Consider the following 142,410-nt stretch of genomic DNA (forward strand, 5'->3'; position numbering starts at 1 on the left):
CAGTTCTGGGGCCCTCACTATAAGAGAGATGTTGAGGTGCTGGAGTGGGTCCAGAGAAGGACGACAAAGCTGGTGAAGGGTCTGGAGTGACATGGTTTAGCAGCGGCCTTGGCAATCCTGCGGTAACAGTTGGACTTGATGATCTTTGCAGGTCTTTCCGAAACTAAACCATTCTATGAGTCCATGACCCCCCTCCTCAGGTCCTCAGCGCCGCTGTGGGAAGGCACGGCACCGGCCGTCCAGCGGGCACAGAGGCAGCAGCGAGTGCTCGCCATAGTCGGCCTGCGCCCAGCGGCACCGTTTCCATGGCAGCGGAGAGGCGGGACCCGCCGTTGCCATGGCAGCGCCGTTCCCCCGGGCCTCTGCCAGGGCGCTGACTTTGATGGACGTTTTGGGACCGTTCCCTGCAGCGGAAGCACGTCCTCACCTTTGACCCTAGCCTTCCAGCCCGACCGACGGTTGCCTGGCAACGGCGACGCGGGGCCGCCATGGACGCGGCGTCGCTGCCCGCTGCCCTGGAGCTGGCGGCCGGCGGCGGCGCGGGGTTGAGCCCGGAGAAGCGGGCGGTGCTGGGGTCCTCGCTGCTGCTCCTACAGCGCGACTACCGCTTCGATCGGGTCTGGTTCTGGGGCTGCATCCAGGGCGTGCGCGGCGCCTACTACATCACCGAGGGGCTGGGCCCCGACCGCGCCGCGCCCCGCAGCCGCCTCTACAGGTGCGCAGGTCGGGCCGGGCCTCACCGCGGCTCCGTGCAGGGAACGACCTGGGAGCGGGGGAGGTGCGGCCTGGGAGCTGGTGGGAGAAGAGAGGGGACTGGGGAGCCAGGGCAGGCTGCCCAGCTCCCCTGGAGGGGGATTCTCTGTCCCCTGAGGGGCCTGGCAAGGCTGCATTAATCCGGGTTCTTCCGCGAGCTCAGGCCTGTGTCATGCTTGCGCTGCAGCTTGAACTGCGTGGAATGGAGCCTCCTGCCACCAGTGACGAAGGAGATGATTGCGCAGGCTGAGCAGCTGACGGGCCGCTTCCAGGGAGATCCTTCTTTTGCGTATGAGTTTGCTGAGAAAAACGCAGAAGATGGTGAGAAATTGATTGAAGGTGATAAGGAGGTAAATACAGCAAAACACGTCTGAACTGTCTTTGCTACAGTTGTACCCCTCACACTGGACAGGTGGTGGCTCCTCCTCCTTGTTTGTAATAAGCAGCCTGAGCTCAGGCAAAATATATCCAATTTTCTCTTTTCTGTCATTGTGTAGCAACAGCTTCTTGATTGAACTTTTATTTCAGTTACTGCTGGAGTTAAGACATGGCTCAGAAATACTATATCTCCCTTATGTTTTATTATGCACAACTGGTACAGGTTCTCACTGCAGTTTCTGAAGCTTTAATAGGAATGCAGGCACCATTGCTTATAAATGAATAGACAAGTCATAAGTAGCTTAATTGAGAGGGAAGAAGGGATGGAGGGAGGGATTGTTAGCCCACTGGTGGGTCCTCACTGCTCCTAGCCACATTTGCTGTCATCTCATGAGAAGAATGTCCAGTTTGAGGTCCTACTCTTAGTGCCATTGGGCTCCAAGATGATGAGTCAGTTGTGGTTTCTGCTGTCACCTCGAGTTTATTTTCAGAAATGACAACAAGGCTAGTCCTTGCCTTTAAAATTTGCCTATTTTACTTTAAAGACCTCGATCAAGGAGGAGGTCCGCCTTGTGGCTACGATAGAACAGATAGACAGAGCAGTTGGTATCATCCCCCGGGGGGCATTTGTGAAGACTCCTCTTGGGTCTGTGCATGAAAACAGAAACTTTGAAGGTAAAGTCCCATTTTCTTTATCAGGATCAACTGTACTTTGATCATAAAGGCTGTAAATTAAGATGACTTTCTCTAGTTGATGTTTTGATTTCAGATTTATTTTTTCCTTGGGTAAGATGAATGGGATGAGAGAATTCAATGCCGCTAATATTCAGGTGCATGATTCAACTCTGGAAGGTGGGAGGAGAGTTAGTAATGGCTCTGAGTCATTAAACCTGTAGTTCCATTTGTCTGTGTATAGTTTATGTCGGTGTTTAGCAATTATAGCTGCAGTGAATTCTCCATCTAGATACAGGATGCAAGCAAATGGGCACAGAGGGTTGGTCTCAATTCAGTCTCCATTGCTTCTCTGAGCTGCAGTTAGCATGGTCTGCAATGCACAGTATCAGGGAGTGCTGCTGCCCTGTTTCTGGCAAGTCTTTGATCTTCTGTGGAGTCCACTAAAGAGAGATTGTGATTCTGTCCTACGCTGTGGGTGTTAGAGAAACAATATGGTATTTGTTGATATAGTGAATGTTAGCCTAGCTTGCTGTATTAATGGTCACCAATGGCTGTTTGCAGGTCTTTCGTTCACGGAGGCAAAAAAATTAAGTTCCTATTTCCATTTTACTGAGCCTGTTAATCTGAAGAATAAAACTCTGCTGGAAAAGGCTGATCTGGACCCATCCACCGACTTTCTAGACTCTCTGGAGCATGACATCCCACAAGGTAAAGGTAGCAGAATCTACAGTTACAATGAAATGAAAGGCAGTCTGAGTAGTGTGGGAAATGCCAAGGCAACAAGGTGTGGGTTACTGTAGAGTTGGTATTTGCTTATGCAAATCTGTAAAGGAACTTTATCCTTTACTACATATTGTATTTAATTCCTTTTTTAAGTAATTATAAAGGCTTACAATGGTAAGATGTAAGTGTACCACAGCTGTCGCATCCTTCCACAGGTCGGACCACACCAGCAGTTATTCCTTCTGCCTGAATGCCATATTCTGGCCTCACTTCTGTAAAGCCTGTGGTAGCTGATGTTCCTCTGGGGAGAGAGAACTCCACCACTGATAGAGGGAATTTATATGGTTTGAAGTAATTCAAACCTCTTGTCCCACCCCACTATTCCTGTTCTTTATCTAAATGGGCTGTCATTAACACTAAGCTGATATCTTTGAGAGGCTGAATTCAGAAGTTCCTTTGATAAACTCTGATAGAAGTGCTGCAGTGTGGAATAATCTGTACTTTAGCAGGATTACTCACCGTGGAAGGAGAAAGAAAGATGTGCATACTGGAATGTATCTTCAGTTCACATCTGTACTGTTCTGCTGGACAACCGTTAAATATATTTAAAGCCTCCTCTAGGGATGTCTGGCAGAATCTTTCTCTAAAGAGATGGGAACAAGTTGTTATTTGCTTCTAACTGCTTTTTGCTGATTTGCTGTATTTTTTTTTTTATTTTCTTTTTTAATTGGGCCAAGTATTTTCACATTCTGCTGTCTAGAAAGAGTCTGGGACACAGTCAGAACTTAGCTTTGCTATTTCTTTCCTATCCTGAAGTAGCAAGATAGGATAGTAGGTGACCAGTGCCAGATGGAATTGGCTGGAAGGATGGTGCATTGCCAGTACTGTAAATAGCTTCTCAGACTTTACATATATATATACATATATATATATATATATTCCAGTCTTTCCTTTGGAAAAAAAAAACAAACAAACCCAAAAACTAAGACTGAACCTAGTGAGCTTCTGCCTGTGTTCTGAACATTTTTGACTGTTCAGAGCATAAACAGCAAGAAAATCTAAGCCATTGTTCAACTTTGTGGGAATGTCCTTGTGGCAGTCATTTTCTAGAGGTGCAGTCTGGAGAGACTGCACATTTTTACATACACTGGCTCAATCAGCTGGCCCTTTTGTCTCAAAAAATGAGTATTGCAAGGGGGCTTAGTACTAGTTAACTCCTAAGAAAACTTTAGCTGCAGTTTCTTATGGTAGTTTAGGTGTTGCTACAGTTTGTATTTCCCTCTCTCTCCCTTTTTTCTTAGGGTTTGTGGTAGAGAGGTTTTTGGTTTTGTGAGGCCTGAAACTACAAACCTGTTGCAGCAGGAGATGAATCTGTGGTGCTTTCTATGTTTCTACTAGAATGCAGGCACCAAGGGCTAAGTGCCTGAAGGCTGATTTGCATCACAGAACTGATTTTAGCCACCTTTGAAAGATTACAGATATTATTCTGCAGTGTTTCACATCTAGTTCAAGGGACCAGGCAACTGGCAAGTCATGTTAGACATGAAGATGGTGGTTTTGTTGAAGTCTTTAAATCAAATTTGACTTATAGCTGTATTTTACCCTGTGGCAGATAGAATATGTGGCTCAGCTGTGCTGTTGTCATGTTTGTCTTCCCTGAGGCAACCTGAGGTCTGTGTTACTGTGAACCTTTGTCCCCTTCCTGGGAGGCTGTGGTTGTTAGTGCAGATTTCAGCCTCCTCAAAAAAATTACCTCTCAAAGACTACCTGAGCTCAAGGGAAGTGGAGTGCTTCTTAATGGCAAAGAAGATTCATCATGGTGCCTATGCAGCTCTGGCTGCTCTGTCCTGCTCTTTTTTGGACTGAACCTGAGGACTGATGGAATGAGCTTGTCAGGTGAAGGAAGTAAGACATGAACTGGTTACAGGATCAGCAAAGCATGTAGCCTCTCTAACTGCATTCTTATCACATGCAGACAGGAGCTCTAACATTAAAGAAAGGACAACCTACCCTCCCTTTAGACAAGCATTCAAGTTGCCTAAAGTACCGGTTACTTGTGAAAATGTGTGTGTGGGGGAAAGAATGGAGGGCAGACACAGGCTTTCTGCTGATATTATCAGCATAGCTCTGCCAAAGTCACTCAGTTCTGGTTGCAAGGCACTCAACTGCTGGTTCTTGGATTACCTTCCTTCAGCTCTGCCAGTGTGTGTTGGTCCCGACCCAGAGCAGACAGTGCATTTTGTATTTCCTGACACATTGATTGTTCATAGCTCTGTCAAATCCCTTCATTTTGACCTGAAACTTTTCTTCCCTTCCCTGGCTAGATCTTCTCTTGAGCAATTATTGTCAGAGCAGAAGTAGGAATTCCCAAATCTGTTGTATCTAGAACTGTATCTGAAGTCAGAATTGTCTCTGCCCTCAACAAATGTGCATGAAGTGGACTGGGGGTGAGTGACATCTGAGTGATGCTTCTAGCCTGCACTGGCTAGAATTTCCTTAAAAGCACCTTAAAAGACCTGAAGAACAGGACTGAGAGATTAAGGGCTAATCTTAACTTGTCTAAAAGTAACAACTCTGTTGGAATAGTTTTCTTTATAAATTGGAGACTGAGCCTCTGTGACGGCTGTCAAGGGGGTAACTGTCATAAAATGTATGGTGTGTCATTATAGGAGAGCAGAGGTGTCTTACAGAATGGCAAGTTGGAGGCAGAGAGAACATTTTATATGACAGCTGAGAGGTGGGAAGAAAGGAAGTTAAATCCAGGCTGAATAAGGGAAACGATGGTAAAAGCGGAGAATTTAGTGCAAGATTGGAAAACCTGGAGTTTTGTAACAAAACTGTCTGCCACTCTTATCTTTACCAGTGGTACCTGTCATGATTGCACCTTCCAGATTCTGTGTGTGTGTCTATTGGGTTATCTGTGCACTTTAAGAGTTCAGAATATGTTGCTGCTCCTCCCCTAATCATACTGTGAGTCTGTCTGTTTTTTCTTGATGTCTCAGCTCCCAGAGACAAGTGACTGTGACTTAGCTTTTATTAAAAACCCACATTTAAAAAAAATGATTGTAGAGAAAAGTGGGAGAATGTGAATCCTGTCTCCAAAGCAAATTCAGTTGGTTTATCACTCTTAAAGTCTTCAGCTTTTTGAGCCAAACTCATGAGTTTGAGTTTGGACATGGAGTGGTTTTTTGAACATGGACTGATTGCGATACTGATCTTCTGTTACCACAGTATCAGATCATGTAATGCTTCATTCTGATCCAAATGGCCAGCTGGCCAGAATGTTGCATGCTGGGATCTGTAGGTTTTGCTGCCATATGTCTGCATTAAAGATAAGCTTGTTTGCTCTAGTCTAAGCAGACAATCTGCTCAACTTTATGCACAATTAGATGTAGCCTTTCAGCTCCTGGCAGATTGCCAGTGTGGTCTTTTCTGCTGCATGGAGTTCAGCACCCTGGGCGATAGCATTTCAGGAACTAGAGTTGTGGCAGTTTTACATGGGCTTGCAGATAATGGAATGGCAAAGCAAATAGCAGTAATTCCTAGCATGCCTACAGCATTTTCACTTGATGACCTAATGTTGTGTAGATATGAAATAATAGTCACTTGTCAGGCATTGACATGATAGGGAAAGTGAAAAGGGAGAGGGAAGGATGGTTTTACTGTGACCATGGTATTGGATGAGGCAATGATACATTCTGCAAGGATTAAGGAAGGGGATGGGAGAAAGCTTAAGGTAGTAGTGTAGAATGGAAAGCTTGGAAGTAAAATGGGATGGAGAATTCAGTTCTTTGAGCTTTCAAACTGTGGTTCAGTAAAGCAGTAACCTGACTCTGAAAGTTTGTTACAGAATACTGACTTAAATCACTTTGATATGGAGATATGGGACCCCAACAGGGCACTGTTATAAACTGATGCAGGAGTGGAGGTGTGTCCTAGGCAAAGGAAAAGAAAAATGTAGATAGGAAGAGATATGAGTGGAAATAAGATTTATATAGAAGACTTTATTCAAAAGTCATGACTCCCAGTCAATAAATAGCTGCATTTGGTTGAAAGCCTATCACAGTTCACTGTTAAATAAGAGTAAGATTTAAATTTAAATAATTTAAATTTTTAAAGAATGTAAAAATCAATATAAAAGGAAATACATTAAAGTGGGAACAACAAATGATTGATACAAATTGAAATTTACAATGAGTAAAAAATGACAAAGGAAGCTGGGTTATCCTGGAGTAATCCATGACAAATGTAAGGAGGATTTTTTTTTCTAACTATATTGAGAAGAAAAGAAAACATTGTCATTTCCACCAATGGTACTGATAATGATTCAGAAGTCACTGAACAAGTGTGTTTCTGGAAGGGGTCAGAGGGGGCTTCAGCTGGGACCAGTGCCAGTACTGATATTCTCCAACCTATTTTTAAGTGATCTGGAAGTAGGGGATTGGTGGAGAGACAAATAATGACAAGAGCAGGGCGGCTACAGAGATCTGGTAAAATGGGCTCACTTAAAGAAAGCACACTTTGATGTAGCTACCTACAAAGTCACATATCTAAGAGCAGGGACCAGAAGTCTGCAATGTAAGAATAGTATTTTGGAAGCTATGGCTGAAAAAGGAAATCGAGACACAACGCACTGAACACCAGCTCCCAGTCTGATCCCGAGACTTGAAGGCTAATTTGATCTATAGATACAAACAAGGGTGTAGCGAATAGGAACAGGCTATACAGACTTTACTCTTGCATCTACTGCTAGTGGAATCATAACTGGATTACTACACATTGCAAAACTGGACAGTTGCAGAAAAGAGCCACAAAATGACTCAAGGGCTGGTAAGAGACATAAACAGTTCAATCTGTTTATCTTGCAGAAAATAACAGGAGAATGACTCTTAGGTACTAAAATCTATTTAGTGTAGCAGAGAAAAAAGGCATAACACGAATCAGCAGCTGAAAATTATAGCTAGAAAAACTAAAGTGAAAAATTACGTACAAATTTGAACAGTGAAATGATTACCAGCCGAGCAAGGGCAATGGAGGGTCTGTGTCTCTTGGCATCTTAACATCATGCTGGATGTCTTCCTGGGAATTGTGTTTTAGCCAAATGCAAATATAAGTTGTTAGTCCAAGATATGAGTAACTGGGTTCAGTTTAATGAGCAGTGGTGTGTAGGAGTCCAGAACAGACGATTTCGGGGTACACCTGGCTGTAAATTTGACAACAGCCATGGAGGGTGATCATGGGCTTCTTCGTTGTCAGTGACAACAACACAAAGGTGACAGTGGGTCCCTGAGACAGTGACTCTAAGCACAGGCTTTGCTTTCTGGACTATGATGCATGAGGGCTCAAAGTAGGACCGAGTAGATTCTTGACTTACCATTGTCCATTGTGAAGGCCAAACTGGGGAGCTGAGACCTTTCAATGTAATTGCTGACTGTAATGCTGGTGGAGACTTTATAGTATTATTCTAAATATGTATAAAGCGGCAGGGCGGATCATAGTGAGTTGTCTACTTGCTGTTTCAAGATTCAGCTATAGTACCTAGACAGAAGAGCATTTCAGTTTCTTTACCATTTTGACTGTGGAGGGAATGACAGCTACTCAGTCTGTAGCTCTATTTCTTCACCCCAAACTGCATTTGGAGCATTCCTTATACAGCATTACAGACAAAGGGATCTGTGGCTATTTCCTTGGTTGAATACTTTTGCCATTAACTTTTTTGTAAACTTGTTGAACAGTAGCCTGGGTTAGAACACTAACCTCCTGTCCTCTGAGCTTCATTAGCACACTATCGGTTTAGCAAAAGCTGGTACTTAACGGGTCTTTGAAGATGGAGAGGTTGCATTTCTAAGTGGGAGATAGTTTCCTTTGGTCGCTCTCAAGAGCCATTCTAGTTGCCCCATCTTGGCTGCCCAAAAACCCAGGTGCTGGAAAGAAGAAGGTGAAGAGGCAGAAACCTGCTTTATCTCCATGCATTAACACAGCTAATTAACTCCCTTTTGACCCCACCTCCAGGCGATTAATCCCCTATCAGCCTCGTCTACAGCCATTTGAAGAGTCTGTGTCTGCAGAGGTATTTACAACCCTCAGCTAGCCAGCAGAGAGCAAGTCTGCCCGTTATCAGGGCTCTAAGACAAATGGCTGCCTATCTCCCCAGTGGCCTTGCAAAATCCAGCAAAGTGCTATGCTGTGCTGGCCACCTACTTTCACCCAGCCTCCCTTCTCTGCTAACATTTCACAGATGTGACCTGAGCCCTCCCCTTTCATTGCTTAACAATAAGCAGCACCTCCCCAGCTCTGTGAAAGCTGAGAGTAAGAGCACTTTACTTCTTAGCCTGCCAAGAGCCACACGGGGACAAGGCTTTTCAAGCTGTCTCACTGAAATCCAAACTAAAAGACCCATAATGAATGAGAGGGCACTGCTTCGTGTTAGCAAGGAAGAAAAGAGGTAGCCAAAATGTAGACTGAAATACTTCATGTGGCTCACAGCTATCTTATTCCTGGTTAGAAGAGGTAATCTTTAGGCTCAGTAAATCTGTGAAACTGAGCTACATTATCCCATGGAGTTACCTGCCACTTACACAAGTGGTTTTGACAAATAAGCTCTATAACAGTGGTACAGAAGGAGTAAAACAAATTAATGTGCACCAGAACAGTCTGCTTTCAATTATGAGACTCGAACCCAGTAGCTGTCTCAGTGGGTTATTAGTTACAGCATCGGTACCTGAATTTCTCTGTTAAAACTGAAGTCGGCCATCCTTAGAAATAATCCTAGGATGGCCGTAGCTGCTGCCTTCCAGCAGGGCGCACTCTAGTGCCAGCATTGTCAGTGCTGAGCCCAGAAAAGGAAACCACAGGGAAGTAAAATGAGAAAGAAAAGCACGAAGAGCAGCATCAAATTGAGAAGAAGCTATGGCCTGAGTTTCCAGACTGTGTGTGGTATACTGACCTCCTGAACTGTAGGTATGGAAAAGCTAGTCTGTCCCTTCCAGGCTTAGGCTGTTTCTGGAATGGTCACTGGGCTTTTCAATAGCTTTCTTATCACCCTTAGAGATCACAGGCATGAAATGGCCATACACAAATACATAAACATGTCTTCCACATCCTACAAAAGTAGACACGCTCTTCATTGTTGCTAGTGGTGTGTGGGCTAGGGAACCTTTAGAGGCTGTTAAGACCACTCCTGCAGTGACCCAAGAGAGTTGCCTGGGAGCAAGACAAGATGTTGTCTCTCCTACAAGCTGGGGTGCTGCCAGCTCAGGAGTTCAAGATCGTATTGGAACCTCTCACATGGCAGCACAGCAGGAGGGCTCCAGAGCCAGCTACTATTATAGCTTTTGACTGGCTGTGCATGGTCTGCCTTGATTTCTGGAAAGGAGTCTGTTTTCCTTGGGCTTTGTGTCTGTGGATAATAAAGCAGTGCATTCACTGCTTTTGGGTCCTAGGTCTGTATCACCTCAGGGGTCTTGTTTAGTCAGAGGCCTTGGATGAGTTATACTGGAGCAGAGCTGCCCATCATCTGAAAGCTGTGGTAGAGTCCTTTGCTCAGCTGACTGCTTCAGTGAAAAAATGAGGACAGAAGCAGAGTCTTTGTAGTAACTTTCCAGGTATTGTACTTAAAGTTTTGTCCTCCTAGTAAAAGAAACCATGGCCTACCCTGTGTGCATTTTAGCTCCTGATTCATTGGACATGAAAAGGAGATGAACCTCTTGCTGAACTGATAGGAAATGCTGGTAAAGCCTCTTAGAACCAGAAGTAGTTTTATCACCACATCAGTCAGCCTTCGCCTAACCTGTTCTATAGGAAATGAAAAATTACCTGTGGGGGAAAGCATAGGGCAGTCTGTGTGTCACCGAAGTCGGAACGAGGTCAGCTTTTGCTGGGAGTGATCTATTTCTGAAGGGACTCCACGTAAGGAGTGCAGCAGTTGGCATTGGTGCTAGCCCTGAAGATACAGCTTTGCTCTGCTGTTTGCTGCCCCTTTGGCCATAGAACTTTTGCAGGGAGGAAGTCAGTGGGTGTTGACTTGTTTTACTGTACACAAGTATCATATGGATTGAAATTCTGCATCCTGAAGGGGTGTGTGGCTGTGTAAAAGGAAAAGGACAGTTACTTTATGGGTATATTTGTACAGCAGTTGTGCCGTACAGAGATAGTTAGGCTATCCCAAGCATTGGAAGATGCGTGGCCATCTTTAGTGGTCTGAATTAGCTTCATTATCAACACAACTGTGGGGCTATGCTCAGTATGACCGTCTTCCCAGAAACTGGTAAACTCTTCAGGTAATTTGGGATTCATACCTGATTTAGTACGAAAACATGGACAGTTTATAATCTGTGCCATCTGTTCCTCATTTTAAGCCCTTTTAACCAGTCCTGCTAATTTGATGATGACGTAAGAAGTACAACTGGGAAACTGACAGGGCTTGAGCCTGGCCCCTCCTGCAGGAGAGTGAATTGGATGTGCCCTAAGTATTCAGTGGGTTTTGAATCCCAGCATCGAATGCTTTGTGTTCTCTCAGGATTCAGAGATCAATGTGAGGTTCTTTGCCCCTAATCCAGCCCCTGTTCATCATTATCACCTCCTCAAAGTGGCCGGTGCTTTGTTACCAGGAGAGGCAAAATCTTACAAGGTGGTCATAATCTCCTCTGAGAGTCAGACAGATATTCTCCCGTGGGTAAGAAAGTGACAGTGACCGAAAGCTCTAGGGGGAAGCAGGCTAGAACAAAGCTGTCCCTTGCATCCTTTCATCAAACTGTTAATCTTGCTTTCAAAGACATCACATTTGTTTGGTAACAAAAGCCCCAAAGAAGCTGAATTGAGCCTGAAATCCTGTAGCAAGATTTAGAGGAAGCGTCTTTCATTCAGAGCAGGGAGGAGCGAGAGACTCCTTCTTTTTCTTCCTACCAACCAATGGGCTCACAGGAGCCCACGAAGGTGACGGATTAATGCAGGGGCTCCCCAGGTAGATGCTACGTGACTTGTGGCACGCTCCAAAAACGTTTCCAGAGCGACCAGCTGAACAAGAAATATGGAGTGTGATGAGATCCAGCATAAACTTGTGCTTTGGAAGGAGGGTGCATTGCCACTCAGAGATTTCCAAACGTACTACAGAAGACCTTAAATACAATGGTCTGTATTGTAGTTGTCAGAATCTAGATAGCAGGGATTCAAATCAGTTTTTCCTACTCCTCCTAAGTTCTGATTGCATATTGTCTTGCTGTCTCCCCCAGTGCACAGCCCTGTTCCAAATCTTTGTTCTGGATGTTTTTCACGCAAGGTCTGCATCTTTTTCTTAACAACAACAAAAAAAAGTAAAAAGGATTATAATAGCTTTATTCTAATTATCATGTGGATTTACGACTAAAGGGCAAACTAACTGGAGGAGGCTATTATTTAATGTGTATTACTTCTGTGCTGGCTTTTTCAGTCCTTACCATCCTCTGCTGCTCATTTATGTCTGCGTATTGTCCGTTCTTTTGTGTTGGCATTGCTGGCTGTGCAGCCAGATTCCAGCTGGAAAAATAACTTTATTTTTGGCTAGATTATTTTTCAGCCAGATCATTTCCCTGACCTGGTTCACTGAGCAGTAAATAAACACTTTTGTGGTCTCTATGATTGAAGAGTGATGAGGGAGGGGAGTAAGGGTTTGAAGATAGAAGCTGTTTCAACTGGATTAAGCAGCACTGTTGTCAGATGTCTAAGTATGGCCCAAATTTCACCCAGTACTCGGAGGCACCTAAATACTATTCATCATTGCAGTCCCTGAGTCTTCCTTGTCAGCAGGAAACAGGTACTTTGTGTGTAAACAGAAGGCCCAGGCCTGTCTTAATTGTTTCTGCTGCAGAGGTGTCCCCAGTGGCGGAAGATAATGGAGAGAAAAAGCCTCTGAAGCAAGATCATTTTACTTTGAGTTTTGGGCATGGTTGTATTTGTGTGTCAAAGATGTGGCAGGCGTTAGGACCAGGCAAGAGCCGCTTGGCAGCATCTGTCTGTTTGTAAGCTGTGCTTTCCTGGCTCCGGAGGCTTTTTAAAACAGTACTGAACCTGCAACCAGTCTGTGTTTTTGTTTAATTATTATTAAATAGTTATATGGGGAATTGGCAATATTGACAGCAGTGTTAACATATGGGGTGCAGGTGGTGTGTCAAGCAAATGAAAGAGATTTAGTTTGCAGCCAGTAAGTGGCATAAAGGAGTTTTAGCCCCACATAAGAATGGATGTGTCCTTATGGCTGGTAGGCTGTGTTTGAAATGTCCGTGTGTCGAAATTTGTTGAGAGCCAAAGCACAGTGGCCTTTCCTTACAGCTGCTGTGCTTTGCAATTTGTCTTTATTCCCTACAGACAGCAAATTAGAAGTAGGAGACTCTTCCCAGTGTAGGGTTTTCTGTTGGAGGCAAATAGAAGCTAAATCCCATGGGTGTAGTGTAGCTTTGTCAGAGCTAAGTGCTTAGGGTCAGGCAGCCAAGCAGTGGCTGCTTTTGCAAAGGGAAATGGTTACGTTGCCCCTCTCTGGGTGTTAATATTTGTCCCATTACTCCATACTTCACTCTCTCTCAGGACTGACTGCAGCAAGATATGTTATTATGTGCTCTTGTGGCAGCATATTGTGTTAATGGTAAGTGCAACCATGCTGTAGCTGCTTTTCCCTTGAGACATTTCCTCCTTTGAAGAGGAATTGATAATGTCACTTTTATGACCCTCTGTGAGCATTTGTGACATGGAGCCTCTTTATCAGGCTGTCTAGCTCTTAAAGCTGTTTCTTCTCAAGCTTGCACTGAAATGAGGCATTGCTGAATCACCTCCAAAGCAGCATGTTATGAGAGGTCATACTGAAAGTGGACGTTATGGTAGGAAAGTTCTTCTGCAAACAGCCCTCTTAAAAGGCTTTTGTTTAAAAGCTCACATCTCACGCACCCTCTTGCCTCTGTGGATTACAAGATTCAGCCCATAGCCGAGACAGACACAGGGGATGAGACAGGGATTTCTATTGGCGACTGGAAAGGAAGAAGAAGCTGAGAAGGAGGTTGACTTTTGAAATTCAGCCCTGGTGTCCTGGCAGCTGTTGAAGGGCCATAAAAAAGGCAGTGGTTTAACACTGGGTGAGCATCAGGATCTTCAAAGCACTTTCTTGTTTGGGAAAGATGTAAGGAACTCCTCAGAATTCCTGCCTGTGTTTGGAGGGGTGGAGGCTGCAGGCTGATCCAAAGAGGGAATAGGAAGCTCCAGATCTTCATCCAGCGGATATTTTTCCCATGCTCTTTCCTCCCACACAGCAGCTCCCTCCCTTCCCTTCTGGAGCAGCAACAGGCAATGGCTTCAGCACAGACAGTGCTTGGCTTCCTTAGGTTTGCTGGGTGCAGCTTAAGAATTAACTTGCTCTTAAAAAAAAATGTATTTTGAAGAATGGAAACCTCACCAGAGCAGTGTTACTGTTAAGAAATCTCCAGCATGAGAGCAATGACCTCCAGTTCCCCGCACCTCAGTGACTTTGCATGATTGCGAAGTTAACTCTGCTGTCTGATTTACAGACAATACAGGCTACAGCTCACACACAGATGCAAGTTAAAATCAGTATTTAACTCCAGAAAAACCAGCTTTTACTTGCTGTCTCCCAAGTTCTACTTTTATTCCCTCTAATTCAAGTAATAATAATGTTTTTCCTAACGACTTTTATCTAGGAGTCTTGGTGTGCCTTACAGATTGATGATGCTTTCTTACAGCTTCCCAGCCTCCCAGTAAGAGACCTGTTATCTGATACAAGGGCAATGACAAGCACAGGGACTGGCATGGGATATTCTGAGCCAATGTTAGCAAGAATTTGGACCCAGCATCCTGCTTCTGCATTTTTATTATAGTAATACAGACCTACAACTACCTATGTGATGATTTTACTCCAAGAACCATTTGCAATAGCAGGGAAGGTTCTTAAAAAGAAGATAAAAGCTTTTAATTTTCATAATTAGTAATTCTCAATTCTCCTCATCCCTTTTTAGATTGTATTGTTAAATGCATTTCCAAGACTTTCTCTTGAAGGAGGAAAGAAGGCATATTAATTTTAAGCTATTATTTCATACTGTTCATTAGCTGCTGATTAAAGTACTTTTGGAGTGATTTATAACATCATTATTTCAAACTCCTACAAGAAAGGTGGGCCTGAAAAAGTATTGTGTCTGAAGATCATGAAATCTGAGCTGTGATGGAAGAGAATACACTTGTCTTGGATCTTTTAAGGAGAACAACTTTCTCCATGTCTTGTGAGCTCAAATATTCTTTTCTTTCTTTCTTTTTTTTTTTTTTTATATACAATTTCCTCAAATACTGCTAACATGTAGAAAAAAAATTAGGGTAGATTTAGGTTAGACATTAGGAAGAAATTCTTTATTCTGAGCATGGTGAGGCACAGGTTGCCCAGAGAAGCTGTGGCTGGCCCATCCCTGGCAGTGTTCAAGGGCAGGTTGGACAGGACTTTGAGCAACTTGGTCTAGTGGAAGGTGTCTCTGCCTGTGGCAGGGGGTTGGAACTGGATGAGCTTTAAGGTCCCTTCCAGCCCAAACTGTTCTGTATTTCTATGAAAATAAGTATTGAGATAATGGACTCTTAATTTCTTATTTTAAAGGACCAAGAAAAGCAGGCAGGTCCCAGAACTGTAATGTGATGTCTTCTAAGAAGGCAGACACCAGCATTGTGTATCAAGTGCAGTTTCTGAATTGGTTTTGTATGTTGCAGAAGTCTAGTCTGGAGAAGTGTACTGAATTGTTGTGGTTTAAGCCCAGCTGGCAACCCAGAACCATGCAGCCATTCACTCACTCCCCCCCCCCCCCTTCCTCTCTCCACTCTTGGAGGGATGGGGAGGAGAATGGAAAGAATGTAACTCCCACGGGTTGAGATAAGAACAGTCCAGTAACTAAGGTATAACACAAAACCACTGCTGCTACCACCAATAATAATAATGATAAGGGAAATAACAAGGGAAGAGAATACAATTGCTCCCCACCCACCAAGTGATACCCAGCCTGACCCGAGCAATGATCTGGCCCTTCTGGGTAACTGCCCCCAGTTTATATACTGGGCATGATGTGCTGTGGTATGGAATACCTCTTTGGTTAGTTTGGGTCCGGTCTTCTGTCTCTGCTTCCTCCCAGCTTCCCCTCCTCCCTGGTAGAGCATAAGACTCAGAAAGTCCTTGGTCAGAGTAAACATTATTGAGCGGCAACTGAAAACATCGGTGTTATCAGCGTTGTTCCCAGGCTGAAAGTCAAAACCACAGCACTGCACCAGCTACTAAGAAGGAGAAAAATGACTGCTACTGCTGAACCCAGGACATGACTAAGTCACTTACCATAGCTGGGTTAGAGAAACGTGCCCAGTGATCTGGTTAGTAAAGGTGGTACTGCTGCTGCTGTTTGGCCCTGCAGAATAAAAAGCAGCTCTATGGCTAACCATCATTCTGGCTGCGAACAGGATGTGTGAAAATGACATTATAGTTTCAGGCAGTTTCTTAAATTTTTTTCCTATCCTCAACCCATGCTGTGTCAGTCCAGTTGGGATTGCCCTGAAGTAACCTGCTTGTTTTGCCCTCAGTTCACGAGTACTTACGCAGCACCAGCAAAACTTTACTGTCCATATTTGCATAGAATTAGATGGAGAATCAAGGCTTGGAGAAGAACTTGAAAGTATAACAACTTAGTATTCCCCAAACATCTCACATTTATGAATTTGAGCCCTTTGAGAGTTTGCAGCTTGGACAGGCTGGAGGGAAATGAAGCAGCTGCACATCACAGCCTTCACAGATCTGGCATAAAAGTGAATGGAGCTGTCTTCAATTACGTCTGTCCACTTCTGCCAGGTGTGAAGGTGCATGGGAAGTTCCTTTGATCAGCAGTCAACTGTTGCTGAATACTCCACAGAGATTGATAAGCCTGTGTAACACTGGGTACATGTTCTGAGGAGATCATGGATCAGTGTACCCTGTTGGGGTATAGGTATGGGGATTCAATCAAGTTGAAAAAGCATAGGTATGGGGATTCAATCAAGTTGAACTTGATTTTCTCTACCCTCTCTGCAAATTTGTCCAACAAAAAAGTCTGAATCCAGTTATAGGTCCTGAGAGCATTGATATCCCTGCTTTCCCTCTCACCTTTCCCACTTGCCATGGTCCAGGCATTTCCTTTTGTGCTTTGTAAATACTTTGGGGCAGAGGGTTAATTTGTGTACACGAACATATATATACATGCTATCATGTGTACCCAGGCTGTTGGATGCTTTTGGTATGTCATGAGGCATTAGCAAACTAGATAATCCCTACAGGCTTTTGCCACCCAACAAGGCAAGACACAGTCCTATTCTTGACAGACTTGCTTCTTGGAGGACTGGTCCTAAAATACAATGAGAGTTTCTCATTCCATTATCTTTTTGTCAGAGAAACTCTTCCAAAAGTTTACAGTCCCCCCTCTGCAAACCAACGTGTAAAGCTGTAGCAAGACCCACCAGTATTTGGATGAAGGGCATGCAAATAACTTTGCAAGTTCAAGCTGAAAGAACCATGCACTTAAAGCAAAGTCAGTTCAGTGTTCAAAGGAGAAATGGAAAAAGTTATTTGTCACAATTGCATTCAGACCTATGCACTTGCCACTTGTTGCTCAACAGCCCCATGCACAGTCTAGCTACTGCCACTAAGCAAATACTGAAAACTCGTAGAGGCAAAGTTCAAGAAACTGTTTGAAAGCTTGTCCTTTGACAGCAGACGGCTGTAGTGCTTCAGCCACTGGATGATCTGCCTTGTAGTGAAGTATTCTTCATCTGGGTTTCCATACTATCAAAGTAATGAAATTTCTTAAGAACATGCAGATTTTGTCGGAAACCCAATAGGTCAGAATTTTTAATGCCACTGGCTGAAACATAGCATGTGTTTTTACTCAGGTGTGACAAAGATCTGATTCAGTTTGTGTCCATGTGAGGCAATGGAGAGACTGCATAGGAGACTGGGGTTGCCTTGTATGTGAAACCACTGCTCGTGAAGACACTAGCTCATGTTTTAACTAGAATGTTACAGGAGTGCAAGGAAGGTGAAAAGATGGCACACACCTGTACTGGTCCTGCCCTGTATTAAGTAGTGCTTTGCTTTACTGTGATTTCAGCTGTTTGTCTTTAGTGGAAACATGGAGCTGAGTGAGTCAGAAGTAAGCTTTCCAGTGCAGAAATCTCCTGAGTTTTTAAAGACTGTGAATGTCTCTTTTGTATTTGTGTCCTGCAGCCACAATCTATCCATTTAGTTCCACATTTGCACATAACTGAAGAGGGTACTTTGAAAAGTAACAGATAAAGATGATATAGGATTTACGCTATGGTATAACAAAGCTGTGGAACGTGTTGCTGAAGGAGACAGGGCAAACAATGTTGTCCAACAAACTTCTGAAAAATACAGAAATACAGGGAGATGGGAAACAGGTGAGCAGCACAACTTGTGACACTTGGTTTTACAGGGCTTTCAATTGTGGTGTTTCTTTATGATTCTGCAGCCACCACATACATGTCTCCCCTCCTTCAAGCCCTCAACTACTGTAGTTTGCCATGAACTGCATAAGAAACTACGTGTACTGTGAGTGTGCAAGAGCCCAAAGTTACCCCCAACACCAACTGCACAGCTAGCTGCTGCCTCCTGGCTGCCAGGCAAACCAAGCAACCTGTGCTCCCTCACAGCTGCGGGCAGACCAAATATCTGCAGGAGCTGCAGTCAACCCCTGGGCCATGTTCTGTGGAGACCTGTAGTAGGAACTTGTGGTGGAACTTCTTCAGCCCTTTGTCGGATGTGAGTAAAATTGGCCATGAGTCGGAAGTGAGGGGGAGGACTGGCAGCTGACAGCAATCACAGAAGCCCTTCCCCAGGCTAACCATGACATGAGTAAGCATGAGTCAGAGCATAAATTGATGAGCCTAAAATTATCTACAAGATGAATACTGGCTAACTGGCCCAACACATTATGGGCCTTCTGCTTACTCTGGAACTGGCAGATTCTGGCTCAGGGTGCAGATAGGCTGACTTGAATCCAGGCCAGTAGTAGCCTGACAGCTCCAACTGCCTTTTTTTTTTTTCCTTTTAATTTGTGCCTGTGGCTTTTGCCTCAAGATGGAGATTCAGCAGGAACCTTCCCTACAATGCAGCCTCTAGGCATTACTGATTTGGAGCTGAAGCTGGCATTTTCCTCTCCTGGCAGCTCCTTGCCCTCCAAGGGTATTGAATCCAAGCTGATGCTCCAGCCCCCTTCCCTCCCTCCTGGCATTGTTCCCAGGCTGTCATGTCAGATGCAAAATAAATACTCAGTGGCTCAGAGCTCCTTGCATCCAGGAGAAATTGCATTTTTACACTGAAGATCCTCTTCAGAGCCAAAGCAAAATTAATGCAGAAACTAATCCCTTTGCCCCTACCACGCACATCCTCTCCAGTGGTGGAGCCAAGAAAGACTGAAGAGAATTAACCTTTTCTGTAGATTTCTCTGAGATAGGAAATACCCTGCTTTCTGCTTTCTCTTCTTCCTCTTTCCCAGTTGCTGCATCAGGGAAACCAGTCTTCCCTGGATCAGGAAAGCGCCTTCTTTCTCTTACCACTACTGATGCTACAAGTTTATTTTAAGAAGAAATTTCATACCTATGCAGGATTGCTGTAGCTAGTCTTGGCTCTCTGCAGCTATTAGCCAGACCAAGTAGGTGACAGAGCTTGTTAGAGTAACTGCTGCCCACTCAGAAGCAGCCAAGAATAGCTGTAGCTTCAACTAGGTCTCAAGTATACAAGATAGGAGCTCCAGGAGTTCCTTCCTGTGACGCATATGGCATTACCATCATAGCCATGGGAATATGCTACTGTGTGAACCTAGAGGCAGACATACAGAAATATAATGATGAACTGACAAAAGAAAAAAGGTTATCAAGGTTTCTGGTCTCCCAGCTTCCTTCTTTCAGGTGTCATAAACACCAGTACAGCCTTGTGCGCTGTTAACTTGTGAGGCTGAACCCATGGCAGTCCTCTGGTCAGCTTGGAGACAGCTTGCTCCAGCAGCACTGCTTCTTCCTGCTTCCTAGTAACTCATTAGCACATCCTCTTGCACAGGCTCCTGGACTGTCCAGCTAGAGAAGGGAGGCACTGTGGTGGTACTGCGGAGCCTGCTATGGCTTGGACTGACCTTCTACCACGTCCCAATGACCAAGCAATATGGCTACATCTACTTTGGCAACGGTGAGAAGAACTTGGATCTGCCCTTCATGCTGTGACTCTCCTGTCCAGGGTGAGGATTCAAGAACATTTAGATTTTATGCTTAGGATATTTTTGTTTAGTGCTTGTTCTAATAAATATGTGAAACCTCTGCACTTTAAGCACGATTCTTCTGTGTTTGGACTCTGGCCCCGATTCTTTTTGTAGGACTTCACTGTGTGCAATCCTCCCTCAACTCCAGATTGAATTCCCTGTAATGTGTCATGCAGATCCTTTAGATAGTAACAAATGGCATTTTCTTCCCTGATGGGCAAAGCCTGAGGTCAGAAATCAAACCAAGGCCATCTGTCTGATTACAAAGACACCACGCTTACACAAAAACTAATTTGGAGACAACATGAATGAATGCCAGCTGCCACCCATGAATGACAAACAGAAATAGAGTTTGAGTCAGCATGGAAAGCTGATGCATACTGTAAGGGATCTGTTCTAAACCCTGAACTGTAGAAAGGCATATTGAAGAGAGTATTTTGATTTTTAGATGTTCAGTTTCACCAAAATTAGAGGGATCTTTCCAGCTCATGGCACTAAACTGTAGAAAAAAAACCCAAACTTTTTTTTTGCATCAATCAGTCTTTTTGGAAAAGGTGCTCATTCAGGTTCATCTCAAAGCATGATTTAATCCAGTCACTTTTCTATTTGGAAAGCTCACTCTGCAGAGCTATCTGGGCTAGAAGACACAGTAATTTCTGTATGTAGGAGAATGAAAAAATCTCTTCCTTTCTGCGGGGCTGCAGCTTCATAAAACAGAGGTGGTCAGCCAGAGATTTTATCTCATGATAGTTAATGAAGCGTTGGCTCTGCCTCCCAAAGCAAAAAGATTTTGGTCAGCTCAAGGGGCTGAATGTAGGGCTTGCATTTCACCAAGAAAGGCTAAAAAGAGCCATTATGATCTAATTTGATTTCCTGGGTAATAAGGGTTTACCCTTACTTTTTCTCCTGTCTAGGCCAACAGATATTGGCAGATGATTCTGATGAAGGCAGTACAAGGTTAAGTGGCACAGTAGTACATAAAAAAGCTGTGTTGGTTTGTAGCCCCCAGACAGTTATCAAAGAAAGGAGCCAAAGGCAATCATGACCCTGATAAATTTAATGAGCCTTTCATACCAGGCCTGTTAAGTAGCACTTTTCAAGCAGCAGTGGTCAGTAGGTGGATGGTGCATACATGTACTGCACAGGGAGAGAAATGGTGCCACTTTTTAGTTACAGGATGGAAAATGATGCACATTATCAGCCCCAAATGATCCCAGGAAGCAGCAGTATCACTGACATGGAAAACTTAGGGCAAATAGAATGGGGGAGGGTGAAAAAACAAGTCAAGTCATCAAGGATGTCAACATACTGTATTTGCTATATCCAGGAGTGATGCACAAACCAGGCACAAAAGCCCAAATGAGGCAAATCTGAGTTGAAATATAGGTTAATGGGGAATCATTGTTCACTGCTGGAAAAAGGAGGAAACATCCTTTTCCAAATCCAGCTGTGGACCATAATGAAACAAAAGCCTTCAGACCCTTTCTGGCTTTGAGGTAAGCACCTTTGCCCCTTCCTTTCTCCAAATCATTTTGCACATTAAATTTGCTTTGCTGAATATTATATTCTCCTAGAGGAGCAGACTGCAGCTCATTCACACTGCAGACAATACTAATAAGGTTTTGGAATAAGAAAGTTGGAGGTACTGACAAACCTGCAAAAACAGCAGAACAGCGGAAAACAGCTGTGCTTACTGGCTACGCTGGTTCTGGCCACTAGTGGTTTAAACAGAGAAGCTTTTGTGTGTATGTGACATTATCTTTCAGCAAAGGGTGTCCGACTGGGAAGGGCTTTTTGCACCACTTGGGGCCCCTCTTCCAGATGGGCTTTGCAGACCTGATGGACCAGCGGGTCAGATACCTGTTGAAACAACACAAACACATTTCAGTTTGAGACTGATCACTGAGGAAAGGTTCTGACTGAAGCAGGAGCAGGCACTGTTGCCTCTGCCTCCCCACATGCCTCTTTATAAAAAGAGTAACTGAGCAGAGCTCCCTCCATTCAGAAGGGACCACTGGAAAGGAATCTTTGTTTTGGAACTTCTAAGCTGGACCTCTGTATTGCACTCACCCGCACCGGCTTGACTTTCAGCCTCACAAAACAAATCAGGTGTAGTCTACAGTCTGCTGGCAAGCTGTCTACCTGTAGCTAAACTGGAGTGCCAAATCCCTTCATTGCAACAAAGTCCAAGCCTGCATGCATCCAGCCTCTATGGGAGGTGCTATTTCAACAGCTGGCCTCAATAAGGTAAACTAATTACAAAGGCTAAGCACTGCTGAGAAATAAGGTCTCTAAAAAGGGATTAATTTTACTTTTGTTGGATAATCGGTTATTTCTCTGCATGCAATGGATTTCTGGCCTAGTCTTGTATTTCCGTATGTCTAAATTTGCTTCGGTACTTTCTGTACAATACTACTGCAGCTTGCTGGTGCAGGAAGTCAAAACCTACAGTGTAAGAGGTACTAGAATGGAATTATCATCACAACTACAAATCTCTGGGAAGAGCAACGTCTGGCAAATATCCTCTGCTTTTACCATTTGAAGTTTTAGACTTGGCTTTGCAAACTGGCGGGGGATTTCAGATCCAGAATCAGTTACTGGAAATCTTACCCTGTGGCTGGGTGGCCTGGAGTTTTGTTAAGCTTTAAATCTTTTGCTACCAGTAGAGAGGGGAATAGAGGTCCTTAGAGAAAGAGGAGTCTTTCAGACAATAAAGATCCAAAGTAAAATCCTAGCATAATCTGCACAAACAATGCTCCAACAAATTAGAATTTGGAACAGACTGATAAACTTTGTCCAGGGATGTTTGCATGCCTCTGTTGAGTAATCCCATGGTCTTAATGTAACCTCCATCAGTCATCCTCTCCCCAAACAGCTTTGTTACCTTTTATTTGCATTGTGCAAATTTGAGATATTAAGAACTTTGGACAGAGACCATGTAATGCATTTGTTTGAATGCATCTGGCACATTCCTGAGAACTACAGAGAAAGGTCGCTATGCCAGGCAGCTACAGACTATATAACAGCAGCCCATTCCCCTAGCACTTTCCTTCCCCAGCGATCTCAGACAACGCAGACTGAAAAATGAATCACGTTTGGAGGTTCCTGCCATAGAAATAAAGCCACTTCTGAAATGCTTTGCTTTTGCTTTTTGGAGTTTATGACAGTTAAAACATCTAGAAGCAACAGTGGGGGGGATCTGGTATACAGCAAGATCCAGCCACTTGTTCTCCTATGCATGCATTAAATTAGTCCCTTTTGTCCTTTAATGTTATGCTAGTGCATTAGTGGAATCCCTTACATAACACCACCAGGACAGGAAGCAGGAGAGACTCTCCTGTCTCTGATTCCACATGCAAGGAGAGTTCAGAGAGACCAAACACAGGTTCCAGTCTGGAATCTGGCAAAGAACCATGGCAAAGCTCCTCTGGGAGAAGCTGTAGGGGTATTAGACAGGCACATGGGGCTAGGTCCTTCTTTTCATGTTACCCTTGCTGCAGAGAGAGGTCCGTAGCACAAGTTTTGGTATTGCAAAACTGAACTTAGAGCAAAGGAGGAAAAAAAAAACCCAAATTGTTTTAATGTATCAATGTGCCAAGTGCAGTTCTGGTCACGTGTCCACACGCTTACGGGAAAGTGCTCCCATGATATTAAATGATCTCACTGGGAGAGAAGTGAGTGTGTGAATGTCAGATACACATCAATGCTGTGTGCAGGTTTAGACAGAGTGGCTTTTTAAGAAATCCCTCTGTTTCTGTGTGGGGGCTGGAAGTGCACACCCCAATTCTGCATAGGAAGGAGGATTTAGTAATGGCCTGATTTTAAAGCTTTTGTTATTTCTCTTTTGAGCAGGTCTAATCCAGCCCCCTGGTCCAGGCTTTTGGCTTCCTTTGGGGACTGCAGGCTGGGGCTTTTCATTGTTAGCTGAAACAGACATTTGGATGCTTTCCCTTCCTGAAGCACATTTGCTTTTAGTGCTTTTAATACTTGCTTTGTCCCAGATTCAAACTTGTCCTATTTTGTTTGCTGCCTCTTTTTTCTTCCCTTTTTTCTAAATTTTCTTTTACCTTGATTCAGCAGTAGCAAAAGCCTCACGCCTGGGAGCAGTCAGTCTACAAAGTTCTTTTCCTCTTTGACTAACCCCAGTTCCTACTGTGTCACAGATTTATTTCATTTTTTTCCTGAGAGTAAAAACAATCCACAAAACTCACATGTAAAGCTTTGAAGCCCAGCACCCAGGCCTTTTCTGCACACTCTGCTGTACACGTAAGGTAGCATACGCCATTTTCTAGCCAAGCCACCCAACCTTCCATTGTATCCAACCACACTGTTTGTCCTGGGGAGATTTTATAATCACCTACAAACACACACTGGCAGATGGTCTGAATTTACTTAACCTGCTGAGGGTTGTGAGGACAGAGCCTCCATGTGGATGCCAAAGGCAGCTGGTCCACAGTCTCCTAACCTGTTATCTCAGTGTACAGACCTGCCCATCTAGGGGACCAGCAGCTCACCTCCAGGTTCTGCTTGTCCCATTGAGTACCATAGGATCCTGGGCAACAACCAGAATCCTAGACTCCAGCTGCACAAATGAGTAGTTTGGATAAAGCATGGGAATCCATGCTTTATCAGGGATCGGAATTCTGATAGGATTTCCCTGATGGGAAAAGGCAAGATATAAGCAGGATGGAAACAACTGTGGTTAGTCACCTGCAGTCACTGCAATTGCCTACAATCTCTGTGGCATGTCCAAGTCTATTTATTCAGCACGCAGGAGGGCCCCAAAGCCTTCCCACTCAGAGGCTGCCTCTTAACAGCTAGTAGTAGGCATGACCTACCCGTGGGGTAACTGCGGTCCTTTACACAGCCCAAGCAAAGGCCATGTTGGTGCAGTTCAAGGCTGAACTAATGAACCCTCACTGAACTTTCTCAATCTGGCTTTTGTTTGGATTCAGAGCAGAAGGCTGAGGGCTCCAGACTGCAGGAAGCACTTGATCAAAGTGCTGGCAAGACTGCCTCCTCCTTGCCACATCTCTTCCCATGACACCTCTTGGCTTTGCTCACCTGCAGCCGCTCTGGCTCTTTGCTTTGAATTCACATGCTATGCACAGTTTCCATGCAGATGAGAGAAACCACATGTTGCTGGAGTGAAACACTGATAGCAGTGAAACCAGATTCTGCTCCGAGGGACGAGAGGTTTCCACAGAGCCCGAGAACTTTGTAATTCATGAGGAGTTCATATGGAACTGCCTCTCTCCTAACACATAGCAACTTCTTCAGTTTAGGTGATAGAGGAGGGATTGACTTGGATACTGTCCCTGCCAAGTTTTGTTCTTCCAGCAGGAAGCTGAAAATGCAGTGGCAACTGAGCACTCAAAATCAAGTACTCCATAATAAGTACTCCAGCACATCTTGCTGACAGAGCCCAGACTGAGGGAACCTGTAATATCCCTTAGCCCTTTTGGAAAGGGAACAACTGCTTTAATCAGTATTTTGGACCTGCCAAAAGAAAGTGAGTGCTATTTTCACATTAAGAGAGCATCTAAATGCCGGCTTGAACTCAGCGACTGTTCTGGATAGAGTGTTAGTCCACACTATCCATGCGCCAGCTTCCATGCTGGGAAGAAAACTGCTGAGCTATTCAGGTTTCCATTCCTGAAAGCAAGGACAGAAGTCTGACCTGCAGCTGTGCTTGACCACTTCCCAAACAGTTCTGGTGGTGGCCTGCACACACACGACTCTGGAATACGAGAACAGTCTGTCACTGTGCACAGTGCTGGTGAAATCCCTGACAACTTCCTCAGCCTCATGGGCTAGTGAAAGTATCTTGCTGCTGAAGCACTTCACTGGAACATGCCCGGCTGAAGCACAAATGGATGCAGAAATGACAGCAGGAGGTTATGAAAGGGAGAATTCAGGCTAAGCATGAGGGAACAATTCTTGTCTGCAAGACAAATTTGCTTGCGGAATCATCCTTTGGAGACAGTGAAAGCCCTAGACTAGGCCAAACATGAGAAAACGAACGGTAGGAAGTAATTCTGCATTGACGGGGGGTAACTTCATTAGTTTTCCACGTCCAAGTTCTGCAGACACATGATAAAAAGAGAGGTAGAGGACAGAAGACTCAAGAGTTTATGGATGACAGGGGTATTCCCATGGCCGTATTTCTTCAAAAGCACCCATAGTAAAGCAGTTAAGTGGTAACACTCATGGGCTATTGCTGTCAAAACCAAATCAGGCAGAAAGCAAAAAGTCAAAGCACTAAAGTCCAAGAAATAAGAAATATCATGGCAAGTCTCACCTGGACAGTGTCACAGCTGCAGGGGGTAGAAGAGAGCACTGCAGAGCACTCCCCAGTTGAATTCTGAGTACAAGGTGTTCTCATATGTCTCCTACCACCCACAGGACTATACAGCTTGGTTCAGACTGGCATTTCACTTTCACGTTACACCTTCTGCAGTTTCCAATCTCATCCTCTATGTTAAATTACATTGTGGATAGGCAATTCCATACTGCACTAGACCAAGAACAAGATGGAATCTGCAGGCCACTACATCCCAAAGCATTTTGTTCTCCTTTTCCATTCTAGTGGTAGGAAGAGGATCAGGACATGGGGTGGGTAAGGGGAGCCAGCTGCCAAGTGACCCAGTGCTAAGCAGGGAAATTCTTACCTCTCTGCAGAGAAATCTGAGGCATGTAGAATCATAGAATAGTTAGGGTTGGAAAGGACCTTAAGACCATCTAGTTCCAACCCCCCTGCCATGGGCAGGGACACCTTACACTAAACCGTATCACCCAGGGCCTTGTCCAACCTGGTCTTGAACACTGCCAGGGATGGAGCATTCACAACCTCCCTGGGCAACCTATTCCAGTGCCTCACCACCCTAACAGGAAAGAAATTCCTCCTTATATCCAACCTAAACTTCCCCTGTTTAAGTTTTAACCTGTTACCCCTTGTCCTATCACTACAGTCCCTAATGAAGAGTCCCTCCCCAGCATCCCTATAGGCCCCCTTCAGATACTGGAAGGCTGCTATGAGGTCTCCACGCAGCCTTCTCTTCTCCAGGCTGAACAGCCCCAACTTTCTTAGCCTGTCTTCATACTGGAGGTGTTCCAGTCCCCTGATCATCCTCATGGCCCTTCTCTGGACTATGTAGAAGGGAATGCCCAAAGTTCATAAAATGGAGACAATAAAACCCCTTCAGAAAATAAAGCAGGGATTCTGCCTTTTGGAGAACATTGAATAAGCACCGCAAGAGCACCTTCTGGAGGAGCAGAGCAGGCAGAGGCATTCTGGATGATAAATCCACACTAGATAAATCCACATCACTAGATCAACAGCAAGGCAGCACTCCTGACCCTTGTTAAGACAGTCTGCTGATAGTTCCATATGATGGCATGTTATGTTTTAATCTCAGCTAGGTGCTAGCTAGTGCATGCCAGACACTTTGTATTTGAAGCAGGCTCACTTTAAACAAGGTGACCGTGACATGGGCCAAACACTCTGGCCAAGACAGCCGCCAAGTGTAGCCAAGGAAAAGTTGAGGAGAAGCTTTTCTGCTGTTCTTAAAAGTACACATTAACACAGCTGCTCAGCCCTTCTTTATGCACTTCCTTAGGATCCATAGGGTTCCTCTCATGCCACTGGCCTGTACATTGTCTCACAGGGAAGAGCAGAGACAAAAAGGCTTTCCATCAGAGTGGTCTGTCCCTCTTTTGGCAAGAGAAGCACCTGCTCTCAAAAATACTGACATAATCCTGGAGGAAGCCTGGCAAAAGGGAGCATCAGCCAGAACTTTGTGAGACTGGAGAGAAAAGCACATGCGGGAAAACAGAGGGATCAGGCCCGGTCAGCACAAGTTCATGAAGGGCAGGTTCTGTTTGACCAATATGATCTTCTGTGATAAGGTGACCTGCTCCACTGAGGAGGGACAGGCTGTGGACACTGTTTATTTGGGCTTTAGTAAAGCGTTCAACACTGTCTCCCACACTGTCCTTCTGGAGAAACCGGCTGCTCATGGCCTAGACAGGTGGATTCTTCTCTGGGTTAAAGACAGGCTGGATGGCTGAGCCCAGAGTGGTGGTGAATGGTGTCACATCTGGTTGGTGACTGGTCGTTAGTGGTGTCCCCCAGGGCTTGGTATTGGGGCCAGTGCTTAACATCTTCATTGATGATCTGGATGAGGGGATTGAGGGCACCCTCAGTGAATGTGTGGACGACACCAAGTTGGGTGGGAGTGTCGATCTGCTGAAGGGTAGGAAGGCTCTGCAGAGGGATCTGGACAGGCTGTGGACAGTAGTATGAAGTTCAACAAGGCAAAGTGCCAGGTCCTGCGCTTGGGCCACAACAACCCCATGCAATGCTGTGTATCTCCTGCCTTATGTGATGTCAGCTGCTGTTCCAGAGAACACTGTGGGAGATGCAGGTGGGGCTACGCACAAAACTCCCATTGAACTTCAGTGGCCAAGAGTTTGCACAACTCCAACATGCAGACCTTTCTGCTTGCAGCAGGCTAAGAAGACAATATCATAGAGAGTATTCCTGAAGTACCCCTACACATTATCCTGCCTCTGGGACTCACTTATTTTAGTTCCAACCCCACCACAAAAACTTTTGATTTCTTGATCCCATTCCCTTCTCTCCAGCCAGACCCCAAAGCTTGCCTATTTCAATGCTGGTCTATCTCCTCAGCAACAGCTCTGCTCTTTTTTTAAACTCTGCTTCCACTTTGCTTGCTACATTCACTTGCTGGGAGGAGAAAACCAAGGGTGGTGTAGGGAAGGAGTAGCAATATAATAGGGAGGTTGGATACTAATCTCCAAGTTAAATCTCTTTGATTTCAGAAGTGTAGCTCACCTACTTGCACATACAATGTATCCAGAGGTATCTGTTCTTTGTTCTCACTAAAAGTCTATGGAACAACTTATAAGAGTCAGGGCATTATAGCTGGAGTCCTGGTGCGATTCCAGCGATAAAGGATTTACCATTTCCTGTCCCAACCTGCTAAGCAGGGTTGCTATGTGAATGCTAACTAGATAATGCACTCCACCCCACAGCTGCTAGACACAGACAGCTGCTAAAGCATCCCAAATTGTTGTAAGACACAGGGAAGAAGTTTTCAGAGTTAAAGTATCTGATGGCTACCGGGTTGCATCAAATGTAGATTCCTCTAATTTGATCCTCACTGATAGCTAGTACATAGCCTGACAGCATCCAAGGGACATTTCCAAGAGTTTGCCTTAAATCCCCACTGCAGAAATGAATGCAGACCTGAAATGCAGGAGTTTCCAGCCTTCCCCAGCCCTGCAGCCTAAGTTCTCCCAGCAACAGCCCCATATCCCCTGGTAACCCCACAGCTTGCTAATGCAAGGTTCATAAACTGCTCTGACATCCCCATGGAAACAGAGTGTGAGGTCATAAACGGGGGATTAGCACCTCCAAGTCCTGGTGCAGCACAGGAGGTGGACACAGGCCTTCCCTTTGCTCACCAAAGGCAGGGGCCATTCAGGCTAGGGAGGGGGAAGAAACCCCGTTGCATAGCAAAGACAGGCAGAGGGTGAATCGCTGACTGGGGGAAACAGGTAAGGGGCAGAGGAGAATAGGCTTGTGATAGTCCCCTGCTGGCTGCTCAGCCCCACACTAACTGCTGGTACCCCTTCCTGCACACCCCACTGCTGTTGGGAGCCAGGCACCAAAAGGCAAGAGAAAGGGACTGCTCAGCCTGGAGAAAACATGACTCAGAGGGGTCTCAGCAATGTTCAGAAATACCTGAAGGGTGTAAAGACAACTGAGCCAGAATCTTCCCAGTGGTGTCCAGTGACAAGAGGCAATGGCACAAATTCAAACACAATAAATTCTGTCTGAATGTAAGCAAACACTGTCTCAACATGAGGGTGGTTCTCTGGAAGAAGCTTCCCAGGGAACTGTGGTAGGTCCATCCTGAGAGATATTCAAAACCTGACTGGACATAGTCCTGGCTAACCTGCTCTAGGTGACCCTGCTTGAGCAGGCAGCTTGGACCAGATGTTCTCCAGAGGCCCCTTCCAACCTCAACTACTCCATGTGCTGTGACTGCCCTACTGAGTGTTAGTGACGTGGAGGTGAGAGCAACTGAGGAAGGGAGGGCAGGCTCTTAACATGTGTGGCAGTTTTAATCCTGTGTGAATAAATGGTTCGAATGAGATGTGGTCTGTCCTTAAAAGACTGACAGAGTATGATGATAGGTCAACCTTCTCTGAAATGCTGAGTACACTTACAGAATCATAGAAGAGTTGGGGCTGGAAAGGACCTTAAGATCATCTAGTTCCAACCCCCCTGCCATGGGCAGGGACACCTCACACTCAACCATGTCACCCAAGGCTTTGTCCCACCTGGCCTTGAATGCTTGGGGATCTGCCAGGGATGGAGCATTCACAACTTCCCTGGGCAACCCATTCCAGTGCCTTACCACCCTTACAGTAAACAACTTCTTCCTTGTAGCCAATCTAAACTTCCCCTGTTTAAGTTTGAACCCATTACCCCTTGTCCTGTCACTACAGTCTTCAGTGAAGAGCCCCTCTCCAGCATCTTTGTAGGCCCCCTTCAGATACTGGAAGGCTGCTATGAGGTCTCCACGCAGCCTTCTCTTCTCCAGGCTGAACAGCCCCAACTTTCTCAGCCTGTCTTCGTACTGGAGGTGCTCCAGTCCCCTGATCATCCTCGTGGCCTCCTCTGCACTTGTTCCAACAGTCCCATGTCTTTTTTATGTTGAGGACACCAGAACTGCACACAATACTCCAGGTGAGGTCTCACAAGAGCAGAGTAGAGGGGCAGGATCACCTCCTTCGACCTGCTGGTCACGCTCCTTTGGATGCAGCCCAGGATACAGTTGGCTTTCTGGGCTGCGAGTGCACACTGAAGCCAGCCCATGTTCATTTTCTCATCGACCAACACCCCCAAGTCCTTCTCCGCAGGGCTGCTCTGAATCTCTTCTTTACCCAACCTGTAGCTGTGCCTGGGATTGCTCCGACCCAGGTGTAGGACCTTGCACTTGTCATGGTTAAACTTCGTAAGGTTGGCATCAGCCCACCTCACAAGCGTGTCAAGGTCCCTCTGGATGGCATTCCTTCCCTCCAGGGTATCAACCAAACCACACAGCTTGGTGTCATCGGCAAACTTGCTGAAGGCGCACTCAATCCCACTGTCCATGTCAGTGACAAAGATGTTGAACAAGACAGGTCCCAATACAGATCCCTGAGTGACACCACTCATTACTGGTCCCCAGCTGGACATATGAGTCCTGTTGCCTGAGCCATCTTTTACCCAGTTATAAGGAACTGCTTTTCCTTTTCCAATCTAATGCTGAAAAAGAGATGTGGAAAGACAAGACTGTTCACCTGTTGAGTTTGGGTTTCTTGGAAATATGCCCTTCAGGAAGTGGAGGTCTGTGGTTTGGCAACAAACCTGAAACAAAAAAATAAAGGCGTGAGAATATTTTGCAGTTCCTTCTTGCCTCTAGAGAATACAGAAGTTAGATTACACCTCACAAGCCCAGTCACCCAGGTCCCTACTGGGACAGCACAGCAAAAACTTGAGTAGAAAGGGTATTTTATCTTTAGTCACTGTTGAACCTGCAACCCCAGCCAAAGAGAAGCTAGGAGTTTTTGCTGCATAGAGAGAGGAAATGCACACCAAAGACACAGCCACTTGGCCTCACTGGACAGGCTTTTTGAGAAGACATAGGGCACTGGTGTCAAATCAGATCCCATCTCTAGGATGAAAAACTGACCATTAAAATTCTCAGTCCATTTAACCTGGATACAACTCAGGTACCGGGCATAAAGATCAGCACTACACTCTTGACTGTGTTAACCTGGGTCCTACTCCCAGGATAAAGTAAAAAAGCCTTCACATGGCAGATGGGAGACAGGTGCTACCATGCTATTAACAGGGTAGGTCAAGCTTACACTAAATCAAGTAATGTCAGATGCTGATATTTAATCATTAGTTATGAGAAACTACGCCACTTCCCAGATCTTTCTGCAGGGGTGTTTGCTGCCAAGGCAGGAGCCAAGACACATAGAAAGTGGAACAAGTAGCCTATGGTCCATCATCCTGTCCCAGCTCTTGGGCCATAATGAGTCTGCTGGGTGACTGGAGAATGACATCTCACTACTGAGCTACAGTGACTGGACAGGAGACCCCTCTCAAGGGCTTCTATGGGTACCCCATAATAAGGGCTTGTGTTAGGAGGAGGCTAGGTACCTGCACGGTGAGCCATCTTCACACAGACAGCAATCTTCTTGTGCTCCTCCAAACAAAGGCCTGTGATCCTTCGTGGCAACATCCCTCCATCAGAACGGATAAACTGACTCAGCAGCAAGACATCCTGAGGGACCAAGAGAAGGGCAAACCCATCAGTACTACTGCTACGTTAACTGCTGTGATTCTTAGGTATTGTGCTGACCCTCGCGCTGTGTACACAACTGAAAACAAAGCAAAACAAAACAATGATTCCTTCCTACGCGTTTTGGCTGCAGTCTGACACCAAGTGACTTCTGCTTTCTGTCACTCTGCCTGCCAGCTTAGCTCAATAAGTTCACTCAGATGGTCTGAGTCGTCCCTTGACTTCACCAGAGTAAACACATGATGTCAGTCGCAATGTTGCTACTTCATTGTCACTTGCTCCAAGATTCTAGCTAAGATAATGTTGTCCTAGGTACTCAGACACGGTTACACAAGACCTACAGATGGACAGTGTTTACACAACTTGAAATGCCATCACAGCTGCTGTCCCAAAGGTCGCAGATATGTTAGATCACCTCTGGCCCCCTCCTTGTCCCCTCAGAGCAGGATTGTTCTCTGCTATCTACTCTTCAAACTTTCATCCAGTTTCCCATGGTGGAACTTCCCTTATGTCTCTCTGGAGGGGTGGAGAGCAGGGAAATGGTCCAAGATCTTGCATGAAGCAGCTTTTTACAAGAAGAGAACATATGCTGATGAGAAAGACCTAACAGGATAAACTGTTGCTTTCAGTCCTTCAACTGTGCGTGCATTAGGTGGGGCTGTTACAGCTACGCTGGATGGAAGAAGCACTCAGAGCATGTGGAGCGTGTTTGTCTGTGACTTGAGAATCATTTAGATTGGGCTGCTGTTGACCTTTCCAATTAAGAGCTCTAGAAACATAAAGCACTCTTAATAAAAACAAAATGAAAGGAATCTCTACAATCAGATACTATCACAGGGCTGGGATGACCATTTTTTAAACACAGCAGCAACAGCTGTTGGACAAGTGTCCCATTAACTGTACACAGCAGAGCATCTCAGCATTTATATACATGCTCTCCACTTCCACACACAAGTGCGAATGTACCCATCAGGCCAACGCAGGCAAGTCCCCTTGACATGCTGACATCAGCATAAGTTGGTCCAAATAGCCTCTGGAGACTCTGTGCTTGCTTCTTCCCCATCTGTGGACAGATTTGTTGCTGGTTGAGAATTTACTTCTTCACTGCTGTTGTAAACATGTTGATAGTTGAGGTAGCTGGACGATGCGGAGGCTACGTGCCGGTTGGAAGGGACCTGCCAGGGAGCACCCTGACAGAAAGAGAACTCAAACCAGGTACGTCAGCATTTTACACCTCCCCTGTCTAGGGCAACAGGCAAGAACAAGGAGTACTTACTGCTTTTCACATGGGGTTACCATGACTCTGCCTGCTGTTCAGAGAGTCACAGACCTGCTCCCACTCCCTTATCTTTGCTCTTTTACAAAGAGCTCCCCAGCACATTCCTACCTCCATTTACTGCCCTTGCAAAAGCAAGCAAACACAAGTGGATATAAAATGAATATTCAGAAAACCTAGCTATCTAGGAATTATACATCCACCTCCACTGCAGAAGAGCAGCTCAGCTTTGAAGGGGGCTGCTGGAAGTCAGTATGGCTTTCTGGTAATGACCAGTTCCGACAGATGCTGTCATACAAGTGCTGCAGTCAAAATTTAGATGTTTTTTGTTTGGGGGTTTTGTGGTTTGTATTTTTCTTTTTCCTCCTTGCCTTCAATCCCACCCTTACTAATATCATCATGACAGACAACTTCCCTCTAGCTTTATCTCCCTTCTTTTCTACCTCCAGTTGTGTACAATGAACGTGTTCAGACTGATTTTCAGATCCAGCACCTCCAAAAATACAGCAGGTTAGGCAACTTCTCACTGATAAAAAATGACTTATCAAACAACATACAGTGTGATGGTGTATCAAAAGAACAAGAAAAGCACAGCTGAGAAACTAGCAGCAAGCTTCTGAGAAGCCATCTGTGGTTAAAATAGAAGCAAAGTGTCCTCAGCCCAGCTAACACATGGCCTTGCCAATGAGAACAGTAACCAGAGGGCCAGCAGGTGCTGGCTGCACAGGTGGAAACCGGACAGAGGCCAGCCGAAACAGTCCAAGGGCACTGACTTTTGGACACTCTTGAAATGCAGTGGATTGGATTCAGGAAACCAGAGCAAGTCTCCATCCCCTTTTCCCCTCATCTTTATCAATTCTCCAAGTCACTAACAGCTCAATTTGCCATTTAGCCAAAGTATTATCATTTCCTCAAGTGCAAATGGGCTGTTCAGTTCCAAGTGCCTAAAAAGTAAAACACTTCCTAGACTTTTCCACTAGACTGTTTCATTAGTCTGTGGGGAAGAGGAAAAAGGGAGCTGATGGCAAGTTTGAGACTGTTCCGGTTGCTGCAGCCATGAAAGCCTAAGTAGGCCACAGGCTCCTGAGAAGGGTGTGTGTGGTCCAAGTTATTTCTCATATTACTACCACGCCTCATGGAGTCACAAGCTTGTTATCAAGTGTTTCCATGCAAAGGCAGGAGGTAGGAAGCAAACGGAGACAGTCTTTCCCCCCCCCCGTGGAAAAAATCAGGAAAATCCATTCTCTGCTACCATCTCTGACCAACAGTGTCACCACTTGACCAACACCCTTGTGTGGCTGTCATTTCTTAACTAAAATCACCCATGTCCAAGCTGCTGCAGCTCCAAATTACACTTGCGCTGTTTGGCTTTAAGTGCTGCACACTTGACAGAAGGTTGGCTCATTTCTGAAGATCCCTACAGTTAACAACAGGCCATGTGCCGCTCCCTGAGTACTCACACAGATGCCTCTTACCACTGGGAGCAAGCAGACAGGTACAGCCAATTTTATGGGGCAGCTGTGGAGGGAAGCGAACAAGTCTGTAGAGCGGTCAACAAAAAAAATATATCTGGCAGGTTCTCATGGTGCCGTCATGTTCCATGAAATTCACATTTTGTGCTCGTGGACAGCCAAGCCTATAACCACGGATTTGCTTTAATCACTGGACAGCTCCCACGAGGCTGGACCCAGATTCCCAGCCCTGTAATCTGCAGCATTTGATGAAAACAACTTGGACTGAATTAATCTAGGGCTAACAGGCAAAGCTTGCACTTTGGTTTCCCCTAATTGCTGCCAAAGCAAGATGACATATTTACTGCCTACTCAGACTAATGATGTTTGAAGTAGAAAAGGGGGAAAATTAAAAACAAGTTTAGCCTTTACCTCTAAAAGGTCTGGATAAACTTGCTAAACGAAACACTATGTACAGCAAGTTCTTGTGAATAGATGGCAACCAAAATACAGAGGCATCTCTGCGTTTTAATATCTGCATGCGCTTTGAAACACAGGATCCTTGATTGATTACATGCAATTCATTAAAGCATTCATTTACCGCACAAAGAGTTCTGTCTGTGTAGCCAAATTATTACTGGGCTGTATCAAACAAGTCTGCCAGTCATTATTTCCAGTTATACAAGAGTTTAGCTTTTCCTTTCTCCCTTACCCCTGGGAGCCATACACCATTCTCCAGGCATTTCATAACAGGATTGCAGGTTTCAACCCAGTTGCATCCTGACAAGGACCAAAATATTTTATTTTTTTAATCTCCAATGGATGCGAAAATAAATCAACTGAGGTCTCAGTTTCAATGGTCAGACCCATGCAGACCACAAACCATGGGAATTTATACCTTGGGCTCTGCTGTACCAAGCCTCAGCAGAGACTAAGGGCTGAACTGGCACAGACAACTGCAGCCCCCCACACCACAGCTGAGGCAGGTTAGAATCATGACCTGCTAGTGCTCACAATGCCTGTTCAGTTGATTAATAACTTTGGAGACATTGGTCCCCCAGTTCTCTGACAGCCAAAGCAACTCATTATGCCACTACTTTAGACGGTGCTAGTTGCACATGACAAAAGGAAAGTCCTGTGAGGTCATATTACTCAGCTCCCTCAGGGGCTAATTCAACACTTCCCTTTTCATAGTGCCTCATTCAGTCCAATTACAAGCATCCCAAGCAAAAAAAGCTCACACTTTCCCTTCTGTGCAATTGACTGATCTCAGCTTATCAATCTCAAAGGAACCACTGTGATCCACCTATTATGATCTCTTACCAAGCATAGATTATAGGTTATGCTGTATGAACTAAGCTCTATATTTTAACAAAAATAGCTGTTCTCAATTTACAGACTTACAGGACAATTAACCAGTGAGTAAATTGTGACACTGTTTAATTACCCACAGTTAAATGCCTGTACTTTATTATTTAAGCATTTCAAATTTCTGCTGCTCATCACTGCTGCAGCAAAGAAGAATAGACAGTACTTTTATGCAGAAAAGGGAGATTTTATTCACCTTAACATTTAAAAGCCTGAAAATCTGTGACTGGTACAAACCTGTCAAACATATAAGGGACTTACTCATGTAGAAAAGGCAATTTACTCCAGAATTGAAATTTCTCCTAGTTCTCATCAGCCCCACAGAGGAATGCTTCTAAATATTGAGGTAAGAAACTCTACAGTTTGGAAATGACTTTCTAGCTTTTTGTCTAGGTTCTCCTCTGCTCTACAGCAGGAGTACTGGATATATATATACATACACATCAGGTACATACGCATTCAAAAAATTACGTAACAGATAGGATGGACATGTTTCTAGTTTGTCTCTCAGGGCCACATTTTCTTAGGAATGATCTTGGCAATGATTCTCAAGACTCTGGCTGCAGGATCTCTCCTCACATTTGGTTTTCTCTTGCCTCCATAGTGAATAATAGAAATCAGGATCTAAATAAATCAAAACTGAAGTGTGGAAGAAAACTTATAACCTTAGTTCACTCTACCAATACAGTTAAGACTCATCCTTTACATTGTCTGTTGGGACCAACACCCTGCTTCTAATCCTGAAATTCAGGCTCTACAGCATCACACTGTCATGTTGCCTAAAAAGGCTTTTCTGCCTCTCAGTGGCACTGTTATCTCTATCTGCAACAGAGTCTTCCACAGTCAGAAGGAGAAAGTAAGTCTCCATACTAACTTCCAAGATTTAATCTGCTCCTGTAGCTTATTTCATCCCTGAGCATCAGTTTATAGTTTCTCTGGACTCGTTAATGTGTGACTTACGGAATACTCTCTGGAAGTCTGCAGAACTACCTGGTTTAATGAAACTGTTGACCCCTTGCATTTAGGAGTCACATAAAAATGTATTAACCTTAAATATTTTCCAGTGTGGTCTGTTTTGATCACAACACAGTTCAGCAACCACAGAGGAGGAAAGAGCTGCAAGAAACTGCTACATTCAAACACAAGCAAAATAAAACAGACGTGATCTGTTCTGTAGTACTTTTCATACCTTAATGGTATGTGCCATTTTTCCTGATTTTTTATCATTTGCAAATTGCTCTATTTTTAGCTTTCTCAGACTGTTGAGAAACTAGACCAGAGAACACTAAATACTCCACTGTTCCCAGTTTATTTCACCATTTAATATTGCATCCAGCCTGAATCAATCACTGACAACCCTCAGATCCTGAAAAACTTTTATTTCTGCAACACAAGCTTTGAAAGATAGTAAACTAGTATTTCATTTACATCTCCCATCTGTTGTTTCACCTGCCTGGAGTAACTGCAAGTATTTTATCTGGCACCACTGCTGTACTCACATTCTTCATAATTCATGAGTCATAATTAGCCCTATACAACAGGTTGGTTTTAGTCCTAGTTGACACCATTTTACTTGGAATTCGCAATGTCTGAGTTACCAAATGGTAGTCATCAGCATCATTCTCCTTCCTCTCTCAGCTACTTAGGATTTCACTTGCTATTTTTAAAGCATTTAGTGATTCCTTAGGATTTTTTTCAGGCTTTTAAACAAAAAACAAAATCCTGCAAGTGAAATAATGTGTTTTTTAGCTAATTACCTTTAAGATCTTGGGCTAAATACAACTCAGGCCTGCTGGTCAGTACCTAATTCAATACTTAAATTATTTATGTACCTGTTTTTCCTGTTGGTTTACATTTGCTATTCCTACCTAGATATTAAAACATAATTTTTCTTTTGTGTACGTCCTAGGACTGCATGTGAGCAGCTCAGTCATTCTGCAGCCAATGTGGCTTTCAGTCCTCTACTCTCGTTAATGGGCTTTCTCACACAGATTTCTTTTCCTCCAAGTGCATTTATATCTCTCTTACCCTAATCCTATTGACATTAAGTTATTTTGAGTTTGCTGTTGCCTTATCTTACTAACAGCATGTTCCTGTCTGGTTTTCTTCTTTTCTAATTCCAGTACTGGGTTTTTAGCTTGCTGGGAGGGCACTCAGTCCTTTTGTAAACTGTGTTTGAATGACTTCTTGTAAAGTTAGATTCTGCATCTTGTATCTCATGCTTACTCTAAAGTGTCTTGACTATTGTGCTTTTGTTTTAAAGCATTAGAGGATTTCACTCCCATCTTCTACATTTAGTGTTAGTAATCCTCTCATTAGTTAATAAACTTCTCATTAACATTTCCTGCAAAAAGCTTGATTCAAACCTATTTCTGATGTTGCAAGGGATGTAAACACATATGCTCTCCTTCATACCCATCAAGACTTTAGAAGTTATATAAACCAGTTGTTAACAGACAGTGACTCAGTGAGAAATGGTAGTGCTTGAAGATATATAATTGATCTACTCAAGTCTTTTGGCCTCTCTGGAGTTAGAACAGGCCTTTATCAGTGGACTGTATGTTGCATTCCAGTTTGATTCTCCTGGAAGCGCAATGCTGAAAGGCAGCAGCTGGGCACAAAAGAGATATATGACCTTCTCAGATCAGATGGCCATGTGTATAATTCCAAACCTTCTATTTGATATGAGGTCATCCTTCTTTTTCAAAGGAATACCATCAGCCAAGGCAAACAATTAGTGTTTAGGAAGCTTTTGTTAAGTCAAAAAGAAGCAGAGATAGAGTTAGCTATCTTCACAACACAAAGCAAAAGAGAGAGAGAATGGGGGAACTCTCTTTCATTAAACTTACCACGTAATCGTACTTATGCTTCAGGTTCCAGCGACAGATGGGACACTGGCCAGTGGGGTTTGGAGGAGTTGGTGCTGCAGCATTTTTATCCTCTATAATTCTCCCTTCGATCTAGGAAACAATTCAGAGGATAAAATGCTCAGGAATTGTTTAGACCTCTACCAGCACCTGTGACATGAGGAATACTTTTCATCAAGTGCACAACATGTTGACCACTCTTGTGTACATACAAGGGGAAGAGTATCTGCATTATCCAACTTGCTTACCTGTAGATATACCAAGCACTTTGCATATACACAGGCTATGGAGAGAAGAACAAATCCAAGGGGCACAGAGAACCATTTGGTAAATTCACGTATATGATTTACTAAATGTAAACTAGCTCACAGTCAGTGTGAAGTTCTCATGTCTCCCTGAATTCCACTTATTGCAGTACTCCTATGAAGCACCATGCCTTGAAATTGTAGCAGCCTTTTAGCCAAAAGCTTTAAACCACATTTTTTTTCTGCAAATACAAGAAAGTCACAGAATAGCAGATGGCCACTGCAGGTGAAAACACACAGGGGCTTGCTAAACTGTAAGTCACCAACAGGAAAAATTCTTAACAAAAGTTAAATTTAAGAAATGACTGTCAGGAAATGACTGTGGATTTTTACTTTCTTTTTTTTTAATCCAGTTTAATTCCCTGAACAATTCCTTTAGCAGATCATTTTGTCATCTTTTCTGTATCACTATGAAGTGGTGACACCCAACACTCAACGTTTTCTCCAAATTAACACAAAGAGATGCAGAAGGTGTGTGGGGGAAGGACTTGAGAAATTTGTTTTCTAAATGTAGATGTTAGGAATATGAAGCCTATTTACATGTGCACTTGCCTTTTTTTGAGGGCTTATGAATAGAAGCAAGAGCTATCTCAAACTGCAGATGAATGAGACAGAAAAGACAATAAAACTAAGCCAGTTCTTTTTCCTCCAAAATATTCTGGAACCTTCCTCTGGTCAAGGTAAGATTAAAACCAGATTTTGAACACCAAATGATACTCTCAAACAGGGCAAGCACCAGAGGGTTTAAAAACAAACCCTGGGTGGAATGCAATGTTACTTTAAAGAAAAAAGCTGGCTGATTTAGACTGAGCCATCAGTTTCTGTGCCTGAAAACCTGAGAAGAAAAAAGCATGATTTTTTTCTGTAAGTGTGCATGGGAAACTGGCATCCAGCTGAACTGTCAGAACTATTTTTAAACCATGTTTTTCTGTCTTTCTTGTCTAGTGATGGAAAAATGGCAACAGATAAGTTTTATGTAGTTCAAGCATTTTGCTACCTCAAAGAGAGAAAATATTGTAAATTTTTAAGTAAGACTCCTCCCCCCACAAGTAGAACAGCCAGTTTTCACAAAATCAAAAAACTTACTATGAATATAAAACATAGGCCAGTGTCTAATTTTCTGTTAATTAGTAAAGCCAGTTTTCTGGGAAGCCAGTGTATCCAGGCTTGATTTTTGCCAGTTTGCCTTCAGACTTTAATTTAACTGTAATTCCATCTTGGAAATAAATAAAGATTCAGAAGACAATGTCAATACCATTTCTTCTTGAGATAAATTTCAACGTACAGTTCTTTAGCAATTATTCCCCAACTACTGAGGATTTTCATATTGTTAACCTACCCAGATTTTAGTCTTCTGTTAGAGAACTAAGAGGAAATACAGGGACTCTACATTCTCAGTATGCTGATGAAATACAGATTTCTCTGAGATTCACTCATCTGGTTCATGTCAAACACTTCCTTCAATACTAATAAAAGCAAGGACACATACAAAAATGAACGTAGAAAGATGGATTCAGAAATACTGATGCAGAGTTGGTAGGATAAATGGAGCGAACAGAGGATATGCCAAGAAGACTATAAGCCCTTTGGTTGCTCAATTTGCACTATTTGTTACAAGATGTTCCTCATCTATGGGTACTGATGGATCCTAGACTGATGCTAGGATATTACACAGTAGAAAGTCTCCCTTATGCTTCTACAATGAGCCAGGGAGAATGATTTTTCTAAAGGGCTCAGCTATTGCAATGCATAACTTTTTTACTTCAAGCCTCAGTTAATGTCCTGGCACTTTGTGATTATAATATGCATTCCCTCTGAAACTGAGGGCAAAGTACAGCAATCTACTGTATATGTTGCACTGGTGTGTGCACTTCCCCCTTGGTTTTGTTAAAACGACTTCAGTGCACGATTGTGAGCACTTCTCTTCAGGTCTCTGGGCAAAGATTAATAATCTGGCACTTGAAGAGAAAAAAAAAAAAGAGACTTTCCACTATACCAACTCACACCTTCACCTTCTTTTTGTTGACAGTCTTTGAGATCTTGCTAAATACCATATTCTATTAGATATTATATAACTAAAATACAAGCAGCATGCTCCATTTAGGTTTCCAATATAGCAACGCCCACTAACAAATGTAACAAGAAGGAAACTCAAGACCTTCAGAGGCATGGTCAATCAGGTTTCGCCTGTTTCATTAGCAAGCAAAAAAGTCTGTCCCCTCCTCATTATTATGTATATACAGATTAGCATTTAGGTGCACTGTCTTCTAGCTATTCCCAAATAATTCCTGCTCTGCTCTTGTATTTACACAAAGTACCTGTGCTGCCTGTCTCCAGCTAAGGCATAGATTGCTACTAGCATATATAATGTGAGCAGAATAACGCACTCTCTCCACTCCTGCACCCTCCACCAAATTTCAGTACTTCTTGTAAAAAATGAAAATTCACTTGATGAGCACCATCTGATCTGCTGCAGCTTATTAAGTAAAATTCTAATTCTTTTGGTTGATCTTTTCCTTCTCACCTTAAACCGTAGCTGAGAAAATACTCTTCTTTATCAGTTACTACAGAATTTCTGTTTTATTTTCTGGAGCAGTTTTCCTTTAGTATTTAAGGCATCCCTTTGACAATACCCCTCTGAGTGAAAATTTTTCCTTAACAAACCAAGTGCGTTACAAGATGCAAACTCTGTTATCACCTACAGTCACTATGGCATACTCAGTGATAACAAACACAATACAGAGCAAAGGCAAGTTGTGTGGGCCATGAAGCTGGTAGAGAGACATCCTATGACACCACAGTGTTGCTGGCACAGGGTGAAGTGACAAAGCCACCAGGCAAACCTCTTTCATGCCTCCTTGCACTCAAAGCGATGCCAAGCGTCACCTTTAAGAAATGACTTCTTCTCAAAAGTTCATTTGAAGCAGGCATCTGAAGAAATGCCTCTTGCATTTTGGGTCCTGAATGCCTCTGGTCAGGGCTTCCAACTTTCCTGGGGTACGGGGAGGGGTTTAGCACTATGGGTGGCTCTGACTGGATGCACCCATCACCAGCAATAGGATGACGACCCCAACCTTTGGCTGCCAAGCCCTCCATTGCTCACCTGCATTTGCAACACACTCCTACTCTGGTTTTCCTTTCACACCCTGCGATAGAACCATAGAATGATTTGGGTTGGAAGGGACCTCCAAGGGACATCTAGTCCACACCCCTGCAATAAGCAGGGACATATTCAACTAGATAAGGTTGCCCTGATGTCTTTCAAGCAGAAAAGCGACCTTTTTACCCTCGTTTATTTTTCTTTTGGACACTGCAGTGAGGCCTTGGTGGACAGAGACACACACAACGGGAGGCTGAAGGACAGAGAAGGGACAGCAAGGGCAACTACTGAGGAAAAGGGGTGCAGGGACTTACTGTGGTCGTATTGCCTTCAGTCACCTCCACGACTGCGAAAAAAGAAAGAGACGGGAGGACAAAATGAGACTCATTCAGACTAACAGGAGCAGTATTTTGGAGGGGGGAGAGGGTGAAATACAGCGCACACAGCCGCCTCTCGCGGCCGCGGTGAGGCAGCGGAGAGCGGGCCGGGGCAGAGCCAACCCCCAGACTCACCCTCCCGGAGGGTTCGGGCCGGCGGCGACGTCCAACCGCCGCCAAAGAGCCCGGTGAACAACCGCCGCAACCCTCCGCGCAGCAGGCTGGGCGCCGCCATCTTGCTGTCGCTGTCGCCCACCGTCACTCTGCTTCCGCCGGGGGAAAGGCGGGCTCTGCCCGCGCCATTTTGATACGGCGTCTTTCTCCGCCCATGGCACCTGAGGGGAGGGAGGGGTCAGAGTCTGTTGTTCTTTGCCCTGCGTTTTCCCCCTGTACGGTTTAGCTGCTCCTCAGTACAAGAAAGACAAGGAATAAATAGAGAAGGTTCAGTGGAGGGCCACAAAGATGATTAGGGGCTTGGAGCATCTTTCTTAATGAGGAGAGATTGCGTGAGCTGGGCCTCAACAGAGTCTAAAGAAGACTGAGAGGGGATCTCATTAATGCATATAAATATCTCAAAGGTGGGTGCCAGACACTTTTCAGTGATGCTCAGTGACAGAATAAGGAGCAGTGGCCATAAGCTAAAACACAAGAAGTTTCATCCCAGTGCAAGGAAGAGCTTCTTTACGTTGAGGGTGGCAGAGCGCTGGAACAGGCTGCCAAAAGGGGTTGTGGAGTCTCCCTCTTGGGAGATACTCAAAGCCTGTCTGGACACGGTGTTGTGTAACCTGCTCTGGGTTTGGACAAGATGATCTCCAGAGGCCCCTTCCAACCCTAATGATTCTGTGATTCTGATTCTTTTTGAGCTTGGTTTGGATGGCATGGAGGTGAATCTAGAGGTAGTGCTTGCTGTGTGTTAGTTATGGAGTTGTTACGGAGGCCAGAGCTACACTCTGCCATAGCTCATGAGTCTCCAGTGAGAGGAAGGGCAAGGGGTGGTTTAGTTTAAAGTGTGGTGGAGTGGCTTCTCTGTTTGGATCGGCTCGGAAGTGACTCCTGTACCAGGGGTGGAGGTTGGTGTTCAGGTCAGCTGTGGGGTGCAGGGAAGGGGATTGTTTCAAATCTGCAGTTTGCATCTGTATCTGACAGGGGTGCGGAGGTCAGAGCATGTTCCTGAACTGGCTTTTGTAATTTGTCAGGTAAAGGTTTGAAGCAGCATGTTGCCAGGCTGTAAGCTTATTCCTGTAACCAGTTGGTCCAGTTTAAGTATTCTCCATTTTTGTTTTAATATCACTTGCCTTTGGTGGGTCTTGCACAGCTTGTCGGCTGCTGAGTGACTTTTACTATCATCCTTCTTCTTGTGCCTCATCTTTTAGCTTCTTCCATCAGGCTTTGATGGAAGATGGACTAGAGGTGCCCGCTGGGAGTGTGTGTCAGATAGCTGGGACTTCGGATACCAACAAACTATTTGTTTTAGATGGTAATCCTGTATCTTCATGAAGAGCGTTCTTAAGGTTGAGTTGGACTGTAGTCAATAGCAAAGGTCATTTGTGGGGTTTCCCCAAAAGCTTGTTTGCTTTTTCTTTGTAATTTCAACTCTTCAGAAAAATCCTGAAGGCAAAACTGACAGAGATAAAGTGCCTTGGAAGTCATGTGCATTAATGCACATTCATGCCATTCTGTTTCAACAGTGGTCAACAGTGCTCACCTGAGATGTTCTGTACATTCTTCTCAGTAGCTAAAATGTGTAAAATAGAAATTGTGACATAAATGTGAAATTTCATGTAAAGTAAGATGTGATCTTCCTGTTTCAGGAGGTCTTCCACCTCCTTCTTGTGTGGTACACTAGCTTCTTGTTACAGTCCAGTCGGGTAACCTCTTTCTGTGGCACATCTAAGCTCTTAGCTCCAGGACTGTCTGAAGAAGTGGGAATGAAAGCAGGGCTTCTGTCCAGACTCTTGTGCTCTATGCCGAGCAATGGAAATGGGGCTATCCCAGTTAGTTAGAGAACAAACGGCAGTAGGAGAGCTTGCTGGAAGAGATCTTTTGCCAGATTATGCTATATAATGATTTCTAGAAGTAGGGTGATTTTTGGCTTGTCCAAAAGCTTAAACATGAGAGCCAAACAAAATATTTACTGCCATCCAGTCCAGGGATAACTTCCTTATGAGGAGAAGGAACACTCTTAGGCTCAGTGGTGTAGTGATGTCATGTTTTTATGAGTTGCTGCTTTACTTTTTTTTTTTTTTTTAAATTTTATAGAGAGTTTTATTCTAGTGGAAGGAGTTTAGCTGCAACAGCCTAACAGGGGAGTTATTCAATGGCTTAATTAAATGCAATTTCTTATGTTGGCTTCCTTGCATCTTGTGATGGGGAAAACTGAAGGGGTGGGTTTCTATCCGTGGGATAGAAACCAACCATTGGTAAGCATAGTGCTGGCTCACCATGCTAAAAGATAGGTAGACAGAGGAGCAAGGGCTGTTCAAGAGTTTCTCTATGCATAGGACTTTTGATGCAGATACGTAAGCAGCACTGTATTTGGTTGGACAGAAGGAGGCTGGCAGCACAGTGATAGTTCAGATACAGTAAGTACTCCAATTGCTTGCCTCACCTTCAAAGAAATGCTGTCTCTAATGGAATTTCAGTGACACATAAATTAATGCAAAGAAGGAAAACAGTTGTTTTCTTAAAAAACAGCAGTCTGGTTTGAGCAAATTGCCTCTACTCCTGAGATGTTTTGTCTCCTGAGTATTTTCTACAACTGTTAGTAATGCAGAACATTGAGTCCCAAGGAGACAAACAAAGCATGTGCCAATTTGAGTTGAAACCCATCATCACTTTCCAAGTTTGGAAATTTGACATATTTCTGATTTCTTGCAGATAGTTTTTGAATGTGTTTATTTCAGCAAGACCTTGTATTCAGGGGAAAAGAAAAATAGCCCTGAATGCTATGTCTCTGCACAAGAGAGAAAATAAAGTGATTTTCTTTCTGTAAGTCAGTTCAGCCATGGTCTGTGATTTGTCAGCACTGCGGAGGGTCATCCAGTTTAGTTAGAACTGAACGTTTCCAAGGGATGTCGCTGGCCATTGAAGAATGACTCCTTTTCCTTTTGGATTAAAACTGAACCTGTGCTCCCAAGTAGGTCTGGTCAAGAGCAAGGAAATACACCATTTTAGATGAGAAATGTATGTCCTAGCTGCTTATGGTCTCCAGAGATTTTATGGGACTGTTCTCAAAGAAATGGTATTCCCTTCTTTGAGATGCTTTGGGATTTGACATTGTAGATATTCTGTAAGGCTTCATTTTTCTTTTCACACTAATGTGTGTTCTGGTCTTATCTAATAAAACAGAATATGTTTTGCTGTCTTTCTGATTTCCTATAACATATTGCTATTTTCTGCTTCCAACTACAAAGAAACTTTTGTGGTCCTTTGGGCCTTTTCTGGGCCGTTGAGTGCTTGTGGATGATGTGTATATCTGCTCCAGAGCCTTACCCGTGCAAATAGCTTATGAAGGCTGAGGCCGTTCCAACCAAACATGATTAAAAGTTATAGAAATGGAGATGGAAAAAGCTATTAGGTCACATAGTTCCCACATGCACTCCCCTGGACCAGTACAGGTTTGTTTCCAATGGTACATTTTTGGTGCTTTCCAGAAGGGGTCAGTGCAGGTCAGTGTTCACTTTGCATCCAACAGTTTGCCTCCCTTCCCCCTCCTTGCAACATTAGGAAAACCGGAATCTGGTGACGAGTAGGTTGCAAAATGGCTAAAATGTACATTATAGCATGTAATATAATGTTGGGTGACCAAAAGCAGAAGAAATGTCTTCAAGTCCAACAACTGATCATCCAAGATTTTAAATTAGTGAGCTCTTCAACTTGTTAGCTATGTAGGCATATTAAATGTGGCAGATCCTGAGAACTGCTCTGGGGAGGCCCAGTTGTAGCAAAAAAGACACCAAGTCACAGTTTTGTCTAGTCCATATTTAGAACCTATCACAGTAATACTCTATAGTTACATTAAAAAAATGCCTGGAGAATTCAAATGAAATTTTTGATTGTAAAAAATATGTGTCAACCCCCCTCTTAAGTCTGAAGAAGGGAAGAGAGTAACAGTCACATTGCACTGAAAATGCAGTTCATCCTACTCAAGCACTGCAGTACAGCAACCTTTCTGAAGATTGTTCCAGTGTCATGAGTCTGTTAGGGCACAGGGGCTTCTGCAGGGATCATTTCACATATGTGAGTCAGGTGTCCTGGTGGAGAGTGGCCACAGCAGGAAGGGCCCATTCCACACAACAGCATCTTATGGGTTCTGAAAAAGACTTCAGAACATGGAGGAGAGTAACACTGGGACAGAACTTAATAATTTGATGCAGGGATGGGGATGAAAAGGTGACTGGAGGCGGTAGGAAGGAAAGGCTGCAAAAACAGCAGGGAGAGATGGCAGTCTGGTAGAAGAGTGAGCGACTCACTTGAAAATAACTTGTTTATATTTTTAAGGTTTTATTATTTTCCCAGTGGGTATGGTTATTTTTCAAAGTAAAATAACCAAGTAATAATTTCATTGCATTTCTTTCCCAGATTTCAAGCTAAGTGTAAACAGGAAAAATCCTTTGGGAAAATTAATCCAACTTCCTTTTTTCAGAGCACTTCGGTTCTGTTTCTGTCCCGCTCCTCTCCTTATATATTTTCACTGCTACTGTTCTTATACCCAGTATATGGGGCATTGCTGACACCAGCTGAAGTAGCTCAGTGATGGCATTTGTTAGAGGGAGAAACCTTTAGGATCACTGAAAATCACTTCTGATACAAAAATGATAAGTTCTGAGATTTTCAGTGTTTAAAAAATACTAATGACTTTTGACATTTTGGGAATGTTCCATATGGGCAAGTCAAAATGATGGAAAACAACTGAACCACTTGTGCTGAGATTTGATCTCTGACAGTTAATAGGTCTGCATGAGAGAATTGTAAGGAACAAAACCTCTGTAACAACACCATGGCAATCAGACCGGCAAACTTCCAAAGCTTTAATTTTTCCAGATGTTAAGTGCCTTTTTTTTACTAACACAGGTGAAGGAGGGACTTCAGAAAAACAGACAACGAAAAGCATTGAATTCGTAAGGGGTGGTTGCCATAAAGACCACCACATTGTTGCATGTTCAGATACCAGTGCACTGAAACACAAGCAGTGTTAGTTTGCATTAAATGAAGTCAGAGGGTTTATCTGGGACATAAAATTAAGATGTTTTATAAGTTTTGAAATACATTTGTATTTTTTTTTTGTATTAAAAATGTTGTGTCTTCAGGCTGTGTTACAGTGAATGCTGAGTTTGCTTTCAACAACAGACGTGCTTGTAAATGGCGAGGATGAGAAGGAGGAGACCTGGAGTCCCCTGGGTCATTCGCATGAGGAGAATCCTGGGGTGGTCTCTCACTACTGAGTCACGGAAGCCTGAGGCCAGCTGTCTGCATCAGTGTTCTGTGCTGTTGGCTGCAGCACATATAGCCTTGACTCGGTTTCCTCTCTTGTTGCCACCAAAGCCTGAGGTTTACCAGAAAAGCCTTGGGAAAGTGTAGGCAAAACCCAGTGATGCCCAATCCTTCCTTCTGGCAGACGGATGCGTTATTTTAGAACCTGTTTCACTGAGTATTTAATGTGGACATCTGTGTGCTTCCTTGTCTCTGAGTGCAGGAGGATCCGCAAGCTCAGCCTTAGATTACTCCACTCAAGATTTACATGGGGCTGTCTGAGCACAGAGCAGGCTCTGCAGCCTGGTCCAGCCAAACCATTAAACACCTAAGACTTTCAGTGAAGTAGAATTTTTGTAACAATGCATGAAGACTGAAATGGATTGTAGGAGAGGATGCCAGCTGGGTTTATACTTTGTGAGAAGAGTAGAGGCTCTGTCATAACAATGAACTTTGCAGTCCTCTTCTTGCTCTTCTTTACAGATTTAGCTCCATGAGATTGGAGTGGGGGAGGCCCGTGCTGTGCTCTGATGTTGGACCATGATGGGATGTGATGGAGAGATCTCCAGCAGGGTTTTACTCTTATGGCTCCTCTAGCCAGATGGCTTCAATCTACTGACCAATTCTCTGTGCTTTGTGTGAGGTCTGTATGCAATTTAAATGGAGCCTGTTCTCAGCTAGTTTTGCCTTTTCTTTGCCCCCTCCCCCACGTGCACGTATATTCCCAACTGACCCTTTTCATGCTTCCCCTTTTCTCTAGCCGTTAAGGGAAATTATGCTGGCACCATACAACAAATATATCAGCTGGATTCGCCTCAAAGCCCTTCACTTCTGGAGGCTTTCAGTCATCTAACTCCTCTGAGTATTTCTGAGAAGAGTGCTCGCTTAGGCAACTGTGCTGTTGATGTAGCTCTTAGAGTGCTGTTTCTTTGTGATGCTGCTGTTTTCTGGCTGGTTAGAAGTTTAGGATGTGGCACTTGTTGTACACACCTATTTTTGCTACTGCTATGAGTCCTAGCAGATTTGGCTTGATTAGCCATTTACCTGAACCTCAGTTTATCTTTGCATTTTGCAAATCTGGAAGGAATGTATTTGCTCTCTAGTTATTTTACATCTTCTGATACTGTTCAGCATGAAAGCCTCAAATATAATGACAAATAAAAGCAGGGACTGCCCTACTCACTGCATTTTTATCACTTAGCACCAAAATTACACTGAGTAGCAGACAGCAGGAGACAGTATTATTAGACAGTCTTCTAAATAGAAAACAGAAAATGGAAGAGTGATAGCAGTACAAGACAGTAGGACAACTCTGTTTTATTTCAGGGATCATCAAGCATGCTTTCTGGACTGGTGTGTTGGAAAAAAGATCAGCTGGGCTGCAGGGATGGTTGTTGGTTTATTGAAATTAGTTTTACATCATCCCTAACCATAAGTGCTGTCTGCTTTGTAATCTGTTGCATTGCATTTTTTAGTGAATTCTTTAAACATTCAGTGGCTTGGAAGAGACTTGGAGGCTACTGGAGAATAATAGTGTTGCCCTCCTTGCCAGGCAGGTGAAAACACAGCATGGTCTTGCGTTTCTTACAGCTTCCTCATATGAGCCACAACCAGCTGGATACCTTATCTGTTTAGAGACAGATAAGGGAAAAGGGAATTTTCCTTGCAGAAGGAAGGGCACAGGAGCACTTTTATGACACTTTCCAGTTCTGGTACGTTGGACTGTAGGGTCTACATGGCCTCTGCCATGTTGTGCAGCTCAGAGAGCTATTCCACTGATGAGGATTTCCGGAGTGTATTGAAGCACAGTGCTCCTTCTCTTTGCATTTAATTTCTGTCAGTTCTTTCTGGGAAAGGCATTCGGTGTCTGTTTGTTTGAGTGATAACAATAAGCAATTCTCATTTTGATATCTGAGATGTGGAAGTAAACTCCCCTTCTGACCTTGAGGATACTTGTTTCTGGTACCCTGCAGATCTCGTATATAAACAAGAAGAGCTCTGCCTTCACCCCGCACACCCCCCCCCCCCCCAAAAAAAAAAACCAAACCCACAAAAAAACAAACAAACCAACAACAACCCAAAACAAAACTGTTAACTAATCTCACTGAGTGAACCAGAGAAGAATATGAGCTTGGCATGCAACAAGAAAGCTGAGACAGTGCTTAGCAGAGATGAAAGTGAGATACTGATGGCCAGAGTTTAATTGGGTTTTCATAAAACATGCTGTTCTTCACAATTTGGCTAGTGCTTGAGAGTTTCTTTTTATGAGTCTGGCAAGACAATGAAACTTCATTTGCTTTGCAAGTGGAAAAATGAACCAGAGCGATATTCAGAAGAGCACTAGAACTCTTTGTTTCTTGTACTAAGAAGCAATTCAGCAGCAAGGGAATGAGAGCCTCCTGCAGCCATAGAAGCACAGTTTAGCAGTAAATCAGCTCAGCTGCAGTCCTCACCACATGATATTCTTTAGTTGTCACTGGGGAGAATTCTGCTCATCTCCAGACATCAAGATTTTGACTTGAGTTAATATTTATTTCCATTTTTACATGTGTGCTGTACAGTGATGGATGGGGTGTGTTAACCTTCTACTTTTTAACACCTGGTCCACACCTGTTTGGGATCTCATTCGCTGTCCTGCTGGGCATCAGGTCTTGAACTTTGTTGGATCCTGGATCTCAAGCCAACTGAGGATGGTGAACAACTTTGCAACTCTTGGCCAGAGGGCTTTTTGTTTTTAAAGTTGGAGAGTTTGATAGGTTTTGTTTTGCTCTTGAGTGAATATTTGTTCTCATGACAAAAACATTTCACAGTAAGCTATTTCCATTTGACAGCTCTTTGGCAGCACATGTGTGAAATAAGTTGTTTTGTAGTCCAGTTCCTACTGGGTGAGAATATCCCTGTCTCAGAAAGGCACTGGACTTTCATCGTGCTCATTGATAGTTCAATCGAAGAAGTTTTGGACTAAATATTCCTCAGAGTTGAAACTTGCTAGGGAATGTAGAAGTTGATCCTCCAGCACACTGTGAAGAAACTTGTTCTTGTCTTGCCTGTGCAACTTCTTTTGGGTAAGAAGGGCATTCTGCTCTCCAGGGCTGTGGATTCAAGCACATGAAATTCAGTACAAAAATTTTAAATCAAAAAAAGCCAAATGGCATTGTTTAGAATCCTGTTGTAGCATGTTTTCTTAATTTGTACTGCAGGAGTGTTAAATATTAGTATGTGAGCACCAGCCAAATTTAGGTTGGTCAAGACTAGAGAAGAACACTGAGCAAGTTCAGAGCGACTCAGCTAAGCTTACTGAAAAGGCAGCTCAGTGGCAAATTAAGTTCCCTGTGGTATCCACAGAAGATAATGCATGACTGGGAGAAAACTCATTTGCTCAGACGTCTTCAATTGCTCTAATTTTATCCCTTTAGTCTAGAAAAAGACCTGAACGACACTACTGAGTGTGTTCATCAGTATCACTGAGAATATACTTGATTGGGCATTGTGTGAGTGGCAGTATGTGGAGAGTCACTGTAGTTATTAATAACGTAATTGAAAGCCAGAATAAGCATTATGAGTCAGGCTTTTAAATTAATACCAGCTCAAATTTGGATGGTGGACAGGTTGCTAAGTAGATTTACATCTTCCTCTGACTTGTTTGGTAGCTTTTTCTAGAGGTGAGATACTGAACTATAGGTTTTGGGACTAATACAGCAGAGTGATTAACTTGTTCCACATTTGCTGGTTTCTGTCTGTATGGGCTAAAGGAGGTGGCGAGTCAGGACTGAGGTACATGGAAGGAGCTGTGCTTTGAATGTGGGACTAGAGCAGTTGGGATGATTTAAGTGAACGCCAGGACTGGCCAGCAGAGATGGGTTATGGGATCACAGAGCTGAGTTGTGATTAACTTGTGAGTAAACCAGCATGTTGCTGTGGCACTGCGGCTATCAATCAAGACTCGAAGACAGCTACTCGAAAATATGTTATAGTCCCAGGGTTGAAATAGTAGGAGAGCTGCAGGTCAGTTTGACAAGCATCTACAGAGTTTGTTGTGGTGACACCAGGGAACAACAGAGAAAGGAGGGGAGTTGCCAGTCAGGAATGAGGGACATTGGCAAAGTTCAGTATTTTGAGTAACTAGTTAGTGCCGAGGTGCTTTATTCTTCCTTGGACACCGCTATGTGTCAATCTTTCCTTTTTTTTCCTGCAATTTTCCTTTAAGAATCTGTGTCCCCCTGAGCAGCAGGTGATCCTGACTATAAGGTAGAATAAGCTTGGGAAAGTTTTTTTAAAAGAGAGTGGGTTATAAAAACAACCCTCTCTGCATGGCTTGAACCTATCAGCATGACGCTGCCGACGACACAGCTGGAGGGGAACACGGCAGGCTCCTTGGCCCCAAAGCAGAGCAGCCCACACAGCCTGCAAATGTATGGGCCCAGTGTGGGTCTGGGGGAGGTGTGCCTGCCTTGCCAGGTGGGCCATCTGTGGAAGTCAGATGCTTAAGTGGCCATAAGCCCCTAATTAAAGCAATCATTTTGAATCCTGGTTCTGCCAAGGGCTTGAGAGGGGTGAGGAAAGTTCCTGAAAGTTCTGCTGGGCTCATCTCCAAAGTATAGACTGCTTCCGAGTGTCCTCTTCAGGGCTACATTATTGGCCCCCTGTAAGATGAGATAACTGTTTATAAGGATAGTTCTCTGCAATTGGCTGCAGCATGAAGTTGTTTGGGTGTCCAGCCCTGGAACAGTCAAAAAGAGATAGAAAGAAAGTGGCCAGGAGGCTGGGGCAGCTTTTGTCACTGAGGCCCAGGGTGTCAGTCTACCCAGAGTGTCTTGGTGCCCTACTCAGGGTCAGTAGCCCTAGACCAGGTGTTGCTGCAAACATTTCCACACAGACAAACTGACTCTGCTTTTTTTCCTGTTGGCTTCGTGTTCCAGAAGGCGAGAATTTACCCTCTGCAAATGCAGGGCTTAAGTGCAGTTTTCCTGGAGCTCTGACAGTCAGCCAAATTAGCAGGAGTTTTTTGGAAATGACAGGAGCCAGCTGAGGTCAGTTTTGAGCTGACAGGAACTTTACTAAACCAGTTATGATCAGGAGTAACTTTCATTATGCCAAGTCAGTAGGAACTGCAGAGAGCTGGCTGAAAAGGTGTAGTTACTGATGAGGAGCTTTTGGTTGGAATTCACCTCCTACATGGAAAAGTCAGGGCTGTGCTGAGTTATTTGCTGCTGGAAGAAGAGACTTTGTTCTTGACCAGCTGAACTAAACTAGGCTCTTTAAGATTTTCTTCTCATTTTTCCCCGTTCTATACTAAAACCCTTACCAAGCAGGCAGCAATGGACCTATAGATTTTGTGTAAGGAGTAGCAGAATTTACTATGCTCTTTGTAGGTGCCGTGAGGCCAAGCTGGAATATTCTCTGCTCACAGCTGCTGTCTCATTTCACTGTGTTGTCCTTGCCCTAGTTGTATGGAAGCTTCTTTGATTTCAGAGATACTGCAGGAAACTGTTTCCTCTCATTGTCCTCAGAGCCATCTATTTGAAGAGGTGTCATATAGCATGACATGTACGTAGTGCTGTGTCGTGGAATATTCGGCATGCCATGTCTCTAGCCATGGAATAGCATATGTGAGCATGTCATTGTGACTGTCTGTCAAGGCTTCCTGTTTTATGGGTTGTTACATCCTATTGGCATAAATGTTCTCAGTATGCTTCCAGGCTGTCCTCCTTGCAATGCAGCATCTCATCCGTGTTCTTAGGTGACTGGCTGAGGATGTAGGCCACCTGCGCTCAATCCTCTGCCACAGGTGTTTTTCGTGACCTTGGCAAGTCAAAGTGATTTTTCCAACACATTTTTCTTGTGACCAATCAAATGACACATTTTTAGAAGCAACAGTCAGAACCCTCATGGGTTCAAATTTAGCAAGAATAAGCTTTTGCATGCTGGCTACTCATGAAGTACAGAGCACATACATGTGGTCTATTTGGTTGTGCTTGAGAAATAATAGCTTTAAGTAGTTACCAAATGATCAAGAGCATAGCTACATGGCAGAGCCACCTAGTGGGAATATGGTCTGCAAATCCAGAAGTCTTTGTGCTGGTCTGAGTGTCATTTACTGCCTGCTCTCTTTCCAGCCTAGGGCCATTTGCTTGTTTACCCAGTGACAAAAAGTTGGACAGTACAGGGTTGCATCACTTTAAATGCATCTACATGAGGGTTTTTTCTGGCACAGTACATCAGAAGCCCTCTTTGACTGGATGAGCTTTGCAAAGTGGGACAAGCCTTAGTCTTCAAGTTCCTCAGGGACTGAACTGTAACTGGGACATAATGGTGTGTCTGTTCCCTCTAGGTCTGTATGAAGATGAAGACATTAAAATTAAGAGTTGTGCAAGCTGTAGCAGAAGGAACTATTGAAAAACTTTGATAGATACAGTATTGTTCAGCCAAGATTTCATAAGATAGTTCATAAGGTGACTTGGAACGTGCACTTGATAAGTGGAGGTGAAAGCGTGCATGAGGTAGAGAGGTATATCAGTTCAGCATTTCCCTAATTCTAAATATCCTTTGCAATGCTTCTGAAGATACCTGCATTTATATACAAGGAAGGAAAACATAAAACAGGAGAGCATTAAGGTGATCTGTTTACTTTTAGCCACTCGCTCAGCTTGCACAGTATTTTCATCATTGGTTCTGAGTCTTGTCTCTTAAGCAGAGGAAAATACTTGAACTAGGAGTTCTCAATGGACGAGTGTGGATAACGACACTTTACTGCAAATTCAAGGCCTTTCAACTGATCTTTGTTAGTCTCTCCTACAGGACCAGTAGTTCTGAGACTTAATGCACAATTAAGTGTGCTGGTTTTGGCTGGGATAGAGTTAATTTTCTTCATAGTTGCTAGTATGGAGTTGCACTTTGGATTTGGGCTGGAAAGAGTGTTGAAAATTCAGGGATGTTTTAGTTACTGCTGAGCAGTTCTTACACAGCATCAAGGCCTTTTCTGCCTCTCACACCACCCCACCAGCGAGGAGGCTGGAGGTGCACAAGTAGTTAGGAGGGGGCACAGCTGGGAAAGCTGATTCCAACTGACCTGAGGGATATTCCATACCATTTGGTAGGATGCTCATCATATAAAGCTGTGGGAAGAAGGAAAGGGGGACATTTGGAGTGATGGCATTTTGTCTTCCCAAGTAACTGTTACACATGATGGAGCCATGCTCTCCTGGAGATAGCTGAATGCCTGCATGGCGATGGGAAGTGGTGAATGAATTCCCTGTTTAGCTTTGCTTGTGTGTGTGGCTTTTGAGTTATCTATTAAACTGTCTTCATCTCAACCCACAAGTTTTCTCACTTTTACCCTTCCTATTCTCTCCCCCATCCCACTGGGGGAGTGTGAGTGAGTAGCTTTGTGGTGCTTAGTTGCTGGCTGGGGTTAAACCATGCCAGTAGGTCTCTTTCAGAACAAAATTATGAAAGGGATCTAACTCTATCCTTGAAAGCTTCTGCTGGTGGAAGCTCTGTGATCTGATCTATTCCTCCACAGATTGGACTCTATTATAGGAGCTTTTTCTAGCATATGCTGTAAAAGCAGCTCCTTCTCTTGGCCTGAATACTGATGGCCCAGTTGACCTACCATTTTTGGCTTCAGGAAGAGACCTTGATCCCACTGGTTTCAGAAACAAACATTCCTTGTGGTTGCTTCTCTAAAGTCAGCATTTCACATTAGTGCACATTTGGCCTTTATACTTTCACAGCAGCTTTCCCCCTCCCCGCCCCCCTTCCAGATATTAGGGAACAAGAGGTTCAGAATGTCTGGTAATGCAAAAGCAATGTGATGCCATGGGCTGTCTTACTGGCAGCACAGCATTAACATTCTTGTCTTACAACCTGATGGTAAAGGAAGATCTTAGAGAGCCTTGGAAAGACTAGCTGAAAAATCTGCAAAGGTGTTACATGTGAATGAGCCACCTTCCTTTTCTGCAGCTCTCAAAATGAATCCTTCTCCTACAAGGTAATTTGGGCATTTTAAGGAGTGGTAAATGAACCACACCTCTTCTTCAAAAATTCTTCTCATTGACCCATCACTGGGCCTTAATTCTGCCAAAGAAAAAATCTTTTAAAGTTCAGTGTCAACAGGCTAGTGCTTCTCTGTATAGACAATATGTACCTGAGGGATCTAAAAATATCATTCTGTGTGGAGAACTGGAGAATCCATGTCCTCTGTAGGATATGAGTTACAGACAGGAACTGAAATACACAAATTACTACCTTTGTCCAGTAATTAATTGCTGGTAGCATGTGAAGACAGCTTTCAGAAAAGACCAGCTTTCATTCCTGGTTTCCTGAATTGATTTATCTGTCTGGCCGCGTACCTGCATACCTTCACGAGGTGATGGTGAAGAGTACAGACCCTGAATTAGACTTTGAGCTAGATTCCTTGTATATGAGCTGTGCCTGGCACCAGCAGCTGGGGACAGATCCTCAGGAAGCCAAGTGTAACTTCCTTGTCATATGGGACAGTCATAGTGTGAGTTAGAGTGTGCTAAGGGCAGTTTTCTCTTATGTTGCTGATGGATAAACTCCATGGACCTTTAATCTGATGAAGAAACAGATAATAGAATTCTGTTGAGAGCTCTGCCCCTGTTCAGATAGCTTTCCCACTGGGCAACTCTCCACTGTCCTTTTGCACTCACAGTCCTGACAATATGCATCGAGTTATGCAAAATGGCAGGGATGGAAAAAAGTCTCATGGGTGGTATCTAGTTTCCAGGCTATTTCTTCCAGCCCAGGAGTCTTTCTACCCCATCTCACTCCCTGCATTTTTATAAATGGCAGAGAGGAACTGGACTGTAGCATACAGGTCATGTTGCTTTTGTGTTTTGTGGTTGTTTTTTTTTAATAGTATGTAGTGTACACTGGATAGTGACATGAACTGCAAATGCTCTGTAAAAGGCTTTTTGCCCTTCAGTACAAAGATTTCGGTCTGTGGCCCAGTACAGCTCTGCCTCCGTCTTCTAATGGGAGGCCTCAGAATGGGGAAGCAAGTCGTGGGAAGGCAAAGTAACAGGGTAGGAATTAGAGGCAGAGGAGGGCGGCTTGGTACTAATGGCCAGATAGGCTCTGACAGCCTCACACCAACGGGCCACTCTCCTCTACAGGGAGTTTATGAGGCCTTGGCTTGTGTGGCCACCTCCACTTACAAATGAAAATCAAAACCAGATTGATGTCCCCCTCCCAACAGCAGCTGCCTGTTTTTTTGCATAAATCTTGCTCCCCTGGCCCTCTCCAGGGGAGCTCCATAAAATAAATGGATTCATTACATGCGGATTTCCTTTTCCTTCTTCTCTGGAGAAACAAAGAGCCTATTAGACACAATATGGAAATGCACATACGCATGCACACACGTGCAGGCAACATGAAAATGTGCACGTGCACATGCAGCACATAAGCTCCCTCCCATCTCCATACCCAGACAGTGCCATAAAATACATGCAGGAAACCCCTTCTTTCTGTGCCCAGCTCTGCTGAGCACACAAGCTTGTATTCATTCACCCAGATCTGCAACTTGAATTCTAAACCAACAAGGACAGGAAAGCCCAGGGCAAGTTGCCCCCTCACAGAAGGTGCAGCACTGAGAGTGCACTGAGTAGGGGGTCATGTTCTTTTGCAAAAGCCTCCTCTAGTGTCCCGGAGCTGTGTTTTTACCACGAGCATAAGGGCCCTGTCCTGAGAGCAGGGCTTGCAGCAGGCTGCACGCATGGGACATCATAACCACAGGAGCTGGGAGGCTGCCAGCTTTCCCTCCAGCTGAAGCAAAGGGGTGTGCTTTGTGGCTGAGAAAAGGCAGAGGGATAAAGGTAAGGAGATGGCTGGGAGCCCTCCATTCCTCTCATCTCCAGGTGGCGGCAATACTGGCACAGGAAAGAGCTGGAAAACACACCTTCCCGGGAAAGCTCTGCCTGTGTGCAGCAGCTATAGATGCAGATCTCACACACCTGCTTATCAGGGTGAGGGACACACTGGCAACCCCTGACTGAGCAGGTTACACAAAGTTAGGAGATGTGTACATTCACCTTTAGGATGCTGCCATAAGACAGCCCCAGGACAAGACTGTAGTACGTGGGTACATTCCCATTGTATGCTAAACCTGGGCCAGAGCCTGGATTGGAGTACTAACTTGCTTTCCATGCAAATTGTGAATGCCATAACCCTCAGAATCCAATTCCCTCCAGCTTCAACCGGAAAACTTTTTGGGCTCTGAAAGCCTGGCCTTGACCAGGTGCTGTGCTGTAGAAACAAGAGCCAAATTACAGCAGCACTGGGAAACTGGTTGTAACCTTTACCAGCTCCTAGTTCTGCTCACCTGACTGAGGAGCCAGGAATGGAGGCAGGAGAGCTGCTTTTTCTCCCTGGCACCAGGGGACGCTGTGTCCTGTGACAAGGGAGAAGGGCACAGAGCTCAGCTGGAGGGTAGGAGGCCCGCACAACAGTGATGTTTGCTGGGTCAAAGCTCTGCAAAAACTGGTGTTCGAGGGAAGGAATTGGACATGAGTCTCCTTTTTCATCCAGAATGCATACTGCTGTGGAGCCTTTTCCAGCCTTTTTAGGAAGTGGTGGTGTAAATTTAGGAGGGCATAGCAGTAGGCTGGAGGCAAGAGAGACCCATTGAAACAGAGGGGTGAGGAGAGCAGTGTTGCCAAGACTCAAATCTCTCAAATCATAAATGTCTCAGCAGTGTAAGAAGATACTGGTGTTTTTGTCAGGCCTGCAATATTGGGCTTTTGGGTAAGAGTCAGGCTCCATTGCTAGCTTTTCCTGGCAGCTATGAGGAAGAACTTTCGCTTATAAGATGTATGTTTTCACGTAATTGAGTAAGTCTGAGAGCTGGAGCTTTAAGAAAAACAGTGACTCAAATGGGATGTCTGATGAAATCTAGAAAGTCCGCATCACAGGGTGGCGGGAGGAGACAGACCCTGCAGAGGAGGGCTTCTGAATAGTTGCTGGGCAGAAGCCCTGTGACTGAGAGAAGTTAGCAAGACCTTAGATGTGAGGAAGCTTAAAGCAATTTGTATTGCCTTAAGTTCAGTACTCGGACTCCCAAGGTTTCAGACATTTCAAGCTGGACCACAAAAATTCATGATATCTTTAAAATCATGAGCTTTTATAAAAGAGAAAGTGCTGTATTTTCTGTCTTTGCCTCTTGGTTTCTGAGCCTTCAAAGGGCATTTTGTAGTTTTCGCCACAGTGCAGACTACTAGAAACTTCTCTCATGTAGAAAACATGTTGCATTGGGCTCCTAATATTCAGTTTTCCCCACAATCAAGAGGACTAGAAACTTTTCTTCTGTAGAAAACATGTTTCTCACCTAATCATCTGTCATCGGGATCTGGAGCTTTAAGGAAAAACAGGACCAGTATAATGAGATCCACAACCCATCACAGGCACTGGCAATGCTGCTTCAGATGGCTTCACTTCACTGGTGTCTACAAGAACTTTGTATACACAAACATGGAGATTGCAATCTTGACCCTGGAAATGCTGTAGCCTTGAAATGGCCAAACTTGGTCAGTCCCCAAATCCATTTATTCCTGGCGCCTTTCTCAGATGCTCTGATGCTTTCTTTTGATACCTTTGCCAGATGCTTCAGGGGAAGGTGCAAGAACTTTGCAGTAGGCAGATGTAACATAATCTGTTCCACACTTAACATCCTTTTCTGGTTCCTACCCATTAGGGATGGGCTTGGCACCTGGGTATGAACTTTAGCATCTTTTCCAAAAACATTGTTAGCTCTCATTATTATGTTGTTGGGTTTTTTTTTTCTTTCTTCCTTTTATTCTCATCCACATCACTGTCCAATCTTTTTGTAAGGTTTGCTAAATTCTTGGCTTCCCCAGCTTCTTGTGCTAGGGGTGGCTTAGTCCAATTACAGGTAATATGAAGGAAGTTACTTACTTTGGTGAAGTTTGGAGTGGTTGTTTCTTCATCTTATTGAATATCTGTTCTCCCTGGTGTGTCCAAGGACAGCAGCAACACCCAGTTGTCTTTCTACCTGTGAGTATTTTGTATGCGTTCATCAGGGTGCCTTCTGGTTACAAGAATGCATGGTGCTGGGGAATTGTTCCAGTGAGTGTCTTTGCTTGAGTCTCCCACTTACTTTATCTGCTTTCTTTTATAGCCCCCACTTCTTCACCCAGTAGTCTTTCCTCCCTGTGTGTGTTGCCTGATAGCTGAGAACCTCGGCTTGGTCTGAGACAACCTCTGTTCTGTTTCCTGCTGTGACCTTTTGCATAAGCATCTGCACCTCTTTAGACTACAAGCTCTGCGGCAGGGATGAGCTTCTGTGTGTGTTTGTGCCTTCAAGCCATGATTTCAGCTAGAACCTCTCTGCTCTCCTGTACTGCATACAGTGATTAGTAGTAATTTACTCTTCAATAAATCCTGCTCTGCCATTCGTAGGGTTGAGAGCTCATTCTTGGTCACCTGGTGCCCAGACTTGGTGGTGGGGCTCATCTCCAGTGCCCAGCGAAGCCAGTGGCTTGGAAGGGATGCAGCACTCCCAGTTCTCCATGGGAAAGCAGAAGGCACATAATTCTCTCCAAAACCAGTCCTGCCTCTGTCTCCCTTCTTTGCCCCTTATCTCTGAGGACATTTGTATGCAAATAGGATCAAAGGCTCGGAGATGCAAGATAGACTGCCTGAATATTCACTGGCAGGCACTGGGGCGGTACACTTCAGAGCAACCGATCCTCAACTCACAAGTGAAGGAGGAGGAGGGATGGAAGCAGGGGATCAAGCCCTGACCCTTCCCTGACAGTCACCCTTCTTTCTTACTCTTGGGAGGCACTTGCTGCAGTTTGTTGAACCAATACTTCCCCTCTGGATGGAAAATCCAGCTGGAGATGTGCCTGTGATATCTGACACTTGTAATTCATGGTATGTTGGCCAGTTCTGTAAATTGAAGCAGGAGCACAAACAGCTCCTCATGACTTGCCAGCCACGTATGGGGTTCAGTAGTCACACCATGTGTGGGCTCCTCAGAGATGAGAAATCTTTTCAAGCAGCAATGGGACTATGATGGGGGTGAGAGGTGGGAGTGGGGAAGGGTGACGGCTCCCTAGTTTTGATCTGAGTAAAGAGGCAGGTGAAGTTTGATAACTTGTAGATTTGCTCAGGCCCGGAGCTGGTGGGGATTTGGAGGTGAGGAGCTGAGCAGCTGGTAAGGGAGCCAGTCTGCTGGAAGCAGGGAGGAAGATTGGGTCTGTGCGTGTGTGGGGCTTCTGCAGTCTGCCTCTAGGAGCTGGGACTGCAGCTGCCATGGCAGAGTTCAGCCTGGGCTTCCTCTTGGAGAACAGCTTGTGGCTTTGACCAGCCATAGCCATGTGCTGCCATTCCTGTCTGCTCTCTGGATGTGGAGTTTAGCTGTTCAGACAAATGGAGGCTCACCCGGAGGTGGAGGCTAGCCTTGTTGCTGTGGCAGCCCTGCCAGCACCAGGACTTACTCTCAGGGTAAGGAGAAAGATGCTGCCAAGCCCAGTTGGCTCTGGTGTATGATGGGTGTTCAGTACAACTGCTGCCCAGACCACCCCACTAGTCCCCACATGGGAAGAAAGGGACAAAGGAGCCTCAAAGATGGCAGTGTCCTGACTCTCAGGGGTGTCTAGGCATATTCTTGGGGGCAGTATGGAGACACAAATGGCCAAGGCAGTGGGAAGGGAGCATGCTGCATCTGCTAGCCTCTGTCTTTGATGCCAGGCTCCTCCTGTGTGTTTGTCATGTCCTGGCAAATTACCTGTGTCTAGTCATTCCTTGCTCAGCAGATGGGATGTACTGCAATAAAACCTGCCTGTGTTTCAGGCAGTGCTTTTTTCAGGTTCATCTACTCCCTGTCCCAGTTGGTGATCCCCTGGCCAAGGAGGATATAGTAATGGTAGGAGGGTAATATTCAGCCTGTTGACAGTCTGTGAAGATCTTTCCTGCCCATCACACACACTATGCTATGGGTTAACAGATATCCGAACTGCACATTAGAAACCACCCCCAGCTTGTCTTCTTTGGGCTGCAGTGCTCATCACTGTGATACTTGGGCACTACCCAAATTATTGCAGGCCTGAAGCCTTCAAGCTTAGAGCTTTTATAGATCTCTGTGTGGGCCCACTGGCCCTGCCTACATCCAGACAAAGCCACTGCTATCCTCTGGTTTGCAGACAGGACGTTTTCTCCCAGTAGTAGAAGTTTGGAGGTAGACTCAGGTCTGGCAGCCTGCTCAGGCTATTAAAAACCAGCCTTATAAAATATGAGCTAGGAAGCAAAACACAGCGACATAAGAGAAAGAGGAGGAAACCACCAATTAGGAACGGCCCCCGAGGGGATGCTTTCTCAGGAGCCAGGAGGCGCTCTGCCAAAAGGGCTTTTGGAGCTGGATGGGGCTGGCTGGGGAGGGCAGAGCTGGGGGTAGCTGCCTTGCACAGAGCATTTCTGCAGTCAGAAGCGCTGGTCCTGTAGCCCAGGAGTTGCTGCCCCTCAAACAAGGCAGCCCTGGCTGTGTGAGGGCTAGCACCAGGAGGGAGGAAAAGCAGGAGGAACGCCCAGAAGGTGCAGCCCTGCTTAGCCTATGACAACCAGCTAGCTCTGGGGAATTCCTTCCTCCAGAAAGCAACTTTGCCAAGGAGCAGCTGGGAATAGCTTGCAAAGCTCTCCTGATACCCAAGTTCACCATAGAATGGCAAGCATCTGCCTGACCCCAGGGCATAGGTATAGGTTGATACTAAAAAAGGACACAGAGTCTGACCTTTCTTGTGAGCACACCCTTCCAATGGTTTGGTAAAAACCAGGGGATTATTGTTCAGTTCTGGCGTGTTAGGCTGTTGTGGCTGGCTGGGAGTTAGGGGTTTTTTTCCGTTGCTGGTGGCAAAGTGTGCTTTGTGGTGTGGGCTGTGCTTCTGAAAGGAGCACTGAGATACTGAGGGCTGAATGACCAGGATGTGGCTTGTGGACCCGTACCATGTACTTTCTGCTGGAGAGGAGTGGGTGTGCAGCGTGGCTTTTATTTGCTCTGGCTTGGTTTCAGTCTTCCTGGAGATGCCAGCTTCTTACCAGCTTAGGGACCTGCTTGGGCAATGGACTGTCCAGGGCCTGTGAGGAGAGGAGCCTCTGGTGGGCAGCCTGAAGCACCTGAAATCCCATCTGCTTTTCCACAACTTTGTAGGAGATTTAGGTCCCACTGTTTTTCTCAGCAATGAGGTGGCTCATAAACTGGCTGCCCAGACAGTGTTTAATGTCTCCTGTCATCACCATTTACTACCCTTATAGAGGGCACCTGGCTGATCTCTGCAGGGGTTAGCACTTTGCTTCAGCTCTTTAATGTCTTGGTCTGTGCTTTGGGAGCAGCTCAGCCATCCTCACTGATCCCCCTGAACGACAGGACACAAAGAGCAGTGCTTCAGGTCACATCTGCCAGGTGAGGGTTGCTGCAGTTATAGTGAGCAAAGTGGCCACTCAGAGTACTGTGGGCAGAGTGGCACAAACTCTTTTGAAGATGCTTAAGTGAGAGCTGCTTAAATATTTGCCTGGCTTGAAGCAGGGACTGAGATCTCAGCTTGTAGTGTCCCAGACATTTTCCCTATCCTGCAAGTTTCTGTGTGGAGGTGCTTGCCCTCTTTCCAAGGATCTGTTCCATGTTGTGTAAGGGAATCAATATTTATTAGGAGAGGGATTTGAGTACAGGCCTCATCCTGTCAGAGGAACCACAGCAGTGTAATGAATCCGTCTCTCTGGTACATTTGATGCAGACCATGAATCTGGGTTTCCCACATCCTTCTTGAGTGCCAAACCTCTACCTGTGTGATCTGTCAGCCCTGATAAGCTTCCACAAAAAGGTTAATTTCAATTAACTTGGTGTTTTTCCAGTAATTAAAAAAAAAAACAACTTTGCTGAGAAATACCAGATAAGATCTAGTCCGGACATGTCAGTCTTCTTCCCAGAACAGAATCTGCTCCAGAAATCATCTCGCGCCAGCTGAACATCATAGCGAAAGACATGCGCTGCATAGTTAGCTGTAAGTATTTTGCCTACTAGTATATGCAAGTGAAAAAACAGAAAAGAGCTTCAGTTTGACATGCAAGGTAACAGAAACCAGGCTGTATAGCATTTTCTGCCTGACTGGCAATATCTAATATGAACAGCATGGTGAAAAGAGAAACAAGAAGTAGATAAATGTTAGAAAGGTATCTTCTGAGTCACTGCGGAGTGAACAGCAAGTCCTGATGATTCAAGATTTGGCACTTTCCCTTGCTGAACCCAATGGCACATCATGGTGCCAGGAGAAACTAGGCTATAGGAAGTGCTGTTTGCTGGCTGGGATAACAGAGCTGTGGTCTTCTTCCTCATCAGTGTAGAGTCTGGTGGTATTTTTCATGAGAAAGTAAAGCCTTGTTCATGGTATCCTGGCCAAGACTGTGTGTGGAAGTCTTCAGTGTCTCAGTTTCCAATGAAATCTTTCTTCACTTCAAACACATCTTGCTCTGTGATAGCATGCACATGCATTAAATTGTTAGTCTATATGGGGAGCTTATTAGGAAAAGTTATGTTTCTCCTTTTTGTTATGTTACTTATAGCCTTTATTTTAATCTGTCTTTGAAGTGCTGAGACACAGAGCAACTCTCTGGCTATTTGTAGACAGCACCATTGTTTGGTGTGTGCATTTTGCTCCAGATAAAGTGCTCTTCTAGCTTCCTTTCGGTAAGAAATATTACTGGAAGGAAGCTTCTTGTGACTCCCCAGTCTACATTATGGATGCTGTGGACCTCAGCTGTTGGGATGTAATGATGGTAGTTAGTAATGGCAACCATGATTTTTTTTCTGTGTTGATCATTTTTGGAGCAGTGCTCTGCTATTGTGCTTCTCCAGCTGTCCCTCCTCTCTCCTTCCCTTCTGCCCATCGTTTGGCATGGACCTGTATGTGAAGGTACCTTTGGGGAAGCACAGATGTGTCTACAGTCCCAAATCCTGCTGTGACTTGTTGAAAGTGTTCCAGCAGTGGTGAAAATCTTACATTTCATAGCCAACTCAACAAAAAAGGAAGGGCCCTCTTTGTGAGTAACTCATTTAATTTCTCTTTGCCTACAGCAGAAGCAGCTGAAGGGTTTCCAGTCAGTTGCCCCATTAGCCAGGGTGTCCCTGTTGAAGTTGCATACACAGCAGCAGTCACGGTTGTTGCACTGGTGAACTAAAGAGGGCACTTGAGGCTTTTGAACAGTGAAGAAAGTGCCGAGAAGGAACTGACATATGGAAACCATGCAGACCATCCCTGGGCTGCTGGATGCTGTGGGCCTCATCCCCACCACCTCTGCCAAGCTCGGCCAGAGGAATGATGTCAGTGAGCCGCTCTGCAGGGTTCTGGAGAGCAGTGAAATGCACCCAGTGAAATCAATGATGACATCTCAAGTTCTGGGAGGTTACACGACCATGGATTGCCCCCACGCCTATTCTGTTGGATGTAGATCTGGCAGCAGGACCCTTCAGCTCCTTGAGTACAACTCATTAACACCTGGGAACAGAGCCAAGGGGGGAATAAAGGAGACTTCAACTGGTGTGAATCCCAGCTGCATGTCTGCTTAGCAACACAGGTTTTTGTAAATACACTGGCCATGCCTCTGCACTCTTGGCCGTGTTTTTGCTGCATGCATAGTCCTGTGTGGGAGCTGAGGCCACCCTCAGGACCACTGACCCACTGAGGCCAAGAAAGTTGTGGAAATGCTGAAGCTATCAGCCACTGGGCTGTACCAGCCATCTCCCATGTGCTGCTGCTTCACAACGAAGCAGTGGTTGTTGTGGGTCCTGCAGCAAGGAAGGCAACAAGCCTCTGCTCATCTTCCTAAGCAAGCACCCAGTGTCTGATGCACTCTGGTTGCATCGGCTGGGGAGTTGTGCTGGAAGGTGTAAATGCCAAATGGTGAAGACTTTAAGATCAAAGCTTAGAGGAGAAAAAAAAAGTTACAAAATCTACAATGTTATTGTAGATTCAGTGTTACTGTAGATTTTCCTCCACCTGGCACTGAACTGGGTATGAGCTGAGGATCCTCTGTCCACGTTCCAAAAGGCTGATGAAGCCAGCCCCACTTTTTGCTTTATCCCTAGGTGCCTCCACAGCCCCCACTGTGTTCAGTGGGTAGATCAAGAGATCTTCCAAACACTGATGCCAGACGGCTGGAGCAGGAGTCCAGGGCTCTCCCCTTCCAGCTCTAGGAAATAAATTGACCTAATGGATGAAGCAGGACCCTGGGAGGCAGCACTGCTGAAATCATGGGAGACAGGGGATGAGAAGCCAGGGTTCATAGGCTGTAGTCCTATGCATAATGGAGAGTCTTTGATTGTAGTGGCAGAGAACGTGGGTCAGGAACTTCTCAGTATTATGGACAAGCCACCCAGAAGTTTTGTTTGCCTGTGATTCTGGTCTGTCTTCATTCAGCTTCTGTCTGAGGCCAGTTTTGAACCTACTCCTTTTCCTTTGAAATGGGTTTCTGCTATTGGCATAAACGAGACAAAAATGACTTCATTGCCTCCCTGAGTAAACAGATCCCACTCCATCCTCAGAAGACGAAAGCTGAGGATTCATTTTCCTCAGGACCACGGAAGATGAATCAGAAAGCTGGACTTTTTGTGTGAGTGAGGCTGAGCTGGACTGATAAGAGCAAGTGAGCCAAATGGGGATGGCGGAAGCAGCATCAGAGGCTGGCACCTCTACATGCTGGGGAAGTGGTGTGCACTGAATGTGAACACAGCTGAGGAGGATGGAGATGATGTCCAGATCCCAGCTTCTGGATACTTCAGCTGTTGAGTCAGCTGGGTCTGGGGCTTTGCAAAACAGCAAGGGGGCAAGAGTGAGCAAAAAGCCAAGAGCCTGCGTGTGTGAGAAAGATGTTTCACCTCTGGCAGCAGGCCAAAGCAGCGGTTACTGCAGCCCTTGGAGACACACTTGCAGACACACTTGCTGGCCTGCGCACACACACGCTTGCTCACACACACGTACCACTAACAGCACATGGAGGCTGCTCCCAGAGGCAAGCCTGGCTTCATGCTGGTCCCTGTTAATGGAGGGACCTGCCAACATCTGGCGAGGTAGCTGGGGTGGAAAGACAGCTGGGGCCAGCGAGCCCTTTCCCTAGCTATGTGTAAAGGGGATGGCTGAGGGTTGGGGTAGGCTGGAGTCGGCTTGTCTTCTCTAAAAGTAGCCTGCAAACAAGCACTCCTGCTTCCTCTGTGCAGGTTGAGCAGCTGTCTGCTTTTATGTTTTGTGTGTTAAAGAGCTGCTGAAAGACAATAGTGTGAAACCTCCAAACCAAAGGTCCTTGGCTACACCAGGCCATAACAGCCAAGCAGGTTTTGGCAGCGCAGCCTGGCTTTGCCAAGAGGCCTTAGCTTTGATATGGAGTATGGGAGCACAGATATCCTTGATACAGGTTGTTACAAAGGATTTGTTATGCTGATGAAGGGATTTTTTTCAACGTGGATGTGGACTGTTTACAGATTTGGGTTTGTCTGACCTTCCTATTGGCTGAACTGGGGAGGAGGCAGCATCCATCCCAAGGGGAGGCAGCAGCCCTCTCTTCAGAAAATTGGTGGCATTTTGGCCCCTGGGGAAGAGCATTGACTGGTGTGAGTCAGTTGGTGGGTGATGGTGACCCTGCTAGAGGGTGTGAGGGTTTGCACTGCTGCTGCCTGCAGCGGTCTTACTCCTTGCGTGTTCCTCGAGGTCTGATGTTAAATGAGGTGAGGTAGAAACTGTACTAGTAGGGAAATGCAGGAAAACTTTGCATTTATTAAGCCACAGCCATTCTTCATCTAGGAGGACTCCCCTGCTGAGCTGGGCAGCCACCACCCCTACCCCTACTTCCCAGCAGCTGCACCCAATCCTATCCCTGGAGTTTATCTGCAGGGGCCCAGGGTGGTGGTGCTCACATCTCACCCCACCTGGAGGATCCCTGTCCTCCCCATTGGAGCTCTGAGCAGCAAAAAACCTCCCCTGTGTCTCATTCTGTCTGAGCCTGGGCTGCTGCTACCCCAAGACAGGTCTTAGCAAACATACCAAAGGCTTTCTTGGCATCAGTGAAGTGATACTATCCAGCTCTGCTGCTATCATAGCCTCCTCTTTGGGAGTACAGGTAGGAGGGCTGTCAGAGGTGAGGAGACACAGATGGGGGTAGGGGAAGGTAAGGGAAAGAGAAAGAGTCTTTTACAAATAAAGAGCAAATTTTTGTGTCTCTGCCTGTCTGGTGTGGGACTGAGGAATGAGCCTCATTTCCCTTAGCTGAGCATGCCCACGCTTCCCGCTGGCTGCGCTCGCTGGGAGATGTCCTGCTGGATAGGACACTGAGCTGAGGGTCTGGGGGCAGTAGTGAGAGCAGTCAGGGCTGGTAACGGTGCACCCCAGGGGCATGCACTGCAGGGTCTGGTGCTGAGCATGGGGAACTGAGAGCCTCACCAGCACCCTCTCCCCTCACATCATCTCACAACCATTTGCCCTGTCTATAAGGCACTGGGTAGTTGGGGCTGAAGTGGACATCACAATATCTCTCACCCCAGCAATGTTCTCAAACCAGAGCTCTGCTCTGCTTGCTGTCAGAGAGGCTGGACTGCCCTGAGTCTCTGGCTTTCAGGTTGAGCATCAGACCACAGAGGAAGGTGAGTGTGACCATGTGTCTAATTACTCCCCCAGATGTGAGTACACACGGCATGCCATCACCGGATACAATCGGCATGTCCTCACTTGCTCACCACTGACTCACAACAGACTGGAAAAGTACAATCCTGCTCTGATGCTGTAATGAAGATGTAAGTGCTCTCTAGTAATACATGAGTAGTGTATGTGAGCAGCCAGTCAGGGACATCAGGCATCTGATGCTGCTGTGTTGAAGATGAGGATGTTTACTGTATGACTGTTGAGTTCAAAAGGGAATGACTTGGGGCAGAGCTTCATGACAAGCTCAAAGCTGTTTTGGGGTGATACTCATCAGTTCTGAGGATATTGGCTTAATGTCCCTCCCCCTCTCTTAATGCTCATCAGATGAGTGTTGGGCAATCAAAGCCCTAAATCTCAGGTATTGAGGAAACAAAGGAAGTCTTGTTGCATCATTAGACATTTTCTCTAAGTGGGAAGGAATTCATCCTGGTGGGTGTCTCGGCGGGGGGGGGGGGGGGGCGCAGCACTTACTGGAGCTTGACCTGTCTGGGACACTGTGATGAGGCAGTAAGTGAGCTGGTGGTAACCAGGGAACGGGCAAGGCCTTGTGACCGTGCTTCTTCCTCACTGGATACTCCTGTGTGGTGGCATCTGGATGCGAAGCCCTCCTGAGGGGGACTCTCCTCAGGGGATCAGCCAGCTTTTGTCTAAAAGGCTGGGAGGGGGGGCAGTGGTGAGGACCCAGAGCTGGAGGAATAGCTCATTCAGCACACATGGACTGGTGATTTCTGTCCCCTCAGGAGGCTTTGGATACTGCCAGTGCTGCCAGTGGCATGCAGCTGGGTCACAGATGTGCTGCTGCACAGTACTCTCACAACATGCCCCCATCTTTGCTGGTAGGCTGCTCTGAAGAGCAGGTGTGAAAGTGGATATTCCTGAGCTCTGTGGTCCTTCCTTCAAAGGCCCATCTGTTCGAGGGGCTGGTGCTGGCCCAACCGTGGGATCAGCTGGGGCATCTGTCCTTTATATCTTACCTCAGCCTTTTGCTCTTGCATGCCTATGGGCCTAGGGACTGGATAGCAAAGGGGAGATGGGTGGTCTCTTGTCATGTTGGACTGGGAGAACTGGAGAGGTAGAGCCTCTACCTTACGAAGGGATGGATCCCAGCCATGATCCCGCAGGCAGTGGTGGAAGCCTGTTTTATAGCCTGTGGCATTTAGCTGAAGTCAACATCAACTGCAGGGTGTTGCTGTGAGGCTGCTGCACTACTGTCCTCTCCCCTTGGCCTTTCACAGCCAGAGGAGAAAAGGCAAAAATTCACTGAAGGGAAAGGCCAGGAAGCTGTGTGGACATCCTGATTCAGGGATGAGCTCCTTGTTGAGTTCCCTCCTTCATATTGTTTATGCAGCCAGAGCTACCATAGGCATCTGTGATACAGTTGCTTGGCCTTGCCTACCAGTCTGGCTTTCAAACCCGTGATGGCACTGTGCTGCCATGCAGCTGGAGCAGAAATGAGGAGTTTGGTGTTGTGATGTGTCCCTTTGAGATGGATCATGCTAACCCTCTGGCTCTGTACTTCTGACCTTCTGACCAGCTTGACCATAGGTGCCAGCCATTTGACTTTAGCCAGCATGTCCCACCACCTGCTGCTTCTTCCTTGCCACTGATTCCCGTCTCTTATGGCTTGGATTTATCCACTGCTAAATGCAGGTCCAAATATGATGAGTCTTTGTGAGCTGCAAGAAACTCCAGGGTGGCTGAGAGCCTGAATATCAGGTTTAGAGCAGACCTCGAGCTGAGGACCACTGCAAGGCAGACCTACTGTGGAGTTGGGTATCTAAACTGATACTGAAACTAACTTGCTTGTCTCTGAGCTGGAGCACTGGGGTATCTGGTCTGCTCAGATCTGCTGCTGGAGGTCAAGACCAGCTGAGACTGGGTTCTGTTGCAGGGAAATGGCGGAAGACAAAATAGTGTAACAGAGACACTGAAGCCTGAGATCAAGGGAGACTTAGAAGTATGTGGGTCCAAAAAATCGGCACCAAACTCTGAAAACATATGTGAGAGTATAGAAAGAGACATGTTCCCAGGTCAGCTCCTGACCCTCCTGTTTTGGGTAAGGACTTTCTGTGGCTTGCCACATCGCTGGGATACTGGCTCAGAGGCGAATTTTACTCCAGTCTCAATTTGTCAAGCAGTCAGTGTAAAAATGTCTTCCTCAGGATCATGATACCTCATCTTGTGGTGCTGCAGCCACAGGTCTGACAGTTTGGTGGCTGTATAAGCCACCAGCAAGAATAAGCCCCTGAGCGAGACCCAAATAGCTGCTGATGGGACCCAGGGACTGACCTGACTGGTTTGTTTTGCCTTTTGGTATCCAGGTCTCCTGAATATCTGGACCCAGACATTGATGAGTGAGGACAGAGGAGCCTGGGAAACAGAAGAGGTAAAAAATGTGGGAGGAGGCAGAGATGGCTCAGCCTAGGGTTGGGGTGAACCGGTAGTGACATTTCCACCCTCTGGGTTATTACTTAGCAAAAAGGACAGGAGCTTGCAATGCTGAAATGTCTTCCTCCCACCATGGCCTCTCATGCTTAGGACCAAAGGATATACTAGGGTTCTTTGTGGCCTGGAAGCCTTGGCATAAACAGTTGTCTGCATCATGGATGAGTGTACAGGTGCGTCACTGAGTATGGGTGAACCTGGCTGCTGAGCTGGAGCAGTTGGTTTAACGCTCTCTCCATTGGTTATTAGCTTGTTGGAGAGTCAAGCTGGCGTGTCAGGCTCTGGGAGCTTTGGTGAGAGCCCTTGAGAGGGCAGGGGGCTGCGTTTAACCCTATAGGTGGCAAGAGTGTGCCAGGAGTGTGTAATCTACAGAGACAGCCCCATTCCCAACTCCCAAACTGACTGCGGTTTTCTGCTAGCATGAAGGGTTCTGCATCTGGACTGGGAGGAGGGAGGAGGGGACAGCACGATGCTATTCCTTACATCTCTAAAGAAAAGGACGAGACAGGCAGAGGTTTCCCCCACGTCCTTGCTGCTGGCGGGTTCCCCAGCTGCAGCCTGAGCCTGACGCCGGGCTGAGTCACGGGGTGTCTGCATGCTGCGCAGCCCCGCTGCTTCCCGAGGCTCAGAGCAGAGCTAGAGGACGCCTGCCTGCCTCATCAGCGCCTGCACGGAAACTGCCCCTCCGGCCCCCCAGCCTCTGAATCACAGGGGTCGGGCTGCAAGCAGGGGGATTTCCCAGCACCCAGCGCCAGGGCTTGCGTGCGGAGGAGCCTCCTCTCAGGCAGCTGGGAATTATCTCCAAGGACACGTCTCTGGACAAGCCAGGGCTGAGTGTCCCTGAGCGAGTGCAAGTCCCTGCGGGGCTTTGATGTGTTTTGTGGTGTCTGTCCCCACAGAGAGCACAGGGACAGAGGGTGCTGACCATCCTGCAGCCCCTGGTATGGTGTCTTTCACCCAAGCGCATCCTTACTTCTTCCTGTAGTTCAGGGTGTCTCCAGAGCCATTTCTCTCCACAGGGTAGACAAGCCCTAAAACTGCTCCCCTGGGTGTGTGGTGGAGGGTTTGCTTCTCTGGGTGAAGTTGGAATGGGCTGGGTGCAGGGGCTGCAAAATGAGCAGAGTGAGTGGTGCTTGCTGTATGTAGCCTCATGATGCAGGAGGGCTTTGCTTGCTGTTCTGTCCCTACCATGAAGACTCCTTCCCAGGGCTCCTGCTCACTCCACCCAGTGCTGGACCCTTATCCCCTGTATTTCTCAGGGGAGAAGCTGTTTTTGCATTTTCTGTGCTCCCACAGCACATACCTGGCATGGGAGATGCTGGGGTTGCAGATGATCCATGGGGGCATCATGGACCTGGCTGAATTTGACTCCCTGGGTAGTTGAATGGAGGGTGCCCATGACACCCCGTGAGCTGCGGGTGGGAGGAAAGAATATTTTATCATCAGCCAGGCATGGATGCCAAACAAGCCGCCAGCAGAAAGGCAAATATTTTGGCTACCCCAACACATCTGTTTAGAAGCAGCTCAACCCCAATTTTAAATAAAATGGGGAGGAAAAGCCATTAATTGAAGACATGTCCTTAGGAACGCGATCGCTTGGCTGGGGCCCAGCATTGGCAGCCTCACTGGGAGATCATGTGTTGCACAGACGAGATGACCGCCCAGGCTCCGCTGCAAGCCCCTGATGCTGCTTTGGGCAAGTCACACATGCCCTGCGGAAGCTGGAAGCTGAGGGTGGCTGTGTGAATACATGCCACTCTTGCAGGGGTACATAATCTCCCACCACCACACCTCCTCACTGCCCTCCCCACCTCCCTGCAGTGCAGCATCCTTTTTCTTGGGAAGGACTCTGTGTCAGTGGTTGGCCATTCCTATCCTGCTTCATCTTTCGTGGGAAGGATCCAACCCTGGGGGATCCTAAAACAGATGAGCTGTTTTCCCAGCAACCTCTGGCTGCATGTATGGGACTTGGATTATCAGATTGTGAACAGCTGATCCCAATGCTGTGGACAAATACACAAAGATTCAGTGAAGTTTGGACACCACTCTTCTGAAAGTCTCCCTCGGTAGTCTGTTGTGTGGTGTGGAAAAGGGAGGTCCCCAAGCTTCCCATCTGCTTTCCTAGTGAGCTCTGCAGCCCTTCCTGAGCTTGATGGTGGTGCAGGTATCGGGGATATTTAGGCTGAACTCACAGGTAAGGAATGCCTGAGCTGCGGTCACAGCAGGGTATGCATCCCCACTGCTACACTGCTGCCAGCATGCTCACTGCAGCATTACCTTCTGTCCCATGTGCCTCACAACACTGGTGTCTCTCTCCCCATCTCCTTCCTTAGAGTGGAGGTAGGACAACCTGTCTAGCCACCCTAGTCCAGCACGTGGAGGTTGGAGGGAAATGCTGGAGGAAGGCCAGTCCCCCTCCCTCCCCCCGCCCCCGACACTGCAGCAGGGGGCTGTCCTCCCTCTCCCTCTGCCAGCAGAGCAAAACACATGAGCTCAGGGGATCGCAGGGGCCTGGGAAGGGGGCTGGAGGAATCGCATGTACAGAAATGGGGAGAGGGCAGGAACTGGCTCCCCCAGAGCCCACAGGACCTCCCTGTGGTTCAGCACTCAGCATGGGGTGAAGTCCGTGAGGGACAGGCCCTGGCCTTCCAGCAGGGTTGTGCCAAAGCCACACTGGGTGCCCCTTTGGCTGTGACACTTATCGCTGGGGCTGTCCTGGTGTTGGCCAGGGATGACATTCCCATGGGCTCCCTGTCCTGGCTGGAGCTGGCCATGCTCTGGCAGGAAGAAAGGTGATGGTTAACTGCTGCACTGAAATTATTACACAGCCTCCTCTGTTGTACACAGCCAGGGATGTAATAAGTACTGATGCTGGCTCCTCAGCGGAGGCAATGGGGGCAGGGAGTGCCTTGGAGGAAACCCTCAGCTTGTGTCAATCAGCACAACTTTTTATTTTACAGATCACGCTGCAGAGCGCTTCCAAGTATGAATAAACCTAAACGAAGACAGCTGGCAGAGGCTCTTGTCATCTAACTCCTTCCAGATGTGCAGTCATATGCCGCAGTTTTTGACTAATGACATCCCCAAGGAAAGCCCTGGGGATGTGACAGTGACGAGGCAGGTGAGGGGCATGCCAGGAGCTCATTGGTGGCCCGGGGGGCTGCTGCCTGGGGACCATGGCTGGGGAGTGACCCTCCACCATCCCTCTCTTCCCCTTGCGATCGGCAGGGCTTGATGGATGGCAAGGGGCTGCGTCTGCCATGCCAGGCACCCAGGCAGCTCTCCATGGGTGGGTAAAGCTACTTAATCCAGGAGCGGTGTCCTGTGGAGATAGCTACTTCATGGCCTGGAAGCCAGAAAACTGCGGTTAGTAGGGTTGTGCTGGAGCAAATTAGCAATGTTTTCTGATAATGAATTGAGGTTGAAGCGTTTACGCTGCTTCCCGCTTGGGGGCCCATTCAGGTCTCCCTGCGTGATGCCTCTCTCTGCCGCAGAGATGTCTGAGAAATCAGCATGGGTGGGAAGATTTGTAAATCCTGTGGCCTCCCCCTGAAATATCTGCCTTGCTCGTCCCCATTTTATGTTCCTGCTCTGCCTGGGTCGTATTAGTCATGCACAGTCTCCAGTGGGTTTGATTTCCTCACCCCCCTGTGGGTGGGTCTGTGCTAGTTCCATAAGATGGGGCCTTGGGGATGCTTGGTGGCTTAGAGATGGGTCAGGCACTGGGGGGATCAGCCCCTCTGACCCCAGGTGGGAGATGAAGTCTTCCCAGAGTATTGCCTCCTTCATGCTGTCTTTCAGAAGCTGCAGCCAGCCAGGGTCTAAACTTGCTCCATAGGCAGAAGAGTCATTTTGGGTCTTCCCATGGTCCCTGTTCTCCCCTTTTTCCTCTACACACCTTTGTAATTAACCTCTGAATTCCATCTAATCCCAGGATTAGCATGTCATGGGCTATCAGTTACGGCTCCCACCACCCCTCTGTGTCCCAGCATCCCTGACAAACTTGCAGGGGGGTCCAGGAAGCCATGTTGCCCCTGAGGAGGGAGGAGGTTTGTAATGGATGGGGGATGGCAGAGCCTGGTGGGTGGAGAGAGCTAATCCGTGGTCACTTGTGGCTGATAATGATCTCCTGGAGCCTGGGAGCAGAGTGGAGGTGTGTAAAGAGCCCGAGGGGACTGGGGCTGCCACTTCAGCATCCCTACCTTGGCCCCTTCTGCAGGCAAAGAGTGCTGCAGAGGAAAGGGGAAACTGGGTGGGCTTTCAGTGAAAGGTGTGTCTCCTCTGCCTGCAGGTGAAGACAAAGGTTTAGTTTGTGGCTTTTGGTGCAGCGTCTCCTCCAGGACCTAATTAGGCATGTGTTTTCCCTTGGGAAGGCGTCCCTGTGCAAAGTGAGAAGTTGCTCATGGGGGTTATTCCATTTCAGTGCTTGAGATGGAATCCAGATCTGTGGGTGAGCTCTCTGCTCCCCTCTCAGCCTTCCTTCTCCATGTCCAGGCTGTCCTGGAGGCACTTTACAGCTCCCAGGTGACCAATTTTCCAGAAAGCCCGAGACAAATTCACGTTTAACCTAACAGAGGCAGCACAGTGACCTCTGTCACTTCTCCCTCCAGAAAAAACCTCCCAGCCCTGATGAAGCAGGCTGGGACTGAAGCAGGCAATAGTCAAATTAGCCGCAAGAGATGATTATTACATCCAAGACATCCAGCTGTGTAATGGACTGCATGGTGGAAATAATAGAAGTAGCAATGGACTCGTGCTGGGATTGTGACTTCAAAAATATGAGGGTTGGCCCAAAGGAAAAGAGAGGCTGCAAGGGAAAACCCCATAGATAGTGGCCATGACATGCAGAACCTGGTACCATTTTTTCCTAGCTGAGGTGTTTGTCTGTGGCTTTCACTGGCTGTTAACTCCCTTGTCCTAAATGCCTTCACCCTTTCCTTCTGGTGCAACTCCATGGGCTGCTCCGGGACACCCGTGGGGCTGAGGAGAAGGGCAAGCCTAGAGGCTGGAGCGATTCCATATTACACTGGCAAAGTGCTGGGGGCTGAGCCTGGTGGGTGCTGCTTGGAGTGCTGGGAAGGCACCTGGGTTTTCAGCAGTGCAGGTTCCAGCTTTCCTTGCTCCGCAGGGCAGAGGAGCAGGACTTTCCCCTGCTTTCCCTGCACCCTGAGGAGGTGAAGGGAGGAAAGCTGCTCTTGGGAGGCTGCCTGGGGAGCGCAGAGGTCGGCATGAGCTGGCAGTTTGTTTGCGCCTCTCGTTACGTGGAGCTGGGAGCGGGGCTGAGCCTGGGAGGCTCAGGCAGGCTGGCAGAGGAAGCGGGTGATAAACTCCTGTCCCCGCCACGCGATACGCTCTGTGTGTACAGGATGTTTGGTTTCCTGTTGATCCTGTCCAGAGGTGGCAGGCCTGGAGAGATGCAGAGACAGGCTTTCCTTAATCTTTCTTCTACCTGCAAGCAAGTTCATGCCTGAAACACCCGATGTGACAAGGCGGCATGCTGTGCCCTGGCATGGTCTGTGTTTGCAGGCAGGCGTGCTGCTGGCTCTTTGTCTTGGGATTGACTCGGGCTGACGAGCCCAATCCCAGTCAGCCACAGGAGGATGTCACTGGAAGGAGCCTTTGGCTCCTGCCAGCCATCCTGGCCCTGCTGCTGGTGAGCACTGTGGGACAGCTGCGTGCAGAGGAGCAGAGAAAAGGGGGATGGGTAGGATCAGCGTGAAGGGCAACATGCAACCGGGCACTGCAAAATGGTTTCCACCTCCAGTGGCCACAGTATCACCTTGTCTGGGGTGTCCCAGCCAAACCCAGTACATTGATGATAGCCTAACTGCAGCCGTGGCTTTGGCTTGCAGCAGACAGAGCTCTGAAGGACCCAACCACCCACAGGCCATGGTTTTGTCCCTTTCTCCAGTAGCTCTGATCCCAACAGTGGCTTTGAGCCTTCCCCTCAGCTCCTGCCTCTTGCCTGGGTATCCTTTATTCCTGGAGTGAGAAAATCCTCCCTGGAGGTGCACATCATGCTGCCTAGAGATGGTCTCCTGTCACAGGGGCTTCACCTGCATGAAATGCCCACTTTGTCCATTAGCTGCTAGTGAGGGAACAGGCAGGGTGAATCCACATGAGGACAGGACCACCCTGGAGACTAAAGCTGAAGGTACAGTACCTACACTGTAGCATGCTGAATTGCCTTTTTCTGCCTGGAGGATTTCACTGATGGAGTGATGAACTCCAGGTGTGACGGATAATGGAGCACCATGCTTTGCTGAAACAACACATCTCTTGTGAGAGAGACAAACTGTGAGAGTTGGAAGGATGAACAACTGCGGTGTGAAGAGACGTGAGGGATGTGCTGGAGCACTCCTTCCACTGTGATGTGAAAGGCATCTGCCAGAGTGGGAAGAATAAATCAGGGAAGCTCTTCCCTCATGTTGAGCAAGCTCATCTGAGTAGAAAAATGACAAAAATATGAAAGGAAACTGCTAGAGAGCAGCCCAAGTCAGAAATAGGTGGAGGCTAGTAACCAGTGCGATATCCAGCAGCGATTCAGGACAGCTGTGGGGAGGAGAGGCACCACATGGAGGAAGAGGCTGGACTTCACAGAGCAGTTCTAAGTCAATGGGACCTTCTCCCCAGTTAGGGGCTGGCTTCTCCCTGTTTGTGTGGATGGAAGTTGACAGGCCATGGGTCTTAGCCATGTTCCATCTCCCTAGCTGGAGAACGGGGAAATCAGCATGACTCTCCCATCTCCTCACCCTTCTTAGCAGTGGTGGCAAAAGGGGTCCTGGAGGGGGAGAGGGTGTGAAATACCATTACAAGGTATGAATATACCATCTGCCTCTGGGGCCGTCAGCCCCTGCCCCACCTGATTTCTGTGCTACCAGGGGAGCCCCAGGTGTGCACCCTGGGCTCTGTGTTGTTTGTAAACACTGATTAAAAAAAAACCCATTTAAGAAAAGGCTTTTCGGATGATCCTTGACCTGCTACATCACCAGGGGCTGGGAGGGCTCTGGCTGCTCACAGAGCCGGACCTGGGGAAGCCTCAGGCTCCCTGCTGGGGAATCCCCAGGTGCAGAGAGGAGAACTGCTGGGAAGAGGCACTGCTGGCTTTTGTGAAACTCTTTCATTCAGTCTGTCCAGGCGGGAGCTGATCCTGGCAAAAGGCAGCCTGGGGATGTACTTCATTCCCAGCAGAGCCAGTGGGGGCTGGTTTTGATCAGGAATTATCTGGAACTGGGCCTCGGCATGGATCATAGCTGCAACCTGCTGCCCCAGTGCTGCTTGGACCTGAGGGGGCTCACTTGTGGTTGCATTTGAAAGGGCCTCCTGTGCTCCCTGTGCTTGGTTTGAACAGCTTCCAAGGTGGCTTACTGTTCTCTCTTTATATCACTGCTGTTATTTTTTAATAAAGTTCCCCGATTACTTCTCAGGCTTTGTGGCAGAGGGGCATGGGAATTAATTTCCTCTCCTTGGTCACTTGCAGTGCTTTCCAGGCCAGTTCAGTGCTGCTGTAAGGGGGGAATTGGCTCCATGGGGTGAGACAAAGCCCAGGACACTGTCGCTGTCCTGATGTCATGGTGCTCCCTGGGAGATGCCAGAGGAGATGGGGGGTGGTGGGGAGCAGTGGCATGGGTGCTGAGCGTGGTGTGGGCAGTGCAGGCATGGGTTTTCCACTTATGAAGCAGAGCTTGCAGTGCTCAGGAGGGGAAAGATGTTTGTTGGAAGAGCTGGGTGTGAGCACCCTTGGTCTGGGGAGTTAAGTCTCAGGAGCAGTTTCTTGAGAGGAGTCTTGCATCATGGGTTAAATAAAAACAGGGGAGCACATGTATGTATTATGGAAGGGGGAGAGTTTCTCTTCCTTTCCTTGTCTTCATTCTCCTCTGGATCTGCTGGGAGGCTTTTCTCCAGTCCTCAGATAGCACTGTTTCTTAATATCAGTTATTTTGGGAATAAAAATCATTAGCATTAATACCAATGCATGGTATTTGCAGAACTGAGGGCAGAAGGAACCCAAGTGTGCACAGAGAGGTGACATTGTGGATGCCATCATCTTTTTACCACCTTCTCAATTTTTTTCCCATCTCCAAAACAAACCAAAAAAGCTTTTCCTGCCCTCCTTGGTGCACTGGAGCTGCTGGAGGCCAGCGATGTGGCGTCCCACAGGGAGGCAGGGGGGTTGTAGGAGCTCAGCCTGGGATGCACTCAGGTCCTGGCTTGGCAAGATGCCACAGTGACAAACATAGCTGACCTGGGGAGGCACTTTCAGCGTATCCTTGGGGAATTTGGTCACTGTAGGAGGACAGGACAAGTTCGAGGCTCTTGTGTCTGGAGTCCAAACTGAGGCAGGGTGGGGGGAGTGGTGTGAGTGGATGGGGGAAGTGGAGCAGAAGAGGCTTTGGGTTCCTCACAGAGGAGCCTGATCCAGACTCCTGGCAGACATAGGGGAGATCCTGGTCCAGGGTCAGCAATGGCCAGGGAACTGAAAGGACAGGCATGCCCCCAGCCTTGGCACACTGTTGGAGCACACAGAGCACAGCTACATCCCTGCTGACATTTTCATGTGCAGGGTGGTGAGGCAGAGGCACAGGCAGGAAGGGAACATGCCTCAGCTGGAAAATGCCATGTACTGGGGCCATGGGCTGTAGTGGCTGAGCTCTCCAGTGAGAGGGTCAGTGGTACCTGTAGGCACCGCAGGGCTCTTGTGTTTATGAGCTTCAGTGATCAGCAAGCTCCTAGAAAATATGCCATATTCGGAAATAATCGTCCAAGTTTTCCAGCTTGCTCTGGACATTTGATCTCCACTGGATCTTAATCCTCATTAATTCTCTTGTCTAGAGCCTGAAGGCTCCTAGATACTCCCAATTACTAAGTCTCCAAGGGGAAGATGGAGGTGTTTGCATGCTTATTTATCTTTTCCCTCTCTTCCTCTGCTTTCCCCATTGGGGTCCTTTGCTCTTTGGCTGTGTTTCATTGCAGCACATTAACTCCCTGCCCAGCTTCGGTCCTTGGCTGGCCTGGGGGTGAAGCCACCCGTTGATAGTACACATCGCTTTGCTTGCCTTCATTTGCTCAGGCCCTTCTCTCCCCAGCTGACGTGCTGAAGATAACATATCTCTCATTCCCTTTGCCTTGCTCCCCTTTCCCCTTCATTGCGTGTATTTCTCTCTCCATCCCTGTGACTGAAACTTGGCAGGAAATTCAGAGACATGCTCAGGCATTAAAATGACTACCCCAAGGAAAGCCCAGAGCACAGCCTGGAGCAGTGGAGGGGATAAGGGTGGGCTCTCAGCTGATGCCCATCATTTCCACTTCAGCTGGGAATGAGATCCCGTCTTCCCTTGCTAACAACGGCTCCTGGCTGCCCCAGTGAACTGGCAGTGCCTGCCTAGCTGAGCGGGAGATGAGATCTGCTGTGACAACTTCCTTGATACTCCTCTCCTGACATTTGGATTGGAAGATGAGTGTTTTGGGGGGTCCCTGGGAATAGGGGATAAATAGGAAGCAGCATCTGTAGATTCAGGGGCAGATTCTTTGACCTGGGCTCTGGAACCAGTGTGCTGATGTTAAATGGCAGTGCTTGGGTATGTGTGTATGTTGCTGGTGTGTTTGCATGTGTGTGTCTGTTAACGCAGTGGAATGCTGCTGAGGCTGAGTTGTATGTACCCGTGGGGTGTGGTGTCCACGGGAAGAGGTTTTGTCTGTCCTTGCTGCTCCATCCTTCCCTGTCTTGGTGCTGCATCCCTGTTCAGAGGCACAAGACTAGCTATGAGGCCCAAAATAATCAGACAGGAGACAAAACAGGGAGCAATTTGAAAAGTGTGTTACCTCAAGCAAGGGGAGCACTGTGGCCTTGTTGGTAGCTCAAAGAGAAGATGAGGCAACATAGAAGTGGAACAAATGGTGCAAAGAAACCCAGGGAGGCTCCGGTTTGAGCCTCAGGCGAAGGGGGCACAGGCTGAAATGCAAAGGGGCCAAACTTCAGGCAGATAAAAGGGGTGATTGGGCAACCCTCAAACCCAGCTGAACACTAAAGTGCAGAACACATGTAATATTTTTAATGACCAAGAAGCAGCATTAGCCAATTGCTATAGAAAGTGCCCCAGGTGGTGCTGTTTAGCCACTGGAGCCAGGATCTGCAGAGGCTTTGGTAAGGGTCAAGTCCTCAGGTCTGAGTGCCTGCCTGTGGCAAGGGTGAGGGGCTAGTGCATGCAGTCAGGAGAAACCCCACACAAGGCAAGGGGTACCGTGAGATGCAGAGGTGATGTTGCCTTGCTGGTGCTCTGATTGTGACCCTGCCACTGCTTTCCAGTGTGGCAGGGAGACAGGACACCATGATAGGTGAGAATTCCTGTTTCTTTTTGGTGAGAAGCAAGTTAGTGATCAGTGATTAAGTCTGGCATGGCAAAAGAAGGGTTTGTGGTAGCTGGCTGGACCATGCCCTCTTCAGCCTCACTTCATCTTAATGCAGCTCTGGTGGCATTTTTACAGCATAGAGTCACTGGATCTGCTTGTACAATGGGTCTGGGCAAGGCTGGGCTTTGATGCACTGTGGTTTTGTTCCTACAGCTGTCCCTGGAGATGTCTTTCAAGCAACATCCCAGGTTCCCCATGGGACAATGCATATGCAGGACATCATTAGGTCTAGAGCAGTTGTAAGGCAAAGCCTCAGCTGTTCCCAGTTAAGACTGCCATGTCTTGGTCTCAGTGGGAGTGAGGTGATGTGAACAGCCTGTCCAGAACAGGTCTTTGTGAATCCCTGCCTGGATAAGGCAGATCTTAGGAATGACAGGAGCAGGTAGTCTTCATAAGCCATTCTGTCCTGTCATTCTCCAAACATGTGGATGTTGGCCAGACCATATGAGGTTGGTTCATCACTGCTCATAGTGTAAAAGTGCCTTGTGGGTTCTGTTAGGAAATCTTTGGTGTCCCCCACATGGGATCTTGGGCAGCCTCATCTCCTGCATTAACTTCAGTTTTCCACCAGCATGCTCTAAAGGAAGCCAAACTAGAGTGATAGCTGTGCTGGCCCTTGGAAGCCAGCATCTCCCAAGCGGAAAGGAGCTTTATGAGCGTTACTGGAAGCTGCTGTGGCTGAGTTACCAGAAATAAACCACTGAGGCCAAGTGCTCTCAGACCACTGCATTTCCCACTCTGGTAGCTGGGCCACCTTCCTAGTGCTTGTGCTTCTGAGTAGGGAGATATTCTGTAAATGCCACCCACTGCTCTTGCTGATTTGGGTAGGTGGCAATGAGACAGGAAGACAAAGGTGGGTGCCTTCCTGAAGGCTCCCGTTAGCATAGATTATTGTTTGTAGAAGTGCTTTTTCTGGGAACTTCTGTGTTTCAAAAGAAGTAGCAATAGCTCCTTTTAATTCACAGGCAATTGCAGGGCTGGGGGGGGGGGCAGGAGGTAGCTGGAATGAGAGGGCTCTGCCCACAGTCCGGGAGCAGAAGATGTGTCCCTGGAGAGGCACAGATGCCTCAAATGGAGGCTTTGCACGCATGGGGGTGGCAGGATAAGTGGCCCTTAGCCAGCGCATCCCTGCTATTCGTCTGCCTGCCTTTGGTTTTAATTAAACTGCAGCTATGATGCATGAGCTACATGGTAACCTGCTAACCATCAGGAAGCATGAGGGCTGATGCCTACAGAGCCCTCAGCAGCTTACTTTTCCCACTGCCCCAGGAGAAGGGAGCAGTTACCTGTGAGCCCTGACTCCCAGGGTGGGAGCACTGAGGCAAGGAGGCTCATGCCTGCTGCATGCAGAGGAGGGAGTCCTGAGCCCAGTGTGTTAATCACAGATTTGTGTTTTCTCCTCCATGGGAGTACCTGGTGAGAGGCAAAGGCTGAGAATGATGCAGAGATGTGCAAAGTTTCTGTGGTGCTCAGGGCAAAAGTTGAGACTGGTACCTGTGTTAGGATGGAGAGTCATCTGACAATTCAGGACTTACAGTAATTTCCCTCACCAAGCCTTTGAGTTTTGCAGAGACAAAGAGCCTGCCACCAGATCCTCTTGGCCAGTGCTGGGAGCTGCCTTCTCCACCAGACTTCTTCCTCAAGGGTAGGTTTTCCTGGTGGAAAGATGGTGGCAAGAACCCTCCAGGGCCAAGGCTGGGGAGCTGTTAGCAGCACATTCTCCCCGTTGTGCTGTGAATACAGCCAGCCCTGCCTGTAGTGTGGCCAACGTACCAAACCTGCCAACGTGGCCAGGATCCTAACCCCAGATAACATAGCCAGTTGCCAGGCAGTGCCGGGTTTTCTTCCCTGGAGTCAGGGGGAAGGAATGTGGGTGGCTCTGTGTGTCCAGGCTATCAGTGCCATGGTGGTGGTCAGCCCCTCTCGGTGACTATTGCCACCTTTGCCATGTGTTGGGAACCAGCACGAACCCTCTCCCTGGGTGCCATGTGGGCAGCAACCCCAAGCTGGGGCAGTGCATGGCTCTGGAGTGGGTCGAGTGGTGCTGAAGGATGTTACTGTACCAGCTTGTGTCTCACGCTTGGTGTAACATGTTAGCTTACCACGCATGTGGTGTTGCCGTATCCCATCACATCATCCTGGGACACTGGGGTGATGATCCATAACCTGGGGTCTGCCAGACCACGTTGTCTGGCACAGGATCTGCTCATTTCTTATGTCCCCTCTTTCCTGAAGCCCTCAGAGTCCCATGAGGAGAAGGTCATGGGCTCTGAACACCATTCATGCAACTGACAGCATGCTTTTTGCTGTCCCTCAGCTTCTTCCTTTAGACACAGCCAGCAGTGTCTCTGGTGCAAGATTAGAGGGCTGGTTTTCTCCATTGCTTGGAGAGCGTAAGCCCTGTCATGTGGTGGGAATGGCCATGGGTGTTGGGATGGAGGCTGACTTCTTGTCAGAGAGCATGAGAGAGACCAGTGTAAGGAAGGGTTTCCTTACCCTTGAATCAGCAGAAGATGGGAGATGTCTTATTTTCCTCCAAAAATATTCCAGGATAGACCCAATTATCTCTCAGCAGAGAATGTATCAATTTATGAAGGGGTGCTATCCATTTAAAAATGTGCATCTCTCACATAGTTATTTCCATCCTGATGCTGAGCTGGGAAGTTTCCAAGATCCCAAGAATGGAGGAAAACTTGTGCTCGGGTCCTGGCTGGGTCGTGCGGTGCATGTGTCAGCACTTTGGGTGCAATCAGTTTTTGTCTGGTCAGTGAGTTTCTTCCGTTGTTTGGGTGGGCTTTGCACAAGCCTTTGGGGGAGAGTGAAAGCCTTTTTAGAAAGTGGAATATATGACTGTGAAACCACAAGTGATGGAGGGTCTCAGGCGTGGGTAGTAATGCCCAAACGGCTCCTGGCTTTCAGGATGTTAGTCACCATCACTATCGCTTTCCTGGCGTGCTGCTCCCTGCTACCCACCTTTTGTCGGTGTCCTAATTCGCCATGAATCATGTAGGATTTTGGGAAGTCCATTCTTCCCTCACTATCTGTGCAATTCGTAGTGCCTCGCAACTGCTACTATGACATAAAAAACGTTAGTAAAATAACCACAACACACTCATTTTGGCAACAGATGGGAATTCAAATTGACAGTTTCCCTCTATACTTAGGAGTAAAGCCACAGGTCCTGAAAAAGCTCCAGTGGGTATGAGTCTTAGCACGCATAAGTGTCCATGAATATTTGAGGTATGGTATTAGGAAAAACTTTGTCAGGCTAGTTAATGCTGGGGCAAGCAACCTAAAGACTCGATGGGGTGTTTTCTGATGGGCTTCCTGTGATGTTTTCAGAGGAGCTTAGACTAGTATCTCCCAGAGGGTGCTGGTGGTGCCTGAGTAGGGTCCCTTTCATGTCTACACTTCAACAATCTATCCTACTTTCTGGAAGCAAAGTCCAGTTCAATGTCTCTATTTTTAGACTTGGAAGCTCTCTGATGGACCAAGTTAAGCCCATGGAAGGGACTGTATCCATCCATGGCCATCCTCTGCATGTCTGCTATGTCAGTGACTGAAATCACTCCTGGGGGAGGGCTGCAGAAGACAGAATAGGAGAGCAGAGTAAAAGTGAGAAAGGTGCTGGAGTAGTGTCACCAGTTGCACACTGCAGGAGTTCCTGGAAGGGCTCCCTGGCAGAGGCACAATCTGTCCCATGCAGCTCAGCACAATATCAATGCCAGGAGCTGTGGCTCTGGCGTGGAAAGGCAGCAAGTCTCACCACACCTGGGCATGATGGAGAGGACACTGGACTGAGCTCATCTGCCTGTGCAGCCTGTTACTGGGTGGGTGCATCCAGTCTCTTACCAGAAGCCTGGAGCCAGAGGATCTGTTCTGGAATCCCAGACATCATCGTGCAAAGGGGGTTAGTCTGTCACACAACCCTCGGTTAAGCATCAGGATGTGGTGGGTGCTAAATATCTGTGAACCCTAAAGATGACTAATGAGACTCATGGAGAAAAAGTCCCTTAAGTATTGTTAGAGATGAGGACAGGCTCTGGCCCAGGAAGTCCTGAGCCACAATTGGCCTGGGAGAGTGTACGGAGGCAATATTGCTGTTGGCCTGCTCCTCTTCTCCCTCAGGCATCTGCTATCAGCCCGTGTTGGAGACAGAGCCCTTGGCTACATGGATGCTCGGTGTGACCCAGCACAGCTGTGCTTCTTCCTTACGTGTGGAGCCACAGGGAGGCTGCTGTGGCGTGTAGAGCCCTGTCACATCAGGTCATAAAGATTTTGTGAGGGAAAACTTCACAGTGCCAAACTGGCATCCTTTCTCCTTTCCCCTATGAAAATCCAGATTGCCTCCCATTGCTGGGGTGTCAATGGGTGCTGTCCCCCCTCATGTTGCTGGTGCCAGGGGTGAACCTTGTCTGCTGTCCCCAAGGACATCCAGATACGGAGTTCTGTGGAGCCATGTGAGAGTGAGTCCTTTTGGCAGCCATGTTTAAACCCTGCCTCCATACTCACAGAAGGAAGCATGCCAAGAGGGAGGTGACCTGTGAGAGGTCAAGGGTGAGAGATTAGATGTCCCTTTGGCATCTTTAGATAAACACTAAAAATTCCCCTGGGATGAAACTGCAGAGAGCCCTGTGATGAGGAAGGGAGCAGGACAGTCCATGCACAGGGCTGCAGCATGCCATTGAGTACTCTGAGGGAGCTGGTACTCATGCCTTGTGAAGGTCAAGGGGGCTGTTGAAACAAGGTCCGCATTACGCCAAGGCTGAGGGCCTCACAGGGAGCTTCCCAACATGGGTCCATCGGGGGGAGCTGGGGGCTGGAGTGGAGAGGCAGGCGCAACGCCTTGGTTTGTGGTGCCGCCTTGGAGAGACCCTCCCGAGCAGTGGCTCCTGCCTTGCACATGGCATGTGGGGGCTTGGGATTGCTGGGAGGAGGTCCCTTTCCAAGGCTCCTGGAGGAGCTTCGTTGGTGGAAAGACCTGCCAGTCTCCTCTTGCTCCTTCCTCCTCTTTTGCCTGGTGCTTTCCTTTGGGCTCTGTGGCTGACACAGAGGGTTTTTTTTTATAGTGCTGCTTTCCTTTCCCCTCTCTGAAGGGCAGAAAAGACAGGGATGGAGCTGAGAGTTCCCCTTTCACACCAGAAGAGATGACTTTGGTTAATGGGGAAGAGCGAGCCAGGCCCTGGGCGGGGAGCTGGGGCACCCCCTGCCATATTTGAGCAGGGTTGAGCACTGCCCCCCCGGCCCCTGCTCCCAACCCTGTCCCCCTGTGACCCGCTCCCAGACAGGACGGCCTCATGGCCACCCCCCTGCCCCCCCGGGCTCCAGCAGGACTCTCCACACAACGGAGGGGCTGTGTGACCTGCCTGCTCCCAACTTGGTTGCTATAGGAAAGGGAAGAGGCTGGAGAGAATGTGTGCGGCCTATTCACGCCCCAGCCCCGATTCACAGCGCCCCTGAGGTAATGTTTGCCTGGCTTGCCATGATCTTGCCTGATAAAGGGGCCTCCTAAAAGCACGGGGGAGGACCAGACCGAAGGGGCTGGGAGAAATATTTGACTTGAATGTGAGTAACGTGTGGAAATGGGGAGGTGGGGCAGGGAGGGGGAGAATGATAAGAAAGGACCCTTTGAAAAGGAGGGAGGTGGGGAAAATTGTGTGCTGGGCGCCTGGCTGGCCCCACCGGCTCGCCACGTCTGCGGGGCCAACCACACATGGGGGCTTTGGGATTCCCCTTCACCACAACCAAATGAGGACATCTGACAGATGAAGGTGTATGAACCCCTACAGCAAGGTTATTGGTTGACTTGTACCCAAGGGTAGTGAGACCAGGGTTCCAAATGCAGAATCAGCTCTGCGGCAGCAGGGTCTCTATACCTTTCCGAAACTCACCTTTATTTCTTTCTGCTTACATAACTCACTCTGAATATTCTTGTTTTTCAAATTATCACTGTCATAATATATCTGCTTTTGTGAGGTCAGAATGCCCCTTGGGCCCATCTTTTTGCTGGTTGTAATGGAGGATGGGTTTTGTGTTGGAAAACCCCCTCAGCTGCATGTGCATGCTAGGAAACAAAGGCAAAATCCCTGTTGCCTAAAACCAAGCAAAACAAAACTCCAGTGATCCTGCAAATGTCTCCCTGCACAGAGTAGGAGGAGGAGTTTTGGCATGAAGCAGGCAGTGGCCACCTCTTAAATTTTCATAGCTGATCTTAGCAAGTGTCCTTTTTGTACGCTTGATATTCTCAAAAGGGCTGATCAAAGCAATGAGACAAGTATGTTGCTGCTGTCGGGATACTGTGCAAGATGAAGACTTGCATCCAAAATGTATTTTCAACATCGCTAGCGAGGCCCAGAGGTTTCCTCCCTGGGACAGTGTTATCTCTGCTCCAAAGGAGGTGTGAGAAGGGTGATGGAAACATCTGGACCCTTAGGTCCAGAGAAGCAAACCAAGCTGGGGGAAGGTGCACGGCAAGGGACTGGTCGAACTGACTGTTCACAGGACCATGTTTTAAATGAGCTGTAGCTGCTTGAACAGGAGGGTCACTATCAGTGGGCATTGCTGGGTGGAAAACTCTTCCCACTGTGCCACTGGGGTCAAAAGAAAACAAAAAATAGGAGTGGGATGGAAGGAAAAAAGAAAAAGCAGCAAATATTATAATGGCATTTTCTCATGGGAAGGAAATACAGTCTCCAACTCTGGTAAAAAAGAAACAGAGGGGGCTGGGGCACTGCTATTGAGAAAGGCTGGGAGCCTGGGAAAAGCACTTCTATAATGAGAGAGGGAAAAGATGAGAGTGATTTAGGATAAGGAATGTTGTCGTTGGCTTCAACTAGAAGGAAAGCAGGTCTGCTTCTCTTATGACTTTTTAAACGACACCTATCATTGTAGGAAGAGAACAGACTGTGAATATGGCTTATAAAAACCTCTGCTTATACTGAGGACGCCTGGAAGTGGGTTTCACAGCCTTGCTTTATTATGAGGAGTAACCCCTCACTTGGGAAAGAAGAAAAGAAATTAAGCCCTTGTGTGTGTTACGAAAAAAAAAAGGAACATCAAAACGCTTGGCTGATGGCTTTGGGAGGAGAAATAGTGTTCAAAGAGGTGACTTCTGGACCTCGAAGGGTAGCACTGGGGGAGGGGCAGAAAGCTGCAATGTTGCTTTTGTTTGGGATTTAGTAACACTTTGGCGGTCTTGCCGTCCCCCTCAGCAGCCTTTCCAACTGGGGAACGTTGCCCCCAAGCACTGGCGTTATGCAGTGCAGGAAACAGGGAAACCAGCGCTTACTGTAAGCTTTCTATAACATTACAGCAGCTTCATTGGGGTCCTGCCATTGGGCCAGTTGTTGTTAATCCTGTATTTGTATTTACCAGATACATCTCTCGCTTGGTTTTCTGGAATTCCCCTGCAAGGAGCTCTGATGGGTGTTGCAGAGCTACAGAGAGTTTAGCTTTCATTCATCTGCAGAAGAAACCAGACTCACTTGAAGTTGGCTGTTGCTTAAGCTCAAAGTGCCCCCCGCCCCCTATTTGGTTAATTTAATATCCATCAAAGGATGTTTTTACTCTTGGATGAAAATGTTTCTTTAAAGCCTGTGTTGCAAGTGACCTGGCGAGGCTGTTCACTGTTTCTGAGCCCTCTGAGAGCTCCCATGGCTAGTGCAGATTAAAGGAACTAGGTCAGATTTCTAAACTATAGCATAGATGATGCTGCTGTTCCAGCTGGACTATCTATAAAAGCTGGAAAAGAAAATCAGAGTCCTGGAAAGAGGTTTTGTTGGATGTGTACTTCCCAGAACTCCCCCGAAAAGCAATCCAACTGTGCAGGCTGGAGTGGAGAAGCTTCAAAGGTTTTTCCTAAATCAACCCAGCCGCCTGAAATCCACGGGAAAGCTTGTGAGAATTTTGCTCATGAGATGGACAGATAATGCAAGCAAGCAATGTGAGAGAAAAAGTATTCTTCTACATGATGTCGCTTCCAGCATTATTTTATGTGAACCAGTGTATAAACGATTGTATAAATGATTGTTTTCCTTCAGCCTTAAGCACAGGTAGGAGAATTTACCATCCACTGCAAAGCACTTCTCTCCGAGATGAGACAGAAAACTGCCCATGTGTGCACAGCAACACCTCAGAATGGCTTGTGATGTGCAAGGAAAAAGAAGCTTGCAACTCAGTGAAACTCCTTCAGGGAAAGCAAGGCAGAACATGGCATGATGGTCCTAGGTGGCAGTCTCCACTGACCAGGCAGAGGAACTGTGCTTGTCCATCTTCTGAACGTTTTTGATCCCTCGTTTCTGCAAAAGGGTGCTGGCTGTTCAAGCTAGGCTGGAGCCTGGCCAAAGCAACATCCTGATTCTGTGGCAAGTGCTCTGGGATTGGACCACATGTAACAAGTACCCCAGATTCTTGTTGCATTCGGAAGAGACTATCATCATGACCCATGCTGCGCTCCGGAAAAGTCACTTGGCTGTGGCTCACAGGAAGGAGAAAGCTTGCTTTCCATAGATCCAGGATTTCCTCCTTGGCCCTTCCCTTCTCTCATGTGCTGCACCACATCTTACCCCACTCATGCATGCTAGGGTCAAAAAGCAGCATGGAAATGTTGCATAGGCTGCCAGCCTTTCTGTGCCAACACTGGGCTGGTGCATGGCTGTCTTCTCCTGACTGGTGAGAGAGATGCCCCTGCTTGTGCCCCACAGTGCCTGCATAGCGCCAGCCTCTGAAGCTGCCTGCAGATCCGGTCAGCCCTGGCATGGCCAAGGAGGCTCCCCAGCGTGGGAAATTTCTGGAGAAGCAGCCTTCTATAAACCACATTTTCATTTAACCAGTCTAAATATATTTCAGTTTCAAAACACACACTTAAAAATAACTTACAGAAATATTTATATGGACACCAAAAGGAACTTTTCAGCTTTGGGGATTCAGCCTACAGCCCACGGCAGAGCCCACAACTGCCTTCCTGTTCAGTCACTCTTTGCTTGTTATTGAGACTCTTGTTTTGGGAGTGTTTGAGTCTATTTTTCCTTAAGTTATCTTGCTTCACTCCACCCTGCCTCATAGACTCGGAAGGCTTTGCTTCAGTGAGGTCAGGACCGATAGTGCAGGATAGTTTTTCTCACAGTCGCAATCATCATAATTCTCAATGGTACATATTTTCTTCCATACCAGCACCGGCTCGACTTGGAGAATCCAGCTGCCCCTGGGATAGGGCACAGCACATGTTGTGAACTCCCTCTGTAATTTCTTTGCCTGTCTCTGTGCTCTTCATTCATCTGTCTGTTTGAGTTTGTGTGTTGCATGACTCTCAGCTTTTGGCAAATGTAGATCAGCCTTGCACATTGGGCCTAAAGATGTGAGTTTGAATCTTTTAGGTAGTTTTGCAACAAAAATGCAATAGTAGGGGTAATAATGTAGCCTCCTGCCTCATGTTTTCCACCATCGGTTATTCGTTGCTGTAAATACTTTCTTCTGTGGCACTGTCAGCTATCTGGAGGTGTTCCCGTCTTCTGTGCGGACCATCCCCTTTGCTAAAGAAAGGCTAGGCTCTTACTAAAGCATCACAATAAGGTCAAGTCCACAAGTCCATACTATACATCATATAGAAGGGAAGCAGCCTGATGGGTTGGGACAAAGGTTGGCTGATAAGGATGTGTTGTGTCATTTGTCTGTGTGTCTCTGCTTTTCCAAAGACATCCCTGTAAGCCAGGAATGTCTTCTAGGAGGTTTGAAATGTTTCAGGTTTTCATTTTGCCAGATTTTATTTTTAAATCACAACACGATGTTTGTTCAGTACATACGTACTACAATGCTGGTGAGAATCTGTCCTGTGTTTGGCAGGAACAAACAGCCCAGAGGAAGGTGTACTTGCTGTGATGAAGAGTATTTGGATTACAAGAGAGGTCAGATGAGTGCAAACCCCATTGAAGCTGTATAGGCTCTCAGTCTTGTTCAGTGCTGCAGGAGGAATTGTGATTAAAACATGGAACTACAGGAGAAGTTCTGCTACAAGAAATATTTGCGTTGTTCTACAGGCAGTAGCTTGCATAGGGAAAAGCACAAACACTTGATCAAAACTAGTTCTGCAGTGTCCTTTATGGGAGCAGCTTGTGACACTTTAATATGTCGCCACTAGTGAGTCTCTGGTTTTGATTTTCAAAGTGAGGTTTAGCACCCTCCTGGTTTGCTAATGATTGTGCCTCTCTTCCATATTTCTTCTTATATGTAGAGGAAGGGGTAGGTGGGTGAGTGTGTTTTAGTGTTTTTCATCAAACTATAGCCTAAAACTTCATACAAAGCACTGTGAACAGACTCTAGGTCACTAATTAAATCCAACTAGCTCTGAAATGTCACACAACAGCTATTTAAAACAGTCCAAACCCCAGGCTTGGATTAAGATCGAGGCATTCCTAAAAACACAGGATTAAATTGAAAGCTCAGATTTCCTTTAAAAAGGGAAGCTTCCTGCTCTTTGCCTACATAGAAAAGATCAAACCCCTGAGCTAAAGAGAAGTAAAGCAACAGCTGCTTCTGGGGTCCAAAAACCCCAAGGGTGCAGTTCAATGACTCCGCTCAACTGGCAGCAAAGATGGGCAGAGATTTCTGCCCCAGAGCATTTGCTCCTGCCCCTGCACTAAGGTTTGCTGTGTGTTTGGTTTTGCTGCTGCTGTTGTCTACAAGATGGACCACGGAGTGGGTTACAAAGGGACGCAAACCATTTCAGTGAATGAGCTCTCTCTGTGGTCATGTACAGCAATGTAGTGGCACCACTTGGGGTGAGGGGCAGGAGGAAAGACAAGCTGCTGTGCAGGGTCAGGAGCACCAGGCTGGGGCAGGAGTTTCATAAGCAGCTTTGCTACCAAGGAAAAATTGCCACTGATATGCCCCTGAGAAGGCAGAACATTGCAGCATGGGTTCAGGGGCAAGCAGCCAGGCTTGGGAGAGCCAAGAAGCTTTTAAGCCAGCTTTGTTCTTTGGAGAAAATGAATCCAGATTCAGACCCTCATATAGCAGCTCTGAAGGGGGCAAGCTGTCCTGCTCACCTTGTTGGGGTGTCCTTTACAAGGCTCTTCCATTGAAGACACCAAGCAGGGACTTGTCAATACGTTTTGTAGTCATGGGTGTTCAGGGCATCATTTGCATCCCCCCCGATAGGGTTCTTTCCATAGCATAGACCTAATAGTGGCCACACTATGGGGGGAGGCCTGGGGTGAGAATGCATGTATCACCAGTCCTGCTCGAGGCAGGACATCACTGCTCCGTGAAAATCTCTTGTCTCAATGTAGCAGTCTGTCCTGGGTTCAGCTCGTGTAGCTTTCTGAGAATATTACAGCTTAAACTTGGCATGGCTGGGAACCACAGAAGGATGTTGTCGTGAGGATTAGAGGACAATTTGTTTTCCAGAGGATCCGAGGGAGTTGCATTACGTTTGCATCAGGAGCGAGAGCAAAGTCTGAACTGGAGAGAGGGTGCGCAGGGTACTGCAGTGCGGAGCTCCTGGGAGCCCTGCAGCAGGGGGACCAGCTCCCACCATGGTCTGGTGAGACCAGGCTAACCGGCACACCGATTTCAGACCAAGCCAGTAGAGGTCACAGTAGGTCCAACAATTTTCCCATGCCCTCTTCAAGCCAAGCTGCCCTCACATCTTAAACAGTTCACCGCTGAATGACTGCTAATAAACCCTCCTCCTACTCAACAGCCTGAGCAAACCCCACGAAGCCAGCTTGTGGCTTGCTGGGTGCCTTCCTGGAGGGAGCAATTAGTTGCTGGGGAGCTGGGCCATGGCTTGGTTGCGACTCTCTCCCATGGTGTGTGCTCGTGCTGCAGCTAATGTACGGTATCTTGGTAGTAAAATAAGTCATGAGGGTGTGGACATGTTTTCTTCCTGTCACTGCACAGAGTGAAAATACTAGATGTGCCACCCTGTCAGACTTCTTTATTTTCACAGACCTCTCACCTTCATCCTCTGTATGCCAAGTTAGTGCCCAGCCTGGAGGATGTTCCTGCTGCCTGAAGGTAGTTGGGTCTGCAGGGGACTTGGGTTCGTGTCTGCCTGTTCTGCATCATCTCCATATCAACAGCTACTCTAGGAAAATCGCCAGAGCATCTCTGTGCCATAATCTGGGTGGATCCCTGTTGTCCTGAGCCCTCTTGGTGTCTTCCACAAGAGCTGGGACGTTCCCCTGTGGAGGTACATGTACTGTAGAGGCAGGCAGGCTTGCAGTCAACCAGACCATGTCCCTGCTCAACTACAGCTCCATAAGGAAATTGCAGGCATGGCAAATGCAAAAGCAAATTTATAGTTCTGTATATAGAGATACTGGGGATTTCCTTCCTCCATTTCTAGCAATAGTATCTTGGGCAGGGAAGAAACAGAAGTGAAACCTCTATTTTTCTTAAGTGAATATAGAAGCTGCAAAGCTCTGTGTGCCTGTGCTGAAGGCAAGGTCTACACAGGATCAGGCTGTGCTTGGCTGAGGTCTCTTGCAGGCTACTGGACCTCTTGCCAAGGCACCTTCCTTGGTAAGGACTTCCTCGGTGCAAAGCCTTGGTGTCTTTGGAGCCCATCACATCTATGACGTGGCATTGCCTGGTGGCCCCAGATGCCCACTCTGTGCTCTGAAAAGTGTGGGGTGGCTGTGGCTGGGTGAGCCAGGTGAGTGCCGCTCGGCAGCTGGTTCCTGAAGGTCTCTGCCACTGGAGGGGGACAGAGCACCTTGCTGCACCATAGGTCCCCCCCGACCCCTCCCAGAGGAGACCCTCCCATGCTGTAGGGCTTTCACCCAGTTCAGCCTGGTGGATGGGCCAGTGCTTGCAATGCCGCGCCCTGGAGTGGGTCATCGCGGCATTGCGCTGTTAGCAGAGGAGGAGAGCGTTTGGCAAGAAGGCAGCAGTTCACACAGTAGCGGTGAATCCAGGGAACGCTGCTGAGCCTGCCACCATGGGTGGCCCAGCACGCCCAGGGAAGGCTGTTTCATGGGAGCCCGGCAGGAGTAGGGGCAGGGGTCTCTCTGGAGATGGACACAAACCCCCTTTGGGATTCAGGTGTGCTCCTGCTGGTATCTGATTTTCAGTGGCTTTGGACAGGCCATTCCCATCACCTTTGGCCCTTGGAGGACAGCTCACCATCTCTTCCATTAGTCCATGGCTTGAATTGCTTGAGCGGGGCAATGCTGGTGTGGTGTCCTGTCCTGGGCAGACCTGCAGACGCTTTCTGTAGGTCCCTGGGGGGTAAGTGCAGTTCAGGGGCTACATCAGCTGGGTTCAGTGCTGTGGTGGCCTGGCCGTGCCACCTCAAGAGGTACCGCAGAGACACACCGTTGGTGAGGTGGGTGCTCGGCTCTGAAATGGCGCATTTTGCCTGGCAGCACTTCCTGTAGAGTGATGCTGGCAGAGGCTGCCTCAGAGGAGACATGGTCTCAGCTCTGGTCAAGAGGATGCCACCTGGGTGGCTTGCGCCTTGTTCACTCCCTGGGCTCTCACCTTGCTTTTGTGCCAAGTACAACAGAGACTTGGGTGGCAGCTCCCCCTGCACGTTTCAGGAGGGTGTGGTGAGCTGGGAGAGGCCGTTCCCACACTGGGGTACCCCCAGGAGCAGACACCTCTCTCCTGACCAGCTTGCTGCGGCTGACGAGACCTGATGGATGAATGAAGTGGGGTTTGGCACGCTGCCGTCAGGCACTGGCGGTGTTGTGAAACAGTCCGTGATGCAACTGAACTTTACATAACCTGACGCAACACCTATAGCTGGAGTTTAAAGCTGCAGGTCCCGGGTCATTACTGTATGATGAATATATCTCCCTGGCGTATACATACGTGAGGTCAGCTGGTGTGTGGACAGTAGCACTGCTCTGGGCAGCTCCAGCTTTACTCTTGGGTTTGAAATTACTGCAAAGAGACAAACAACTGTGGCTCATAAAGGGTGAATAGACGAAGGGCAGAGAGAAGAGTCAGGTACTGCAAACTTCCACTGTGGAAATGTCATCTGCGCTGCTCAGCTCGTGCCCTTCATTCCTACATGCAGCTCACACAGCCCAAAGCCTCTTTCTGCACTCCTGCCCCTCAGCTCTGGTCCAGCCCTGGGCCCCAGCTCTGCTGCTGTCCTGCGACCCCCTGATGCCTGTGATGGCTGAGGCAGGACAGGGATGCTCTGCAAGACAGTAAACTGTAGGATAATTGCCTTAAAATTGCCCATGGCCTGACTTTCACTCTTGTCCATCCTGAACTTCAGGCCAAACTAATTCCTCATCTTTTCTTTGACATTTATCATATTTAAGATAAAAGAAAACACTGGGGGGTTGCTGGCCTGTTGTTTTCCATACAAGCAGTGAGAATTTGCAGCTGTTGTGAGCTTTGGCGTGTGCACTGTGCCCAAGCAAGACAAGGGGAACGGGGGAGCATGCCAGGGAGGAAGGACAAGCCCCAGGAGGTCCAGGAGATCCTGCATTGGGCTAGTCTAGGTAGCATAGCTGCCAACAGCAGTAGCTTCCTTGAACCTTTTCTGTCTCTCACTGTACCCTGCTGGCTTGTCCCTAGTGGGTGACGTGTTCCTGTGCAGGCAAGAGAAAGAAGCAGAGCCTGGAAAGAACTAGCTCTTTTCTGCATGAGAATGAGGCTGGCATGACCCCAAGTATCACCTGGTTTCCCTTCCCCCCTCAGTGAAGCTAATCCTGGGCATCACCAGTGCTGCCAAGTTTGCATGGAAAATGCCACCAGCAGGAGCCAGGAAGCAACTCTTTCTGAAACCTGACTGGGAGGGGACAAGCTGGTATCCCCTTTCTGATGTGACTCTGTACTTGTGACTCACTGCCATCTCAGTACCTTTCCAACCACTCTGTTGTGCCTGCAGCCAGTCCTTGGGTGCCTGGTGAAGCCTCTTCCTTTTCAGCTTTTTATGCCAGGCCCCAATGATGCAACATTGCAGGTGAATTTCCACAGCTCTGCCAGAATATAGAGCACAGCCAGACGGTAGATGTGGAAAATGCCTTTTTCCACTCAGGTCCCTGTATTGTACCTGTGTATGGATGGACTGTCCTTCCACCCCTTAGATACACAGGCTGCCTTTCTCTTCTCCCTGTTGTGCTCTCCAGAAAAGATGCACTTAAGATATTTTCTTGCTTGCCCGTGAGCAGAGACAGCAGCAGGGGTGGTGAGTGCAGTGGTCATCTGGGGAGATGGTGGAGCCTGGTGTGAGAGGCACTGGGAGATGATGGCAGCAATAACTGCTGCCGGGCTCCAGTGGTTTTGGCACTAGGGGTGTTTAGAGGAGTAGTAGGTGGGGGAAGAGCCAAAAAATAAATGTAACAGTTGAAACTGACAGTTTCCAGAGGAAGGTGGGTGCTGACCCAGAGCTGAGGTGGGTCAGATGTTTGCGGAGCTGGGCAAGGGAAGTGGGAGATAGCCTGCACTGCCCAGGACCCTGAACCAGAAAGCAAAGGCATCACATCATCCCATATGGAAAGGAGAGAAGAAAGGAAGCCAAAGGCCTGAAGCTGTGATCAGAGACATGTACTGGCAGCGGTGAGAGCTATTTGTGTGCTGTGGTGAAGCCTTGACACCACTGACCATGTACGTACAACAAACCTGGGTGTTTGAACTCCACCCAGCGAGGATTCACTAGCACGAGAGCAGCACCTGATGTGGAGATCACCAGGTGCCTGAGATCAGTTCACAGATATCCTGGGAGGATGTATAGAGAAACCAGCTCTTTACCTCCCTAAGCCAAACAACCTCCAGGGAGAAAATAAATGGTTAAGAAGGCAGGCCAAAGTGCGGAGGGAGAACACAACATTTGCTCCCACAGTCAGGCCAAGTTGTAGTGGGAGAAGCTGCTGTGTGTATTCAGTAAGTGCTCATCCATAACTGTATGGCTCCTTGTGTTATGTCTAAGAAGGAAAGAAAAACAAGAAATGGTTACCAGAGTGGGATTATAATCCAGGAATACAGTGACTGCTAAAAAGCTAAAGAGGAAACCACAGACTAGTGGGTTCTGTTAAACTGGTGGGTGAAATGCTTGCCAAGATGATGGAAGTTTTCCCAAATCCTCTCTCCAAAAAGGCACTTGTGATAACAGTGCATTTGAGCTTTTGAAAAACACAGTAAGAAAGAAAGGAAAAAGAAACGATTTCTGAGTATGTGTTGGGGGGTTGGGGGGGGGTTAAGGAAATTACTAGTGTGCTGCCAGTTTGGAGAGAGTTTAAATGCTGCGTCAAGGGAGCGGTTAGTGTGTGGTATGTAAAATGAAGCAATACAAAAACGGTTATTAACTGAGGCCGGTTTACCCTTAAATCGTGCTCTAGGAACTGCTGTGTCAAAGGATACAGCCACTCCAAAAGACAGGGAGTTGCAACAGCATGAAACAGCCTGAAAAAAAACTTATATTGTTCCCCCTTTAGGGGACAGTCACCCATTTGGGGTGAAAATCTTTCAGGAGAATGTAGGAACTGAAAACATTCATGAAAGAAAGCTTTGCTTGAAAAAGAAATGTGTTTTTAATTCCTCTGTGTTCCCGAGGACCCATCTGCATGGCAACCTGTGTAGGGGCAGAGCAACATGAGCAGGACCTGGGATGCTCTCATGGGTTATGGGGAGGATGTGGTGACAGCGAGAAAGAAAGAGGGGGCTTTCCGTTCTGTGCTGGTTCCCTGGTCTCTATGAACAGAGATGGGTATCCTTTGCCTAGGTTGGACTCAGCAAAACCTATCAGCCACATGGGGATGCTGGCTAATGGCAAACCCTCCCTCCCCTATGAATAGTGCACACAAGGTTTTACTCCAGTATAACAGGCTAGCACTATGATAGCTTCCACACCCATGTTCTGGTGGAGGGCCATGTACTAGCTCTTGCAAAGCATTTTTACCATTCAGAGCTATGCAGAAAACATATGGGTTAATGGAAGTGCAGCGAGGGATGTCTGCAGAGGTACTGGTCACGTTACCAAGAATGGCTGGACAGCAAGTGAAGGAAAAGTAAATCTTTCAGAAGCCCAACCATGTGCTGTGGGACTTGCAGATTATTTTCATAAATCACCAGTAATGCTTAAAGCTATTCTCAAGGCACCTCAACTACAAGATATGTCACAATTATCTTCCTTTCTGGGGATAGGCAGTTATTACCAAGGGGTCTTGCCCAATACATCAACACTATTACACTCCCTAAATAGACCAATGCACAAAGGACAGAAGTAATGTTAATCCTCATGATGTACCAAGGTCCAGACGAAGCCAAGAATTTTGGATTATCAGAAAGTGAAACTCTGCTTGTAAAATTAGCTTGCAGCACTTCCCCCTGGGCCTGAAACACCAATGCTGAAAGTCAGCTGTCAGGGTCAGATACTGAAAAGACCTGTGCTTGGGGCTCACTGGCATGGCTTTGCAGCACTGTGCTCACACCCCGAGAAAAGATCCACGCATCATCCTGGGAGGTCAGTGGTTTAACTGCAGCTTATCTCAAAAGGAAACAATTTACTTTGGTTGCAAATGTCAAACGCTGGCTTCAGTGTTAAGAGTAACAACCTGGTTAGGGAGAGAGAAGCTTTCTGATGCTCTGGGGTACTCCCTGCTCTGCTAGTGTGGTAGGCATAGGAAGTAACTGCTGCCACAAGTATCTGGCAAGTGACAGGTACCCTGATGCAATCTGAAACTGAGAGCAAGCCAGGCCTGATTTAGGCATCTGATGAAAGGAGGAGGAGATGGGCTTAGCAGAGAGCTTCTTTGAGCCTTCTTGGATGGAAAGAGAGTACTGAAATACATGTCCAGGTTGCCTAACATGTGGCACCAGAGCAGTTACTGTAATAAATCTCAGGTCTACTGTACTCCAAGAATTACATGATGGCCCTCTGGGAATAATAACTACGAAAGTCCAGGCTGGAAATTGGGTTCAGTGGCCAGACACTGGTACACAAATAGGAGAAATGACAAAACAATGTCAAGGGTATTAATAAAGCCAGTTGGGAAATTTTCCATCAGAATAATTCTCCAATGGAAAATGCCCTTTTCACTAACTCAGCACTTTCTGTAAGAAAATTGCAGATTTCTATTGGGAAAATCAAAGTGAAGTATCCTTGGCTCTTTTTCTGTGAGGAAAAAATAAACTTGCAGGCGAACCAGCAGAAGTTGTCTTTCCATGCAGCTCTCAGCCACCAGCCTTCCCCTCAGGTCTACAAATCAGAAACACAGCTGAGCAGGCCGAGGCACAAGAAGGCAGGGAGATGGGAAGTCACCCCACAAGGTTTTTGACAGCTCACCTGCACCAGACATCAAATTAGTCCCTACCAGATGGGCAGCCAGGAAGCCAGGAGTTTTCCTTTTGGTCCTTGTGAAGCATGATTTTTGTGGAACCTTAATTAGAACAGCATTTTTGATTTTTTTCAGCCCTGGTTTGTCCTTAAAAAGAAACTCAGTTACCATTGTTCTCTTTCTTGCTGGAAGGGATTTCTATTTCCCAGCCAGCTCTGGGTATCAGCGAACACTACACTTGCTTAAATATTCTCCTTTGTACTCTCAGGAATGGCCAGCTGCTCTAGGAAAGCAAACATAGGCAGAACTGGGCCATTTACAGGACATATGTTTTTGATTGCAGGAAATGCCCCTTGTAAATGGCCTGAAGTGCTGCGTATGAATGCTACTAATTTAACCCAGACTGGTAAAGTGTTAAGATTAGTATTTTCATGGTCAGGAATTCCTACTTGCATTGTAAGTGATGAAGGGTCACTTTTTTGATGTCCAAAAAGTTGTGTGCTTTCATCTAACAAAATAGTCTCAAGCCTGTCACATAAACTCCTTGCTGCCCTGCTGTAAGAGGAGCAGTGGGAAGATTTGTTCAAACATCCGATTCAGTGATCCAAACCAGAAGTTTGGATAAAGTTAGCTTACAGTAAAAAGCTGTGAAGTCTCTTTTGGCCTGGGAAGGACATGTTAATGCAGATCTCTACTACAGTCATTCATGGTCTTGGGACAGAGATTTTTCTTGCCTGGACTTGCTAACACCTGATTTCTAGGGGGGCGTTTGTTTCAAACTGATAGGATCAAATGGCCCCACATAGTCATGCATGACTCTGCTGCCTTCAGAGTGGAAGAAGAAAATCTGTGCAAGAGGTAACTCTGAAAACTTGGGGGAATCTTAAGCTAATTATGACAGCCTTCTCTGTCTTATCAGGTGGGAATGGCATTGAGAGCATTGGAATGAAATAGAAGAATGGAGTGGTTGAATTGGGCCCTCTTATCAGTTATAAGAATAGCCTGTCACCTTTATGTACAGATTTGTGATCATGAGCACTGAAGTAGGTCACTTGGCAATTATTCAGTTAGCAACAGTGGGGACATGAAGCATCTTGGAAGTACAGAGACCCTTTCTAACATGCCTGCAAGGTTTTTACTCATCTGATTTAAGGCTTTCACATTTATAAATGTTGGTTGGAATCTCTTGGTCCTTCAGTTTCCTGGTCAGTAAAATGGTAATGCCTTTGTTGCAAGGATGTAAAGTTTACCTGGTTCTTGTGAAGGGCATTGGAGTTCTCTGGAATTCCTGATGGAGGTGTTATGTGTTGCAGTCAATGCATTGCTTTATGCTTGTTCTACCACACTCGTGTATTGCTTTTTGGAAGTTCTGCTTTTCTCTGGTGTTGGCAATCAGACATCAAGAAAGAATGATGCTCACATGTAGAAATGGTCTAACGACTTGGTGCTGCTCTGCACAGCTTGGTGGCAAGGTCACCTTCTTCAGTGCCATTCCTATGTCTTTGTGGCAGTATTTGTCCTGCTTTAGTTCTTTGTGGGGATCTTTGTTTCAGAACTCCCAGAACCTCTGTCTTGTTGTCATGTGGAATCCATTTCTTTCAGCAGTTGGCCATGGCATGCTGGTAATGAACTGCAAGAAGTTCCCCAAAGGAGCATGAAGGAGCTTCCTCAGTTGACTTTCAGTTCTCTCCTGCTCTGCTGCAGAGCTTGCACTCTCTGTCCCCTTCTGCATGAGCTGTTGGATGGCCGTTCTCTGGCACGGCCCATCAGCTGTTCATCCACCTCTCCTTTCCCCTTGCTGAGCTTTCACCTTTTGCAAGTTCCCCACCAGACCCAGCTCTGAAGAGATTAATCACATTTCTAGCAGATAAAGATCTGCAGAGCCTTTACAGGGAAGGCTGGGCTTAACTTCCTGGTACAGGGTCAGCTAACATATGATGATGTTCTCACCTCACCCTCCAAAACACACCACCTTACTTGCTAAGAGAGGTGACTAACAGCAGTCCTCTATGGTGTAGTCTGCTTCCTAGGAAAGATTGTTTTTTTAATGAGAGAAGTGTGTTTTCTTTGGATTTACATCCCTTTGTGGAGAAGGAACATCACAAAAATGTGCCTTGCTTTTGTTAGCAGAAAGTGGTAGGACTTGTGGTGTTGGGTCCTCCATCACAGACCAGTGCCTGAGGAAGTATGGCTGTTTTCCATCATAGTAGAAGGCTGCAGGGTGTTCAAGGAGCTCAGAGGGCTCCGAGGATGTTTTGTACAAGTACCTGTTCTATCCAGTGCAATGCAGCTGTCCTCAGCAGCAAATCCTTGGGAATTTACTTGCGTAAATGTAGAGGGATATGCTTGTGTGTATTTCTGAGTCATGCCCTGTCAGTACTTCCCACACGAGTAACCTGCGTGGGTTAGATAAACAGGGGAAAAAAAAGCACTGAAAAATGGTGTTCTGTAGAAATATCAGTGACCACGACCTTTAAATGATACAAGTTCAACAACCAGTCTAAATACAAGATTCGTGTGAATTGTATGAATCTCTTGCCCTTCCCCAGGGTCATTGTGCGTCTTAGCTAGAAGAACACAAGCACTTTGGGGAGCTCTGGTCCTCTTTTTGGGATGTGATGTGCTGTAGGGTGATCTTTAGCTACAGAGAAAGCAAACTGTCTTACTTTTTGTCCCACTTCCCATGAAGAGTCTTACATGGGGGCAGCAGCTGATGCGTAAGACCTAGGACAGCTGAATAATTCATTGGCAGGAATTGCTGGATTTATGGAGGGGATCGGATGTCGGGATAACAGGGTTCTGGATTGGAGGAATAAAGCTCACAATACTGAGTTTTGGATGTTCCAGTTGGTGGTATTGCCAAAAGGGACATGAAAAGTGATCTCATTTCAGTTTGGTGCAGCGCACTAATAAATCCTGGTTAATACACACAGTTCTCCTAAATGACTCCCTATCTCAGGTTGCCCATATAAACCCACCAGCAGACGTTTTTCCGTTTGATTCACTCAGAAAGAATGCTGAAAAGAAATGTAAAAAGTTTCTTTTCCGCCCTGCTGCACCAAGGTTAAGGCTAGAGACGAGGTGTTGTGGGGTGTTGTGGGGATTTTAGTGGACACAGAAACTCCTCCAAGGCCTGCCTGACATGTCTAATGCACCTGTTCTAGCCTTAAGGAATGCCTGATTTGAGGTCAGGAAAGTATTTCCATCCAAATCAGATTGTCAGGAACAATTTTTTCACCTTCTGTTGTGGTCTTTAACCTTTTAAACTTCTTCATGGTTTCCTTCCCTAGGGTACCAGGAGATGTTCCTGTGAACTGCAAAGGAGAATAATGACATATTTCATGATGTGGGTGATGGAGGGGATGGGTGTGAACGTCCTTGTGATCTCTCTGGATCAGCCTGTAGTTGTAGAGAACGGGACAGATGGACTTGGTGGTCCTACCCAGTCCAATAGTCCTGTAGGTGACAAATAGCTGCCTGCCTCTTCCCTGAATGATGCTTAAAGTATGCCTTCTGCTTTGGGTTCACAGTTATCTGCCTCGTGTGCAAATTTGGTGTCCCCTCCACTGATTCAGTATAAAGCAGCATACCATTGCCCTCCAGAAGCAACACTTCTGGGCTTTACACCCTGGGTCTCATCTGCTATGGGATATTCCCATCCCTGGGGCTGTGGCAGAGCAAGGGAAGTGATTAGTTCCCACATCCTGGGAGGGGACTCTGCTTGTGTCAGTCACAGCTAACCCTGCAGCAGTACAGCCAGCATGACACTGCACTTGGCAAGGTGAAGGGTTTTCCTCCTGGGAACTGTTTTCAGAAAGCAGCAGTGTCTCTGTCATGGCAGGCATAGCTCCTCACTGGCCTCATGCTAAACCAGCCCATCGTGCTGGTGCCTATGAATCATCCTGTGTGCATTCAGGAACACAGAGAAGTTGTGTCATGGGAACTGGGGGTGCAAAGAAGAAACCAGAGGAGTTTCAGTGACTGGCTGTGCAAATGGTCAGGAGCAAGATGGCTACTTATTATTTGGAGGCCTTCTCTGCACAGAGGGCTGTATCAGTGTGCAGACCAGGTACATGGGGCATGCATTTAGGATTTCAGCAGTAATCCTCACCACAGGCCAGCCTGCTGCAGCATTCTCCTCTGCTTCCTCTGGAGGAAAGTGGAAGGGTGGTTGGCAGGATCCACACAGCTGCCTCATGCCTCCTCCAGCTTATATTAGCACTCCCACTGCTAACTTTGTGCTAACCCTTCAAGAAGGCTCTTTATAGCTAAACCACACAGTGACCTCTAAGCCTGTGCATTAGCTGGAGCTTTTTGTAATGTGAGGCTGCTCCTGAAAGCCTTCACTTGAAGGACCTCCTTACTCCCTTTTCTGTTTCAGAGAAAACCTTGATTTTTTGATTAACAGCATATGCCTGGGAAGGCTGCTGGCATGAATCAGGAAACTCTACCTCTCTCTCTGTGAGGTTCTAGATCTTGCCCCTGCTTAGAGCAAGCTTTATGGACAGGGCTCATTTATTTTCTAATGCAATGTAGATTAGAGAAAAAGTCCTCACTGCTGTCTGCTCCCATGTAGGTTTACATAGCAGTTACTTCAAGACTGTAGCTCTTGGTAGCTGTGTAAACACAGCTCATGTATCGTTTGCCTGCCTTCTTAGCTCATGACAGCAAGATCTGAACTAGGAAGAAATCAGAATTTTTCAATGGTGAAGGCAACTCTTCACTGGAGCACTCTATTGTGGGTGATGTTTCTTCTCTGTTTCTTGATAGTTTTGGATGACCTTCAGGAAGGTATGGCTTGGTAGATGCAAAGAGTTAGGATAAGTAAGGGAAGAACTAAGACTCAGTTTCACAGCTTGCTTTATGTATGAAGTGCCAGCCTGTTTTGGTCTTAACATCTGAATCTGGTCTTTGGTCCCCATTTAAACAAATGACATGGTACTTTGGGGAGAGCTAAGCTTTCCTTAGTGTGAGAATGAGCGACCATGTAGCAGATTCTCTCAGACAGAAATGCTCCTGCCAAGACTAAGCACTGATACTGGGTTCTGTGGGGATATGGCCAGCCTGGCATTCAGCTGAGCTGCAGTTTGCTGTGTGAGTAGAGACCAAGGTCCACTGCATCTGCCTGTACAAGTAACCCAACTAAACAGGCTGCTGCCATATCCTCCCAGGCTCTTCCTTAAGTCTATTTTGGAGCCCAGTCTGTAAGTATAAGGATATGTGGCTCTCTGTGCAGGGATTCCTGTGCAATACCAGCTCTGACAGCTGGGCAACAGCTGGTTGCAAATGATTGCCAGCATTAATAAAGGAGGCTATGTGATGGATTCCCTTATGTAGGGGTCACTAAACAAACAGCTTGAGGAAACCCTGCCTTCTCCAGGAGCAAATGCAGCACAAAACCTCTTCTTGTTCTGACAGACCAGCAGCGGGTCCTTCTCTGCTGTGATTTCCAGCTAATCCCACATGCAACAGCTTCAGAAACTGATCTGGTGAGAGTAGCTCCTCTCTGCATCCCTGACCAGCCTGCTAGTTCCAAGGGAAACGTGGATGTTGAGGAGTGAGATGATTCCTTGGGGGCCTCCTAAATGATTTTGCAGTGCTTTTGGGAGAACCTGCAGCAGACTGTGGCAAAGCTCCCATTCTTCATGTATTTATAGGCAGAGATAGGTGGACATAGGGGATGGGAAATCTTGCCCAGGTCTGTCAGGATGGTCCTAGAGGTATTATGTTTTAAAAGGGCCATGGGAGGTGGAACAGGCCACAGTTTCCAATTTTCTGGATCCATGGGCAGTGTAGCCCTCATACTGGCTCCTGAGAGGCCACTGTGCACATAAGGACAGTGCTTCCCTCTTCCTGGAACCAGTGTCACCCTTAAACAGGCAGGTCCTCTGTGGGGGCTGAAGGAGAGCCTCCCAAAACCTCTCTCTAGAACCCCTCTTGAAAGCCAGGCCCCTTCTTGGCAGCCATCAAGCTGCCTCCATGCAGGCCACTTTGCTGCAGAGGCTTTTGGGCAAACCTAAAGGTACTGAGTGCCAGCAAGGGGGGGGGGGGGATTCTTTGCAGTCTCTCTTTCAAGCGCCTGTCTCTCCAGTCTTTGCCATCACCTCCCAGCCTGCTGTCCCTGCCCAGCCTGGCTATGTGCCACAGGCTGCCCACCCCTCAGTAGCACTGTGGGGGCTTCAGGACAGAGCTGGGCAGTGGGGTAAGAGGCAGATGGGAGCTGGCGGCTGTCCCCTGCTGCTGCTGGAGTGAGGGAGGGCAAGTCACTGACCTCCCAGCAGGAGTGACACAGGAAACCCATAATTACATGCTTGTGACAGCAACACTGGATCATTTTAATCACGCTGCTCATGTCATGTCAGAGATGTTGCCCCTTGGGATTAAGGAAAACAAACAAGATGAAGTGCCACTGGCAGCAGTGGTGGCTCTGTCCAGTGATTGCCGGCACCTCCTGGTGCAATGGCCCTCCCAGCCCTGGCTGGCCTAGCTGTGGGGAAAGTGTGATGGGGGCTGAAGGCTTAGTGAACAAAGTCATCCCAGGAGACACTGATGGAGTCCTCTCCCTTTCTCAGTGGCTCTCAAAACACAAGAAAATAGTGGCTGACACCTTCACCGCCCCCTGGAAGTCATCTCACTATGTTTTACAGCAGTGAGCAGAGGCACAAAGGAGATTTGCACAAAGCCATACAGGGAGTCAGTGGCAAAAGTGGGCTTCAAGAGCAGCAATGCTGTTTCCGGACCCTGGACCTACTGTTCCAGTACCGCTGCTCAGCCCTTCTCCTCCACTTTGGAGGGGAGCCCTGGTGTCCTGCCCTGCAGTAACCCTCTCCACTGTGCTGGCTACGTATTTTTCTGGTGACAGCAAAACATCTTCACTTTTGCAGTATGAACTTTGCTTGAGCAGTTTCCCATTCTCGTGTCCCTAATGAAGTGACTCCACCTCCGTTGTCATCCCCACCTATTGGAAAAAGTCTGGACATCCTTTTCAGAGACAAACTTTACATCACACTGACCCATCCTGCAGAGCAAATGGAAGTTAGTAATGCTGAGCTCAAACCACCCTTCTGCTTCCTTCAGCTGAGCCAGAATAATTTTTCTCTTTTTCAGAAACTCTCCCTGTTTTCATGATTCAAAAATGTGGACCAGGTCTTTTGTCCATTAGAAAAATAAAAACCACATTCCATGCCCAGGTTTCCTTCTCCTTTTCCATTTGAAAGCTTAGTCCTTTTGTTAAGATTTGCAGCCCCTCCAGCATTTCTTCTCCCCTCACCCACTTTCCCCTCTTTGGTGTGAAATTATCCTTCCTCTGAGTCCTTGTGGTGTTGTTACTCCAGCACCGTTCTCTCCTCCCCGGGACCTGAGGAAATGCATCAGCTCCATGATGTGGATGTACTGTGGAAGGAACCAATATATTTCCCGAAGAGAGGCAGCCCAGTTAAAAATCAGAACAGCCCAGCCCCAGGCAATGCAGGGTTTGCCGGGATGGCTGTCTTGGCAAATACAGTTAGGGAAGGCAGGGTCTGGACTAATTCAGCTTTCCCTTCTCCTGGATACAGGGTTCTGCTTGGAGCAGCCCTAATGGCAGAGCCCAGAGGTGAGGAGATGCTGTGCCTTTCTGACCTCTGCCACATGGTGTAGTGGGCAAACCCTCCAATGTCCTTGGGAGGGGGCCTGCACTAGCCAGAGTCCAGGGAATGCCACTGACACTGGACAGAACTTCCCTCTTGCAGGCCAGCATGGGAAGCAGGTCTCTGATGAATCCCCAGAGAGTGAGGGGAGCGAGCCCCAGAGGGGGGGCTCCAGGCTTCAGCCAGCCCCTAATCCATTGTACAGCTGAGAGGATCAAGAGATAGAGAGGTTGCTCACTGTAAATCCTTTTGAAGTTGGTTCCAGCTCTCTTGCTGAGAACTCACTGGCCTGCATGCCAGAGGGGATGCTAAGCTGGGGAGCCATGAGAAGCAGAGACATGCCCCCCAGATGAGGCCTCGGGCTCTGAAAAACCATCCTCTTGCCCCAGGGGCCGCTGCTGCTGAAGTGCCTTGGAAGCAGCAGCAGCAGATGCTGCTGGGGGTTGAAAGCATCAACTTGGTGAAGACCCTCAGCTAGAGCCCCCCAGGCCCACTAGGAGGGACAGGAGGGTCCCTGAATGCCTCTCACCAGGACAGGCCAGCCGAGGAGGTGGCTGGTGTGGGGTGGGCATGGCTCCAGCCTGGACCCTCTGTGGCTGTGGGTCGCAGGATGCTTGCTGCCGGCTCTGCCCTTACACAAACATACTTTGCTTCCATTGACTTTTCTCTTAATGAATTCCTCCTCTCCCGGCTGTTATTTTTGGCCTCAGGCTGACTCTGTGGTTTTCCTTCTCCAGCACGTGATACAAACACTGCTCTCCGGCTGCTTCCTCCAGGTGATGGACACCTGTAACTGGCCCTGTGTCCCTGGATGGGTTAGGGTTCATGATGCTGGGTCACAAAGCCAGCATCACCCTTCAGACTTGCTTTGGTGCTTCCTGGATCTCTGTGGAACATGACAGGCCAATGCATGGGGGTAGAAAAGGGGCTCTGCATAAAGGAGACGATGGTCCCTGAAGTGAGAGGGACATGGGGATGTAGGAGAGGGAAGTAAGATGGTGGCACTGGGCTGGCTGTGGGCCTAGACCCTCCCTGGACAGCACAGGCCAGGGAGCTGCACTTTCCAGCAAGGCATGGTGACCAGAGAGCAGCCCTTAAAATCCCATAGTGCCAGCCTGAAGTGCACAACAAATTGACAGAGTGAGTAAAAATATGAGTAAGGCAAAGCATCTGTATTTAACAGCGCTTCACCTCCTCCCCCATTTCCAACTGCTTACCCTTAAAATTCCTCTCGGGACACAACTGTAAGCTTTTCTCTAAAACCACCATGACTAGAAACTGCCTTTTGTTTTTATACAAGCCCTGAAAAATTTCTTCCCTCAGTGACAGCAGGGGCTCTAAGGAAAACCCATGCTATTGCAGACTCCATCCTAATTTGGGTACCTCTGCCTGCACTCTTCTCTCCCTGTTGCATGGAGCAGGCCCCTCTCCAGAGCTGTCCTCCCTAGACAGAATCTCTCTCTGCTCCTGAGGCCAATGCTCCCAAGTCGTGGCCCGGCACTGGCCGCTTATTGACCCCTGCTAGTGCTGCCCACAGCATCTAGCCTTGCTGGCCCCTCTCTCCAGCCTGTGGTTTTTACCCTCCCTCCTTCTTTCCATGAAAATGAAAGCACACAGCCCCACTCCCCCATTGACCCGTTCCCTGTTCTCCTACAGCTCAGACCCCTTTCTCCTTCTTCCACAGAGTTTCCTGCAAACGTAGGTTTTGCGCAATCTTGGAGCAGGCACTGCAGAAGTCCCTCTGCATGAAAGAGCAGTGCTGATCGCCACTGAAATGGTACCATGGGACTCCCCTGGGGATGGGGCAAAGCAGGCATAAGGTGTAGCATCTATTTCTGGAGGCACAGAGTAATTTTCCTGCCGGGGTGACACTGAGCTCCTTGTTTAAAAATAGAGAGAGGAGCCCGAATCAGCAGGTGCAGGGGATGTGAGGTAACCCAGGGAAAACTTTTCCACTGGGCCAGGCGCTGGGCACACACAAAGGGCCACACCTGTGGTTTCACTAAACTGTCTCACCTGATCTGGCACCTCTGGTTACTCACTGACGCCAACACATTCCAGCCCTGCAAATCCTACCAGGAATTTCTTCCTGTAGGTATCAGCAGTGCCCTTTGATCTGCCTGTGGACAGTGTTTGGGGCTCCCAGACAGCCCCTGCTCCTCCCTGTCCCCAGCAGTCCCCTGTGCTGCAGGAGGCCTGAGAGGACCCATCAGTGCAGGGTCTTCTGCAAGAGGAGCTTGGGCTTGGTGCTGACCTTGTCCCATTTATCCGAGTTATGTAAGATCTTCCCGTACGGGCTGCTGGCTATGTGACACCTAACTATTTAGGCCGATGTAGTCTGTGACAAATGTGACGGTCGGTTTTGAGGGAGGGAAACGTGCAGGCTTGCGCTGTCTCAGGCCCAGGCGGGAAGGGAAACAGCTGGACGCCTTGAGCAGGGTCACTCCTCAGCTGACACAAATTTCCCTGTCCCGCTGCTTGTGGGAGATGCCCAATTTCAGCTGAGCTCAGCAGTCCTGCACCCAGGGCCTCTTTTCAGCACAAGAGCTGCTTTAATAAATCAGCATGTTCCCTCTTGACCATCCTGTTTAGGGCAGGAGGGGAGAGAAGATTAGAGAATAACTCAGAGAACTGGGTCCTTTGCCTCTCCCGTGTGGGTTCAGAGTCGGGCTGGGATTTCCCTGTGGTTCCTTCAGAGACAGCATAGTTCCTGCTGGAGCTTCTGTTTGCGTTTATGCCAAAAGAGCCAGACCAAAGAGCAGGGGCTGTGGCTGCTCCCTGGGCTTCAGGATACAAATCCCTGGCAGCTTTGGAGGCATAAACTTGGGTTGTAGCTGGCAGCAGATGAGAAGCTAGAGCTCATGGTTAGCACTGGGGTGGCTGGAATAAGAACAGCATGAGGAGCTTACAGGCACCGGGAGCTGTAGATCACAGCAGTGCTGCCACTGCTTTGTCTGCAGAAACTGGTATTGGGCCATACCCTTCTTGCCGGTCTGCCCCATCACAGAGACATTCATCCTGTTTCTGGGCATTGGCAATGAATAAAATGCTCCCAGTGAGGGCAAGAGCTCTTTTCCTTCTTCTGCCTTTGTCTGTGCCATGCTGAGGGTGCTCTGTGTGTGTCACTGTTCAGTATTTCCAGAAATGCAGTGGCATGATACCCACCCAGAATGTCCTGGGCTTTCTGGATATGCCTTATCCAAGATTAAGAGGTGCTGCCAGACTTCCAGCTTCCATTCTTGGTGCAGTATACTCCTGCCCTCCACATGGCAGTGCCTTCAAACAGCAGAAAAAATAATTGAGTGAGTAAGAAGAATGAAGAAAGCACCACCGAAAACAGATATTTGTCTGGCAGCAAACTGAGCTCCTTGCAGGTGCCTTCAGATACCCACAGCTGTGGTCTGACATTGTCTCTGCCACTGCTCTGCTGTACCACGGGGGGCATATCAGTCTGTCAGGGGTCACAGCTTTGGACCCCAGTGCTGGAGAACAGGGAGCCAGGGTGAATGCGGTGCCATGACCAGGCGCTACTGATCTGCAGAGCAGTGTGGGGGACACAGGCAGGTTTCTGGTACATGCAAGTGCTGTGATGAAATGACGTATTCATAAGTGGTACTGTAAGTCTGTCTGATTTTGTCGTCGCCAATAAAGCACCTTCTTCCGGAGCAGCCTCATCCAAGATGTTGCTGCCATTGAGGTTAGCAAACAGTTCCTTGGGGTCCCTGTCTTTCTTGGCCACTGGTGGGTAAAAGTCCAGTCTTGCACTCCCCTTTCCTGGCCGTGGTTCAGGATCTGTGTTACAGCACGCAGAATCATAGAATCAGCCAGGTTGGAGAAGACCTTTGAGATCCTCAAATCCAACCTCTACCCCAGGACTGCTAAGTCCACCACTAAGCCATGTCACTGAAGGCCTCATCTACATGGTTTGCGAACACTTCAAGGGATGGTGATTCCACACTGCTCTGGGCAGCCTGCACCAATGCCTGAGCACCCTTGTGGTGAAGAAATTTTTCATAATACCCAGTCTAAACCTCCCCTGGCACAGCTTGAGGCCATTACCTCTTGTCCTATCACTTGTTAACTGGGAGAAGAGGCCAGCCACCTCTTCGCTCCATCCTCCTTGCAATGTCATCTGAGACTTTCATCTGCAAGTTCAATGCATGTGGGACCCTGGCTGGATCCCGGTGCTGGCTGCCCAGGGCATCTTTCTGTGCACAGGAGGCTCAGCCTGGCTGGGCTAGAAAAGCTTCCACCACTGTGAGCTGTTGGTGGATGGTTTTTTTCTATGAGAGGAACATCTTACAGAATTTGCAGAGCTTCTGTGCCATAACTTGATATCAGTGTGGAGCTAGGCCTTCAGCATCACTGTTTATCCTTACCATGTTCGAGACAACCCTTTACCCTAAGACATCTGTCTTGGTTAAGTCAGGACCATGTCAGCCTTTTGTTTTTAAACAGCAAAGAGGTTAGGGGGAGCCTACCTGAGATAGGAGACGTGACATTGTGAGTAGTTAATTTGTTAAGTAACTTGAATTTAGCTGTAAAGTAAATCTGTGTAGCCTGACTAAAAGTGTGTAAGGGGAAGCTGGCTCCCTGCCTGAGAAGCCTCACTAGCAACAGGACATTTCTGGGAGGTATTTACAGCAACCCTGAACATGCAAAGCTGCTATAGTAATGCATCATGTCAGATCCAGCATTACTAGAGTTTTGGTCCAGAAGGACAAGTTTCTACATGAGGAGAATCCACTGGTGCAGAAGACACTCACTAGGTGTTTGGAGATAAGGTTCTTCCTCAAAGTCCCTTTGCAAGGCCAGCATGGAGACTGCTCTGGACAAAGGGGTTTGCTCCATTTGCATTGATGTTGCTGCTTCTTTAGATGTTGATACCTTTGGTCTTCAAGGCTACCTGTCAAACACTCTTCATCAGGATCGAATCCTTTGGGCTGGAACCACTCCCAGATACCACTCATCCTGATTACACCCTCCATGTCTGTGGCACTGGTGTTGAGGTTCTGTACAGAGCCCCGCATCAGTGTTTCCCTGTGAGGGTACATGTGTAGCCCTCCTCGCTTTCCCTATGAGGGTACACGTGTAGCCCTCCTCGCTTTCCCTATGAACTGTGGCTCCTCTAAAGCAAGTGTCCTTGGGATTTTTTTTTGGCCTCTTCTGGACTTGCTGCCTGTGGGAGATGGGGAGAGAGTGCTGTGAGCCCATGGTCAGGGCGGGCTGGGGCTTGCTGGCAGCACTTAGGCAGGATCTTCCCGCTCACCCAATTCATCTACGCCACAACCATATGCTGTTATTAGGTGATTATGTTTTGGTATCTTCATTGTGTAATTAGTCACATGCTCGTAAACAGTGTAAATAGCCCCTAATGAGTTGGTAACTTAATTATTCAGTAATGACTTTGAATGTCAGGAACTGTCCGCACAGAGCAGCAACTACTTTTAAGTATTTCTGTCAGTTCTTTTTCTGTGTTGCAAAACCAGCTAACATCTTTGTTCCTGATTTCCTAACACTCCGCAGGCTATTCTGCTCACAGGCCACTTGACTTGAGTGAATTTACTCACCAATTAGTCCAGAAAATTTGGCCCCACTGTTTAATGATAGTGCTGATATTTATTTTTTTTTTTTAGAGAGACATGTAGCAAATATATCTTCTGTTTTTTAAAAATGTTGATAGCTATGGATGGATCCTTGGCCCTGTTCCTCTGTGACCTTGCTATTTGCTGAAGTCTTTTTCAGGGTAAATATTTAGGCAGGAGCTGCTCTGCACGTAACAGCAAGGATTTCAAAACGGCCCTGGCAAAAAACTAGATCCAAAAAACCCCTAAATCAGTTTATTTTTCACACATTTCTTGGCTTTGTTTAAACACATTCCCAGCCCAAAGAGTCCCCAAGAAAACCTTGGGACTGTGAGCCCTGAAGGCTTAAAGACTCCGTGGCAGACATGAAAGCTTCACTTCACTTTACTTTAAAAATCCACTTTTATGTTGGATTTTAATTTCTTTATTTTAAACAAAGCTCGTGAAGATTTTTGTCTGTTTTATGCTTTTGGGTGCCTGGGATAGCCATTGCTGTGTTAGAATGGTGCTTCACTGTCTTTCTGGTGCACTTTTGAATCCGTGACATTTCCTAATTCTGCTGACATGGGGAGAGGAGCCCAGACCCTTCAGCAGCTCCCTTCCAGCACTGCCCATCTCCTTGGCTTTTGGAATTCCCTATCATAGCTTTGGAGAAAGAGAGCCTGAGCAGTTTTCAGAGCTTCAACTTCTAACCATAGCCATGCTCCTACTTTTGTGTAAAATAGACCATGCCATTCTTTTCCAGATGCATTTGTGAGTTGCTGATACACTGATACACATCTCTGGGTTTTTCTGGATGTTGTTTTGGGTTTTGGGGTGGGTTTTTTTGCATATATATGCATTTCTGGAATGAGGCTGCCATGGTAGGTAACCAGAGAAAAGCAGTTCCTTTGGGGAACAACTTTCAAAGCTTCCTAATTAGCTCTCAGCCTGTGTTGGGACAAAGCCACAATATTTCAGCTATGCTGGCAGAGACAGAGTTGTGTCAAATTTCCATTTTTCATGTGCGAAATGTGATTTTCAGACTGAAACTTACATTTTTCAGAGCTGGAAGATGAGGGGTGCATGCTAGTGTTTGTGCCTAGGGAAATGGCCTGAGAGGTGCTTGGATTCGAGCCTCTGCCCAATCTCATTTTGAGTAAAATGTCTATCCCTGATCATGCACAGTCAGCTATGGGACAGAGCCTGATCCAGGGCTTGGGTGTTCCCTTTGGCTCCCTTCTGCCTTCACAAGCACAAAGTGCATGTGCACAGGGGAGAAACAGCTGTGCTGTGTCAGACCAAGGGTTCATGGAGCCCAGCAGCCTGGCTCCAGCCATGGCTGATAGCGCAAGCACAACAAAGACTGTTATTTGCAGGCAAATGTATACTGATATGTCTCCCAAATGTTCCCCAGCCTCCCACAGTTTGTACTTTGGGGACTTCCTGTGGCAGACTTAATATCTTTGTTGACTTTTTTTCCATACATTTGTTGTGTTTTATTTTGAAACCCTGTAAACTTGTACTACCTGCAGCATCCTGAGGCAAGGACTTCCATAGCGTAACTACCTGTTGTGTAAACGGACACCTCCTACTGCTTGTTTTGTTTGCCACTTTCATTTGATGCCCCTGGTTCTTGCAATGCATGTTAACAATTTCCTTGGATGAGATCTCACTGAGGCCTACCTGCCTTTCATGCTTTTGGTTGCAACTAAATACACTGTGGTATATTCTCACCCTAAGGAATGGAAGGATGTGTCCTCATCGGGCAGAGATGTAAGCCTGCCTCTATTATGTGCCTTCTAGGCTCTTCTTACACAAAAATCTGGAAGCACAGTCCAGCTGTATGAGCTTGTTTGGGTTTTGCTGGTGAGTGTTACCAAAAATGCTTGGAGTGTCTACACCTACTGGGGTAATTCTCTGTCTCTGAATATTGATTTGATATATCCTTCCATTAGGTGTGGTGACCCCATTCAAAGCCTGTTCTCAGTAGGTGGCATTTTGTATTGGGATGCCTTCTGCCAACAAAGTCTCCCCAGACACAGGCCTTGAGATTGCAATGGATATGATCTAGGACAGCACACAAACACATGCTTAACTTTAATCCACACATGCTTATGTGCCTTTTGAGTATAGCTTTGTTCCACGTTTGTTGCTAGATGTCTGTTAAAAGACCAACAAAACCCAACTGCTGAGTTCCTACTTTACATTCCTCTCCTTTGGCAGCAAAGCCAGCATGTATATTGGTTCTGGGAGTCCTCCACATGGCCACTGACACCTAATGCAGGAGTTCCCTGGATGATAACCAGCTTTATTAGCTGTTTTATATAAGCAACAGGCAGCCTGGGTGGTGCTGGATCTTGCCTGAGCTGCTCCACAGCCACCCAGCCGCTGGCCTTCTCCAGTAGGGCTTTACAGTATTCCCCCCAAAACATGCCCCTGGCCAGCTCCGAAAGACTGCAGGAAGAGGTTTCCCTGTGGCTGTAGCTCCCCATGTGTGTGCCACTGCACTGGGACGTGCTGCAGGTAGTGTGTTTTGGCAGCAGAGGAGCAGAGCTGTTCCTAGAATGCCAGTGATGCCATGCTGTGGACTGCTTGGCCTTACCTGGCGCAGATTGCGTAATAGAAACTGTCTGTCTGTTATCATGCCGGAGATTCGAAGCTGTGATTATGGCAGTTGCAATAATGCACAGCCTCCCTATTCTGGTGCGTTAGGCATGTGACAGTTGCTCATTTTCATGAGCTGGGCACATACAGTGCTTATGAAATTCTAGCGTGCTGCTCCATGAGATATTCTACCAGGGAGTGAGTAGTGCCTGGATAGACCTTGTGTCTGGAGCTGCTGCAAAGGTGTAATGCAGCACAGACTCTGGCATGTGTTGCTGCTTGGAGCTTTTATGAGCTTTTATGAAGGTATATAATAAATATAATGCATGGTGTATTGTTTTTTATGGTGTGCGAGGCACAGAGTGATTATGGCAGGGCATCCGTGCCAGTATCCCATTGGTCTGCCCTGCTTCCCTCAGTATTGCGTTTCTTGCCTCTCAGGCAAGTGGGAGGTTATTCACAGCTCAGTGCGTACCAGTGTTCCCAGCACCTTAATTCCCTCACAGAATTTTCCACTCCTTATGTGAGACAGTTAAAATAGGAAGGGAGAGATGGCAGCATTCTCTGGGATAGAGAGCCAGCACAGCTCACCGGCTTCAGAGTGTGCTGAGGGGTAAGGAGCCAACCAGAACTGGTTTTTCCCATTGCTTCTTGCTGTGGATGTTTTCCATCTGCTGCTGGGGGTGAGCTGCAGATGAGTGTGACTTTGGCAAGGGATAGAGCAGGAAGTGTGTATTGCACAGAGGACTTGACTAAGCAAAGGGGCTTTGGAGTTGGCGGCTAGGACCAACTTGGTGAGATCTTGGCTGAGTTTCTAGTTACCCTTAGGTGGACCTAAGGATTTGTGCCTGCAACCAAGTGAGTAACGCTTCCAATCAGCCATCTGGGCATTTCAGCCCTGGTCAAGTTTTCAAGCAGCCCATGACTTTATGATTGATTATTTGCCATCCTAAGTGATACATTTATGTCTTGCCTCCTGATGAACTCTCAGCAGTTTATTTCTTGCAAATCCCCAGTGCTTCAAAGTAAGAGTTAACTTCATTTTCCTGGAACATGCTGATCATTTCATTTACAGTCTTGGATGTTGAGTCTCATGCATCACCTCTTGGAGGATGAGCCTCATACTTGGAAAGAGGTACCTACTGGAAACAGGATTTCCCACAAGAAGCTAGCAGCATCCCTTGCTATTGCAGATGTTTCTCGCAGTAAAAGTACTTGGCTGGGGAAGCACAGGGAGGTGAGCATACAGAGGGTGAGAGCGCAGCCAAAGTGAATTCCAATTTCCATTCAAGCAGAAACCGTCAAAGTATTTGGGCTTTTGTAAACAGGAATGTATTCACCTCTTCCTTATTAAATCAGTGACACAGGAGAATGCCTTTCGTGTTCTCCACAGTGATTCAGCCTCTTCTTGGCCTACTGTCTAAACTTACATCAGCGACCTTTTAAATGAGCATCTGAAATTCAGTCAGACACAATTAATGTATACTTTGCTTACACTTGACAGACATGCAAGGTAAGAATGAGGATGTTAGCATGCTGGCCATGCGAATGAGAACTTTGTAATGCTAAAGTATTCTTGGCCGGTTCTGGTGGTGTCCTAACCCAAAGGACAAACCACAGCACAAACCCCAAAAATGTTCTGATGCTTCTCAAGTGTTTTGAACACCTCCATCCCACAGTGGTTCTCATGGTTAACACCAGACAGGCCCAATGGCGATGCACACACAAAGTCCTCTTCAGTAGATGAGAGATGTTGGCTACTGAGTACTGATGCCCATTGGCACCAGGAGCGAGCCTTCTCCTGCATGGGAAGTGTCAGGCAGGCCTGGCTTATGTGGCACATCTTAGTAACTGCCGCCAGTTTCCCATGTCCCATGCACATTGCTAGTACCAATAACCAGATCAAACGCTTGCAGACATTTCAAAGATGACTTCTTAAGGTTTGAATACATCAATTCCCACCCTTTATATTGGGTTCTTTATACATGTGAACATTAAATGTGTATATATGTATGTACGTATTCCCTTAAATATATTTTTTATACTTACTTTTTTGCATATATTTCTCCAGAAATTAAGACTTGCAAAGTCCTTATATATTTTTATGCACTGGTAGTGTTGCAGTGGCCTGGCTGTCCAGTTCATGGTTCCATTCTGGGAATGCTGGTCAAATCTTCACTAACACCAGCCTCCTCCCCAGAGAGAAAACAGTTAAAATGAAGCAGGTGGACAAACTCTGAGAAATAAAATACAAATTGGAATTGTTTCTCTAAGATCATGTGGAAGGTCCTGGAGAGAGCTGGAAGGGGGACTCAGGTCTCCTGACCCTAAGACCAGAGCTTTAGCAACTTGAGAAAGCCCTATCTCCCTGAGACCTACCCAAATCTCCAGAGGTAACCTTCGTCTTCAACTTGGCCTTGAAAGGTTGAAAAAAGGCCCTTGAAAACAAGTGAGTATTTGGCAAACAATTTGCATAATGCATTTGTTTGGGAACATTTTGATCCTCTTATGGGCTGCCAGCAAAGCAGATGCAAGGTGGAGTTTTGGTTCATTTACTCATGAGAGAATGAGGAGTTCGGTCAAGTGAGGATGGGCCTGGCTGGGTGGCTCTGTCTGCATGCTAGGATGACTGGGTTAGGACTTTTTTATCTGTTGGGTGAAGTATATACTTTAACTGAGGGTCAGCAGAAAGAAAGAAAGTCTGGTTTATTTGCAGTGTATTTTTGAAGTCCATTTTCCAAAGGAAACTGCCTGTTTGGCTGTTCATCCTTTCCTCTTCAAGTAGCTCTTCAACATGTCAGCCAGTTTCAACCACATCTGAAAGAGCAGTAGAATTTTCAAAACCACTTAACTTTGTGGCTGTTGGAGTAGATGAAATGATGCAAACCAGTGATTTCTGAAGGAAAGAGAGGGAGAACCCAGCTGTTAGACATCAGCTGGCCACACCATCACCATATGTGAACACGACCTGCCCACCAGCACAAATCTAGCTCTAGATTATGCACACCGCTATTGTCTTTTGCACATGTGGGACAGGGTTAATGCAGAGAATGAGAAGATGCCTGGGCATAAAGGATACCCTCTTTTCCCCAAGAACTCTGGGCTTTGTGAGCTCTGTTGCTCAAAGGGCAACTCGTTTCCTTTATGTGTGGGCAGTGCTGAGGAATAGCTGAGCTTGTCATTTTGCCATGAGCCTGGTAGTCCCCATCTCCTGCAGGAACGAGTTCCAGCATCCAGGGCCAGCTCCAGGGCATACTCTGTGTCCCACACATGTTCTTCCCTCCATTGTCTGATGGTGGTCTCAGCCTGCCAGGACACCATTGTCAGCAGTGGCCAAAGTAGATAATGAGCAGAGAGAGAGCTGGGACAACAGAAAAAGTCTACAAGGAGAGCAATGAATGATGGCCTCAACCACCCAAATAATAACTGGCTGTCTGAAATACCAGCTCAAATTAAAACAAGTTGGGCAAGTCCCTGAGAGCAATTGGGCCAACTATATATTGCTTAGGGCATGCTGAGCACACCGCACACCTTCATTAAGTAAGCAGTGGCCGTCAGTGTGGTGGGAGAAGCCCTCAACGCCAGGATGTTCACTCAAAGGCATCCGGGATATCCAGCCTATCTCACCACATGAGCTGTCAGGCACTACTAAGTGAGGACACCCAAGGACTTTCTAAGCGAGAGTTACGTGACTGCATGTCTGAGCCACGGGGACATGTCAGACTGGCCTGGCTACTGGTCCGTGAGAGCCTGAGAGTCTGGCTATTAATTTCAGCGACTGGGATCAGATCCATCGTTGGAAGCACACGCTCTCTGCCATGAAGTGACTGCTCCCTGGGGCTGCCTTGTGCGTAGCCTTTTTGTGCCTCATGTTATCTGATAGTTCAGATAAAAGCCCAATTCTCCTTTAAACTTTTAAGCGCTTTATAAATTATCAGAGGGCTTTAATCTTTTTTTTTTTTTTTTTTTGTGAGATAAAGGGCCTTCTAAACCCCAAACTCTAATTGAGTGGCTTTAGTTGTTTTGTTTCAAGTCCCTCTTCAGAGGAAAGCAGGCCTGTCACCATGAGAAATGCCCACCAACATGATCTCTGCTGGAGTAGGGTTCAGCTGTGGTGCTGGGGATGGGTCCAAGCAAAGGCTTGGTTGGTTTGTGCTCACAGAGGAAACCATGGAAAAAGGATGGAGCACACAGTGGATACTGATTTATCCACCTCTATGCTCGTTTCATTTAGCGGGGGCATGGAAACTTTGTAAAAGCCTGCTGCAGAGTTGGCTGCTGCTAGCCCTGCTGTCAAAACTGCCCAGACATGTTTGCATCTCTGCTTAAGCTGATCCATAGCTATTCATTTCGCAAACTCCTTTTGGACATGGTGGTTCTTCCTTGAGCATTCTCTGTGCTCCAAAGGGACATGAACATCGGACAACAAAGAGTGGCCTCAGGAAACCATTTTGGAATTTGTAGTCGAGCATATCTGTGCCATCCAAAGGATTCCCCTCATGGCAGAGGACAGAAGGATCCTGTAGCACCTGCATGTCCACTCAGAGCAGCTGGTATTTCAAGCAGACTTACACAGAGCTGTTCATGAGTGAACTGATGCTCAGGAGCTGTCTGTGGGAATTATCTGATGAATAGTTTCATAGAATAAACAGCAGAGATTGAAACAGAAAGAGGGATGAGAGAGTCAGGGAGTCTGCAATGGGGTAAGATGCAGGAGGAAGAAGATACTTTGCAATGAATTATGTGGTGGGGACTCAGTATTATTTAGACCCTGTCCCCCAGGCTGGAAGGAAGACTCTTCTGGTCCCACCTCTTTCATCGTTAGAAATTGCCTCATGCCTCCTACACAGACATCCAGATTTACAGCATCCAGTGTAACCAAGTGTGGTTACTGTGATGGCAGCTCCCAGCACTCAGGGCAGGCTGAGGATGAGCATGGTCCTGCCTGTGTCAGGATAACCATTTGAAACCCCTGCAGAGAGGCTGGACAGCCTTCATAGTGCAAGGCTTAAGTTGCAGGGAGCTCCCAGACCCATGCCAGGTCTCAGAGGAAGATAGATGGGCAACAGCAGTCATCAAAAGACAGGGATGAAGCATTGGGTGGTGCTAGCACAACTCAGGCTAGGCAGAAGCAATCCACGCTAGGGATTTTACATGGCACAACAAAGCACTGTCACCCTGGAGTCAGACTCTGAACAACAGAGGATAAAATCACTAAGACCTCCCAAAGCCATCACAGTGGCATGCAGATTGTGGCACATGTCCTCCAGCACGCTCTGTGTCCTCAGGGTAACTCGGAGGTGACCAAACCATCCCTGTGCCATGAATGAACTCATACTGGGCATTGGTACATGACAGAAACAGGCTTACACAGGCAGAAGAGCACTGTTCACAGAACAGCCACTCTATCACAGACTTGATTCTTACGGCAAACCTAGGAAACACCTTCAAAAGACGACCAGGGAGTTAAAACCTGTGACTTTAATGGATGCTAGAAACCAAAGGTGCAGCACCAGTACTGTTTTTACAATCTTCCCCAGCTCCCCACTCTTCCACCAATCCCTTGCTGTTTGCCTGGCAAGAACTTCTGCCTCTACTTACTATATAGAAACAAACAGCCTTTACCCCTCTCTCTCGCTACTATTTCTTACTGTTGTGGATGCACTAACAACCTCCTTTCCTTCAAAACAGCTAGCTGATTAACACACTGAAGTTAAACTTGGAATGCTTGTTTGCAGTCTATACTTAGCTTGAAGTTTGATGTGTCTTTTTCAGACCCTAGAAGAGCTCAAGCTCTTGACAGCTTGTCCATCGTTTTCCAAATACATCAGCTGGTCTAATTAGAAAACCCCACTATGCTCCCTACAAACCTCGACAGGTTAACAATGAGGGCAGGAGAGGAAAACACTCCTATCTCCCACCCCCATGAATACCCATCAGTCTGGATCATCATTCTTTTCCCCTTCACCTCCCTTTGCTACATCCATCATTATCAGTGTGGCTAGGCATAGCTACAAATAAATATTTAGCAGAACAAGGAAGATGTGGACACAAATGTCTTCGCTAAAATCAGAGGGTGCAACATTTCTGTAAGGCAGCAGTCCTGTGTTTTTATTTTCTGTAAATGGTAGATATTTGCTATTTCAGCTCACTGTCACAGCCAGAGCAGGGAGAATGGAGTCAGAGTTTCTCTTGTAACTCTGCATATGGCTGATCTGTTGTGTGTGGGAAACTTGCCTCATGTTTTTCTATACAAAAGTAATAATTATTACCCAGTCTCCCTGTTGAGAGGTGAAACTGATACTCACAAAGTGCCTAGGGGTCCCGGTATATGAATGGTGCTGTGTAGGTTCATTAGTGCCGTGTTTTACTCTGCTTTCTGGACCACTGATGTGAAAGCTGAGTCTGGAAATCTGGACCTCCAAATACGCTGAAAGATGCAGCCCAGTAGCCCTTAGTGAAAAGTGCCGTGGCCTTCCTTTAGCCAGCTTTCCTCTCTGGAGCTGAGGAGCACCAAGGGATGCATGGGTGTCTGGGCTTGCTGTGCTATGGCCAGCTCTTCTGGGAGCGGACATCTGTGGGCTGTGTTCCCCACTCTGCCACATCTATCCAAAAGCACAATGCCTGGGACAGGAGGCTTTAAAATACCTTGATTCCTCTCCTGGGTGCCGAGTAAAAGAATCAGAGGCCCAAGTTTCAGAGGCAGGATGAATATTACTTAGGACTTGCTTAGAAGCTGCAAAGACAAGAGTGCTGTAAGAGCCTACACAGCAATAGAGGTTAAAAATACTGTCAAACCTCCCCAGTGAGGAAGTGATGGAATAAAGTTTATCTTTGCATCTAGGATTTAACTCCCTGGTGTGTAAGGAGATCAGATACTATAGATATACCATCTCATTACATTTTTTCTATGTTTTTGTCTGACTTGCACGGATGCCAGGATTGGTGGACATGAATTAGGCTTCTCTAGGGGAGGAAACCAGAGCTGTCTGTGGGACACAAACAGAAATCAAAAGGTGTGTGAAGTGAATGAAGTTAGGGCAGGCCTGGCAAGTGTTTTTAGTTAATGTTTGGCAGCTGGGACTGAGTGATTCAGCAAAATTTTACAAGACAAATGCTTATGTTCTGTAGCAAAGGTAAAATTTCCGTAACAGGCTCCCACCCCAAGCACACTGACATGGGGAGATGCTGATGTTCCCATGTAGGACCGGTTTGGTTCAGTGCTTGGGAGTTACATGTGGACAAATCGCACGCTCACTTTGAGCAGGAAATGTTGCAGCATGGAGCTGCCAGCTCTGCCAAATGTGTTCTGTGTATCGAGCTCATAACTGGAAGAAAATTTAGGGATATTTTTCTTGGGGACAGCAAAGACATATTCTTGGCAGCTAGGCACTTCCCTTGCCTAATTTCAAGTTCTTGCTTTAAAATGTAAACTCTCAGTTAACAAGCTAGTGCTGATTTTTAGCATGGACAAAATAACCTCTTTTTCTTCTTATAGTCTAAAACCGGTCAAAATCTCTAAATATGTGTGTGTTGGGGTTTTTTATTATTTTTCTTTTCTTTCTTTCTTCTTTTTCTCTTAACAGGCTAAGGCAGATGCCTGGTCTGGAAAATGTCAGCCCAAGTGGCGAAAGTGACAAGTTACAAGCAATTGAAACCAGGGCTGGGAGAGACAAGTCAAATAGGTGCTAGTTCTCATGTTCTCTGGGAGAAAGCAGACCAGCCCAGAGCAAGACACAGTCACCTCCGCATCCCGAGGAAAAAGCCAGGCTGTTTCCCTCAAAGGAGGTCTGTTTTCTCTCACTGCTACAACATTACAGCATCCCTTGGCGTTCATAGCTCCTTGCATGGGCTGTGACTCCAAGAGCGCTGTTCTCCAGCAGCTGCTGCTGTAGTATTAGGCCTTCTTCACCATATTGCTGGAGGGCTTTTCCTTTCCACTCTTTTCTGGAGGTGAGCCTGGTCTTAGAGTGGTGTGCAGGATGTTTCCTCCTGGTGCTGCTCGAGGCAACGGGCTGGTTGCATTTTGCTAGACCCACCTCTTTGGGAAGGGCCCAGAGACCAGGCCTGCAGGAGGCTCTGATTCATTTTGTCTCCAGCTTTTTTAATGAGACCATTTCCATTGTCTATGAGTGCTGGGTAGGAGAGCACGTCTGCATCAGAAGCTGTGCTTGGGCCTAGGCTGAGAGTGTGTATGTGCATGTGTGTGTGTGCTCTTGGGGCTGCTAAGAGGGCTGGTGCATTATGATCTGGGTTACAGACTGCTGCTATGCCCTGGCCTTGCCAGCTCTGAGCAATGAGTGCAGCTGAGCTTGTGCATGGAATAGGAGGCTGCCACCCACCTCACTGGTGCCAGGAGGTGTGAAGTGGGTAGTAGGGCTGGGTCCTCCCTGGGGATGCAGCCTGGGACATGTGGAGAGCAGGGAAGACAGGCCTTTGCCTCTGTTTCTGGGCAAGCAGCTCCTGTGGAGCAAGTCATTAAGTATCAGCTATGACTGCTGCTGACTGGTGTCGAAAAGGCAGATGTTCACAAGGAGGGAGTGATGAAGCAAGTCAGGAGAGCAGCAGGAAGCAGCTGGCAGGCAGGTGAGCATCTCCACACAGTCTGCTAAATGCATTGCAGTTGGCTTTTCCACACAAGGCTTTCCCAGCAGCAGAATGGCCAGATGTGTATAAATCCGTAAGAGATCAGGCACTGAATTGCCAGCAGTGCCTGTGGGGGTGAAAGCCCTGCTCTGCACTGGCAGTGTGCCACACATGTATCTTGGATATCACCAGGCTTTTGGCATAAGGTGGAAAGCATTTGGGATGAGCCAGCCTGCTCTCTTGGAGCCCCTCCAGCCCTAGGAAGCACTTTTCTTTGGGAGAGGTGTTTACAGTACTACAAGGTCCAGGGGTTTGGTGCTCAGTGGGCAGATGAACAAATAGGAGCCCCAATTCATCATGCATGTGGGCATCCACGCAGGCTCAAGTGTGTGCTCCCAGGGTGTCTTTTCTAGCCCTCTCCTGTCTGTAGACAATGACACCCAGATCTGTGCTTCTTATTTGCTGCCCTGTCTTTCCCCCTGGACACTAATGGATATCTTCCTTTCTCCCACCCTCTCATCTCCACCATGCCATCTGTACTCTCTTCAGCAACAAGAAGAAAACTCAAGTATGTCCTTCCTGCTCCTCCTAGCCCCATCTTGACACACAAGCTCCCCTGGGCCATCCCCAGCTGCATGAGGACTCCTGCCTCTCCCACCACGGTCCTTTTGAGCACCCCCTGCTTTCTTCTTCCATGCCCCTTCCCAGGCATGCATGCAGCCTTCCCTCCTAGTGAGTGATCAGAAAGTGGGCCAGAAGTCATGGATGGGTTTCAAAACTGCTTGGTAAGTCCTGGAGCCTTTGAAGCCTAGCAGGAGCCCACAGACAGAGTCAGGTCTTTTTATTCTCATTAGAATGATATGCTTTCAGGCCAGACTTAGCACACAGTTACCGGGCTGTCCAGAATGCTTGCCAGAGTCTGGAGCTTGGAAAAAGCAGAGTAAGACTTCAAAAAAACCAACACATCCTAGACAGAATAGCCCAGAGGCTGTGCTCCTGACAGCCAATGTTACTGTAGAGCTTGGCTTTCACAGGCTTTGTCAGCTTGCTTGCCACAGTCTCCTCACAGCATGGGAGCCAAGCTGGATGGAGGCACCACTGTAACTGCTCCTTCTGGCCTGGGGTCTTCACAGTTTGCTCTGGTAGTGGCTTTTAGCTGGTGACACGTGTGTGTGCAGTGTCAGGGGATTTTTCCTCCTCCTCTGCTCGCTCTTCTTTTGACACCTGATGCCCTGCATTGTTGTACAGCTATGACCCTTCCTCTAGTTTTTGGTGGTGGGATCCTGGATCTGCTATGTGTTGCTCTAGGCGGCAGTATGTCTCTCACTGTTCTTGACTTCCACTGACCACTGAGGAAAACTGCGGCCCCTTGATTTCCAGCCTGAGGGGTTCACTTGGATATTGCTATAAGGGTCAAAACAATACAATGAGAAAAGGAAAGCTGGAGAAGGAGAGCCCAGATCCCTGGGGCAATCCTGGAGGAGGTCAAGCCAGGTTTGGCTGTAAACTCTAAGCTCTTTTAGTCAGGGTAGGACAGCACACGCTGTCCCTCCCACTGCCCTACGTGCTCATCTACATCGATCAGCCCCATGATTTCATGTTAGGAGGCAGCCAGGCACCTTGGGAAGAGCCTGGTCTTCCTCATCCAGCCTGGCTTACAGCATGGAAAAATCTCTAGCAACGGTTCCACTGCCGGCATGGGGGTGGTAGTACAGGCGTGTGTACTTTGGAGACGGAGAAGCATGGTGCCTCAGGGGCTGAGGAACATGCCCAGGGCACAGGCGCCCTCCTCCTCCATGAGCGGCACCAGGAGCGGGCACGTTGTGCACGCAACCACTGAAGCTGCTGCTGGGCACAGGGCGGGATCACACCCAAACCTCTTTGTTTTTGCAACACAAAGGTGGAGACAGAGCGTCAGGGAAGGGGAAGTCCTACTTGTTCTTGCCTCCCGATGAGGCGTCCTGCAGCCACACCGCTGCAGGCTGGGCCTTCAGCAGTGGCAGCACTGCTGGACAGCTTTTCAGCACCCCTCCTGCTGGACCTCGGGGGGTGGGATTTGCTGTTGTGCTCAGGGGGAGTTGAGCGCCATTAAAAATCCAGCTATTTCAGGATGTGCACTCAGCCCAGGGGGACCACCAGGTTCCCCTGACCTCTTACCAGGCCGCAGCATCCAAAGACCAGAGCACAGAGTACTTGGGAGGACTCCAATGAAAGAAAGAGGCTGTTTTCAAGCGCACTGAATGCTCCTGAGTTTCCCACCTAGATGAAGGGAGCAGTAAGGGCAGATTGGACAATGGAGGGGGCAGTTGGGGGGATGTGAAGGGAAAGAAACAGAATCTGGATGTCTGCGAGGATGCAGGAAGAGGGCACTCAGAGCAGGGCTTTGCTCTTGCTGCTGGAGGTGCTGGCAACAGTCCCAGCCCCAGCCTGTGGAAACGAGCAAACCCCTCCTGGCAAGTGAACTCCGTGCTAAATGGAGGCATGGATGAGCACTTGTAATCGGTAGAGCAGTGTGTGTGAAAACTGCCAGGCAAATGCTAACTTGCCCTCTTCTGCCAGGCAGTTACAGTGTACATCATGATCCTCTGCAAACAGAGGTGCAGCAGGATCGTGGGCAGAGTGCTCAGATCTAGGGGCTGGTGCCAAACTCAGCAGATAAACATCTGAATGAGGAATCATCCAGATGAGGAACTATGCAATAGGAGAGCAGAAGAGGAGGAGGGAGACATTGTGCCCTCGGATGCCTGTCCAGAAGAGCCTGCGACACTATCAACTCAGGAAGCAAAAACTTGGTGTGCTTGACACAGGAGCTTGCCCCAGTGTTTGACAGCTCTGCTTGGATATGAGGAAAAAGTTTTCTACCCTCTGCAAAGGTCATGGAGTGATGCCTCCATCTGTCAACCTGTGCTGCTTCCAGCCAGGACCAGTCAGGGAAGTATGAGAGAAGCTGGGATGGAGGAGAAGAAGAGCCAAGGTTTGCTCCTGGCTCTTCGCGCAGTGCAGACGGCAACGCTCCTCCCCTTCCTACCCCACATGCACCTCCTTTCTCTGATGAGCAGAGGAGTGGGAATGGGCTTAAAGCCTGTGTCAGCCCTGCCTTGATCTCCTTGTGCACTCCACATGTCTTGTGACTTTGTCAACACAGCAGGCCAGACACTGTCTCTGGTGACAGGGCTGCATCATGGGCAGCTGAGCATAATAGAGTGGAGGTGAGAAATTCCCTCTGGGAGAGATAAGCAGAACTGTCTCTTGTGCCCCTTCCCCAGCTTGTCCCTGCCTGTGGCTCCTAAAGCAAGACAAGGAAAAGCTCTGGGGACAACATGAGGGTGATGGGTATGGAAGGAATGAAAAGAAGGAAAGGAATTTAAGGAGGTGCAGAAGCTACTTCTCTCACTGAGGTGGAGGTTGTATTTGACCTGAGTCAGTAGCTTGGGTAGAATGAGGGAATTTAGCACCTAACTAGTCAGAGAATGCTCTGACCCTATGCACCAGGGCATGACAGGATTTCGGCACCTTGCTTTAGGCATTCACTATGTGAACTCCCTTTGTTCTGGCCCAGCAGTGTCTGGTCATGCTTCTTCCTACTGCAAAGGTTCCTATGTGGTTAAATCAGAACAGGGAATGAGATAGGTCTCTGGAAACACCGTTCCATGGCAGGTATATGCTGGCATGATGGTGAGGCTGCTTTAAGGCCATTCCTTGAGAGTTTTGCTCCTTGCCTGAAGCAACTACTGCATACAGTCCATTGCTCCTGTATGTGATCCAAGTCCTCCTTATGACAACATGACAGAGGCACCAGCCAGGGCCTGTGGGCCTGAGCTCCAGCACTTTCAACACTTGCAGTCCTGATTTCTATGCTTGGAAATGCTGGTCAAGAGGGCATGCAAAGGCTTTTGTCAAGTATGGCCTTTTAACGGCCCCAGAGAAGGAGAACACTGAGTGCTGGGAGCAGGGAAGCAGAATTTCAAAGGGCAGCTCTTTGGGTGCATCTAAATCAGTGTTGCTGCACTTTGTCACCAGGCCCTGCCTTCAGGGGACCGATATGACTCATATTGGCCCTGGGAGGACCAGTGATGAGGGGAATGTGAGGTCTTCCCTCACAGCTGGGGTGGGCAGGGTCCAGGAGCCCGGCACAGGGAGCCCTGCAGGATGTTACCTGCGTCAGGAAGGACGTCAGCTCCAAAACCGCTGATAGGAGCAGGGATATTTCTGCGTGGAGGAGTGTGCAGGGGCAGATCTGGAAGAATATACAGACTCAGCAGCCTTCCTCCTCCCAGCCCTCCATCTGAGACCCTGCACTGGGCCTGTCTCAGGAGCAGGGAGCTGGCTTAAGCAGAAGTCGTGGAAACATGGTGGAAAAGCAGAGGAGGGGACAGTGTATGGCTGTTGCCTTCCAGAGTGGTGGGAGAATGGGTAAGCTGCTTGGAGATAAGTCTACATGAAGGCAAAGCCCTTCCAAGTAGCTGGGAGTGCTGGTTTTACCCTTGAGGACCTCACTGACCTTTGCAGCTTATTTGGGGCTTCTGAAATGGTTGCATCTTTCTTAAACGAATGCAGGAGGGGGGACAGTATTTGTTGCACTCGGTGTGAATGGTGCCAGTGACAATAAAAATACCATACTTAAGCATGGACTCAATCACATTTTAAATGCCCCCAAGGTCTTGGCTTATGTGGACAGACATGCAGTTAGACTTCTCTTCTAGCAGCTAAGTGATCTTTACTGGACCCTTGGGCAATCTCTTATAGGTGTTATTTTAAACATGCAAACACAAACGATCCCTATTGCATGCCACCTGAGGTCACTGAAATTGCAGTATGGGTGTCTGTGTGCTGTGTCCCCTCAGGGAAAACGGCCAGCTTGAGACTGCGCACTGTGAGAAGTGCCATCTTTCTGACTCCATCAAAGAGGAACAAACCTGATGTTCGTGCTTGCTTTGGTCTCGGTATAGCTGCCTCTATTTTGTAGGCAAATAGAGCCACGCATGCCTCCGAGTGCTTTCTAATGAGGCCGGTTCCTCAAGGGGTGAAAGGAGACTGGGTGCCTTCCAAGCCAAGTTGCTAATGGGAGTAAGCATATGGTGTATGTGTGTAAATTATAACCCAGCTACGTGCTAACATGCCAGCACCTTCCTGGCCCTGTTCTTTGGAGTCTCCCTGCTGCCCCAGGGTTGAAGAGCTGCATTCATCCTGTGGGCCACCCAGCTTTCCAACAGAGAAACACTGAATTTTTAAGTGATGGATTTAAAGCTATCGGAGGGAAGTGGGATTAGCAGGGTGAAAGACCTTTCAACTACTTATCTGTGCCTGCCCACAGTGCTGTGAATCACTGGCACTCCCCAGCGCTCCCCTCCATGCACCATCCAGGGAGCCCTATCCTGCCCCATAGGGACTTCTCTGCTGCTCTCCCTGCACTGGCCCTCGCCGCCACCACTTCCCAACCACCAACCGTGGCTGGCCAGGAGCTCACCGCAGCACACCCAGTTTTGCCTCCTCACCCCACACTGGTGCTGGAGGATGTCCTCCCTCAGACTATATCCCACTCCCCTGCCTGCAAGCCCTACAGCTGGAGACTGTCATTTCTGCCCTGGCTCTCTTTGTGCTGGAGTAGCCAGGGCGTGCAGGAGCCCAGCACACAGGGGACACATTTATCTCCCAGAGATCCCTCTGGTCCCTCAGCTGTATCCCCAAGTGGCTTCAGACCCCTCTGGTAGCAGGCACCCCTACCAAGGATGTCTGCCTTTCCCTGCCCTTCCGTACCTGGACTCTGTCCTTGCAACTCTCCACCCTGCACTCCATGCTGTCCCAATTCCTTGGCCTTTTGCAGAGTCCAGTGAGGTGGCAGCTTTGCTGGGTGGTGCCACGATTTTTGGAGCCTGAGCTGAGTCAAGTCTCCAGCAGGAGAGAGGCTCTGCTACACCTCCTCTCCCATCACAGTGTTGCTGGGGGGAGTAGATGCTTGTTGGGAAAGTGATGCTGTTGCTTGGGTGCTGAGGGAAAGGGAAAAGGTAAAACTCCTGACTTACTTATTTTTCATTAAGCCTCAAAACTGTTTCTTGTATGACAAAGGGGTGAGGGACGGGGAAGTAACAGCCTGCCCCCGTTAAGGCACTGGGACTGCCAAGCAGCAGGCTGTGATGGCAGAGAGAGGAGCCGCACAGTTGGGCCACAGGGTCTGGAGGCTCCCAGGGGAGCAAGGCCTGCCCCGGTGGGGCCCTTATCTCCACCAGTGGTAGCGCCTGCCCTCATTACATCCCTCCTGGACTGCCCACCATGCCGAGCAGCACTGATAAGGCTCTGAGAGAGAGCAGGGCCTGATTCATGTCTGTCCCCCACCCCTCCAATGCATCCTGCCACCATGGCTCCTGCTGGCCCCACCAGCCCCATGTCTCCCTTTCCTGGGAGAGGGTGTTTGCATTGTGCGGGGTGCCTGTGCCCTCGACAAGGGTCACATTGCTTTCTAATTTCTTGCTGGAAACGCATCTGGAAAGTTTAGTCAATTACTGGCTGGAAGACTCCCCCGCAAGGCCGTGGTATTTATGAGCTCCCCCAGTCCAGGGGGTGCTGACCGCAATTAGAGGAGATGAGGGAGTGAAAGTTGCCTGCGGTGAACTCCGGGGACCAACCCTCCAGCCTCTGCCAGAGGGGCAGCAGCTCTCTGGGCCAGCCGGGAAAGGGCAGCAGAGCTGAGGGCTGGAGGGGAAAAGGCAGTAGCAGAGTTTGCCATGGGGAGGATGGAGCAGGATGGGAGCAACATGCGGGACAGGAGGGATATGGGTTGGACAGACATGGACAGGGGACAGTGTGGAGGAATGTGCTGGTCACACTGTGATGAAGGTTTGGGGTGCATGAGGAGGATGGTGCACGAGTATCCTGACCTTGTTTGTTGTGCCTGAGACCCTGGTGTGTAATCTGATAGAACAGATGCTGGGACTGAAGATTTGTGTCTATATGTAGTCCTCTTGGGCCCCATGGAGGGTCTTCAAAGCATGCTTCAATGTCATACACATCCTTTAAATGCTGTGTGCTGATGAGGCAGCATTAAGGGGTCATCAGTCTGGTTCATTCCCGACAATTTTTTGCGTGCATAACCGCATTAATTAAGGAAAGGAAAAGTCATCCTGTCCCTCCCATCGATACTACTATGCTGGCAAGAGTCTTAAGACAATGTGCTGCTCTGCTGTCAGCAAACTCATCTGGGATAAGCCACTGACAGACATTTAGCCAGTGGAAGCTGAGACTCCATTGGCAGGGTTTGCTATGGGGGCTAACCAGTTTTCCATGCGAAGAAGGCCTAGCTGGCAAAGAGAACAAGGTGCCCTATGTGGTGGCAAGTGGATAAGTTTGGGGTTAGCAATGTGCGTCAAGTGGTAGAAGAGGAACAATTGTTGGGCCACTTGATTTGTCCCCTTGCCCCCACAGGTCCTGTCTCCTATGTGATCTTCTTCATGAAGTGGCTGCCACCAATATCAGTGTTGCTTGCTAGCATTGCCCCATGTCTTGTGTGCTGCATTAGCTACCAGGGCGGTTGTGCTGCTTGAAGGCATGCACCCATCCATGGAGCTGGCAGGCTCGTCCTCACCAGCATGTCAGTGTGAGAGTAGGTACATGCGTACAGTAATTGAAGAGATCAAGGCTGAGTGCGCCCAACAGACCGACAAAGCCAATTACCCCTCAGGAATTTCTGCTCCTCAGGCTCGGATGGTGATTACAAAACCTTTGCCATTAAAAATTAGCCAAGGGAGAAACTTGTTGCCAGAGTCCAGCAGGAATTTCCCATGCCCATCTGATACACAGAGCGACCACAAAAATGTGTAGCTGCCAACCCATGGACATCACCTTTTCACAGGCCTGACATTCCCCTTTGCTTTAGGAGGTGGGTAGCATGACATATAGATGCACGTATATCCACAGGAACAGAGCATGTTTCCACATATGCTGGCACACGGAGCAAATAAACTGCAAAGCTGCAGTAATAGGAGGTTGTGAAACCCACAGTGATTGTGCTGACAGCTCCCATTTCTTGCTGCGTGTTCTGGGCTCAGCTGCAGGGTCTTGGGTTGGAGGTGGAGGAGGGATGGGTGTCTGCAATGTGCACAGGGGGAGAGGGTCTTGCTGCTGAGTTCCTGTGTCCTGGGGTCTGAAAGGAAAGCCATGTCCTGCCCCACCTTGTGCAGGATGTGTGATGTAAAGGGAGCAAGAGTGGAAAGGCCACAGATGGACCAGAACTACCAGCCTGGCAGTCCTGTTTCTCTTCTGGAGTCACCCTGCTGCCTTGGCCTCCCTGCTTAGGGTGGGTTGTTCACTGCAAAGTTAATAAGATTATAACTCCAGTGTTGCTGGTAACTTGTGTCTTATCCACACCCACATCCCTATAAATCCGAGATACTTTTTGACTTGAGCTTGCTGGCCAGCCAAGGAGATGGGCTCGAGTACAACGCCAAGGCTGCTGACATAACTGCTTTGCAATGTGGGTGCAGGCTAGCCCCTCTCCCATGCTGCTAAGACCTCCAGAGGCTTCCTATAATCCCTCCTATGTCCTGGGTCAGACAGACGTCTCTCCTCCCAGTTCCCTGGGAAAGGGTTTGTAGAGCTATGCCATTTCCTGCACAGCACTTGGGGCTGTGGGATAAGCCCCCAAAAGCACAGGGATGAGCCAGTGAAGCACAGCTGCTTTTCTGCAAGGTCAGCTAGCTGGAGAAGAGGACTGGACTGTAGGCTGCACCAGTTAACTCCAACATGAACACTTGCTCATATGAATCCTGCTCGTCCTAAAGGCTGTCTCTTGCAGTAGAACTGGGGGAAGTCTCACAATATGCTGCCAATCCTGCTGTTTTTCCTTTCTCTTCCCTGTAGTAGTGGAGCTGGGAAACTTTTCTATAACAGTCCATTTTTTGGTGTTGGTGAGAATTCGCTCCTATACAAAGAAAGTAACTCCATGTTGGAGTCCACTGGAATATCACTTATGCCCAAACCATTCCCCATGTATTTGAAGGGAGCTAAAATGTCAGATTATGCTGGTGTTAACCCTTGGCACTATGTGACTGTCACTCCAGTATATGTTTCCTCCCCCTTTTATTGTCTTTATACTGCCTGATTTCAGTTTTTGTAACATATTGCCACTAGAAACCCCCTAGCAATGGCTCTGTGAAAGCTTCCTGGGTATTCACTACCCCTTGTAACCTTGCAGCCACAGGTCACCCCCACCACTGTGGCATGCTGCTGTTGCTGTTTCCTGACCTGGGAATAAGGAGGAAGGAGGGATGTGATCAAGTCACTTGGCCTTTGATTCTCTTGTCTGAGGGAATTAGTGAGAATGATGAAGCTTTTAGGAAGTTTCACACCTCTTTCAGGCCTTTTAAGCCTCCCTAAAAGTCACTCCCCCAAACTGAATTTGTTTGTACAACTCTGGCCCTGGTCCGGCCAGAGTGGACAGGTGAATAAACCACATCTAGAGGTGGAGCAGAAGAAGGCACCGATGAGAAACACAGCAGAATTTAGGGCTTGTGCTTGTAACCCTGCAGCACCTTCACAATTTTAATAGCTGCAATTTTAAATCCCTTCTTGTAGTTGTGTTATTTCCTGTTTTAGCCCACTGAAGAGGCCACAGACTGTCCCTCTGGTGCATGGGCTGTATGAAGGACATAGCAGCTCTTCAAAACAGAAACTTTGTGCTCCAACTCAGGAAGAAATAATCCAGCTAGTTGGTTTCCTAGGCCCTGCTTGCTGTTTCTCCTGTGTTCCATCTATATGCCTTGCAGCCCTTCTGTCCTCTGATTCCCATTAAGAGTTTGCAGTGATTTGTTATGCTTTTTGTTTCTGCCTGCCACTGAAGATCAACCAGATCACCCCCCCCCCCACTTCCTTTGTGCTCCAGTCAATCCTTGGTAAATTCACTGCCTCAACTAACTGAAGTTCTGCGGCACCACAGTGTAACTCTTAACACCTGTGTCTACAGTCTCCCCAGCATGCTGCTGTTACAAATAGGCCACAGAGCAGTCTGGAAGTAGGAGGTGCTGGTTGGATTTAACAGAACAATTCTTTCATCCTACTTCTATTAAACCATCTTTTGTCTGTGGTGCCTGGACACTTGGAAAAACTTTGTCCTGGCACTGCCTTGTTTAATGGAATCTGTGCTTGTTTCTGGCCTGAGTTACGGAAAGCCTGCACAGCTCTGACACAGGGGAGTGGCATAAGACCATGGTCTATTCCTGTCCCTCTTCTCACCCCAATTCCAGCCTGGGCTTTGGAGGCTGCAGTCCCTCATGCTGCTGCACTGGAAACGATATATCCTCTGCGCACCACTTTATGAAGCTGCCTGCTCCTGACGAAGCTGCCTGCTCCTTTCCTTAATGCAGAGAAAGGATGCAGGGTTGAAGTCATCATTACTCAGTCTCATGAGCTTAGTTCAGAGCATGCTGTATGAGATTATTTGCTTGAAGCCTTGCTGGTGCTGCACAGGATTGCACAATTCAGGCTTCAGAAGCTGCCATGTGGGTGTACATGCACTCTCTGCACTGGAAGAAGCACAGACAGTTCCTTGTAATAGTCTTTGTTTCCAGGCTCTGGGGACATCTTAAAAGCCTGTCCCTTTCCTATGTCAGCTGTAACTTCCTTTGCACGTCACTGGACACACGCAGTGTGTGGGAGAGGTAATGACAGTGGAAAGAGAAAGTACTCACGATATAAACATACTTTCACCTTGCACAGATAGCAGAAGAGAGCCCAACAAATGGCCCTGCAAGGAAGGGAATCTCCTTCCAACCTAGTGTGTCTGCTAGAGGAAGATCACAGACGTTGCCTTCACACATGCTGTGGGGCAGCCTGATGCTGCTAGGAGCACTGTCTCTGATGCTGCACTTATTTACTGCAGTGTGTAATTGCAGCATAAAAGTGTCCAAAAGGTTTTATGCTTGTTGCATGTCTCACATTGCTGTGGCTTGTAAAACTCAGGCTGAACTATCTTCCAAATATTCAAGAAAAATATTTGGAAATGTCATTCTGCAGAAAGTTTTTATTTCTGACTCTTATGATTAATTTAGGAAGAAAACAGGTCCTGGAATTTCCCACAAAGCAGAATTTCTGTTTTTCTACCAGCTTGACTCAGCAAGAACTTTTCCCACAGGAATTTGGCCATGAGCATTCATACTAGCTAGACAGTTTGTATGAGTGTCTGAAGATGGTGAAAGCAAAAGAAAAGCATCTCATAAATCCTCATGTAGTTTGTTTCATGCCTGTGAGCAGAGGAGATCATCTCACCTTCATCTCCATTCTCCCATGTAGGTTTCCTGGGAATAGCCTGTGTAAATAGGTACCAGAGCAAAGGTCCATGGAGGGTTTGAAGGGCCAGAGCTGATGGAGCTGTGCTCTCTGAATTGTTCCTTGCATACATCTTCCCCCTTTGTTTCTTTTCATGAATTAACTCAGTTTTTGCAACACAGCTTCTTGGTTGCAATTGCAGAGATTTCAGCCTTTATTACTAAGGGTGGATAATCGGCCTTCAGAAATGTTGCTTATTTAGGTGTCGTTTCTGCTCGTGGGCTCACCGGTGAGAAAGGATGAGGTGGAGAGGGTAAGGGCGAGAGGCAAGGAAGTGCTCCAGTGACTGTGCACCAGAAGGGGCAGAATTGCTGGCTTGAGAGGCCTCATCCTGAGGCCTGTATTGACACCCAGGAGAACAACTGGAAATGGTCTGGTCTGTTCTAACGCAGATGGGGAGAAAGGACTGGAGTGATGGAGATTTTCCCACAATTCTGTCTTTGTGTGGCTCCTTCTATCAAAGCTGTATTAGCAAAATACACCTAATAAATATCTTGCCTTCTCTTCACTGAAAAAGAACCTTCAAAAATCCTGGGAATCTTCCTGGTACTGCTAGCAGAGATTTGTAGTTCTTGAACTGCTGAAGTTTGTGGCCTAAGGGCCGCAGGAGGTCAGAAGAGATGTTTCTGGCTGGCCTACTATGGTCTCAGAAGGCTGTGAACCTCAGCTAAAACGATGTTACCCTTAGTCAAGTTCAAAGTCTATGAATTGAGAATTCAAGCCTGAGCCTAGCTCAGTGGAAAGGAACAAATTCATGGTATTTGATGACAGTGCAAGAAGTTACTAGGAAGTTTCCCTGTGTACGGATAGAAAAGCCAAACAACTGACTGTGTTCATGGCCAAAACATTTATTTTCTTTATGGAGTGAAAACAGAACCTGAAGTGCAATAAATAGCTTCTAAATGTGCCTTCATCTCTGGGCTACTGCAGGAGGTCTGACAATTTTAAAAGCCTGCTGTAAAATTGGGCTTCGGTTGCTGCTGTCGAGGTGGCTGCTGCCTCTTCAATGGGTTCATAAGGAACATGTCCCCTGAATTTGTGTCTGGGCCTGCGCTTATGACCAGTTTTGTCTGCTGCCCCCCTGGTTCTCCTCATGCCTGCAGTGTGGTATCAGTGGCTGTGGGGTGTTCTGCGTGTGGCCATGTGTGTGCTGACCTTCAGGTGCTCTGCGCCTATGGGTGGGCATGGCTGCATGGAGCAGGGCTCTGGGAGCTTGCTGGCATTTAGACTGCTTCCTGGCAGGGCCTCCCTTGAGAAGTGCAGGTGAACATAGAATTCATCCAGGTGACCACAAACAGGTACTGCAGGCAAACGTATGTGAGAAACAGTAAATCCCCGATGTTTGCTTGTACAGTGAGGTCTGCCAGGTGGCAGAGAGCTGGTCATGTCAGCCTTAGACTTTTTGTAGGTAAATAGCATGATCAATGATTGTCTGGGGCTTTCCAGATTTTTTGGTAGAATTTGGTGTGCCTCTGAAACTAAAAAACCCTAAACATTTATAATGATGAAAGCATGAAGTACCTGGAGGCACATTGCGATCTGGCTTTTTTACAGACACCTAAATTGTATGTTTAGGCCAAGGAATGAGTTATTTCTTTTCTTGCTTGCAAGATGACAAGAAAACCATCGTGGCCTTTTCAAAAATGACTTCTGGAAAGTAATGGCTCTCATTTTTCTTTCAAACTCTAAGGCAATACCAAAGTGACAACAATAGTTATGCTGAAAGGCATAGCGAACACCAAGACTGCTTTGCAGAACTGTTTAGAGGTGTTCAGGGACACGAAAAGTTCGCCTTGACTGCAGATCCATTTCCACCTTCAAGCTGAACTCTTTGTTAATTCTCTAATATGGCAATGAAGTTTTGCAGAGGACCCCGCTGCGCATCACTGTCAGTGCCTGTTGAGTGACAGACATGCAGGACCACAGGAGGGCTTGGGTTTCTCTGGCATTCCTTGAAGTGGTTTGTGAACACGTCTGGCGACATCCTGTTTCTCTCATTCATCTGAACAGCAAAACCAGTAACAAACCACACAGAACTTCTAAATCATTAGTTTAAGTTACAGAAAGAAGACACCTCCTGGATTCAGTTAGGAGACTTGTCCTTCCTTCTAGGTGAAAGTTTTGTTCCAAGCTCTTTCTAAAAGCTTTTCAATAAGGTACCACAGAAACAGCTAATCATCCCATCCCCACCTTTGCTTTCCTTAATTTCTTTCTTTTAAACGGGCTGTGGTGCAAGTGATGTCGGAACCAAATTTGCTGTTAGCGTGAAATACTGAAGAGCCCATAGCTGTGCAGGGACAACAGCCAGGAGAGGTTTGAGCAGTGGAGGCCATGGACAAGAGGAAGAGATTAAGACCTGCAGGTGGTGGAAAGGAGAAGCTCACTCCCAGAAAGTATGAAGGAATGGCATGAAGTGCTATCAGATGAGACCCCTCTTTGCTTCCTAAAATCGCACTTTTGTCTGTCTCTGAGCCCTGGGAACAACTTCAGGGATCACTGAAACAACAGCTTTACAAGGCTAGGAAAGAAGTTGTGAACAAGAACATCTTACCTTTAAGAAGTGATTTCCAAAAAGAGATTCCAGGACAGGCTGAGCTGTGCGGTATAGCACATGTACCAGTTCCACCAGGTTAAAAAGGGCTAAAAAATAAGTGGGGCACATTTTTTTCACTCTTTAGTTTTTTAGGATGTTCTTTAGGTCCTTTCCTCTATTGCTCTGAAAGCAGATTTTTGTTTTAACCCATGCTTTGTGCAATTCTACATGCTTTTGCTGCCCAAGTAGAAAGTTGTAACTGTCAGCAGTTAGATCTGATTCAGGTGTAATTAACATGCCAACCTTAAGAAGCTGGCAAATGGCCACCATGCTCCACAGCACTGCTGACATCTGTCACCCTGGTTTGTCAAGAATCAGAGACGTTTCTTCCTCTGGAAGCAGAAGGGCTTCATTGACGTCAGGGCTCTGCATGGTCCAAGAGGGAGAAACAAGTCACCAAGGCTGGTCATCGTTTTCAAGGACATCATTTGGTGGGGTCCTTGACTGACTTCCCACCCAGTCTCTGCTGCTCTCATCATGGGGCAAAGCAGGAAGGGCAGAAATGTTTCTCTGGTGTCTGAACTCACAGAACATTTAAAATCTGGATGAGTGCCTGGATGGGATGGGTTCAGGATGATCCCATTCTGCATTACAATTCCAGGCAGAGCAGGGTATGCGCTGACACTGCATGCTGTCTTCTATGCCGGGATTTGTGGAGCCACTGCTCAGGAGGATGGAAAAGTGTGTTAGACAGGCTGCCTAGTCTGCCAGTGTCTTGGTCTTGTATGGTACCCAGTATCTGAGCGACATGTCCTTTAAAACAGAGGAGGTGAGAATGAAGCGATGCCTGGTTATTAAAATCGGGGTGGTGCTGACAGATACATGTGTTAACATCCTTTTATCATCACCTAGAGCCCAGAGATGCCTATACTGAAACTCCAGAGGGAAGTACAACCTTTTCTAGGCTTTGCATGTTCCCTGCATTGAACAGGGCCTGATTGTGCTCCTTAAGAGAGCAACGATGAATGAGAGATGCTTAGGCCCTGGTGCCTCCAAGGCTCCTCCAAGGCACAAAGGGCTGCTTCCTAGTTTCACAAATGACACCTCCAGGACCAGAGGCAAGTAGCCTGTTTTTCAGAAGGCTGAATATTGCTCTCTAGTACCCTCTAGGGTTCAGAATGTGTGTTCCCTGTGTGGGACCTGGGAACTCAGGGATGTGTGATGGAGTCCACGGGAGCAGAGCCATGAGTTGGGTGAGAGGGCGAAGGAGACACATGGGTCACCTTGCCACTGCTCTCACCTAAAGGGCTCCGAAGCACTGTCTTCTGCAGGGGTGTAACTTGCCCTTGTCTTGCAGACCAGCCCGAGGTCCTCACATCACCTCCGTCCCACCTACAGGGCTGACCCATGCTGCAGATGGGAATCACAGCTGAATCACAGCATTTGGAGGCAGAGGCATGGTTAAGGATACTTGGGCTAAATCCCGACTCTAAAACAATGAGCCTGAGGGGTCTTTATTGTCCATCACAGTGCAGACAATAATATTTTTGTTACCAGAGCAATTGTCAGTGGGATGTGGGGACAGCATCCCTCTATGTACCACAAGGCACAAGAAAATATTGCTCAAACATTGGGTCATGTTTTGGATTGCTCCTTTGATTTATTGCTTCTCTCTGCCTCTGGGAATTCAGTGCTGAGGCAATCCAGGAGTAGGGATGCTGCATTTTTGGAGCACAGTCAGGGCTGGACCGTCAGCATTATTTGTAAACATGGCTTAGCCCTCCTCACCAGGAATAAAAGCCATTTATCCTGCAAACAAAACTTGTTCAACTGTAGGCCCCTTACACTGGCACTTCCCACTTCTCTATTTCCTAAAGAGAAGATAAACTTAATCCTTTTCATATTTTAATGACAGCTAGCTTTTCAGTCTCTTTCACTTTTCTTGTGTTTTGACTTGTAGCCATGAGCCCAACTCTGAGCTCCTCTACATACATTCCTTCCCAGGAATAGCAGGTGGGAGGTGTTCCTAGGAAAATTCAGCACAGGCTCAGGGCAGTACAAAAGATGTCTTTGAGCCAGCTGGAGACTTTACAGAGTCTCAAGGGGGGGATTGTCTGCCTTTGGTCAGTGGGGAGCATCTGCTGGGAAAGGGTAGGGGGAAAGAGTGAGGGAGTGCCTGGGAGGAAAGTGGCATGAGGCTGTCCCACAGGTTGGAAGGGATGGAGGGCACTGCAGCAGAGTGAGTTGCCAGGAGGACACCCTGCATGCCACCAGCAGGACGTACTCCAGTGCAGCTTTTGAGGGATTTGGATGGATTGGCTGCTGTCCTTGAAAAGATGGGGTTGCTGGGATGTCCTTTCAGTGGGGCTAAGAGAGGGAAATAAGTGAAACTGTAAAGAGCCTTCTGCCCTGGGGAAGGGACAGAGGAGACCTGTGGCTTATCCTAGAGGTATTACATCCTCAGTGGTTTGGGGCAGCCAAGACAGCCAGCCAAGGCAGCTGAGTTTCATTTGTGTGACAGGCAGCTTGAAGAGAAAGAGGAAGCTCCAGTGGGGCACATCAACCTGAAAACACAATGAAAGCTGGGTTGCAACACGTGGCAGAGCCTACCCCAGCGCAAGCAGGAGCAGATTACTCGCTTCCCTGCCATCTCCCTCAGTGAAGGACTTGCTGAGGTGTGAAAGACCCTGCCATGCCACACAAGGCAGACCTGGCCTGAGCCCCAGGATTGAAGAAATTAGTTGCTGAAAAGGAGGGAAGCAACATCGAGAAAGAAAGAGCTTGAAACCATGGAAACGGGTCTCCCCCCTCCTTCCCTTCACTCCCATCTGTATTTCCCAGAATAGACACTGAACTCTGGTTTCTTTCGATGAGACAGATAGTTGGGTCAGTGCAGCTGTGAGCGAAGTGGTCATTGCCAGGCTAGGTGAAGCAAAGAAATGAGATGCTAATGGTCTTCCTTGCTCCTCCTCCTGAAGCTCTCTCATCCTCTAGAGACAAATTAACAGTCTCCCTCCAGGTCACCCTCAGAGTCAGAGGCAGGGATTAGTATGAAGGACTTCCAGGCAAAGAGCTTAACTTTCAACATCTCCCCTGCTTATCTTTTTTTGGTGCCAGCGGTTCATTTTCTCATCTACAGATCTATTGGCCTTTTGAGCAAAAGCCTGATGTCTTAGCTTGGCTTCAGCATTTCCCTCAAGATTTTAAGTGCATACAGACCCCACTGCCCGTATCACGGATCCAGTAAGATTTCAGCAGCCACTCCGCCCACTGTGGTTCACGCACATGAGGAAAAATCTGCTCCCTAACCTCTAAAAGACTTAAGTCTGGTAGAGCTGGGAAAAGTAAGGGTGAATGGTGGGAGGTGGATGGAGAGCATTGCAGGGTAAAGTGACATACAGAGAATAACTGATGAGGGAAAGGGCAGCTGAAACCAAGGATGTGGGACACAGGGAAGTGGAGGAGGATAGTCTGAGTATGCATATACAGAAATAAATAATGCAACTGGAGATTACTGAGGGCCTCTTTGCTTTAGCCTTCAGAAGCAGTGTGCTCATCCATAACTGCTGGAAAGGATCAGTTACAGTCATGTAATGTTTGAAGAAGAGGGTGGCACTGATGGGTGCCTTGCTTGAAACTGCACAGGGGGAACACTGGGCTCCTGGGAAGGGCCACCAGGAGGGGTATGGTGACTATGCAGTAATGTAGCCATTATATCTTTACAATGATCATCTTACCAATCCACTTTCTGGGATGAACCCAAATGCTATTTTCTGGGACTTTACATCCTCCTTTTCCTCTGCTTGGCTTACGTTAGCAAAACACCAAGCACAAAAATTGTTCCACCACAGCCTCTCTCCCCCACCAAGACAGGGGGAGACAAACACGTAATCCAGGTAAAAAGCTTTGTACTCATTCTTATCTTTCCCAAGGATGA

At 47.3% G+C, this 142,410-nt stretch overlaps 2 protein-coding genes and 1 long non-coding RNA gene across 6 annotated transcripts; 2 read left to right on the forward strand and 1 right to left on the reverse strand.

Annotated features, from left to right (window-relative positions):
• The first annotated feature begins 354 nt into the window (after positions 1-354).
• RSPH9 (radial spoke head component 9) lies at positions 355-19,897 on the forward strand. 4 transcript variants are annotated; one of them, XM_062629629.1, is made up of 5 exons: positions 355-715; positions 941-1,103; positions 1,677-1,806; positions 2,368-2,514; positions 18,048-19,463. In XM_062629629.1, exons 1-5 carry the CDS (start codon positions 489-491, stop codon positions 18,101-18,103), a joined length of 723 nt encoding a protein of 240 aa, XP_062485613.1. In that variant the 5' UTR covers positions 355-488; the 3' UTR covers positions 18,104-19,463. The 4 variants fall into 4 exon arrangements, with proteins under 4 accessions (XP_062485613.1, XP_062485612.1, XP_062485614.1 ...); XM_062629628.1 differs by lacking the exon at positions 18,048-19,463 and adding an exon at positions 19,634-19,897 and having other exon boundaries at positions 356-715; XM_062629630.1 differs by lacking the exon at positions 18,048-19,463 and adding an exon at positions 19,486-19,544 and having other exon boundaries at positions 356-715.
• A 1,223-nt stretch (positions 19,898-21,120) lies between these two features.
• MRPS18A (mitochondrial ribosomal protein S18A) lies at positions 21,121-43,255 on the reverse strand. Its single transcript, XM_062629632.1, has 6 exons — positions 43,095-43,255; positions 42,897-42,928; positions 39,160-39,270; positions 32,074-32,197; positions 31,206-31,272; positions 21,121-21,689 (listed from the first exon to the last, which is right to left on the reverse strand). Exons 1-6 carry the CDS (start codon positions 43,192-43,194, stop codon positions 21,545-21,547), a joined length of 579 nt encoding a protein of 192 aa, XP_062485616.1. The 5' UTR covers positions 43,195-43,255; the 3' UTR covers positions 21,121-21,544.
• LOC134169233 (uncharacterized) lies at positions 29,301-29,695 on the forward strand. Its single transcript, XR_009966821.1, has 2 exons — positions 29,301-29,411; positions 29,519-29,695. It is a non-coding gene; the product is annotated as an uncharacterized LOC134169233 (long non-coding RNA).
• Positions 43,256-142,410: the final 99,155 nt, after the last annotated feature.

Source organism: Pezoporus occidentalis, unplaced genomic scaffold (assembly GCF_034315485.1).
Source record: "Pezoporus occidentalis ecotype Australia unplaced genomic scaffold, CSIRO_AGI_Poc_V1 ctg34, whole genome shotgun sequence".
In the NCBI taxonomy this organism is placed as follows: Eukaryota; Metazoa; Chordata; class Aves; order Psittaciformes; family Psittacidae; genus Pezoporus; species Pezoporus occidentalis.

Bases quoted from the DNA above. Each gene is read 5' to 3' on its own strand.
- MRPS18A (XM_062629632.1), bottom strand. From the start codon at position 43,194: ATGGCGGCGCCCAGCCTGCTGCGCGGAGGGTTGCGGCGGTTGTTCACC. The intron at 42,929-43,094 runs GTGAGTCTGGGG...CTTTTTTCGCAG, and splicing joins GGCCCGAACCCTCCGGGAGG to TCGTGGAGGTGACTGAAGGC. The intron at 39,271-42,896 runs GTAAGTCCCTGC...ATTGTTTCCTAG, and splicing joins CTGAAGGCAATACGACCACA to ATCGAAGGGAGAATTATAGA.
- RSPH9 (XM_062629628.1), top strand. From the start codon at position 489: ATGGACGCGGCGTCGCTGCCCGCTGCCCTGGAGCTGGCGGCCGGCGGC. The intron at 716-940 runs GTGCGCAGGTCG...CTTGCGCTGCAG, and splicing joins CCCCGCAGCCGCCTCTACAG to CTTGAACTGCGTGGAATGGA. The intron at 1,807-2,367 runs GTAAAGTCCCAT...GGCTGTTTGCAG, and splicing joins TGAAAACAGAAACTTTGAAG to GTCTTTCGTTCACGGAGGCA.